This window comes from Archocentrus centrarchus, chromosome 15 (assembly GCF_007364275.1).
Source record: "Archocentrus centrarchus isolate MPI-CPG fArcCen1 chromosome 15, fArcCen1, whole genome shotgun sequence".
Lineage (NCBI taxonomy): Eukaryota > Metazoa > Chordata > Actinopteri > Cichliformes > Cichlidae > Archocentrus > Archocentrus centrarchus.
The window spans coordinates 18,698,921-18,820,804 of record NC_044360.1 but is presented as its reverse complement, the minus strand read 5'-3'; the positions used below and the strand labels follow the sequence as shown (position 1 = coordinate 18,820,804).

The window sequence follows — 121,884 nt, the reverse complement described above, 5'->3', positions numbered from 1 at the left end:
AAGCCTAATTTAACTACTACACCCAGGTGTTCAGCCAAAAGGGGAACTACATGTTAAAATTACCTAATCCAGGGAAACCCAGGATAGTTGTGGCTGGAGTCAGCTGCAACCAGGAGTTGTGATTTTGTCATTTTGTCTCCAGGAGTTTCATTCCTGCCCTAAAGACTCAAATTAATGTCTTTGATCTCCCCAGTTACCCTTGTAGAGCTCTTCTGGATTAACCTTTAAATTATTGCCATAGGCCTTCAATAGTGAGCGGCAGCGATGCTACTGTGAACAAAGGGCAGGTCCTGTTTCAGGCACAAAAAATGCAGAAGCAAGTGGTTTTACTTTTAGGTAAAATATAAAATACCTAAAAAGCTTATCTTAAGCTTATCTTAAATAAGCTTAAGATAAGTTTAGAACCTGTGCTTTTCTGCATTAAAACATATTTCCTGGAAATGTGACCCTGGTTTGTATATGAAAACATGATTCATTTGTTTCCAGCATTAGAGTCATATCCTGTATGTGTTTTAGCATCTATATTTTTAAGAGACACAGGAACTGTGTTAAACATCAGTGTCAATAAAATGAGAGAGGTGACAATGACCCCTTCACCGAAGGAAAGCATGTCATATTTTTCTCCCTATAGTTTATTTGAATAGAATAAACTTTGCAGAAATGCACTCTTGATTGAATATTCTGTAAACAATCAGAATTGATATACATCTTATTTATTTATATATTTATTATTTATAAGTAAATATCATACAGTTTTCTTTTCTTTTTTTTTTACTTTTAATATGCAGTAGCTTCTCTTTAAGAAGAATAACATATCACCCCCAAGAAATTGCTGAGTAAAACATCAACTCAAGGTTGCATGGGAAAGTCAAGTCACCAGCATTCTCAGTTTCTCTATATTCAGTCAAAAGTTACTCACTGACTTCAGCTTTTTATGGAAATGAGGAAGATGGGACTGTTTTTAAGCACGCACTCACTGAATTTGTTTCATGAAATCCGTCTGTTTGCGCACACCCAACAACAAATGCAACAAAAGAAAAGACAGTTGCAGGGAACTTTGTTTCAATATCACCACTGCATTGTCTGCATTGCATCCGTTTGAAATCACCCTTTTAATTGTGTCATCACAGCTTCAGATTTATTGCACGTCTTCTTTGAGATCATGTCATAAGGAATGATGAAATTTTGATTTATCCCAGGACAGAAAAAAGTCGATTACTGCACCAAAAATGTTGACATACTGTGCAGAATTTGTGTAAAGTTAAAAACTGAAAGTTTAATATATCAAGTGTTCATAACATGAAAAGGCTCTAATCTGTAACTTAAGCTGCGGTAGGATTACAGTACTGGTCAAAAGTCTTGAGCTACCTCTCATTTCTTTATGGATTGCTCCATAAAGAAATGATTGCACCTTTATTATTCAACCCAGCCTGAACTCTCTTTGGCATATTTCTTATTTATTTCTTTAAGTAGTCTTCAGGAATAGTTCTCCAGGCTTTCTGAAGGACATTCAAAGCTCTTCTTTGGATGTTGGCTGCCTTTTGTTCTGTTGATTGTCAGTATGATCCCTCACTGCTTCAATATTGTTGAGGTCTGGGCTCTGGGGAGGTCAATCCAATCCATGACTGATAGTGTTCAACAGCATGTTCTTCTATCCATGTATACTTTTAGTGCAATGACCTCAGCCTTTTCTCCCTGTTTCACTTCCTAATGAATGACTTTTTGACAATCACCCTTCCATTAAATTCATTTCTGATAATGCTTCAGTGAACAGTGACAGATCAATTAAAGGGCCAGTTCTCAGGTCCTGTATCTGTTTTCTGCAGGATTTTCTCCTAATACTAAAAGGCCATAGTTTCACAAACTGTTAATCTGCTGTAGGTATTATTTTAGGCCTGCTATTTCTTCTTTTGTCCCCCCACTTGACCAGTTGTCTCAATTTTTTAAAGATACACTGGATAGCATGTCGAGATATACCAAGTTGTAGGATAAAAGCACTTTAGGAATCACCTTGTTGGTGCACAAATAATATTTTATGCCTGTCAGACTGTGTAATCTTTGATATTTTTTGTAGATTCACCTAAAGAAACATGAATAAATTATGATTTTTTGTGACAGACAGCTGGTAACAAAATGCCTAAAGAGAAAATTTTAAATAGTTTTTTGCTAAGTTGTCTGTTACACGACCTCTGAAAATGGTCAGGTACAAGGAGTGGACGGGAAATTAGTGAAAAAGCAGCCAGTGTCCAAAGAAAATCTTCTGAAAGCCTGGAGAACTATTGCTCAAGAGCACATTAAACAGTTACAAGAAGGTCTGGCTCCTTGGAAGCGAAATATAAACCAGTGAGGGGTGGCTGAAGACTTTTGCATAGTACTGTATAAAAATTACATATTTGCATTAAGTCTGTGCAATGTACCAGCTGACTTTTGCACCATGACTCTAGGTGACTGTACCCATTGCGCCATCTAGTGATCAAATTAAGACATTGTCATTTTAGAAGGAAAAACAGTTATTGCCGGCTAGAGATGGGTCCAGCTTTTGTTGTGAAGAAAAAAAAAATCCACAACCTCATATATATTTATATCATACCTGTCAAGTCTCCCGTTTTGGCCGTATTTTACCCCTCTGTCCCGGCGTCATCCCGTATTTTTATTTTCACGTATTTTTCCCGTATTTCCAGTTTTCAATTTTCAATTTTTTTAAAGCATTCCTGTGCCGCTCCAAACTGAATTGTCACTATCACTATGTTAGTGCCGACAGCCGGAACAACCCCATAAAAACAACTGGACCTCAGTTGGGCTCAGTGTTGCCCAGTGTCCCAGTGTTTTTTTTTTTTTTTTTTTTGCCCCATAAAGCGATATAGCGAGAGCGAAATTCTCCGCTGTCCGCTGTTTTGTGTACATAAAGCCTTCTTACTGTGTCCCTTCCTACGCTTTGGCACCCCCAGACCTCACGTTGTCTCCACCCTCCAACCCCCGAACCTCATCCTCGGTCCTCGCTTCGGCCTTTATCAGCCTTTGAGACAGCCGACAGCCAGTTTTCTTACACAAGTTGGCAACAGTGGCCCAGATAAAGGAGGAGGGTTGAATGTATCTAGCAGTCTCACCCCACAGTGTTTTCATTAAATTTGATATTCTAACATTAAACAATACGGGACAAAATTGATCTATGTAATGTGGGTCTAGGCAAAGCATTAAAATTATTAAGTTATTTCATAAAGTTTATTTGTAGTTCTAAACATATTTATGGTGTTTTTTCTTCACTTTTTGTCTCTCCAAAGATGTTTTTCCTCTCTTCTGCAGCCTCGATTGCAACTACAGTACATCCAAATGAACAATTATGCAAATAAGGATGATGACGTCATATACTGACCTCTATTTTCAGCAGCGGAAAATTTCCCGTATTTTTAAATACAAAACTTGACAGGTATGATTTATATACATATGCATATATATGATTTTATTAAATCAACAAACTAACCCCTTATTGGCTGGGTTGCTTGGAAATCCCCCGTCAGGATGGACAGACCTAAAACCTCATGTGTCCCGGTGCTCCCTACTACGCATGCGCTGAAACTAGCCTGCCTGTCAGAGAGAGTGTACTTTCACTTTACACAGAAATTGAGCTGTTTGTCAGTCGCTGCTGATTACCAGCGAAAACTACAGGAAAAAACTAACACACAAACATAATCTTTAAAGCCGTCTTTGATGGGCCAGTAGGGTAAAGGTAAAATTTCGCGGGTTTAGTCAGTTTGTTTAAACACTACATAAGAAAACGAACCGTAAACAACACTTACAGCTAACTGAAGCAACAATGCTCTGACATACAAAGTAAGCTAACTGTCCTCTGTCGACTCTGAGCTACTGCACAGGTAAGTTGATAATATTTGTGAAGCGAGATAATGTTTTAATTTAAAAGAAAATGTTCAAGTGGTCATTCTGTCGTTGAGTTATCAGACTTAGATTAAATCTAATTCCAGTTCTACAACAACAACAAATGACCAGAACAGCTTGTTAGCTACAGGATTACAGGCGTTAGTAATATTGCAGATGAAATAAAACGTAAAAAAAAAAAAAAAAAAAAAAAATATATATATATATATATATATATATATATATATATATATATATATATATATTAGAATATAATATCCATGTGAAATGGAATGAGAAGGGTTTACTCAGCTTTCTGTTATTTACTAATGAATAAGAATATCCTGTTGCATATGTACATACTGTACAGAGCACCATACTGCTAACATTAACCTTTCATGGTTAACAGATGAAGTGTAAATAATGACTTAAAAACTTTTTTTGGTGTCTGAAGTCCTTCACAGTCTACCTCTGGTGCCCAGTAGCTGCAGCAGACCTGACACTATGGAGCGGGCTGCACTCAAACAGAGCCCGCTGTGTGGCTCTTGGGAGATGAAGGAAAGACTTGGGATGGGAGGCTTTGGGCACGTCTACCTGTACCAGCACCTTGTAAGTCATACATCTGTACATTTTTGAAAACATGAACCGGCCGTGTCTGTAATTTGTTTTACTCCCCGTTTGTATTCGGTTCAGGAGTCAGGAGAGAAGATTGCTGTGAAACTTTGCCGTCTGGAACTGAACTCTAAGAACAAAGACCGCTGGAGCAGAGAGATTCAGATCATGAAGAAGTGAGCAGTAATCATCTGCATGTACTGACAGAGTGTCATGCAAACACATTTCAGCCTTTGTTTTGTTGTTTTCCAGTGGGACAGCATGTTTGGCGCTCTTTCTGTTGCAGGCTAAACCATGTGAATGTCGTTCAGGCCAGAGAAGTTCCAGCAGAGTTGAGCTCTATTGCTTTAAATGATCTACCGCTGCTAGCCATGGAGTACTGTTCAAAAGGAGACTTACGCAAGGTAACGCATGAATATTTAATAAAAACCTTAAACAATGTGTTGTCTTTTAAAGTATTGCAAGTAAATGATACAATTCTTTGTTCAGGTGCTGAATAAACCAGAAAATTGTTGTGGCCTAAAGGAGAGTGAAATCCTTTCACTGCTCAGTGACATTGGTAATGTTTTCATCAGTTTTTACATTGATTAAAAAAGTCACTGTAATGTAATGTGTATGATTTTTTTTTTTTTTTTTTTACAAACACAGGTTCTGGTATTCAGTATCTCCATGAAAACAAGATCATTCACAGAGACCTAAAGCCAGAGAACATAGTTCTACAAGAGATTGATGGGAAGGTAAACTAGCTTTCCTTTGTACATGCATAAACACGTTTCTAATACGTATGATTTGGCTTTCTGTGCCTTGTTTTCATTCTGAAAATATGTTTCCAGCACGTGCATAAAATCATAGATCTGGGTTATGCAAAAGACTTAGATCAGGGCAGTCTCTGTACATCCTTTGTTGGAACTCTCCAGTATCTGGTAAGTGTTGCATCAGAGATGCATTTTCAGTAGATTAAAAATCATGCCCTGTCATTATAAACCTGTCTATATGTGTGCCAGGCCCCAGAACTGTTCGAGAGTAAACCTTACACTGTAACAGTGGACTGCTGGAGCTTTGGAACAGTCATTTTTGAATGCACTTGTGGCTTTCGCCCATTTCTACACCACATGCAGCCTGTGCAATGGTGAGTCAACAGAGCAACAATTCATCGCTCATCTGAATATTCAAGAACCTGGACATTAGTGGAGTTCCAAATTAGGAAGTCCACTAATACCTCTTCACATGAAAGTTTAATGTGAAAATCTCTTGTGCTTTCCCTTATTTTTGTCTTACATATAGTGTTACAATGGTGTATTTTCATAGAGAACATGGCCAAAGTTTCAAATAAAGAGGCCAGTTGATGTAATGGCGTAATCCCTGTGTGCCAAAAGCTCAGGCTGCAAACAGTTGCTTCTTCCTTATGCCTCTGTATGGCGTAAAAAAGAGGGGATATCCATAATATTGTCATCTTGGGCATACAGCTCTGGCTGTGAGCACTGAATTCCCGCCCACTTACTGTTCAAAATCTTCTGTTTGAAAGGGGCAGGCAATCAGAAGAAATTTGGTTTAAAGGGAGAGGAACTAAAACACTTTGTTTTGGACAGTGGGTGAACTGAAGCGTTGCACCGGTATAAACCCAGTATAAGACATGCAATGCCATGAAAAAGTATTTGTCCCCTTTCTGATTTCTTAGGGGTTTTTTTTATATATTTGTTACACTTAAATGTTTAAGATCATCAAACAAATTAGTAATAGACAAAAATAACCTGAGTAAATACAAAATGCTGTTTTTAAATGATGAATTTGTTTATTAAGGCAAAAAAGTTATCCAGACCTACCTGTCTCTATGTGAAAAAGAAATTGCCCTAAATCACGAATTAACTGTGATTAACCAAATTTTTTTGGAAAGCTGAGATCAGTTTTATTTACTACACCAATGCCTGGTTACTGCCAGACCTGTTCAATCAAGAAATCACTTAAATAAAACCTGTCTGACAAAGTGAAGTAGGCTAATAATGATTATCTGAAACAGAAGCGTGACAAATATGCCAAAAAAAAAAAAAGAAATCTGGTCAGGAAGATACAAATACTTTTTCACAGCACTGTACACTATATGGACAAAAGTACTGTGACACATACACATTAAACCTCCAGGAACTGCTCAGCAATGGAAGCAAAGGCCGTGACCCACACAGGTTTTTGTGCTGATTTTAATGCCAGAGGAAGTTTGTAACTCTGTAGATACTGAATGAGCAAAGTGTCTGAGCACTCGGCCACCCAGCTCTGTCACTTTGCGTGGTCTGCCATTTCGTGGCTGAGTTGCTGTGCTTCCAAAGTAATGCCACTTATAGCTCATTGTGGAATATCTAGGGGGGGAGAAATTCCACAAACTAACTTGCTGCCACAGCATATACCAACAGTTTCAACAGTACCACACTCCAATTCAGCAAGCTATTTGGAAAGACCCGTTCTTTCACAAGTGTTTGTAAAGGCAGCTAGATACTCAATTTTTTACACCAGTGGCAATGAGACAGAAAACGCTTGAATTCAAAGATTAAGAGGTGTGACCCAATACTTTTGTCCATGTTGTGTCTAAGTAATATTTTGGACTTTGAATCATGCAAAACTACTCCAGTAGAGTCTAAGAATAAAAATATAGGACTGCAAATTGAAATATCACAGGTAACCGTTCTGATTTTGGCACCTCTGCTTTTCACAGCTGTACAACATAAATATACATAAAGCATCTTAGTAAGGGGTTGCCCCACCACTTTCTGACACAGTAGCTTAAACGGGTATTGTTTATACAAGTCTCTGTGATTCTGGAGGAGTGGTGCACCATTCATCCAAAAGATATTCACTCACTTGGTGTTTTGATGACAGTGCCATGTCTCACTAAAAATTCCCTTAAAATTGGGTCAAAAAGGCCAGAGCATGTGATTCATATGAATTTTCTGCATTTATTGTGTTCCTGTTTTTATAGGACAAGCAAAGTCAAGAACAAAGGTCCCAAAGACATCATGGCAGTAGAGGACATGAATGGAGAAGTCAGATTCTCCACACATCTTCCATATCCCAACAATCTCAGCAGGTATAGATAAAGAGACACTTTTTGTACCCATTAGTCAAACAGCTTTCACTCTAAGTAGCCTCTAACCTCTGTGTATGCTTTCCCAGGCCGCTGCTGGAACCCATTGAGTCTCTTCTCCAAATGTTGCTATTATGGGATCCTGCGATGCGCGGTGGAGGGCTGGATCCTGACACAAATAAGCCGTACTGCTACACGGTTCTGCAGAATATTCTCAACATGAAGGTTAATAATATGAACCTTCCCAGTATGCTGACTCACTTGAACCATATTTTATGGAATGCTTTCTTGGTTTTATTCATGTCACTGGACTAGAGGGTAGTAAGCAAAACAAACCTGGGATTTGACATATTTATTTGTTCAGATCATCCATGTGTTGGATATGACCTCGGCCCAGCTGCACTCGGTGGTTTTGGGTGCTGAGGATAGTTTACACTCCCTGCAGCTTAGTCTGCAGAGGCAGACTCAGAGTCACATCCCCCCGCTGAGTCAGGAGCTGCTGTTGGAGACGGGAATCTCCCTCGACCCTCGAAGACCGCTCGCACACTGTCTGCCAGATGGACTGGTATGTGACACACAAAAACAAATACTCAATGTGAAACAGGTGCAGCCACAGCAAAAAAATATACAGCAGTGGACTACACAGCCTACTTTTTTTTCTCCTTAAATATTTTGGTTTTGAAATGTTGTGGGTTTTCCTGAGTTGCACTGTGCTGTTTTTTCTGGTAATGTTTGTTGTCACATTTAAGCATTCTGGTAAATGTAACTTTATGTTTCCAGTGGATTTTGAAGTGTGAAGTAAGAAATAAACAAATCAGATTAGTCAGTTAGTACCGACAGATAAGCCTTTTGAATGGATGAAAGGGGTTTGCTTCCAGTCTCTCTGCCACATCTGCTATGAATTATGCTGAATAATCCACTGCCCAAGATAGTTATTTATTACCAATGAATCTGAGCTAAGCTTCACTAAAACAAACATATCCAAAGCAATATTCATTCTCTGCTTTCAGCGTGGCTGGGACACCTTTATAGTCTACCTGTTTGATAAGAGCCAAACCAAGTACTCTGGACCACTGACTGCCAGACCTCTGCCAGACAGTGTCAACTTTATAGGTGAGCTATAAAAGTAAATACTGTGCTCTAAAATGATGCAGGGTACACCATGTACAGGGAGGAAACCCAAATTTAGTTAAACCAGTATATCTGTATAAGAATCTTAATTGAAGCTATTCTTACAAAAAAAAAAAGTTAATTACATAAAGTATATAGTACCATATTTATAGTGAGATTTTGGTCTGGCACAGTCATCATTATAGAAAGTCTTTGTGTAGGTTTTTAGAAACATGAAAGCAAATTCTTTGAGTGCGAATGTGTCTAAATTGATGTGCTATTAATGCATCTTTTGCATATTCTCTGTGGTCTCAGTGAGGGAGACCAAGACACAGCTGCCACTGTCTGCTCTTAGAAAGGTGTGGGGCGAAGCGGTCAGCTACATCTGTGGACTGAAAGAGGACTACATTCGCCTGTATCAGGGGCAGAGGTCTGCCATGTGAGTGCATAAAACGTCCACGCGTAAACAAATGTACTACTTAAAATAAATTACGGGAACACTCAATAAGGAAAATAAAACACAAAGTGAGTTAAATCGGTCTTTCTGGTTGGGAAGCGCAAATGACTGTGAATCCATTTCACCTGCTTTGGTACAAATGAATGTGAGAACAATAAGACAACCCCAACAAAAGGCAGTCATAGTGCTTTAGCCTAGCTTGTAGAGGTCCGTGTGCCCCTCCATGGATATGCCTCCTCAGACCAGTGTTAATTTTGACAGCAAATTTTGATTTAGTTTTAGTCATAGTCTTTTGACGAAAATGTAATTTAGTTTTATTCATAATTTAGTCATCTGAATAGTTTTAGTTTTAGTCGTCGACGAAATTATCCTAAGAATATAGTCGACTAAATCTACAGTTGATTTAGTCGACTAAAATATAAGGAGTGTAAAATGCAAATGCTTTTTCTTCAGTTCCCTTGAATTAGTCATTATACACACTTACACAAAATTAAACATTTATTAAAAATTATGGAATATTATTAATAATAGTAACATTAGCGTTTCACCTGCTTCCCACACACCTGATCATTAACACCACCTTACTGAGATAATACGAGCGTTTTACAGCAGGACACACTCTGAAAGGTACAGGGCAGTGTTCAAGACTAAGATTAGGAAAGGCTAATCCACCGCGGTGTGAAGATTTCCTCTAAACACAAATACTAAACTGGGAAAAACACTTTACCCTGCATGACATTAAAATGCTTACCTTTGCATGGAGATCTGGGTGACTGGTTTGCAGATGTTGTTTAAGATTTGTCATGCTTTACCCTAGATAGTCGCCCCACATGGTTTACACATCGTTTTGTTTGTCACAACCTCAAAGGACAAATGTGTCCATACATCGGCTCTTCTCTTTCTCCCTGCTGACATTGTTTACATAACTTAGTTCTATCGGAAGTAACGACAAATCACAGGTTAGTTTGTCCTTCCTGGGTTTAGAGCACATTTACGCAACTGTGCGTTTGATTGGATGTTTTCCTAACTTGTCCTGCCCTGTCACAAAATTAAATAAGTTCTGATTGGATTTCATCCCCACCAAGCATTTTCGTCTCGTTTTCATTCGTTGACGAAAGTGTCAATTAATTTCGTCATTGTTTTTATCATTTTATGTAGTTTTTATTTAGTTATCGTCTCGTTATCGTCGTGAAAAAAAGGGTCGTTGATGAAAACTATGACGAAAATATTTCGTCAACGAAATTAACACTGCCTCAGACCATCACTGACCCACCAAACCGGTCATGCTGAACAATGTCACAGGCAGCGTAAGGTTCTCCACAGCTTCACATGTCACATCCACTCAGTGTGAGCCTGCTCTCATCTGAAGAGAACAGGGTGCCACTTTCATTTACATCAAAGCAGGTGAAATGGATTTGCTTTATGTTTCCTAGCCGGAGAGTTTAACCGCCTTTGTCAGGTGTACACCCTGTGATGATTGAGTGCTCCCTGTGTTTGATTTTTTTCCAGTGGTGTACAATCACACACTGAAACATTTTTAACATGCATGTGTCTATTTAGGCTCAGTCTGCTACGCTACAACACCAACTTAACGCGCTACAAGAACATGCTGTTCTCCCAGTCACAGCAGCTCCAAGCCAAGCTGTCTTTCTTTAAGATGAGCATCCAGCATGACCTTGAGCAATACACCAAGCAGAGGAAGACTGGCGTCTGTGAGTAGCTGTCACTGTCCTGTTGTAACACATGACATGGTGTTAAGTCAGTACTGAAGCCTTAACAGGACTGTCTCTTGTTGTTGTGTGCTTATTTGAAGCTTCAGAAAAAATGCTGAAGACTTGGCGTGAAAATGAAGAGAAAGCTGATGAATATACAAAGGTGGGGCAGCTATAAATTCAGTAATTCTTCACAAACCTTTTCACAGTTATTTAAAGAGTGCTAAGAGTGTTTTTTCTCCTGCAGGTTGCAGATGTGGGGTATCTGGATGAAGAGATAGTGGCTCTACATTCGGAGATTGTGGAGTTGCAGAGGAGTCCTTTTGCCAGGAGACAGGGGGATGTGATGGAACAACTGTGAGTATTTTTGTGGTCCTGATTTATACTGTAGTCCTTTCCGGGAGGTCTGGATTGTTAATTATGTCTTTTTGTTTAGTGAGGAAAAGGCTATTGAACTCTACAAGCAACTTAAGGCTAAATGCAAAAGTAAGTACAAGCCATTACAAAAATAAAACGGCAGAAATAGGCTCATGCTTTGTGCCAATTACAGTGCTGCTGAATCAGGAAATGCTTGTAATACACAAGTAAGAAGATGTGCAAAAGGACTCGCTGATCAAATGCGTCACTGTCCCAAACGTTCTTCCAGATTTTTCACATTTTTAAATTTAAAAATAAAGCAGGATGCATGGTATCAGAATATTTGACATAGATGACTATGTAGGTATGTTTTCTGCAGGTCCTGACCCTCCACATGGCTACAGTGACAGCTCAGACATGGTGAAGACCATACTCCAGACAGTTCAGAACCAGGACAGAGTGCTGAAAGACATGTACACTCACCTGAGGTAAGTTTCCGTTTAACGGACACACACACACACACACACACACACGTAAAGTTCAGCACACCTAAACTATAACTTTACCGTTCCCTGTGAGCTACTTGTGATTTTTCCCATCTTTCTGTCTCTCTGTAGCACAATTCTGGTGTGTAAGCAACGCATTGTGGATTTGTTCCCTAAACTGGAGAAGGCGTTAAAAAACATAACAACTGCAGAAGCAGCAGTGATGCAGATGCAAATGAAGAGACAGAAAGAGTTCTGGTACCTCCTCAAGATTGCCTGTGTAAGCATATAATAGTTGGCACAACAGAAAAATTTCTTGGCTATCAGCAGTATTTTAAGAAAATAAAGGTTTAAATATAGTCAAATGAGGTTGTAGCTAATGCAGGGTGTGGTCGTGTCTTCAGGCCCAGAGCAATTCTCCTTCTCCGTCACTTGTACCGCCGTCCACTGAGAGGTAAGATCTGTTCAGTATCTGAGAAATGCTGTTGAAAGAAACAGCTGCACTGACATGTCACTGACATGTTTCTAGCTTATCTGCCAATTTAAGGATCTTAACTGTAGTTTAGAATACAAGTTTTGCATAAAACTACCACTAGAGGTCACTCTCTAGTTTTTCCAGTCTCAGCTTGTAGAAAAAAAGACTCTTGAGCCACTTTAGAGTCTGCTTTGTCTTTCAGTGAAACGGTTTATCAATTACTGGATGAAAATCAGCGTTATCTGAATCAGCTAACAGCTTTGTTCCAAGACGCTACCCAGGAGATGGAGCACAGTATTATGGTATGGTATAGATGTGTATTGCATGCTCATATAAGCAGATTCCTAAACTTTATATATATAAAAGCATCAATTAACTGCTGAAGAGACTGGCACAAAAGTACCGAGTGAACATGCTGCTTCTCTCTCCAGGATCAGGATTGGAGCTGGACTCAGTACGGTGCGATGAAAGTGCAGCCTCAGATGCACTAGAAGCTCGCCAAAGATCACATACTTTAAAAAGTGCTTTGTCTGAGTCACACTATGAAAGCGCTGTTATTCTGCACAGAGTCATTTACATTTTTGCAATGATGTTAACAAGAATGTATGAAACCGCATGATGTGGTAATCTATAGATCTTTTAATTTCAAGTACATTTTTGACTGTTTATAGATACAAGATATTTATTTTTTTTTGGTGATACTGACTAGAATGCTGCTGAGAAACTGTGCATAATTAAATATGAACACATTTCTAGAAATGCATACCACACGGACGAGGTTTTAAATGTGTTCAAACTGTTTCTTTCTTAGACTATGTTTGGTTTCTATCTGCAAGGGTGAACATTTTTTACATTCATACAGTGGAGCACATGAAATGCAGGTTGAAAATTCACCTTGTAGTTCCTGAAGTTTAAAACACAAAGATGCAGAAAAGAGGAATGTAAAAGAAAAAAAAAATACTACAAAATAGGCAATAGTCTACTATACTGTATTCTGACTGATTTTCAGAGGACTGTTCAAGGGATGAACCAGTGTTGTGTCTGCACATGACAGACAACTTAGTAAAGAAACTTTAGGCACTTTGTTGTTAGCACCCTATTGCAAAAACATTTGTCGCTCTTTCTTTAGTTGTATCTATGAAGAATTACAAAGATAACAGTTTGACAGGCATGAAATAATATTTTTGCACCAATAGTGTGATTCCCAAAGTGCCGTTAGCCGTAAACTTGGCATGGCGTGCAGTGTGTCCTTAAAATCGTGTTAAGCATTAAAAACTATCTACAGCAGATGAACAGTCTCTGAAAGTCATGTCCTTAAGAAACAAACAAAAAAACCCAGCAAAGACCTGATAAAGAACCTGTGATATGCCTCTGGCCCTGCTGTTCACTGAGGCCTCATCAGAAATGGTCTCAGTGGACGGGTGGCTGTCAAGCAGCCATGTTAACTGTAATTTCCCCATTGTGGGACTAATAAAGGTATTCGTATTCTTAAGGAAGGGAAACAGGGATAAAAGGCTGCCACATTACAGAAGAACTGGGTTGAAAATCATTGGCAACAGGTCTTATGGCATGATGAATCCAAATTTGACATTTTTGGTTCAAATCATCAATTTATACAGAGAAAGTACAAAGAGAGGTACAACAGTGAGTGAGTCTACAGCCATCTGTAAAACAGTGGAGGCTCTGTCATGGTTTGAGACTGCACTTCAGCCAGTGGTGTTAATACTGATAGAATATTAAAACTGATAGAATAATGAATACAAAAAAAGTACAGTTAGATTTTGATCCACCATAAATACCATCTGGAAACCATCTGATTGGCATTTTCCAGCATAACAATGATCCCAAACACACTGCCAATGCAGTAAAAGCATACCTGCATAGAAGAACACTCAATGATACATCATTAGTCATGTAATGGTCTCCCAAGAGCCCAAACCTCAACATTACTGAAGCAGCATGGGGTTATCTTGACAGAACAGAACAAAAGGCAGGCAGTCCTTTGAGAAGACTGGAGAACTATTCCTGAAAACTACTTAAGGAAACAAGAATGCTGCCTAAGAGAGTTCAGGCTGTGCTGAAGAATAAAGATTGTCATACCAAATATTGACCTTCACACAGGTTAGACTTGTCCAAACTCTGTTTTGATAAATTACTATTTATTTTCCAAGCAAAATATAAAGTAACAAGAAGCACAAAGGCAGCTCACTCTCTGACAGTATTTACTTCAGGGTAGCATGACAGATGTTTACTTTGATTACACAAACATGTATGAGTAAGTAATGGATAATAGGTATTGATTTGTAAATACCTAGACATGAATAACTTGAGTTTGTTACTTAATATACTGCAGTATATTTCTAATTAACTAGGCAGGTTTTTCTCTTTTCAACACCTTTAATGATAAAAACACATTTTGGGGTCAACTTGAAAGAAAGGCAGATGTGAAATGTAAAAGTAAGGTCAGAGGTCAAATGTGACATGATATTTGAAGGCAAAGATACTGTTATATTTAGAATCCACATATACCAGTATCATTTCCTAAATATTGCCAATAAACAAAGGCTGTAGAATTTTAAGCAAAGTTGTAAAGATAAAAGACATTTTATGAAAGTTTGACCTTAAAGATGAGGTCATAGGTCCAAAGTAATTCTCCTTATTTAGAATCCACATATATCATTCTCTATATGCATATATGTTAATACAAACAATGGCAGCAAGACAGGTTTAAATAGCTTAATATAGCATTATTACTTTGACCTACAGATTAATCTAATGACCTTGAAGGAGAGGCCAGAGGTCAAATGTGACTTGATATTTTAAATCAAATTAAATATAGTACTCTCTACATGTTGAAAATGCATAGCACACTTGTGAGAATCAGTTTCTAAGTTATAAGGCTTTTTGTCAATTTTCAACCAATAAATCATTAAGTTGACCTTGAAGACCTTTGCGGATGTAAGCCAAATGTTCACGAATTGTTAACATGACTCCAATCTACTCCCCTACAAGCTTTTATCAGAATTCATTCCAAACTTTTTGAGCTATTTTGTTTACAGACAAAATGACACATATGCATGCATACAAACACTGCCAAAAAGGTTGGCTCTGGATTTTTGCACAGTACTGCAACTCTATCACAGCTCAGTGACCTGCATTCAGGAGAGACAGGTGAGGCAGTGCCTCACCAATTAAGTGTTTGAATATGGTGTGACTCGTGAAATGTATATACCTTACCAAAACAGCGGATTGTCTGCAAGGATGTTGGCCCCTCTATGAATACTGTTGCCCCTCACTCAGAAAAATCCTAGATTCGCCACTGCAAACCTCACCGCACATCTGTCACAGCTTAAGTTACAGTGCATTTTTTTGTTGTTGTCACTCTTTGATGGATGCACCTCCCCACACCCGTTTTAGTTTCCCATATCTGATTTCCTAATGCCGTACAGGCAGCATTATCTTAGGTTCACACTTTTTCTTGTATCTATAAAAAGTAATCATAACAACAGACAAATACATAAATCATGACAGAGATTTTCATGTAAACAACAACAGCTACTGAGCAAAAGATTACATGGTTACAAGATTTTAATATCAGTTTTTATAGTATTCATACAAAATAAAGAAACGAAAATAACATCTTCAGGCTCCACTGGTCTTTCAGGCCATAAATCAACAGACTGGCGATTGTTTTATATTATTACTTTAAAAAAAAAAAACATTTATATTGATAGTGATATATTCTCGTGAAGCCATTTGACTGTCGTGTATTTAAATAAATATAAAAAGTTGACAAACCCCCCCATAAACATCACCTCCTGTATTTCCGAGTGTTCCTGACGGCAGCCTAACGCAGTGAGTCAAAGCGGGACTGAAACCTGTGGGAGGCGGGACAGGGGGGTGGGCTGTTGAATGCTTAGACCATAGAAGGGGAGACGGTTTGCTATAGCGGTAAATTTACATATTATAATCCTGTCGTTTAGTTTACACAGTAATCTATTATTTGATCGTACGTACGTAGACAGTTTAAAACGTTTGCAGCTTAGCAAGCTTACGTTAGCATAAAGCTACACTGAAAGAGTGCTGCACTTCCGAACCCACCCAGCGAGAGCTAGCTAGCTAGCTGGCTAGCTAGCTAATACAGTCAGCTAGGGTAAACGTTACCGACCGAGTGTTGGGTAAGCGTTTGTTTGCTTTTGCGGAATTAATTTATTTTAATGTTAGAGTTACATTGGCGTGTGGCTTTGATGCAGATGTTGCTTTGTAAGTTGGCCGAAGAGTTACTCGCTTGTTACCTTTTCAAGTCATTTTGCAAGCTAGTCGTGCCTGTCAGCGTTAGCTGTTTAACTAAAATACACGTGAAGTGCACTTTAACTAAGGGAATCTGTTAACTGTCACTATTAGTGTTGCTATAAATGGCGTGTACTACAATGGCTGGTAAAGCAGCTACTTTAGACATCAAAGCTTCCATGTTTCTCCCTAGGTGCACCTGTAGTAAAAGCTGACCGTCAGCTTGGTGAATATAAAAGCTGTATAATGTGTGTGTGTGTGTGTGAGACGACCGTGTAATGATTTTTTTAAATATTACTTTCATTACAATGTAATGAGAAATAGGATGCATGGAGCAGAAGATCAAAGCCATTTAGAGCTGACCTTAAAGTTACTGGACGTTAAGTGGCAGGTTTTATGGCAGAGCTGATGCATTACAGTGGGTTTACCTAAGAGTCTGACTGCATGTACTGCTGTGTACAGGTGTGATGGTTTCCTGAGTACTTACTGTTGTACAATACAACACTAAATACTCAGTGTTGTATAAATATTTCAGTATTTCCTTTTTCTGCCTGCAGGTGAGTGCTAGTAAGGATGACGATGCCGCATGTAGGGGCAGTATTTGCAGCAATAGCAGGAGTGGTGGCCATCATGTTGCACTCCTCTATTCACAAGATAGAAGAAGGACACCTCGCTGTGTACTACAGGTATGTCAGCACTGACCCATCAACCCGGTGTCTGATGGAAATTATATATATATATATATATATATATATATATATATATATATATATATATATATACTAAGAATGTGGGGTTATTTGAAAGTGGTCTGTTTCTAATGATAGATATAAATTTATCTGTCGTCATCTTTTGTCCATGCTCATTAAATATATGAGTAGATAATCAGATATTGGGAACTCTGACCAAACAATTTGTATTTGTTTCAGGGGTGGGGCATTGTTGACTACTCCCAATGGACCTGGATATCACATTATGCTGCCTTTCATTACCACCTACAGATCAGTGCAGGTGAGGCTCTTTTTCCAGCCCTGAAACTTGTTTTTTGAGAAAAGGCATAGCTAATGTAATAGTCAAACAGGAGGTGCCTGCGCTTTAAAACTAGAGTGGGATCTTCTATAAATAAGTCTGCTACAGCATGCAAACAGTTGTTATTCAACCATGGCTGCAGGGGCTCTGTTTTACACCAAGTAAATGGAGCATTTACATGCCACAGTATATACAACTGTGGTCAGAAGTTTACATATCTTCATCGTGCGCGTGAGTGTCATGGTAATTTTGGACTCTTATTGATTTCTTTGAACTGTTCTTTTTTCAGGGTGGAATAATTGTACAGAACACATGTTTAATGACTAAAAAAACAAGAATTGGCTGCACAAATTTGGATTCTCTCTAATGCACACAGGGTCAGAATTATACATACAGGCTCAGATGTATGCAACTTGCTAAGGACCATTTGGTTAAATGGCCCTTAGGAAGTTGCACCTTAACTTTTGGTAGCCATCAGAGAGCTTCTGGCATAATTCTGGCTGGATATCTGACCAGTATTCTTGGGAGAATTGGTGGAGTTCACTTAATTTGGTTGGTTTCCTGTCACAGACCCAGCTTTTAAGCATAGTCCACTAATTTTCAATAGGGTTGAGGTCAGGGCTTTGGGAAGGCCATTCCAGAAGCTTAATGATAGCATCCTTTATCCATTCCAAAACCAGTTCTGATGTGTGTTTGTCCTGTTGGAGCACCCAATTGTGTCCAAATTTCAACTGTTGAGGTGTTGATCTGAGGTGAAGATGAAGAATTTGGAAGTAGTGCTTTTTCTTCATTATTTCATCCACTTTGTGCAATGTACCAGTAACATCCATCCATTTTCTTCTGCTTATCCTGTTCAGGGTCATGGGGGGCTGCCATAGGGTGAGAGACAGGGTACACCCTGTAAAGGTTGCCAGAATGTTGCAGGACTAACAAAGAGAGACAGACAACTATTCACATTCACACCTATGGGCAATTTAAGCCGCGTTTCCATACGGAGCGACTCGGCGTGGGTCGCCGTGGTTTGATGGCGTTTCCATTAGTAACTGGTAGAAGTTTGCAGGTACTTTTCCGTACCCACTCACCCGAGGTTCTGAGCAATCCGAGGCGATACAAAAATGTGACGCGGAGGACAGCATGCCACTGATTGGCCAGGGAGTGTCATCACTAGCGGAGCCATGAGAGCGACTCCTTCACCAGAATCAAGCGTGCCATTTTTAAAACCCAACAGCAAGAAACTGGAGGCACGCAAATCACTGGTTGAATGCCCAGACCGACAGTTTGCAGTGGTAGTTTTGCAACATGAGAGCCATCTGAAACACTCACACAGCATACATGTTGAACCCTATAGTGCCGGGCGATCGCTGCTGAAGCACCCGTTACCTGTCCCTACAAGCCGAACCGCTGGTTAGCACAGAGCCGGAGGGCTGATCAAAGGAATTTTGAATTACCGTAATAACGTGACCGTTTGTCCTATCGGAAAAATTCAAACAATTTCTGAAAGCTGAGAAACTGCACTTCACAACCAACATAGGGTATTACTGTGGTTTTATTACGGTAATTGTTGCCTTAAGTCCACAAACGGCGGCTCTTTTGAAGTACACTGAGCCGATTATGACATGTTCGGGGGTATAGGGTTATACTTAACAATGATAACCTTCATCCATTAAAATATTGTGCAGGGGACTTATGCATGATGATGATATTAAACTGGCATTAGCTGTTAGCTTCCCTCTATCTCATCCATTGTTGTGTTGTGTTTTGAGCCGCATACGAGTTACATCATGAGACTACTGCCCGCGCTGCTATATTGACTCCTACACTGAGGTGGTCCTCAATTGCAATGGAAACACAACACGACCGTGCCAAGTTGTGTGGACTGAGTCGACCAGCGCCGAGTCGTTCTGTATGGAAACATGGCTTTAGAGTGACCAGTTAACCTAACCCCAGTAACTGCATGTCTTTGAACTGTGGGAGGAAACCCATGCAGACACAACAACTGCAAACTCCACACAGAGAGGCCCGGGCCAAGGTAGACCTTCTAGATGTCTAGCTGTGAGGCAGTAGTGCTAACTACCATGCCACCGTGTGTGTACCAGTAACACTGGCAGCAAAACAGCCCCAGAGCATGATGCTACCACCACCATGCTTGAGAGGTGGTGCAGTGTTCTTGGGTATAAAAGCCTCACCTTAACTCTAAACATACCTCATCATTGTGGCTAAAGAGCTCAGTCTTTCTCTCCAAAAGTCATTTGGCTTGGCTGTGTGGGCAGCTGCAAATATCAGTTGAGCTTCAAGGTGTCAATTTTGGAGCAGGAGCTTCTTTCTTGGTCAGTCCACGCTGATTAAAACTCTTGACTGTGGTTTCTAGTTCATGGCAAGCTTGAGCCTTGGTAATTCCTGGGTTCTTCCTAACCAGTTTCCTCTCATCTAAGGGTGACAGTTTGGATTTTCTTCTGGAACTTGGCAAAGTGATGATGCATCAGAAAAACTTGTACTTATGTATAGTTGTTTGTACTGATGATCTTAGAGTCTGCAGTTTAGAAATCGCTCCAAGAGACAATATTTCTTCTTAGATCTTCACTGAGTTTCTTTGACTTTCTCATGGTTCTGAGTATTGGTCAGTCTAATGAGCACTGCCAAGCAAATCCTTTTTATGCAAGCAAAAAGAAACTACCAGCCGTAGTTAGTCATGGTGACTAAAAACAGGTTAATAGACCTTGGTCTTGTCAAGTTAAAGACATTGTAGAACCTTCAGCACCACTCAAGCTTGTGCACCCAGTTCCTGTTAGTTCCTATTTTTTAAAGTCATTAATGATGTATGCTGTGTACGTAAACTTCTGACCACAACTGCACATATGCTAGTTTATAAATTGTCTTTAAAACATACAGTAGTCTTTATTACAGTAAAAACTCAGAGCACGTCCTACACCAAGGCTAAATCTCTCTTTTGCAATTTAAAAGAAAATAGTCTGGTTTCTTCCTTTGACCAATCCACACCAAGTGTGATTCCTCCAGGTCAGCACAAACTTACTAACAAGCAGACATTTGTCAGTGATCACTTACTTCCAGCTCAGCTTTCACCTTGGCAGAGGAATTAGGAGAATTTTCTTTGCAACAGCTGATTAAAGATCTTTGTTGAAGATCTTTAATCAGTGGATTTTATAAGATTTTCAGGAATTGTATATTTATGGATGGATGGTGAAATTTAATTATTAAATTCCAATATTTTGTAGCTATTTAGAATCAGTTGGACCTGATAAGTATAAAAGCTAAGCATCATCTTTGAACAAAGTAATTAAACATACACTCACTGGCCACTTTTTTAGGTACCTTGCTAGTACCAGGTTGAACCCCTGTTTGTCTTCAGAACTGCTCTAAATGGCACAGATTTAACAAAGTACTGGAAACATTTCTCAGAGATTTTGGTCCACATTGACATGGTAGCATCACAGTTGCTGCAGATTTGCCGGCTACACATCCATGCTGCAAATTTTCCGTTCCACCACATTCTAAAGGTGCTTCATCAGATTGACATCTGGTAACTATGGAGGCCATTTGAGTACAGTGAACTCATTGTCATGCTCGAGAGGAGCAGTATCCTGCTGGAAGCAGCCATCATAAGATGGGTACACTGTGGTCATAAAGGGATGGATGTAGTCAGCAAGAATACTCAGGTAAGCTTGGTGTGGAAATGATGTGGAAGTCCTGGAAATCAGACGAGATAGGGTGTGCACAGGGTGTTTATGGCAGTAAGCATAAAATATCCCCCACACCATTACAACACCACCACCAGCCTAAACTGTTGAAACAGAATATGAGTGCTCACAGATAAGTATCACAAATATTTGTGTATCATTGTCACATGATGTTTTGGATTTTTGTTTCAGACTACACTCCAAACAGATGAGATCAAGAATGTGCCTTGTGGGACAAGGTATGACTGAGCTTCCTGATTTAGCTGTTTAGAAATTCATCCCAGCATGAAAATGAAGACTATGAAGGAACACATAAGGAAACTTAAAAGTGTTACACAAATCAAAATATCTTTGAGATTTTAGAAGTAGGCATCTTTTGCTTTGATTATAGCTTTGCACATTCTTGGCGTAATCACCTGAAATGGTTTTCTAACAGTCTATATATATATGTATGTATATATGTGTGTGTGTGTGTGTATATGTGTGTGTGTGTGTGTATATGTGTATATATATATTTACAAGATTTGTTTTTTTTTCTTTGCAGTGGAGGTGTGATGATCTATTTTGACAGGATAGAAGTTGTGAACATGCTGGTCCCCTCAGCAGGTATAACAGCGTTTTCAGATATTTTTTTTTCATCGCAAAAGTTTTTTTTTTTTTTGTTGTTGGCTGCTTGGCATTAAAGTAACTGTTAGTAGTGTGCGGAAGAGCCGGAATCAGTCATGCCTGAAACATTACTTTTACCACTGTATGAGCTACCTGGTTATTATTTGCCTCTTTGAAAGGACTTTGACAGTGGGCTCTGTTTCTGTGCTGGTGGTCTGGATCTGTCTGAGGGATTTCCTTCTTCCGGCTCATTTTGAGAAAAAGCTTTTTCTTTTTCATGGACTTTTATGTCTTTATGTAAATTGGTGCTGTTGCCACAGTAGAGTTTCCTTTATAATGCATCACTGTTTGCAGTGTTTTCACTTACAGCTGTAAAGTGCCTCTATACAAGCAGGTATGCTCTGTTTTTTCACTCACTGCAGCCCACATGGCTCTGCTCAGTGCTGCTGAGTCACGTGAATGCAGGACAACTAATTACAGCAGAGGAGGGGGTGGAGCAAAGTGTGCCTGAGAGGCAGCGTTTGCACAGACATGTCTCCTTTCTGATGAATGGGCCCAAGTACTGAACTTGGAGGAGACAAACAAACTAATGCATCAATCATGTCACTCTAGTATCGATCCAATACCAGTGTCAGTGTTTTGATACTAATTGGATCCAACCCGCCCACCCCAATAATGTTACTTTTGTTCTATTTGCAGTGGTGGACATTGTGAGGAACTACACTGCTGATTATGACAAAACTCTAATTTTCAACAAGATTCATCATGAACTCAACCAGTTCTGCAGCGTGCACACGCTACAGGAGGTTTATATCGAGTTATTTGGTGTGTACATTTTGGTTGCATTTTACTACAGTACGTCGTGTTTGTTCATTCCTGAAATTCCTCAGATGATATATCAAAACAGTTTCTGTTTTTGCTTTGTAGACATTATAGATGAGAACCTGAAGACTGCATTACAGAAAGATCTTAATGCTATGGCACCTGGGCTTACAATACAGGTACCTAAACACACACATTGCACGTAACCTGCACATTTTCAGTGACATTATCGGGATAATAAAATCAGCTAATAGGGTTTGTGCTGCATCAGCTTGGTTCTCCTGAAGTGAGAGTTCACCGTTCCTCATTCTGTCTCTTTCATCAAGTCAGTGATAAATTAATAGTCTAATTGAGAAGGGTCAAACTTATGGAGAGTAGATATTAACATTTGTACTCACTAAAAAGGTTACAAACTGTCTGGGGCTTTTTTTTTTTTGGCTTTTTTTTTTTTGGCTTTTTCTTGGATTTCATGGATTGTTGATTGTTGTTCAGCAAATACCCCAAACGTATTGCATGCTGTTCTCCTTTTATTAAACATTATATCCTGTGTTGATGCAGTTAACGCTCAAAATGAATTTATAGTTTCTTCCAACAACTATAAATTCATTTTGAGCTGCAAGGTTACTGTCTGTTAATGTTTGTTTAATGACCCTGCTCATGAGCAAGGTCCATTAGTGCACTGCTACAAAGAAACAGATGGTAGCATGTCACCCAAACAATGCCCCCCCAGCCCACAATCTCCACATTTAAATGAAATCAGTTTGAGGTGAGGGGTTTAACAGTCCAATTGTGGGCAGATAGTAGACTATCCAACCTGTTTTCTGTTTCTTTTTATTGTGAGCAAAAGGTCACTTTTTTCTCTCCTTTTTCCTTTTTCCTGTTTCCAATGAAGGCAGTCCGTGTTACCAAACCAAAGATCCCCGAGGCTATCAGGAGGAACTTTGAACTTATGTGAGTTCGTACAATTGTGCTCATTACCACAAACTTTGTGCATGTTTTAGTTTCTCTGACGTCCTCACTCAATTCAAGTAAGACTACATGCAAAGCAAAATATTTGCAAGAACCTAATTTGTGTGTGTGTGTGTGTGTGTGTGTGTGTGTGTGTGTGTGTGTGTGTGTGTGTGTGTGTGTGTGTGTGTGTGTGCAGGGAAGCAGAAAAGACTCGTCTGCTAATAACAGCTCAGACTCAGAAGGTGGTGGAAAAGGAAGCTGAGACTGAAAGGAAGAAAGCCATTATTGGTACATGTGCTGTTTTACTGTAAATCAGTCAGTTTTTATTTGCATGACTGGTCAGTGCAATTTTAGCAGTTTGCGTCTCAGAGTTATTCATGTGTAACCCCACTGCCAACTGCTGCCTTCACTTTTCTGCCCCACAGAGGCTCAGAAAGTGGCTCAGGTAGCAGAGATCCAGTTCCAGCAGAAGGTGATGGAGAAGGAGACAGAGAAGAGAATCTCTGAAATAGAGGGTCAGCCTAAACTGCTTTCATTCCTTTCTGTGAGATTGATATGTGCGCTCCTCTGAGTTGTGGTGTGTTGGTTTGTCATTTGTCTCATTCAACAGTGTTTCGTTGTTTCAGATGCGGCCTTCCTGGCCAGAGAGAAGGCTAGGGCTGATGCAGAATATTACACTGCTGCCAAGTTTGCTGAAGCAAACAGGGTAAGAAAAAATAAACAGTTTAAACACTTCACTTTTAATATCAAATGCAGTCATCACACATTGCATAGCTTTAAAATAATAACACTTTGCTGAGAGGTGTTTTTGCAGTGGCCACAATAATAAAGAAGCGTTAGAGTGTAACTGTTATATGAATATAATCATAGTGGCATCATTTCAACTTGTTTATTTGTAGAACCCAACAACCCCATTCATCCACACATACCTGCTGCAATATTAATCGGTTCAGTCCACCTGACCTAAACTTGACCACCAACTTTAAATAGATGCAGACTTTTTAAAGTTACTTCAGATGTTTGACTTTTTCCCCTCAATGTCCTTTCCTACCTGTGATGGACTCTATTAAACTGGTTGATGATGACATCTTTATGTAATTAATTAATTACCATCCCCCTGACCAGAGATGGCTCTTGAAGCACCTCTTCTTGATCAGTGATAATGTAATTGACCCCTTGGTTGTCACTGAAGTTGCTGGAGCAGCAGTGCTGTATTTATTTTCAGCTGTGTGTAGTCATATTAAGATTAAGCATTTTTTCATAAGTAGTGATATGACCCAGCACTAACCTAATCCTCGCACACTTTTGTCTTTCTTCTAAATCCTTCTAGCTGAAGTTGACGCCCGAATACCTGGAGCTGATGAAGTACCAGGCCATAGCAGCAAACAGTAAGATCTACTTTGGCCAGGACATTCCTAACATGTTTGTAGAGGGAAGCAACGGTCCCCCTAAATCTCCGCGCTCCCCTCCGTTACCGAATGCTGAATCAGACTTCTTTAAAGCAAAGCCAGATGGGCAGTGAGTCCACCAACGCTGCCTCTGCACAGGACCGGAGCCTAATGAGGAATTGTCTTGTCACTGGGGTGGAGAGCACTGAACTGAATATAATGGGAAGGGTAGCTTTTCAGCTAGTTTGGTGAACAGCACGTTTCAGTCTTAAATCTAAAGAGTGGGAGAGGGTTTTAGGTGAAAGACAGGTGAAAGTGAGTCAGAGAAGGTGCAAGGTGAAAAGGAATTTTTTTTTTTTTTTTTTAAACCTTCCACTCTTTTTGAAAAGACGAGCTTTAGAAATGAGATTAATGCCATAGTTAAAAATCAAAAGCATAAACATGCTAATGCCTGAGAACGTTGACAGCAATTATTTGCCCTGATTTACATTTGCTTGCAATCAGTGCAGTGTTTAACTTTGCTTTTGGGGCTGCGTTCTTTCTTCTGTTTTGTTTCAATTTTTTGTATGCAAGAAGAATGATTTGTGGTGAAAATGAGTTATTGATTTTTGAGAAATAATATGTGGCTTAGCTGCACTGGAATCTGACAGGTGACACTAATTAAAAGCTAGATGAACGATGTAAGTGTGTGATGGGGGTCAAGTCATCTCTGTGCCATCTTTGCTTGCACTGAGTTACTAAGGTGGCTGTTCTCTCAAGAGTAGAAGGGCCTGTTTAAGCTGCTGGTGGATGAACTTGAACACTTGATGGGTTATACACAGAAGTGGTTGCATTATAAATATCCAGTTGACTGAAATTATACAGGCATTGCCCAGGGGTATCAGATTGGTGGTGTAGTGTTTTTTTGTTTGCCTGTTTGTTTGTTTTTTGGGTGTTCATTTTGTTATTAGTTTGTTCTTGGGGCCTCCTGTGACACTGACTGTGAAGCAAATGAGGGGAAAAAAGGAAGAAAGTTCAAGATGATTAACTGATTTTAATTATTATATCATAATTCATTTAAATTAATAGTGGGCACTGCAGGAAGTTGAGATTTGCATTAAGAAGTCAGGGCATCTTTCTTTCTGATTGATTGGTTTCCAGAGCCATGCATATCAAAATTTTTAGTTTGGGTTGATTCAGATGATTAGTAGAGCCTGCAGCCAACTCTGTCGTTATGCAGCGTATTCATAAGTAGTTAAATGTAAATTCTCAGGAAATGTATTTAATATTAATAAGAGAGCTGTTTAATGTTCACTCTCCAAATGCTAAAAACAACCATTAATTCTCATTTTCACCATGAGGAAAGCTGTGGTTTGACAAGAAAATGTAAAAGAAACACCTTTTCAGCCGAAATAACGTTTTTAGTTCACTGTGTATTTAAAACAGCTTTCTGTCTGCAACAATACCAATATAATGAGGATGTTGGTCGGCTAAAGCAGAAACAATACTAAAAAAAAATCGACTTGTCAATGTTTACATTTTTTTATGGTAATTCATAATTTGGTAGACTACAGGATCATCAGTCATTTCTCACTGAGATAATTGAAAAGGTTTTACTGGCAGCAGGAGTACCACAGAGCTTCCTGTGATGATTGAAGCTCAGAGGATTTTGTTCAACCTCAAATCGGTTTGTGACAACATGAGTGTGACGCAAAAACAAATTGTTCTTTTTAGATATGAATGTTGATATTGCTTTGGCTTAAGAAAAGGTGCGGGTTGGTGCTAGTTTTAATGTGCTTGTACTTCTTGATTTTGTTCAGCTCTGCGTTTTAGAAACATGGGAATACTACTCAGAAAACAAGCCTTAAATAATATAATGGTTTACCCCAGACTTCAAGGTTCAGTGATTCTTACAAACTCAAAAGCTCCTCGCAGACTTTGAGGACGCGCTGTTCTGTACGGCCTCGTCCTTCTTGCTTCGAAAGACACAACAGACAGTGAACACTACGAGTGTTTTGAAGATGTCGCACTGTTTCTGTGACCTGCATTTGGCAGTTAAATGCTGCACCTCACAATTCCTTTGGTGGTGGGTTTAAATAAAGATGCAAAAGACGGGGGGCATGAATCACTCGTGAAAATGATTTTTTTTTTTTTTTACAATCTGTGAAACATTGTCTCCTTGTTTTAAAAGGTTTATATGCAAAATGTTTTCAAGTTTTGACAATGTTCTTATGTAAAAATAAAACCTATTTTGATACCTCTCTTCTCTCTGCATTGATGTGTGTGGGCATTGTTGTACACTTGAGTGCCACAAGGAGGAGACCAAACGCTGTGGTAGAGCGTTACTTGGTTTAAATACTAGCAGATTTTTTTTTTTTTTGGTCAAAAAATGAAAGAAAAAAATCAGTGTTTTATGAATAAATTAAAGTATAAAGAGCAAATTATAACTTGAATAAGGGTCAGTTGGATGACTTAAAGCTGCCATAACTAAGAGAAAGCTTTGTATAATTTCAGAAGTTATGTATTTATAGAAGTAAAATCAACCAGGAGTTTATACAAAGATTAGAAGCAGCTTTATTTTAAGTGCTAAATCAATCTATGAGACATAACTCCACACATACTGAAGCTGCAAATTAACATTTTGACTGCAAGATAGATGCTTAAACTCTGTTAACTTGTCCCCTTGTTTTATTCAAACATTGTCTATCCTTATATTTCAGATATAGAAATGTTCCATAGGTTTACAGATGGTCAGATTTGCTGACCCACATTTCAGCAGAATCACTGATTTATAGGCCACCATATATTCTAACAGGAGGAATTTACATGATGTGCAAATGTATGTTGGCATTTTATTTTAAAGGCTGGGTGGTTGTGGAAAAGTGAGCACGACTCAGTGAGCACGCTGAATATATAAACACGATCCATCACACAGTCCTTGTTGTTCTAATCCACATAATGTGTTGTAAACACTCCAAAAACAGCTCTGTGTGTTGAGTTTGTAAAATGGTCGTCTGAATAAAATAAAACCAGCTCTTCCCTCAGCACAGCCAGTCAGCTGTTTGTAAATGCTTTCCAGGAAGCATTCAAAGTGTGTGTCAGTGCATGTGACCGCTGCCTGAGTGACCAGATGAAGGATAGCTTCCTCTTACGACCTCTCAGCCCCCATGCACTCTGGTATCCTCTCACAGTCAAACCACTGGTCCTTGTTTTCTGGGGGTTTAGCTTTTGTCTGACACAGATAAGCCCCCTCCCTCCCACACCCCCCTTTATGATAAGATTTAAATGCAGTGTGATAATAAGGAGTGTTTCTGGGTTTAAATGAACTTCACTCCTCATCTGATTCCTGAGGAAATTTATTGGTTTTGTCTTTTGGCCGGTGCTTTTAGTAATGGGTGGTCTTATTACTTGTTGCCAATTGTGCAAATCCAGCCAGTTTAAAGTGCTCCCTCTCAGGAACTGAGGTCATGGTCAGGTTTTTTCCCCTTCCTGGCTGAACCAGCACTTTTCCTTTTGTTCCTTTTCATCAGATCCTGGATGATCCATCTTGCCTTGACTTCATCCTGGATCTGTCCCCAGATACAGAAAGGTGTGGTCCCTCATCTCTGAGTAAATCTAGTTCCCAAACAGCAGTGTGATTCACCAGTGGCAGGCAGCTACTTTATCAATAGCGGCTCTGTTCTTCAGTTTTCCCCCACATTCTTATCCAGTTTGTATCTTATAAGGAGTATTAACTTTGCTATTTCCTCGCACTTATCACTGTCTGAGCTTCTATGGTGACCCTTGTAATTTCTAAAGTCTGCTGTACAATTAGGGCTCTTCTGTGGCTCTGAATAGAGCTCTATTTTGGGAAAATAACTGATGACATCATCGGGGTTACAGTGATGGCGGCATGTAAGACAGCAAAACTAGTTGGTTAAACAAATCTGATTAATTTGATGCTTTTAAATGTTCAAATTGTTGACATTTGAGGGAAAGGAAAGGGAGCGAGGGAAGCTAAGCTCTTCAGTGAACTCCTCAAACACACTTTTTACTGTCTGCTGCTGTGGCCATCTTGACTCCTACAGTCCCCAGTTCTCCCCATATGTTACAGCAGTTGATCAAGGGTTCCTGGTAATGGAGGGTCTAAAAAAGCTGTTTACATCACATGAAACATCATATACAGTATAAGCTAAAACCATTACACTCTCAGGTGTTTAAATGTCTGTCACAATCTATTTTTATTAAAATTATTAACAGCTCCACTTGTGTTATGGACTTGCAGGTTATGGATTATTTATCTCTCACGGAATAAGATTTATTTTAAATTCTCACCAAAACTCTTGTGCTGAATGAAAATATACAAACAAAACTGGGGAATTATGGAAGCTTACTTTCACCACTGGAAAAAAATAAAACGCCAGGTACGTAGAAGTAACTCAAAATTTTGAGTTATTATCTCAAGTTAGTATGTCGAGTTACCTCTAAGTCAAAATTTCAAGAAACCTAACTTGAAATTTTGAATTATTAAGGCAAAAAAAAAGATAAATAAATGAAAAATTCAGTGGCAGAAACAAGCTTCCACAGCGAGTAAATGTAGAAGCATCAGCAAAATAGAAAAACCTTATGATGCTGTTCTGAATCGCTAGTTGTCTCTACATCACCAAGGAAATTATTTCATGATTTCATGTACAAAGGAATTTAGGCTTTGTCTTTCAGATATTTGACATAAAATCTGAACTGCATGGAGTCTGAAAGAAGGGGGCACTGTTCTGGCAGAGATCCCATCTGCTTTTGAATTGACTCATACAGACAATGTTGCAGAGGCTCCAATAGCCTCAGCAACTTTGGCTGTATTATTTATATATAAAAACAATCCAACTGTTTTAAGTCCTCCAGCTTTATGCAAGTTCAATACCAAACCCTAGAGCAAGCCCTAAATAAAATCCTATTATTGCTATCCTTGCAAGTAAAGAAAAAGGTTGGACCCCTTTTATTTTCAGAATTGCCAATCGCTTCATGGCATAGATTAAACAAGGTGCTCTGAACATGTCACAGAGAGTCTGATGCATATTGACACGATAACATCACACAGTTACTGCAGATTTGTCATCTGCACCTCCATGATGATAATCTCCTGTTCCACCACAGCCCAAAGGTGCTCTCTCCTTCTGAGACCTAGAAAGAATACATTTTGTGATATTTTGAAATGTTTTTAATAGAATTTAAGTATTGTGGTTGAAAGAACCATGTTACAACAAAACGTTTAATTCACATTTAGCAAATATATTATTAACTATATAAATCAGAGTAAATAGGTTAAGAAATCAAGCTTTTAGCTGATCATGTGCTATACATTTGTGTCTATGTGTGTGAATTCAACTGTTATTTCTCCCTTTATATATTGTAACACTAAAAAGTTTCAGGCCCCTAGCTTACACACTACTTCTTATCCATACCGTCACTTTGTCCCTGCTAATCAGACATAAAATTGCATAACTTAATCTTGTGGGTATTTCAATCAAATTGAACTACAAAGTCATATGTCCAATATTAGCTATTGTTTTTTTTCTTTCTTTTTTTAAATGGAGACACATAAATACCAATGTATAAAAAGGCAGAACAGAGGGAAGGAAATTGCAGTTAAGACAAGTTAGGCCAAAAAAAAAAAAACAAACCCTAAACACCATTCATTTTGCATTAGGACTTACTTTGCCACTAAAGGTTAAGGATATAGGAGGGCTTTTCTGAGCTTTCACCTTTCTTTCTGCATCACTCAGTCCTCTGCTTCCTGAAGTATGGACATAGGTTGAAGGGGTTAAAAATACTGTACATTTCTGAAATCCTACTAAACTAAAATGAAGAATCTCAAATTGAAGAAACATGAAAAATGATCACTTAACCTCCCTGGTTGCCATAAAATGTGGAAGCCGCAATACCCGTCAGTTCGGAAAGAAAATCCGTGTACTTTATCAATCAAATCCCCACAAATGATGGTTTTCAAATTTTCTGTTGTTCAGTTTTGGTGAGTCTGTGCAAACCGGAAACTCAGTTTCCTGTTCTTCACTGACGGGAGGGGTACCCGGTGTGGTCTTCTGCTGCTGTAGCACATCTGCTTCAGGGTTCCACAAGCTGTGCATTTGGAGATGCTCTTCCGCATTCCTTGGTTGTAATGAGTGGTTATTTAAGTTACTGTTGCCTTCCTATCAGGTTGAAGCAGTCTGGCCATTCACCTCTGACCTCTGGCATTAACAAGGCATTTTTGGCCAGAGGACTGCCGCTCACTGGATTTTTCCTCTTTTTTGGACCATTCTCTGTAAACCCTAGGAATGGCTGGGTGGGAAAATTCCAGTATATCAGCAGTTTCTGAAACATTCAGACCAGCTTGACTGGCACCACCAACCACGCCACGTTTAAATCCCCTTTCTTCTCCATTCTGATGCTCAGTTTAAACTTCAGCAGGTCATCTTGACTATGTCTACATGCATGAATGCATTGACTTGCTGCCATGCAATTGCGTGATTAGGTATTTTATTTAACAAGCAGTTGAACAGATGTTCCTCATGTAGTGGCTGATAAATTAATTAATTTAATTAAATGCATTTGTCAAGCAGCTCCACAGTGTAGTGGTTTACACATCTGCCTATCAAACAAAAGGATGCCAGGAGGAGACACAAATCCCTTTGGGGTTGCGTCAGGAAAGGCATCCAGTGTAAAAATCTGTCAGATCAAACATGCAGAGATACCTGCTGTGGCAGCCCCTTGTGAATAAGGGAAATAGCTAATTAAATACATTTGACAAATATAAGTATAACTGTAAACTCAAAGTTGTTTTTGTTGCTTCAGTGATTTCTTACTTCAGACTTGATAATAATGATTAATTAGGTGGCGTGAATGTGAGCACAACAGTCACACCAGCAGGCAGCTGGACATGATCAGCTGCTCTTGATACAGCTCAGCAGGTCACATGCCTCTCACAAAGACAAAGGGACGTAGGGACACTGACAGACACCTCTTATTTCGGCACAGGCAGTCTGCGGCTGCTGTGTCAGAAATCCTTCAATACGTTTTATTTTATCGTTACATTAATTCTGAAAGCCAAAGCTTGATACAGTGGAAAACAAAGTCATTACTGACTATGTTCTATGTATATCCGTTTCAACAGAAGCAGCAAATTTACTGAAAATGACTGACATAATTGTGATCTTGAGAGGAAGCGATTGCCACACTTAATAAACTAAACACTGTATATCATATTTTTTTTTTTTTTTGCAGAAGTCAGCCCACACTGAGGACTTAAACCTCTACTCTGCTTATGTGATACACTGGCCTCTTATTTAGTGAGATAAGTGTGAATAGGGATTTGTGGTTTACTTAGCAGTTGACAGTCAGGAATTATGGACTGTTAAATGAAGGCTGTAGAAAGAAGCAACAATTTACATTCAACAAGTCATATAAAAGACTTATGAACCAGGATATGACTCTGGATAAGGCATTGGAGAATGATAGCATGATATTAAAGAAAGAAAAAGATAAATTTCAGCAGCTTAAAGTGTGTACATTTTATGTGCAGGAAAAAAAAAATCTTTTTTTGTTTTTCTTACAAAACAAACATTTAAAGAACAGACAGCTGGAATCCCACCGGTGCATTTCTACAGATGTGACTCATTTTAGCCGTTGGATTATAATCTCACATTCTCAGCAAGATTGTATATACAGTATATATATATATATATATATATATATATATATATATATATATATATATATATATATATATATATAAAATATGTTTATTGCAGGATATATATCATAACTGAGACAGAAGCTTCTCTTTGTGTGTAGTTTTACAGCTGCTTCAGTGTGTGTTGCCTCTTGCTTTGTACATCTCCAGATGCTGTGTCAGATCTTGAATTCGTATGTCCTTCAAGTGAACCAGATGTTCCAACTTGTTCACTTTCATCTGCAGGATCTACAAACATACACGAGCATGAAAAAAAGGGATGGTTAAATTAGAGGATATTTCTTTAAAGACTTCTGAAAACTTCATAGTGCGGTTAAAGGAGAAGTTGCACGCTTGTGTCATCCTTCTGCTTTTCTGTAAACATGCAGATGTGCCCACAGATGGAAAAGAAAAATAAGGGTTATATCCGCTGAGCAGATACTGACTCATTCACCACTGCTGACACAGGGTATGACGCATGCCTAACACATCTAAATATCGTTCTCTCTCTCTCTCACACACACACACACACACACACACACACACACACACACACACACACACACACACACACACACACACACACACACACACACACACACATTAGCAGAGTGCTTCCTGCATTCAGGGGTGTGTGCATGTAGACTTTACCTCCAGAGTCTCCATCAAAGACATGATTGCTTTTTCTTTTTCCTTCAGGATTTGTTGAAAAGTAGGATCCATGGCTGAGTAAAACTTTACTGCATGTTCCACTTTACTGTATCATAAAAGAATTAAAAATACACACTATTATTTTCATTATTATTACTACTAGTGATTCATTTCATTTTCATTAAAAGCAACATTTTGGTCATACCTGTTTTTCTGCATGTTCTTCTCATCTTTTTTCAACTCTGCGAGCTGAGTCAGAAGTCTTATCTCAGTCTGATGAATTTCTGATGGAAAAAAAATGACATGCTTGATATGAACAAACACACAATGAAAATGAAAAATTCTAAACAGCTAAGTTAAAGAGATTAGGCTTGCTGGCAGAAAGGGTGATGACCACTAGCAGAAAGAGGGAGAAACACTGAAGTAAGATTAGTAGCTAAAGAAAAAAAAAACTAGGACTTAAGTCAACGGTGCTGAGCTCAGGCCAGGGATAAAAGCCATGTGGGAACTGATATGAAGACCTGAGCCCCATATCTGATAGCAGCGTGAGTGCAGACAGAAGAGGAAAGAGCAGAGGGTGGAGGCACTGGCCAGCATTGATAATCTTTATAGGGTAGCGTCAGGAAAGGATGAGGTGTGGGAAACACATTCACTCCTTTAGGGTGGTGGAATTTTCTAATCAGTCCTGCCTGATGCCTCCAAGTGGAGGTTTCTTTGTGTTTCTGAGTGGTCACTTCTATCTCTGGGACTGATTAGACTTAACTCGGGGCACAGAAGATCTTAAAAAAAAAAAAAAAAGCATCATTTCAGTGACAGAAACAGCGCTGAACAGACACTAAATTCCTCTCTAAACCAAAAGAAAAAATCCAAAACACACACAAACACACACCTCGGTGAATGCTGAATATGCTGAGTTTGTGTCTGTGAGCTGACCAGCAGATATAGCAGCATTAACAAAAGTTTAAAATAACACTAACCTCCCTCCCTCTGCTAAATACAGCACATTTTAACTTCAGTCTTGTTTAGCTTCAGTTGAGAAACCGACTATGTCAGCTAATATTCTGCACAAAATACAGTTATTATGATACATGTAGCAAAATATATGAAAGTCATACAAAGTCATCACAATTCATCAGTTTTATTTCTGCCATTCACTTGATATTACTGACATCATCAGAGTTCTGTAACTTCCAGCAACAAAGACATCAGATGCAGAGCTAGTGTACCTGCATGTGGTTTCTCCTGGTCCCTGGTGTCATAATACTCCACATCCTAAATGCAAAAAAACAAAATAAATGACATGCCCACTGTAGTCAGATTCTCGTGGAGAAGTCCACAGTTAGTCATATTATATTTTGCAGTTTGCATTCAAATAGACAAAAAATGACCTATATTATGTGTGTGTCAGTACGCACCGGCATATTGTTGTTGGTGTCCTCCAGTTTCTTGTCTATCTTCTCCCTGAGGGCGCTCAGGACAGGCACTACTGCTCCTGCGGTGCTCAGTGTAATTTTCTTCAGTGTCTCCTCAGGCACATGAAAGATCAGCTTGGAAAATACCTTCCTGTCCACAGAAAAAAAAAACAACCAAAAACATATGTTTCTAACAGATGAAACTATGCACAGTAGTATCAGCAGATTCCATGTGATTTAACTGATGAGAAACAATGTAGGGGCCAATATGTTTTCAGCAAAGTCCCGTAAATCTGTAGCTGGCTTTGTGCCACATCAGTGGCGGGGCACGGGCTGAGCGGGGCGCATGTCGGATTTGTTCTCAGCACCAGATGTGGAAGCCCAGCAAAAGCTCTCTTTGCAATCACAAAACATTAAGCAATATCTGTCATACCTATTAAGAGTTATTAATTGGGACTAACTTTTTGTAATTTGTGTACGAGTTTTTGTGCCAGACTATTAAAATGTGATCTTTTTCAGCTGTGCAGAGAGTTCTTTTCTCTGGCTTCAGTCCATGAGTGCAGCCACGTTCATCAGATTCAGATGCAGCTGAACTGAGTGGTGTCTTGCCTGTTGAGAAGCTTCCAGTTGCTGAGCTTCTGCTGTGTGGAGCTTGCAGGAACATAGTTGTGCAGGTCAACAAGCTTGGGGAAGAAATGTTTCACCACCTCAGCAGCCATCACTAAGGCTCAAAAGAGAGACTGAGTCAGTTCACAAATAAACGGAATCATTGTAGCTGGAGGATGAAGTTACACAGATCATATTACTCCTGCTGCTGCTTGCTGATGACTGCTAGGCTACGTTTATTACCTGCGTCGCTGAAGTCTCTTGTGATGTGTCTTTTGGGCCGAGACAGAGGTATCTTATCTATCCAGGCAAACAGGTCCTGCAGTTCCTCTTCGTTTAGTTCTCGGTCCATTATTCATAAAGTCGCAGCTGCTCCTGAATTGTTTCCAAAGATTAAAGCAGTCTTAATGAGCTAGCTTATAGCTCAAGTGCACCTCAGGTTGTTTGAAGCGTTGCTAGGCGACCGCTGGTTAAAGGGACAGTGACCCCTAAATCGTCAATCACCAAATGCTGCGTTTCCTCCTGTCAAAGTTGCTGCATGTTTGCGGGTCTCTTTGCATTCAGGTTTGTCTTCAGTAAATGAAAAGTATGGTTTACTGAGCTGAGATCAGGTGACTGAGATGACTGTTGAAGGATAAGCTATCCCATTTCTTTGCCTTGAGAAACAATTTTTATTTTGATAAATTTGCACCAGCCAATCGGTTTTGCAGCATTTGGCTGAATGTGAGTGGAAAGCACAGACCTGTATACTTCAGAATTCATCATCAATAAACATTAGTGGATCAGTTCTGCTGGCAGCCATACATGCTCATGTTGCAACATTGCCATTGTTTGACTGATGATGTGGTATTCTTCGGATCATGAGCTGTTTCTCTCTTTCTCCATCATTCTCTCTTTTCTCTTTCCATCATTCTGGTACAAGTTCATCTTGGTTTTGTCTGTCCAAAGAAATTTTTTTTTTTGAACTGTGCAAGCTCTTTTAGATGTTTTGCAACAATGTCTAATCTGGCCTTCTTGTCCATAAGTGTAACCAACCCTCTGTATTTACATTCAAGAAGGCGTCTCTTAATTGCAGACCTTGGCAATGATACGCCTACCTCATCGAGATTGTTCTTGACTCGGTTTGATGTTTTTCTTAACCATGGAAATAATTCTGTCTTCATGCACTTTAGTTGTCTTCTGTGGTCTTTCAGGCCTTTTGGTGTTGTTGAGCTGACCAGTGCATTCATGCTTTTCATGTACCAGATTTGTTGATTTGACCACTCCTGAATTTTTTTTTATGATCTTCCTGATTTATTTTGTTTTTTCAGCCTAATGCATCAGCATCTCTTTGGACTTCATATTGAGAGTTCCAGTGAACAGCTACCTAATGCAGGTTTAACACTTACAATCAACTTTTTACCTGCTTCATTTTTTATGAAATAACAAGAGAACGTATCTCACCTGCTCATGAAACTGCTTGTCAGTCACCTGTCAAATGTATTTTGAGCCTCTGAAAAAGGGAGACTACTATAATTCTTAGTTAATGCAATACTTCTGTTAAACCCACTGAATTAAGCAGAAAGTCTGCACTTCAATCAAATCTTGTTTGATTTAAAATCCTCTGCTATAGAGCTATAGTGTTTTTTCCTGCACATAAAGTGTACAAAACTACAAAATTAGTGTATATTTGTCCAACAAATGGACCTAATTGTGTATTGTCTGAGTATAAAGACAGAGAAAAGCAGCAGAAATGCTGATTGTCATGGTTCATATTTATTGTAAGCTAATAAATTAGAACATTCTGAGCTGAGAGTTTGCAAGACAAATCAAGGCAGAATTGTAATCATTGGTATTATGAGTGAAAGAACTTTGTGATCAGGTCTGCTGCATAGAAAAAATCAGTGTCCTCTGATTATTATCAATCAACATTTCTCAGATCACCACACACAAAATAAAAAAGGTGCACGTACTACTTCAGTTGCACAAAGTCAAGCATACATAGGTTAGTACAAAGAGTTTTTAAAAAATTACAAGACATTACAAGACATTCATTTTAAAAAAATCTACCTTTAAAGTGCCCATGCCACATTTTAAAATCCCTTAACATTTCTGAGCGACGCAGTACCAAAGACCTGTGAGGGAAAAGTAACAGTTACAGCATTGATAGTGCAGTTACCTTATAAAATCTTCACATATCCCAGGATTTAGGCAAAAAAAAACACATTTCCCTTAAAGACTAAAATAAAATCAAACAAACAAACAATAAAAAAAAAGCCATGGCAGCAGAGCCATTTGTCATTCATAAAGCACAGAGTACGAGTCTGCTGATCATTGCTTCAGGTTTTCATTAACATACTGAAGGCCTACATAAGCAGTGGTAATCCTCAGGGAGACCACAAAAGCTGTGTCACTAAACGATGCCGAATCTTCAGTGGATCGTGTTCCCACTTTAGAACGAGATGAGCGTCTCCCGACTGGATCTTCTTGGACCTTCTAGGTGAGACAAAAACAATGTCCTCTGTCAGAGGACCTCAGTGTTTAAACCTTGATGAATTAGTCCCACTGTCATCTGGGCCTGCTGGGAGGTATCAGGGCAGACCTCCCTCCGAGCTAGGAAAGCAAATAAATAGTATTAGCGTGCGTATTTTGGATGAGACACTCGCTGCACAACTGCTGTTTTCATTCTCCAAACTTGGTCCTGTGTGTTTATTCCCCCATCTCCGTGTCTCAGCTACTCGGTGGTGGTCAGGAGAAGTTTATATGCTTACTAACTCACTAACTGCTTGTTCATTACACTGCTATGTTAGGACAGTGCCAAAAACCACAGACATCTTCATAAACGTGAATGCCTTTGAGAATGTCTGACTCTGTCTGCTGTCTGAATACATACCAGCTGAGTGTGAGGCAGTGAAGACAGGGGTGCAGAAGGCTTTGGCTTCACTGGAGGCATTGGAGGCTTTGGCGTCATGATCTGAGTGATAAACGGTTCACATTTCAAACAAGCAGCAAAAACACAAGCACTGTTAAATGTGTAAATGCAAAGCAGCTCTTAATGTCACTTACCGGCTTTGCTGCAAGTGGTGGCAGAGGTCTAGATGGAGGCAGTGGCTTACTCTGAAAAAAAAGAGACTGGAATAATTAAACTAAAAGAGCAATTTTTACAAAATAATTACTGCCTCAAAAAGAAGAGGAAGGCATGCTGTTGAATTCATTGTGCAGTTTTACCTCAGTATAGACAGGCTTCCTTGAAATAGCTGGTGCCTGTGTGAATGGCTTTACAGCCTAAACAAAAACATTTATTTACTAATTGAAACATATAAATAATGTCACATTTAAACAAAGCTGAAACAGGAGGTCAGATTACCTGCTGAAACTTTGATAGCTGCGGTACAGCTGGTGCTTTCTTGGGTGGCTGTAACGAGAGAAAAGTGAAATAAGTGCCCCTCCTGTAAATTTGAATTTGAAGTACAGGCTAACACATACAGCCTCAGTGCATCACAGCAGTCTGGTGCTAAAGCTGTTACATCAAAAAGGATTCCTCACCTCTGGAGCTGATCTGCTGGGCTTCAGTTCTCCAGTCTGTGGTCTGGTAGGAGCAGAGAACAGTGGTTTACAGGCTTGAGTGGCTGACGACTCCAAAAATGTAGGCTGGCTGATCTGTTTTGAACCGAGAGGGGGCCTGCGTCGTTCGCTGCTTGACCGAAACAATGGGTTGAATTGTCCCGAGGAAGATGGGAGGTATCTGCACAGAAATACACACAATAGTTTTAATGAAGCACGGAGAAGCCGATGAAGTTTTGTTTACTTGTCTTGGTGATGCAAAAACTAAAAGAGAGGAGGAACTCCTTTCTGTACCTCTTCATGGGCTGTCGTTTCCTGACGCACCACATCAAACTCCCGATAACCAAAACCAAAAGCAGAAGTAAACCAGCCACCAGTGACACAATGAACTTAACCAGGCCTGACTCTGTAAACACACAAAAGAACATCAGATTAGGCCAGTGAGCTTTTGTTGCCCAAGGATGAGCATGTAACAACATACGTCACCCCCCTCAGGAAACAAAATCCTCTGTAACATCATTACTGCACATGTACACACTAATAGGGAAATGCCATTGAATCAGTGCCTGTTTGTACTCATTAAAACAGAGCACGATTGTTTTAGGGTCCATGAGAAATCCAATCCAAGTATTACAAATCAACGAAAAACAGAGCATAAGAGTCATGTGTAAATCATGGTAATTAAAAGGTCAAGCATGTAAAGTGGCAGACTCAGGCTTATCAGTGGGTGCATGTGAGGATGGTAGAGTACCCTGAGGCAGCTCCGACTGTTGCACATCACAGAAAGGTGGAGCCCAGCCAGGATCGCAGTGACATGTGCTCTCATGGTTGCAGACCTGTAAGAGATCAAACTCACAGTAAGTTATGTTGTCATAACTCCACAGTCCTTCAGAGTGCTGAGGTCTTAAAGGTCTCACCCCGTGGTTGTTGCATTTGGCAGAGCAGTCATCTCTTCCATACATCCTTATGTTTTTAATCTCTTGACACCGTTGATTGTAGCATACCTAAAAGACACACAAAGACATTTAGACTTTTCAGAGCTCTGCTCTGTGAGGAGGTTTTCTTCATGCTAGCTGTAAAAAGCTGTTTTCTCACCATGTTGTTGCCACACTTAGTGCCAGTAGGTACCATGCCCAGATCTTCAGGGTAGTTATCTTCAGGGTTCATAGATGCCATGTTGCACATGTCTCCATTTCCTGCTTTGTAAATGGACTTCCTGGATGTCACAGGAAACTCCCATCCCCCAGAACAGAAAAGTGTACCACAGGATTGATCTCTGTAACAGAAAACCACAAGCAATAGTTTTGAGAACAAACAGTACGGTGCAGTGGATATATGTGCCACTGCAGAGCTTTGGATTGCATACCGGCTGGAGCATCTCTGGTTGAACGCTGTCTTTCTGCAGTTTCCATGCAGATAGAAACAAGCATCTGAAGCAACTTCAGCATCTGAAAACAATTATAACAAAGAATATGGCTTGATGTGTCTTGATTATTAAGAATTAAAGCAAACTGAAGGAAACTGTAGTTCTCTAGTTTTTTTCTTCTTCTTTTTATTTTACCTGGTCCCCAAAGTCTTTTGCAGTGTTCCCGACGTGAAGGACACTGTCCATTGTAGCAGTATCCTTTTCCACGGTTGCACGACAGGCCATTTTGGGTGTAGGCGTCAGTTGGACAGACAGCAGAGAAGCCAGTGCAATATTCTGCCAGGTCGCAGTCTCCTGCCTTCGGTCGGCAGACGCTGCCTGTCGGTTTCAGCTGCGGAGCGGAGAGGAACACAGATGGTGATGTACCGACTATTAAAATACATGCACTCACACATGAGCAGCCAGACGGCACAGTCAGACCGTGTCTTGTTATATAGTAACATAATTAGTATCAGTGTGACTTCACACAGTGAGTAGTACTTACTTGGCAGTTGTGGCAGCACGCTCCCTCTGCACACTGGGCTCCTGCATTCAGTTTGCAGGTGGTGGCATTGCAGCAGGGATTCTTGCATTCCTAGAAGGCAGACACAGGGATGCCAAATATTAGATTTTGGTCATCTTTGTGTGTTTCGGTTATGTGAATCTGCATCTGCAAAATGAGCGTGATATGCACAAACCTCAACTGTGCCACAGTCACACTCCTCTCCAGGCTCTAGGAAGGCGTTTCCGCACACAGGCCCCCCATAAACCCGATCAGTGGAAGGCGTGTCAAGCAGACAGGTGGGGTTGATCTCCTCCAAGAACTTGCTGAGCTGCTGCCGACTGCAGCTGCTGAACAGCTCCGGATACACAAGGCTAGATAACAAGAAAAACATCATATCAGATTTTTTTTTTTTTTTTGAAGAATTGAAGATTTGAGGGCGTTCATGTGCAGGTGCAAAGCTGAGCTTACCCGACGCTCTCTGACATAATGCAGCCTTTTTTTGAGGTGAAAGTGCCACAGACACAGTCTTCAGTGTCGTGGGACAAGCCCAGGTTGTGACCCATCTCATGCGCAATAGTGGAGGCCACTCCAATTGGGTTAGTGTTATGGTCCTGTGTGACAGCAGCAAAGTTCCCGTTCAGGAACAATTAATTTCTGCATCTTTCCAAATTGTATTAAAGTAAGCCCATATTAAAGTGTGACTACCTCATTGACAGCTCCAGAGTTAGAGGTGCACATAGCGTTGGTGTTTGCTAACCCAACAGTGGGGCCATCAAAATCCACAGCTCTGAAAGAGCAAGAGGCAAAATGTTTAGAAATCATCTTGTCATTTTATAGGTTTAGTGGGGAGTCAACAGAGCAGCAGCATCTTACGTTATGAACTGCGCATTGTCGTGTTTGGTCCTCGGCAGAAGGTGCCGCTGACGCCACTCAAGGAAGCGACGGAGGGTGAGCTCAGGGTCAGCGCTGACCTCTATCTGATCTTTGTATGACCAGATATCCAGGCCGCCCAGCATGACACGAACGCCCACAGGTCGATAGAGCTGAAACAATAAATGAATAAATCAGCATTTCTAACCGCAAAATGCTACAAGAAGCAGAATCTGTAATTGAGCAACAGGAAACCAATGTTGGGTCTAGTGCTGCGAGATTATGCATACTCACTCGGAGCATGCAACGAGAATTGTGGGATATGTGTGAAAATTTTCAGCTAAGGTGTGAAGATTCACAGTTAAAGTTAGATTTTCACAGTGAGAAAAAACTTCTCCTTCCTTTTACTGGTCAGATTCCAGTCAGTAAAGAACAAAGTATCAGGACACATTTCTTGCATGAAATCCAAAGTGAGAGTAAAGCCTGGAGACGTGTGGGCCACAGAAACACGGCAGCTTTGAATCCTGTTACAGAAACACTACAGGGACACAAACGTACCTTGTCCACATGGTTTGCTATTTCAAGCGCTCTGGCCTCTATTGTCTTCTTACTGCCAAACTTCGTATACTGAAAGAAACCATTATTTCAGTTTGTACTGCAGTCAACAGCATCTCACATACAAAATATGATCATTACACCTCAAAGGGTGTCTTATTCATGAGGCAGCAAAAGAAAAAGTGAACTCAAACCTCTCTGTGATCAACCACAACGACCAGCTCCACCGTCCTCGTTCTCCCTGTACGCGCTGCGGTCTGAGCTCTGCTTTTCTGAGAAACACAAAAGGGAGATGATACTAACAACATAAACCATGCGTGCTTCTGTATCTGTTTAATTAGGAATGTGTGGTTTGAGCTTCAGTGATTGGGGTAGCTGTGGTTCAGGTGGTAGCGCAAATCATCTACCAATCACAAAGTGAGTGTATCAATCCCTGCCTTTAATGATCCAAATGTATTAAAAACAATTTTCTCAGATCAGCTGTGGCAAAATGTGGTCTTTTTACTGTAACTGTACTTCTTCTCTATTTAAACAAATGTTTCCATCAATCTGCATCATTTTGATGATGATAGAGAACTGCTGATACAGGACTTTGTATAAAAGTTTGCATAAAATGATCAAATGTACGAATGCACCATAAATTTGGATGTGTCCATCTTGTGTGTCTTTACCAGACTGGCGAGCCGGAACGGTCCAGACGGACGAGCTATGTGATCATAGAAAGTGGTCGTGTTTCCATGGGAACAGGAGCTCCTCTTCCTCCTCAGGTGTTTGTAGTTGTAAACAGCATGAAGACCCTCATCACTGCGAGCGTCAGAGCTCTGTCCGTTGTCCTGCTGTCCTCTCTCGGCACCGAGAGGCTCAATGAGGTACATCTGGTCCTGGAGGCGCACAAACCCCCTTCAGAGGGGACAAAGGCAAACTTTTCAGCACGTCTACATCTGCGTTCAATGAAAGGGGTTAATAAGATGCGTCTGCATGCAAGTTTTGAGATGCAGGAGCTACTGTTCATGCAGTCTTGATGATCTTTGGGATGAATGCTGATCTTCTCTTTAGTTTGGGCGTGTTGGCCATGAGTCATGGCAGGAGTCTTACCGTAACATAGCATTATGGGTTTTATTAAATTTGGACATCCCTTCAGGGAAATAAACGTTTTTGTAATTAGAGTTAAAAGATGAAAGAAAGAAAATACAGCCAGCATTACTCACTTTATTCCTGAGCAGAGTCCAATGCTGGCAGAAGAGTCCTCCACTCCCACGATGTGTCCGTGGTAGTAGCAGTGAACCTGAACAGACACCAATAATTTGTACCAGGATTAATAATGAGATTTGGTTTTCTTTGATCTTTCAAATATATCAATGCAGTCTGGATAGATGACATGCTGATCTTAACCTTATATGTCAATTCCTCTTCCTCCTGTTCCTTCCTGCTGTGTGTGTCTGTGGTCATAATTGGGAACTTTGCCAATGAAAACCTTTTTTTTTAATGTAATTTGATATTTTGAAATGTGCAGAAAACGATGACATGCACTGCACAAAATGTCCTTAATGTGATGTTTGTAGGCGATAATTACAATATATTGCAACTCCCCTATTTTAGAAATACTTTAAGGATAAGTGTGGGTAAAAATAAATATGTAAAAAAAAAAGACCTTCATTTCAGAGCTGTGATTTGAATTTATACAGACAAAAGCTTCAGACCGATGTTTTGTGAAAAGAAAAGAATATATCCGGCCATGGATGTTAAATGTAACAACACCTCTGAAAGCAGGTAGTGAAGTGACAGGATATCCTGCTTTCATTTCCATTCAACATTGTGCAGCAAAATACTTATTTGGTAATCTATACCAATAAAGGAGGGTGGAGCAAAATGGTCATGGAGCATCAGGCTAAGCATTTTGTGCATTCTCACAAAATAACACATTTTCCTGATGGACTCAGCTTATAGGAATGAAATAATGAAAAGATACACACACTTAGATCTGGAGTGGTTGAAACTCGGGTTCCCTGATCAGAGTAATGTGTCACAGAGAAGTTTTTCCCCACAAGTCCCCTAAAAAGAGAAGACAAAGAAAGTACAGATTGTGAGATCCCAAATTGTTACAAAAGCCTTAAAACGCAGTTCAAAATCCAAAAAGTCATTGAAAGTTTTCTCACTTGTTCCTTTCCAAATGCAGAGTGTAGTTTTGCCCTGTAATCCACACAGAGTACTGGAGTACATCAGGGTATTTCTGTTCACGCACAAAAGAAGCAGAAGAGACTTGAATGCAGTCTTCAAACAGTTAATTTCTCTTAATGAACTGACTCAATAGTACAGTAGAGTGAGCGCTACCTTGTGTTCAGCAGCATCATTAAAAAGAGATGAATCCTTCAGCCTCTGAGGTATCACTGTTTGGTACTTTATCACATGAGGTAGAGTCCCTACACTGGCTGCAGTTATTCCTGCAAAAATCAAATAATTTATGAGAAAGAAAGAAAGAAAGAAAGAAAGAAAGAAAGAAAGAAAGAAAGAAAGAAAGAAAGAAAGAAAGAAAGAACTCTTTACATACCCCACGAGGAGAAGAAAATCCATATAAAACATCCAGAAACTGACATGTTGCTCTATCAGACAGACTCTGTCATTGTATGGTTGGCAGTCTGAGGGAAATACAGAGGATCCTCAGCTCTCCACCCCCCTCTCTCTCTCTGCCTTGTAATATCCTGTACCATCTAAATCCGAGAAACCACGAGTCACCACCCGAGCCTGTAAAATACTAAAAAACAAAAGAAAATCTGTTCTTCAAATGAATCGCCAGCGACTTTTGTGAGGTTCTGAACGAACCAAGTGAAAAAACAGATGTAACAATAACAAAGGCGCTTTAAAAAGCCACGCCTGGAAAGTCTGTAAAAGTTATTTCTGCAGTTAACTGAAAAATAAAATGCTCTGCTACGAAAGTTTCGCCCATCATAACTACTCAGACAAGCTGTTAAGTATCAATGCTCACTGATCTATCTGCCTTTAGCTGTCAAAGAGCGGGGGGGGGTGCTGTGACATTTGTCGCCATCTAGTGGTGATATGGTGAAGTTGTAATCTTCAATAAGAGTACAGCTTTGAACCAAAATTGATGAAACTTTGTAGAATTATTCCATATGGGCCTGAGAACATGTGATTTCATTTTCAAGGTCAAAGGTCAAGGTCACCAAAAAAATTTCAAAATGTAAAAAAAATCCCTATCTCTCATCATTGACGAATGGAATAAAATATATCCAGACCTTTGCCATTTTCTGTTCATGTAGATCTAATTTTTAAAATAAAAATATAAAGTCATATTTTACAGTTTTTAAAAGCCAATAAAGTACATTTCTAGTCTTTGCGATCTATTAATTTATGATGGAGTATGACAACATTGGGTGGTATCTATTGCAGTGTAGTATTGGCACATGAGCTCTACTGAGTGCCCTTCTAGCTTCACTGTGCAGCCATTAATCGAAACCTGTGCAAACATGAATGGAAATACAGTATATAAGGCAAAAACAAGCACAGCCTGAACTCTCCAAGCTTTCTTGTCATTTCTTTAAGTAGTCTTCATGAATAGTTCTCCAGGCTTCTTGAAGGATATTCAAAGCTCTCCTTTGGATGTTGGCTGCCTTTTCTCCGTTCTCTGTCAGGATGACACACTGCTCCAATAATGTTTGGGTCTGGGTAATGGGGAGGCCAATCCAATACTGTTCCATTGTGTGTGTGTGTGTGTGTATGTGTGTGTGTGTGTGTGTTTTATACAGGTATGCTTTCACTGCACTGACAGTGTGTTTTAAAATTTTGCTAAGACCTGTTACCAGTGATTTTCAGCCCACTTGGCATACCTCAGCCTTTTCTCCCTGTTTCCTTATGAATGGCTTCTTGACAGCCACCCTTTGACTGAGAGCATTTCTGAGGAGGCTTCAGTGAACAGTAGATGGATCAGTTGAAGGGCCAGATGCACCCCTCTGGTCATGTGTCAGGTATTTGCTAGATTTTTTTTTTCCTATTTCTTGAGGACGTGACTTTCAAATACTGTTCATCTGCTGTAGATAGGTTTTTAGGTCTGCCACCTCTTTTGTCATTCACTTGCTCAGTTTTGCAGCCTGAGCCAGGCTTTGCATCTTGGAAGCTTTTGCTCAGTGTCCTGTATGATCTGAGTGATTCCGCACTAAAAGGCAAATCTAAACTTTTGGTTTTACATCTTCTGACAGGTGACAGGTCCAGCTCGTCAGGTCCAACTCCACCAGCGGCTCTATCCTCCGGCAAGGTCTCCCCGGGCACAGCCAAAGGAGGTGTTCCTGCATATATTCACTAATGCTCGTTCCCATCAGTTCTTATAGAGCATTTTAGTGTCTTTAAGTTTATGTTTTACAATCCCAACTTTAGCTAAAAAAGTTCTATATTTCCTTTTTTGAATTACTAGACATCAAAACAGAACTAGAAAGTGGGTTGGACACACAGTGAAACAAGACATTTTCAAAATATAATTAAAAACGTTAAAAACGTGTTAAGTGCACTTTTGGTTGGTAGAATCTGTGAATCGTTTTAAATAAAATTTCTTTAACTTTATTTCTTAAAATACATTTATTAAGAAGATCCCTAAACTCTTCAGTCCATTGATGTGATTGTTCCAAAAAGATGACAGCGGAAGGGTCAGAAATAAAGCGCTGATATTTTTATTATTAGCTTCACACTTTGTCCAGTTGGTGGCGACACCGCCCAAAATATCAGCTAACGTCATCGCCCTGCGCCAAAACACAGCAGACTGTTATGGTAAAGAGTGTTTTGGTTTTCGGGTAGAAGCCATGCTACAATCAGAGGCTGTCCAGTTTCGGACTGAGGGCGATGTTCCCGTCACAAAGCGCGATGAGCAGCAGGAGAGGAGGCCGAGTGAGTCCGAGGAGGGAAACAGTCCGTTCAGCTTCACCCCGCAGATCATCCACCTGCACAAGGACCACGAGCTGTTTGAGGTAACCGAGTAACAACAAACCGGGCAGACTGACGCCGCACGCGGGCCACTTTTACCTGTAACGTGCAAATATTTGCTGTTTTCAGGACGGCGACATTCACAGGCACATGTACCTGCAAGACCTCTACATCTCGGAGGCAGAAGACAAGCCAGCACTCAGGTAAGAGAGGCACGTTTTATCCAGTGTAAAAGCTTTAAACGTTACCCTGTTCCATACGCACGGTTTACGTTGATGCTAGGACGACCGGGAGGTCCCTCTTTACATGTGACTGCACAGACGTGTCCTCTTGTCCCACAACTTTGATTAGCTTTTCCTCAAGTGTGGTTTTTATTGAATGTTGTGAGGAAAGCACCAAAAGTTGTCATCATGGGTCTCCTGCAGGTGAACATGTCATGCAGCTGCACTACACCCGAGGTGGAAAATTGCAAGTCACACACGAATGTGTGAGACTGGTAAATGGCCTGATTCTTATAGTATAAGAATTAGTCCACAACCACCTCTGAATGCAGCAGATAAAACCAAATCAAGACTTTTAATAACTGCATCAAAATGCTGGAAGGTGATTCTCAGAGTTTTGTTTTCAGTTTGGTCAGTTATGTGTGAGTCTCTGAAAACATCTGTAGCTCAAAGAGATATGTGCCATTGATGTATAAAACAATAACTGAAATAAGAGCTAAATGTTTTTAAGGTTAATGGGATAAAAAGCAAAATACATGAGCTTCCATAGTAACCTGTCCCACATCTAATTTGTTGGGATCTATTCATTCTAGTTATTCCTTTTTGAGGCAGTTGTAATATTTAATATAAATTTCTCCCAGATCAATTTGGATATGATGATAAGTTGCAAAAACAAAACAAAACAAAACCCCAAACTAAGTGATCTTAGAAATAAAGCATGTAAGATAAGATGATCACAGTAATAGTGAGCTGTGTTACATCAGTGATGCGCTTAGAGGGATGTAGTTGTGGCATTTTAACATGTACATTTTACAAAAATATGCAGAGAAATGCAAAAACTTTATGGTAAAATCACCTTCCTCCTCCTCTTGTCTTGTGTCAGTGTGTCAGAGTTTGCCTGTCACATCTCAGGCTGCAGTGCGGTCTTCATCACGCTGGAGGAGTATGAGCACCACTACAGTGCCCTGCACAGGCACGTGTGCTGCTCCTGCCGTCGGTCCCTGCCGAGCGCCCGGCTCCTGGACATTCACATTCAGGAGTGGCATGACTCTCTCTTTACTATCCTTGCCCAGAGACAAGACATGGTTAGTTGGTGTTAAATAGACCGCTCCTGTTTAGACATTATTTGAGGAACAATGACATTTCCTTCACATTTTTTCAGTACCAGTGTTTGGTGGAGGGCTGTGGACAGAAGTTTAGGACTAGTAAACACAGGAAGGACCATCTAATAAGAGTCCATAAGTATCCGCCAGACTTCAGATTTGATAAAACCAAAAAGGACAGAGGGTAAGACTGAGTTTTGTCCACTAGATGGCAGCAAAATGTCAAACTGTGACTGCACAGTTTCAGTTTAGGCAATCTCATGATTGCTAAAGAAGATTTATGACTTGAATTGAGTCTTTTTGATGCATTCCTGCGGATGGGAGGACACATTTATTTTTATTTTCCCTTGGCTCTTTTATATTTATTTGGTAACATAATAAGATCAGGCACATTCTAGAGTAAGATTTGTTTTGCTGCTTGCCAGTGTGTAAACAGTTTAAAATAACGTATGTTTTCTGTAAATAGTCGCATATGTGTATTTTAAATATCATATCTTTGTTAATAGAAGACAAGAGACAAAGGGACGTCAGGAGAAAGACACGGACATGGAGGTGGTGGATGATGTGTGTGAGTCCGAGGGAGTCTGCGAGGTTATGTGTAACTCACTGTCCAATAAACCCGAGCACGGGGAGTCCATGGAGACGCACGAGTGTGAGGACGATGCCATTCGCTCTGCAGCGACTGCCTCTACCGAGGACGCTCCTGCTGCAGCTCAGGGCACAGAGGACATGAGTACTGCACCACAAAAACTGCAGTATTCCTACAGGTTAGCCTTTAAATGAATCTGTTAAGATGGCATAAATCAGCTATTTTCATCATGTTTTAGGTTTAACTAATTTAAATAATTTAAATATGGGTAAGGTGAAATTTTAATATTATTTAAATTTGAGAATCTGTGTTCTTTTCTCTCAGAATCCCCAACGCCGTGTGCTTTGGTCACAGCTCCGTCCGAGGCTTCAGAGGACAGCGAGGAAGGAGGAAGTGAAACACCAGAATCAAACACGCTTTTTTCTGGTCTTAAGGATCTACAGTTTTATCACCTTTGCACAGAATATATTCATAGACATAAATGCATAAAATATTTTTAAAAATTTAAATAAAAAAAATGTTGTTTTGCAACAATTCCAAGGTGGTGTTTTTTTTTTTTTTGTTTGTTTTGCGTGCTTTTTTTTTTGTACCGCAGCGCTCTCAGTTCACTGCACTTCCTCGTGGCACTGATAAATAATAATAAACTTTACTATGGTGCTAGTTTGGTGCCGCTGATCCCTCAGAACACTCTTAGTCAACAAGCGACATTTACATACTTGCAGTTTCTCTGGGAAAAAACATTTATTAGAATTGAAAAAAAAAAGGATGCAGTGAAGCGTAGTGCTGTGTTTTTTATACAAAAAAACATTGTGAGCCCACTTGAAGTTTTTGTGAGGGGGACAAAAGGAGTAATGTCAGAATTTGCATAATAAACTTTAATAATTGTACAAAACATTTTCACTTATGAAATATACACTGTACATTAATAGCTCATGTAAGTCAGTCTGCTGTGTTTGAACACTTTGAGGATTTGCAAAAGTATACAAGGAGTTATTTACAACTAGTAATGAAGCTGATCTTAAAAACCTTTTTGACACCTGTGCAAAAACATTCTCCTTTTGAGGTAACGACTAGAGTAAAGCAGGTTTATTGTGTTTATGAAATGAGTATAATTGTTAACAAGCAGGAAAGTGGCTTAAATCTTGTAGTAAATTCACTTTTAAAGAGCTTGTGGTTCTCCTTCCAGTTAATGTAAAGCATTTAAGAACCAAACTGTGAAACATGAAATGTCTAAAATGGTATTTTCAGATTTCACTAATGCACCAATAAGCACTTCACTGTCTGTGTGGTGGCATTTGGAGTTATTGAGAGTTCTTACAGATGACCCACATATTTTAATGGGTATGCTTTTGTTTTTGTTGAATTACTTGCCTAATTAAAGCCTCTAAGGTTGATGTGCTCCTGCTATACATAAAAAAGGTCTTTTTAGAGTTTTAGACCATCAGGGGTTTACCTCAGGACGTGAATAAAGGATCATTTTAATTTTCTATATTTCCGTTTTAAGTCCAGAAACGCTATTAAAAGATCATCCAGATTATTAAGCATCACTCTCATATCTCTGCAGCTTAAAAGTGTCAAAGTGATCCCTGTTACTTGTGAAGCTGTTTCTAAATAAACAGTTTTGCCCATATTTTTAAAAAACAATTAATTCACCAAGCTCAACTATATGTCTCAGCCATAGATTTCTTTTTGGATAACACTGGAGCTCTGTGGCACACAGGAATAAGGTAAATCAGAGGCTGTCTATAATAAAAAAATATATATACAGAAGTTCACCAAATTTGTTATTTAAATATATTTGCCATAAATCAAAACTGTCCTTTAAAAAGTGGTGCATTTTCAAAGCCTTTACAATACAATAAGTCACTGTCCTTCAGTGGGTGATTATAAGTTATTGCTTCAGGCTTTGAAAATCATCTTCTCTGGGAGTCTCTCCCAACAGTAAAATTACGTGGACTAAAGTGTTTCAAGCAAACCGCTGGGACAGAAAAACTCTAAACATGAAATCTGAAAATGAGCTGGGCCACAGTGTGTCATGAAAAAAAGGACTTTACTGAATGCACTGCAAAAATAATTTACCACAGAGTAAATTTAACATAACTGTTCACTGAAAATCAGAAAATTTAAAAAAAATGGATGGATGGATGAATTAATGAACAGTTTGAAAATAAAGCGAGATTGTTCTAACATATTCCTGTGTTTTATTACATTATTCTTTCCCCATTAGCTCTTTAACGGAAAATATTTAAGTCACTATAAGATTTCAGGCAGATTGAGTCTTAAGAAGATTTTTGCTGGATAAAGCTAAGGTAGTTTCCCAACGAAGCAGCTTAAAAGTTAGTATGAGTTAAGACAAGTAGTACATCCCATATGGTCCACTGAATAGTCCTGGTAAGGCAGGCCGAGGTCCGTTCAGGGCCCCATACAGGGCCGGGGCGCCTATTGGTGCGCTCAAGGGGAAAGGAAAGGCGAAGGCCGGGAGCAGCGGCTTTGTGGCCAGCTTTAGTTTCTCCAGCTCGGCCTCCTGCAGTCTCTTGGCCTTGGCCCTCCGGTTCTGAAACCAGATTTTGACCTGAGTCTCTGTGAGGCTGAGGGAGCTGGAGAACTCCGCTCTCTCCGCGATGGAGAGGTACTGTTTCTGTCGGAACTTCCTCTCCAGAGAAAGCAGCTGAGAGGTTGTAAAGGGTGTTCTGGGTTTCCTGTTGTTCTTGTGTTTTCGTAGATTGCACGGGCTCGGGCTGGGGAGTCCTGGAAATACATTTAAACAGTGAGTCTACATTATGGTGATCATTTAATAACACAACTGGTGATTTTTGTAGTTGAATTATTGCATTAAAGTTAGGGCGGAGCAGTGAAATATTAAACACAAGGTTATAGATATCTTAACTATTCTACAGTGAGTGGACGCTGCCATTGTTTAGAATTTAGAGGAAAGTCTCTTTCATCAGTGGCTTTTGATATTTTATATATATATATATATATATATATATATATATATATATATATATATATATATATATATATATATATATATATATATATATATATATATATATATATATATAATAACTTCCTTATCCATCTACGAAAGACCGCTACAATATTCTATACAATCGTTTAGCAGTTTTACTTTAATCATTTTTACGTTTTTTTTTGTTTTTTTAGATTTCTGTATAAGTTTCTACGTAAGTTTTTTTTTTTATTTATTTATTTATTTTTTTTATCGCAATATCGCGTGCTTCACTCACTTGGAGGGGATGCGCAAGGCGCCTGGAACCAGGAGCTCGTCTCTTTGTCGCTGAGGTCCACCGCCTCCGCTTCGGGCCGATAAAATCCCCTCTGTGACGCACACTCTGTCTCCCCTGCCTCCAAGACGCAGCCCGAGCCAGACTTTGCGTCTTGGAGGCTTCTGCACGGCGTCCTGTCTGATATGAGAGATTCCACACTGAAAGGCAAATCTAAACTTTTGCTTTTACATCTTCTAACAGGTGACAGGTCCGGCTCGTCAGTTCCAACTGCACCAGCGGCTCTATCCTCCGGCGAAGTCTCCCCGGGAGCGGCCAAAGGCGGTGATCCTTGCGCAGGATTCATTACGCACGACTGCGGTGCCATACACTCAATTTCCCTGCCGCTCTCTCCGTTACTGATTATGTTTTCGTGTCGTCTCTTGAGGAGGTAAGTGCTACTGCAGATGTTCCTCCGATGTTGCACAGCTGTGTGCTTTTCAGAGTTTTACGCACGGACTTGTCGCTCCTTTAGCGAAGTGCCACAAGGTTCCCCTTCCATCTTGCCGCCTGCCTATCAGTCTTTAGATGTTTCCACGTGACCAGGCTAAAGCGGTTTCTGATAGGGCGAATTGGTAATGATAGTGTTGCGGTCCATTTTATACGCTGTGGTTTTTGACAGATGTAAACCTCCCGTCAGTGGCAGAGCTCGAGTTATGCTATGTAAGGTAGGTCAAATGTGCAGTTCCTACCTTCTAAACACTCTTTGCTGGAATACAAATTTAAATCTGCACTGGTCAATATGTTTATCTAGAGTGTATTAATTCACTGATCGGTTCTTACAGAGCATTTTACTGTCTTTAAGTTTATGTTTTACAACCCCAACTTTAACTAAAAGAGTCAGATATTCCCTTTTTTTTTGAATTGCTAGACATCAGAGAGTGGGCTGGACATATAGATCCACCAGGGGGACACAAACACGACACAAACATGAGTGCTAATATTTATGTGTGCCTTCTGGATGTGTAGACAGTATATTTATTAATTAATTAAAATCTTTACCATGTTAACTTGATGCTGTGATTGTGTCATACTTGGGTTCCCAGATTAATAGATACAAACTTTAGCAGATATATGTCACAGAGATTTTACTCATTGGGCCCCTTCTGGGAAGTTGTACTTGAGAATGTGTTGACAGTAGTTTTTCACCGGGTTTCATTAAAGTAGTAAGGCAATCCAGGCTGCGATTTACAGCACTCTTTATATTCCAAAGAGTTATTATCACTGTAAATTTCTATCTTGTGGCCTGTAATCAAATTGTCCATGGCCATATTTCAACCTATTGTGTTCATTGTCTGTAATCCCTTTGAGAGACAGTAAAGGGCCCATTCAAGAAGCCCATCCAAATTGGCCTTGTTCTGCAGCTCTCCAAATCAAGTCAAATCATTTTCAGTGAAACTCTATATGTGAGAATCCTTCTCTCTTATGGGAACCGCTGCTGGGCCTGCAGCAGCAGCGCACTGGCTGAATGACTGTCTGCAGGACAATTGGTTAAATGGAGTTAACTGTTTCTCTCCCCGAGGTATGTTCCTGCTTTGATCCTGCTGCGCCTGGCGCCTGTCTGCTCTCTCGCCCCCTCTCCCCCTCTGTGTGACAGTGATAGATCGCTGGGTAACCATACAAGCTTTCAATGACTGTAATTTAGTGCGACATTACATTCTCCTCTACTCACTGTGAATATTACCACTCTCACTCTCCGCCTGTTTGAAAGGAGACTTGGGGCTGTCTGTGATGTTGTTGGTTCTCCCCTATTGTTTTATAATGAATGAGTAAATATTTAAATAAAATTATTCCCTGCTTCTGTCAGAGTGGCGCACACGTGAGGCAAAAGTCAGATGCAGCACTGCAGGCTTTTTTTTGTTGTTTTTTTTTCACAGAGTCTGGCACTGAATTAATATATGACTTTTCAATATGTTTGGGAAAAACTGAGACAGCACAGAACACTTCTTTGATTGTGTTGACCTAATCAGAAAGCATTAATGCAGGTTTGTCTGTTGCTTTTTCCCACTTGGAAACAGTTTTAAGATTATTAAGTAGCTACAAGTAAAGTCAAAAACATCACACTGACTTTCTTTCTTTACCCAACTCCGAGTGCTGCTAGTTTGCCCTGGTGGAGAACTGCTTAAAGAGTTAACTGTGGTTTTCTTCAAGACTTTTAAACCTTTCGAACCAAACATGTCAAAGCAGGCTTTATATATTTCATTCTTTAAATCTTTCCCTTTCATGTGAGTTGGCAGCGCTTGCAGCTATCCTAAGCAAACTTTTGGGGAGAGGGGCTGGAGTCATGTGGGATAAACATTTATGAAACGCGCAGCGGGGACCTTGTGGTGGTGAAAGTGTATCGTCTTTAAAGGGGACGAGAGGCCTGTCTGCGGAAGCATAACAGAACATTATTGTGTGTCTGAGGGGACCTGCCGACGCTGGTATGTCAAAACGTCAGTGGATGGAAGATCTCAAACTTTTCTTTCCGTGCTTACATTTGCAATAACTCACACTCGATCCAGCTTTCTTGAAATAAACTGTGGTCATTTACTGGGTTAAAGTTACTTGTTAAGCACCAGTTACCACTTGTAGAGCTCAGAGCCTAAATTAGCACGGCTGACATGTGTGTTGCATCAGAAACAATAAAGTTAAGTGCAGGCTGTCTTGGCTCCAGCTCAATTTTACTCAGGCCCAATCATGCCAACCAGCCAAAGAGGATGTGCAGGGCCTGAGGTCTTTCTTTGATGTGCCTCGTTATCTGATCAGTGGTTGAGAGCAACTGCAACAACATGTCGGTCTAAATTAGTTTTCTCATCTTTGCAACTGTCAGCACATTGTGTATTAAGAGCTTCTATTCTCTCTGTTTCCGCCCAAGGTCAAGTCTAACCTGTCGAGCAGAACTGTGATGAAGGACACTGATTTGGCTCTTACAACATACTAACACCCAGGTAATACTGAGCCTCAGTTATCACATGGGTGTTACAGAGGAAAACCTGACAGGAGGTGATTAAAGCCATGACCAAAACTCCAGATTGATCTCTCCAAGTTTCTGAGCAACAAGCGAAGATTGAAAAGTGAGCATTAGCTCGATCCCTTTCGAGATCTCTCTTTATATTCTTCACATAACATCTTTTTGTATTTGCAGACAAACAAAAAACTAAAATTGTCTTCCAGGAACCCCCCCCCCCCCCCCCCCCCCCCCTCAAAGCAATCCCAAATCCTTTTTTGCTTTTCTTTTCCAACTTATGTTGTGATGACAAATGTAATTGCTGGCTGGATAGTGTTCACAGGCTTTTTAATGAACAAAGCTTTATTTATATATCACACAGGAATCAGAGGGAGGGGGCAAATGTACAAAATGCTGGACTCTGACACCAAAGACTGGGGTTTGAATCCAGAACTCAAGGTGTCGGTATGTTTAGGCAACAAATCGCAATCTTTTCTCAACCTTAACTAAATGCTTTGAGTGCCTACACGCGATCAGAAACAGGTTTGATAATGGGGTTTAATAACACATCTTTTCATCATCCAAAATACATTTGCTGTTGTAAATTAGTTGTTGATAAATGTGAATTCTAAGAGGCAGAGTTGCTCTGTTTCTTTATTCTATACCCTATAATACATGCATGCTACAGCCATTACTTTGAATGAAGCTGAAGTTGTCTGTTTTAAGTATTATGTTAAAGAGATATCTGACTAATTCATTTCTTAATCAGGACATACTCAGGACTCATGTGGCAGATGATGCTTGAAGCCTTTGTAATTATGGGTTATTGACTGATTAGTTACTTTTCATTTATCCTCTATATGTTAGCATGGCTCGGCTGTCAGGGGAAAGTGTTGACAGGCGGCGAGCAGTGAGTGGGTTATTGTGCCCCTGTGTGTTTTGTGTGTGGGAAATTGGATTTGGTGACAGGAAGGCGCGTCCCACATGGCATCTGACAGGGATGAGGAGAGCGTTCGGCTGACGTGGAAGCGGTGCCAGGTGCTAACAGGTGAACATAGAGATAGGGTTGCAGTATTGTTGCAGGTTTGGAGAAATGGAGGGGCATACAGGGAACCGGACACCCTCTCTGGGCCTGGAGTGAGCCAGGGGTTAGAGTGAGCTCAGGGCTGGTGCTGACAGTGGGGGGTGGGAACTCAGATGGCAGCCTGCATTCAGGGATGAGAATGATCCACTGACAGATGCCGGGGATGTCAAATTATGATGATGTTTGGTATGATGGCAGATGTAGGCGTCATTAATGTGAGGGAAGCAAGGGAAACCTGACAAAAACAGATAACCCGAGGAACAGTTTCCCAAAGCAGTGTCTTAAATATAGAGAAGAATAACAATAAACTGCTAAAGAAGTCTCTGAGAGAAACTTTTCACAGTGGGACACAGAGAGCCTCTATGTCCTAGTAGCATTACGAGCCATTTTGAGGTAAAATGAGGGATCATTACCACAAAATACAATAGTTTATAATCCTGTACATTGCAGTCTTCATGCAGTCTTAAAATCTCACAAATGTGTAAGCATCAGTTTCCTCCTTCTCAGTGAATAGTAGACTGAATTCAGACCACAACACAATTAGAGACAACAGTGAAGACGGTTGGTGTTGGCTTTCTGTAAGATGAAAATAATGATTTTTGTAAAACCACTGTTGGTGATTTGCAAATTTGGCCAAACATTTCCCAACAATATTCTCCCCAAACCTCTGATGGCAGCTGCAGTGCACCGTGCTGTGACCACTTAAACTCTGATAAATCACACAGCAGCACCTGTTGAAATGTGGGCAGCCCACTGAGACATTCAGCTTGAAAAAGGTCCCAAAATCTGCCAAATGCAATGTGTGTGTGTGTGTGTGTGTGTGTGTGTGTGTGTGTGTGTGTGTGTGTGTGTGTGTGTGTGTGTGTGTGTGTGTGTTTCAATTTAATTTTGCACAATAAACAAAAAAAAACAAAAAACATACAGTGGTTTAGTTAATTGTTTAGCCATACTGGTAAATAATTTTAATTCTGACCATTTTCAGAGGAATATTCTTTTTTAAGCCACTTATCACTGATTTATGAATAATTCAAGCATAAAAAAAGGTGCCAGCTTAAGATAGGAACCAGTGTTGTGTCTACAAATAACAGACAATTTAGCAAAGAACCAATCTGAAACTGTATCTGTAGGCACTTTGTTACTAGCAGCCTTTTCACAAAAGCACGAAATTTGTTCCCATTTATTTAGCTGAGTCAGTGAAAAATATCAATAACACACTTTGACAGCCATAAAATATTTTGATCCACCGTCTGGAAAGCGTCTGATTGGCAATGGCTTCATTTTTTTCAGCATGACAATAATCTCAAACACACTGACAATTCAATAAAAACATACCTACACTGGATCCATATTAGTCATGGATTGGTCTCCCCAGAGCCTGGACCTCAACATTACTGAAGCAGTGTGGGATCTTCTTGTAGAGAACAGAACAAATGGCAGTCAAGATCAAAAGGAGAGCTTTGAATGTCCTTCAAGAAGCCTGGAGAACTCTTCCTGAAGACTGCTTAAAGAAATGACAAGAAACTTTTCCTAACAGAGTTCAGGCTGTGCTGAAGAATAAATTTATTCTTCTACCAAATATTGACTGTTAGAATTGTACAAACTCTGTTTTCGCCTTATGTACCAGATGAGAGGTGGCTCAAGACTTTTCCACAGTGCTGTATATTTGTTGATTATGACAGTAAATTATGACATTGCAAAACTCATGCAAACTGTGGTGCCATCGCTTTCTTGCGGAACTTTTGTGCCATTTGCCTTCTCTTTGGTCTTCTGGTCACATGTCTGCCCCTCTCTAACTTTAGGAAAAGTGCTGCTACTGTATTTAAACGGTCTTTTACATCTAATGCTGGTACAGATTATACATAAAAAATATAGTTTAGTTAAAAGATATTTAGTGAACTAACTGGAATTTGAATGTGTGTTTGTGATCTCAACGCGGTGACAGCCTGAACAAATAGGCCAAGCTGATTCTTCTGAGATTACAATAGCGTCCACGTCAGCTCATGAAGCTCTGAAAGGGAAGGGAGGGCACAGCGGAGGCCCCTGAATAAACAACCATTAAATTCTCCCTACACATGTATGAGGGGAGTCTTCAGAGTTGGGGCCGTGCTTTAAACTAACCAAAACTCAGGGGCAGACACAAATAGTACTAAGTATGGATGCCCATGTTACCTGCACTTTTTCATCTTCTTACATTGGATGCTCAGTGAAAGAGGGAGATTAGCTGACAGCAGGATAAATGTAGGGAGTGAAGAGTGGGATGAAGTAGATGAAGGAGAAGATGAAAGCTTTGTTGTGCTGATGCTTAATGAGCTGGAAAACACAATTGAACTTCTCTGACTGTGGAAATTGCTGTGAGGGCATCGTAAATTAGCGCCAGTGTGGGAGCTAGCCTGCTGACAGAAAAGGGGCTTTGTGTGGTGAAGGCTTCTTCACAGGACTGCAGCCACTGGGATCTTCACAGCGACATCATAGCTCGATCTGTCACAGGACAAGGAAACTCAGTCCAGCGAACTGTTTGGTAGCATTAACCAATGAGAGCATTTTTCTTACTCCACTATCCCACCTGTTGATCTGTGTTTTCCAAATAAACCTACCCACTTCTACTCTGCTGCACTCTGGCCCTCTGTGTCCTGCTACCTGTGGATTATTATTCTATAAACAGTGAGGCAAGACAAAGAGCAGACAGACAAAGATAAGACGTAGTTGATAATGGAGAAAGAGAGCAAAAAGGAGATGGGTCTAATTCTTCTCTGATATTTGGTGGACTCCAAAGGATGACTCTTCATTCTGGCTTTGCAGGCTTGGCACATGCCTTCTGTTACTAAGTGGCTTCATATTGAAAGACTCTGCGGCCACTATTCTCTCTCCCACTGGGTGCCAGCCTCTCTGCCCTGGCAGCTGCTGGGCTTTAGAATAGACCCATAGTTTCCCCTCTGCAGGTGAGCTGCACAGCCAAAACAGGGCCCCTCAAAGGCCTTTTCAGAGCCTCAATAGGAAACTGACTTGGGGAAAGAGGAACGGGCACACAATGGCTGCCTTCTCTGGACACAGAGAAGATGGAGATGAGCTATTGGGGTGCTGCTTTAGTGTTGCTTATAGCCATGTCGGGGAGAGGTGATGAGAGAAGAGAGGATAGGATGAGTCCCCTCTTTTTAAGTTTCTGAAGGCGTGGTTCTTTCCCCACAGCGTCGCCACTGCCGTGCAGGGATGTCCTGCCATCCTGTGTCTCCTATGTAATTGCTGTTCTTTTGAAGTTTGCTGAAATTGAATGTTTTTTCCATGTCCCAGGGTGATGGAGGTGACACTCCTATCCACACCTCCCCTCTGTTACCCCCCCCCCCCCCCCCCCTTCAGTCCTGTCCCAGAGCACTGGGACTCCCTTTTGCCAAGGGCAGAGCAGACAAGAAAGAATGCACCTCCCTCCGCTCCCTCGTACCTCCTTTTCATAGTTTGCTCTCTAACTTTTATTAGCAACAGCTTTCACTGACATATGAAGAGTTGGCTGTGGTGAGAAGTGGACCGAGGGTTTAAAAGCGGAGGGATAAAGGGGAGCAAGGAACGAAAGGAAAAGTGGGTTTCATTTTGCACATCAGCTTTATGCAAAAAAAAAAATCCAATAAACATGCAGAAAATAATAACTTTCTTGATCTCACAGACCTTTCCTCTTGGCCTGGGTTGATGAAAAACTTTGGCAAGGTAAAACCAATAGTTGCATCCAACATTTACTCAGGCTTACCCCTCTGCAAAACTGGGTGAAATACTGAATTTAATTAAAGGGCTTTCTTTGGAATAATTGCAAGATTAAGTAAGTAGGTAGATTAAGATTTAGTTTTTGCTATTCTATTTATGCTCACATTTTACTCCAAATTAAGGAAATATGTCTATGCATCATCTTTTGTTATTGTTTACATTTCACATGAGAATTTAAACTTGCCATCATCTGAAGCCTTTAACTGTCTAATGTAATTATGTTGAGTAAAAAGATGCTATCAGTCCCTGTCTCATTTTACTCTCTTGTTTTCCTCTTTCTCCCTCTTTCCTTCTCCTCCTCTAATCAGTTCCACTCTGTTATTGCTGGCCCCAGGCTGTTTGACTCTTCACTAAACTGCTTTCATAAGCATGAGACCAAAGCCTGCCCCACTGTCTGTTAGACCCTTTAAATACCCCCTCACACTCTGAGTCACTGTGCAGCTGACCTTACACCAGTTGTTGCCATCTTAAACCGGGAATCATTTTTCCTTCTGAAGTTAGTCGACCACTTTTGAAAGGTTAAGTGGTGAATAGAGGCTCTCATGGCAGCCCACAAGGCTAACCACATTGACATGGACGTGCTGTGACAGCGGCCCTGGAAGGTGTTAAATGTTATGAAATCTGGGTCAGATGGTTCAACATAAGTTCTGAGGAAAGGCATACTCATGAATATGCCATGCTTCATGTAGCATTTGCTCAGAGTTTTTGAGAAGAAAGAAGCATTTCCTGCAGTCAGAACAGCTGGGAGTGATTTAGAGACATTAGTTAAATCCCATTCTGGAAAGCATCTTTCCTCAGGGATAAGTTCAGAAGGCTATGTAAACCAACAATGTAATTTTAACCCTCTTTAGTGAGATTTGTTTTGTGTTACGACACAGTGGACAACATTGTTGTGTGAGTTTAATAAGCTCTGACTTTTTGAGTTTAACTTCTCCAGTTGATTTCTTGTATCACAATTCTACTTTATGAACTAACTGCAGAGAGTTTGTGTCCCACAGAGATGGTAAAATGGACTAGTTCTTATATAGCGCTTTTCTACTCAATCAGAGCACTCAAAGCGCTTATACAACCTGTTTGCATTCACCCATGCACTCCCATTCATACAAGCACTTCCATCATTAATTAAGCTAAGTGCTTTTTTAAGTAACTAGCATTCACACGCATTCATACTCCGACAGAACGGTCGGAGAGCAACTTAGGGTTAAGTATCTTGCCCAAGGATACATTGGCATGTAGCCTGGAGTAGCCAGGATTCGAACCGCTGACCTTCCGATCAGTAGGTGACCTGCTCTACCTACTGAGCTACAGCCACCCCAAATAGAGATAAAAACCAACTGTGAGCCAGAGGTGTGCTGTGTGTTGGAGGACAAAGTTTTACAGCTGTAACTTATGCTGATCTGAAATGCAAAATTTGGCTTATAAAATATCCAGAAAGTTCCCATTGACTGCCTGCAGACCAGTACGCACAGCATGTCTGCAGCCCTTAACTCTGCTCCGGGCACCTATTAAAGGCTGGTTTTAGTTCTTGATCTCAGACTTTTCCACATCATCTCATCTGCTTAGTTATAGCAAAGTGACCAAGGAGGAAAAGATGAAATATTCTTATACCACAAATGTTTTCAACTTCTAATCAAACCTCAACAACCTCTCTGCCAAAAGAATAAAAACTGAATAAAATGCTAATACATAAATGAATCTGCAGCAACATAACATGAAAGGGTGTAAACAGCAGTTCAGCATGTCTCCTTGTATGGCATCTGCTTTTCCTTTTAATTCTACCCCCTATATCTGTCACCAAACTGTTTGACTGCACCCTATCTGTAGTTATTTGTATCTGCATTGTTTAAACATGTCCAGCAGCGTTAATCTTATCTGTCACGTGTGTAACAGCGTGCTGTCACATTTGTTGGCCTGGTGGAATTTGGAGTAACTGGTACAAGAATCAGCGTAAGCATTAATTTAGTTTAATTTAAGCAGTGAAGTCAAAAGCCTTATTTACAGCACTGTCCTATAACATGTTGGTAACCTCGTTTCCCTTTCAAGTTGTGTCTGTCTTTGCTCTGCTGGTGTCTGCATTCTGCAGGTATGCAATTATGGTTTGAAAAGGTTGGAGCCAGAGTTTTCCACAGGGCACAGCGTGGGAACAAACCAGGGTCTGGGAGTCGAGGTCAGGGAGCACAGTGACTGCAAACTATGGAGATAGACATCATGGAGGCAGTCATCACTGTCGACTGAACGTCTGCTACCGGAGTCGATTCGGAGGTCTGACTCACATCCTCCGACTGTGCCGAGGATAGTTTACTGAATTATGTGTAACGAGCAACTTTGTACTCTCTGGCATGAATATGGGGTGCTATAAAAGATACAGAGATGCTACAGTTTCAGAACAGAAAAACAGAAAAATAAATTCTCTAAGTAGATATATATTGGACATATTGATAAATTGAGGCGTTTTATAAGATAAATGAATAACTGAGGTGTCTTGAAACAAATATTACATTAGATGTAGTCATCTCTAATATAGTGTAGCTACTTATGTAATGTAATGTTTTTTCCTTCCCACAGTCCCTTTAGATTCTAGTCCTATTTATTATACCACATTAATCTTGACTAGAAAAATATAGAAACTTTTGTTATGATGAGCCAGCATCATGGGGCTCCTCGTGCTTACATCAAGAAAGCCTCATAATAATCTGTTTTGCATTTGAGTCCCATTTTAATATCTTTGTCTTCACATTATGTTTGGTGCTTCTTCTGACTGTCCATCTCTTCAATAACTCAGGTAAGATTTAGGAAATGTTTGAGACACAGTTTTGAAGTTTATTTTCAGAATGATGCTCCAAATTTCCACTCCAAATACGGCACAAGGGCTTTTATTCAATACTCACACTTAAGGACAAATTGGCTCCTCTAAAGTTTTAAGCAGTGGTGCTCTAGTTAGCTGTGAGTAAGTGATGAAGACCACAGATGATAAATTAACTGAATCGGCCTGACATTACTTGTCACCAGGGAAATCATCGGTATCTGAAATATGAAGATGTACATAAAGGAGGGATGAATCACTTTCACTAACAACACACTTGTATTAACATTATAAATTAATATTCTCATAGGCTAAGCTGGATATTTCTTCTCAGAGTGTGTATGTACAAATCATATTTGTATAAAATCCTCTATATACTCAGGGGCAGGGGTGGGGGGAGGGGAGGGGAAGCAAAGAGTACAAAGTTTCATCCGCTGACATAACTGCTCAGAGCGGGCACATGTTTCTTTAATAAGGATGAAAGCATGGTGCTCTTGTAACTGAATCTTCCTGTAGCAGGAGGCTTTCCATCAAGGAACAGCAGGATCCTCTCCTTAACCCAGGAGCATCAGGACAGATTGGGCCATGACACGCAAACTCAGACACACTCAAATTCAGACACGTGTGACAGACACCGTGAGGATTTCTGGATCAAAAGTGTGCCAGTCAGGGCAGTGTAATAAACATCTGAAGCACCTGTATTCTCTGTCAACACCTGTACGCCCTCACCTCCTGACAGCATTTTCACAGGATGTGCTCCCGGCTGATGTCTCTGTGATGAATTCTATGGGGCTGAAGGTCAGAGGTTAAAGGTTAGGGGTATTCCAGCTGGCAGCTAGGGCTCCAGTAAGGAGTCATTCAGTGACTGGAGCAGGAGGGGGAGAGAGGCGAAGGGGAGGGGGGAGGCTTTTGTGTTTCATGGTTGATACTCAGTTCTCAAGGCCTTTTAATTTTCTGGCATGAATGATTCTCTGCGTTCACATAACAATGCAAGCTGGAAAAGGAGATGGCTTTAAATTACATTGTATGGGCCTCTTGATTGCTACAGGTTAAAGCAGATATAATCAGACTTTTTTTTCCCATGAATGTCATGACTACTCCCGAGGTCACCAGTAGTGGAAAACAGAACCGTGGAGTGGAGTCTAAGCTTGATGTTTTGATTTACAAGATTACTAACATAAGAAAACTCTGCTCAGTCCTAAATGATAGGGAAACACAGGTAGCCATCATAGACTGTATATAAAAGATGGCCCAAACCACCACGACATCACCTGGTTTGTTGATCTGTTTCCTCAAAACAAGATCTGTTTTGAGGCCTTAACTTTGGCATTTTGGCCATTGTCATCTTGTTTTTGTGGAATCAGAAGTGACCATATTTGGACTATTTCCACTAGTATCTAATCAACTTGGTTTTTAGGGTTTTCCATTAGGTCATAGTACCTGGTACCTGGTACCAGGTAAGTTTTTTTGTACGTACTCAGCCAGGGTTCCAAGCAAACTGAGTCGAGCCAAAAATGTGTATGCCACTGATTGGCCAGGTAGTGACATTACTAGATGAGTCACAAGAGTGACTCTATCACAAGAATCAAACTCGCTGTCTTTCAAACCCAGCACTGAGGGAAATGGCTGCACACCAACAGACATTAAAGGCATTTTTGTGCTTGTTGGCTGATGACAGAATCTAGAGGGAGCTACCGTTTGTGTTGCATACAAATGATGTCACAGCACTTTCAGGGCACCTTGCTTTAACAACTCCACCCACACTGAGGCGGTACTCAATTGTAATGGACATCTACTGAAACCAAGGAGAGTCAAGTTGAGCAGACTAGGTGTTGTGGAAAAGAGGCTATAGACTGTATGGGTGCATTACACAGACACATAAATAACTAATAAAACATTAGAATTTCCCTCCCTGAAACTGGAACACAGAATTTTTGGACTGACTGATATTACGATTAACCACAAGCTGTAGGTTATAATCATGGCAGACATGGCATTAAAATGCTCCAAACAGCACAAACAGTGGAGAGGTCAAAGTTGGCAAATTCTAGCAGTCAGCGAGCACCTGTGCTGCCATCTGCCTGTGAGTGAAAACAGCCCCTGATAATGATAACTTTTAGCCTTAATTAAGTTTAAGAAGTTAAAAATATCCCCGATACAAGGAGAAAATTAGCTATAAGCACAAAACTTTTATTTTTATTATAAAGTTGAGCATTTTACCATAGGAGTCTATGGATCTGATTTTAGCACTAGCCTCAAGCAGAAATTGGAAAAACTGCAGTTTTTAGCAATTCTGCTGGCTCAATTTTTCAGCCCAGATGTTGCCACTTTTTAGCAAGTAGTGCATGGACATAGTGGATTATTTATCACATATTTGTTGAGCTAAAAGTAGAGTGAGTGCTGTAAGTATCAGCTTAAAAGGTGATTATAGTTGCCATGAAGATGAAAGCACAAGCCCAGGTGTCACTACCACATGTTTAAAGTAAATCTAATCTAAAATGTAAAGATAACAGCTGTGAATGTGAAACTGAATGTCTCTACTTAGGTTTCTGTTTTTTTATTTTTTTTGTTTTTCTCCTTAGAGGGATGGTTTCTTAATTACCGCAATAAGCCACATGTGCCAAGTGTTGGCATGATGTGTTTTCCAAAACATTAGTTCTCTTCGAGTGGAAAATCTATTTAATGAGAAGCACACAAAACACAGTAAATAGCCATTAAACTTACTTTAACAGCTCCCACATGTTTACTGAGTTTGTGAGGGGTGTGATTGAGGGAAAGAGGAGGAGGAGGGTGTACAACATGTTCATGTGTGGGTGTGAGAGAGACAGAGAGAGAGAAACAGAGGGACCACCTGAGATTTCCCTCTCATTATTGTCTATTATTTTCATGGGAGTGACACATACTGTCAAAGCAGTGTAATGGTTCTGTGTCAGCTCAGGCACCTAGCATAGCTAATGGCCATCTTTCATGCAGATAGTCAGATCAGCTTTCCAGATTACCTGCCCTGGACAAAAAAAAAAAAAAAAAGGTTAGGCATTCCTCTGCGTCTCCTCTCAAACAAAGAGCTTCCCACTATTCTGTCATCAGTTACATAACAGACTGTTTCGTTTGTCTTCTGTGGAGCTGTGCAGATCCTGGTCCATCTCCCCTCATCTTCCCTGGTTGTCATCAGCACTATTGTTGCTGGAAAACAGTTTCAGGCATTACCTGTGGAGCCAGATAGTCAGATGGATCAGGGCCCCAGACAGACTGGCTCATTTTAGCCCCCCCTCCCCAGTCCCAAGAAAAAAAAATTCCCATCTGTTCACAAGGAAATTTGTTTATTAAGCAATTACAATGTTAAAGGCAGTGTCAAAAAAAAAATTCTTGCGTGCAACTGTTGCACAGATGGCTGGCTAATTCCTCATAACTCTGAGGGCTCCCCCGGTCACCAGACCATCGTCACTACACTTCACATTCACCTCCCCTCTTCCATGGAGGTCCTTCCCCCAAACCCTGTAATTCATGGAAGAAAAATCCACCATGAGATGTCTGATGTGTGTTTAATGAGTGTTGGTGAAGCATCAATTAAGTTAATTGTAGATCATTGAGTTAATTTTAGTTATTTAGAAAACCCCAGCTTTCCTAAATGTTGTGAATGCGGGGGGATATGACGGAAGGCTGTGTGTAAAAACAGAGGGGCGGCTAGCCTCAAATACAGCCCTGTGCTCCGGGACAACCTTTATGGGATTTACTTATAGTAATGACGGTGATGATGAGGTTTTGGTGCTGATGATTGTTTTAGTGTGGGAGGTGTGACTTTTCTGTTTCCATTTGATTTCTTACAGCGATATATAATGTGTTGAGGTTTACTGTGGAGTCTGATGTCTCCAACTGATTGCCACCTGTTAAATGTTGTGTTCCCTATTTGTTTCTTCAACAGTGAAGACATCTTGATGAAGATGCCACTTTGAGTCAAGTAGAAACATGACAGCTGCATTCCCGAAAGTCTGTGAATGGCCTGTTACTGGTTTTTACGGTGGAGCCAGGACAAAAAGCTGCAATGATGTATTGATCTTTCTAACTACACATTGTTCATGTATGCAGTAGTCTTATACACACTTAATGCAAGTCATGCAACAAGTGTGCGACTCAAACATTAAGCAGCACGAAGCAATGATCATTTAATTTAAAATGGGAATTTAGTCAAATATTCATTTTGGTGGTTTCCCCCATAAACTGCTGCAGGCTGCAACATTTGCAGCATGTTTTCTATCCCAGAATCGCGGGTATAAATCATGACTTAATGCTCCGTTTAAACAGTTACAGACAGGCAATTTATTCTTGGCCTGCTTGTAGCATTTTGTGCAAAAACACTGTGTGACTTTGTGTTTCACAGTTTATTGGCATCAGTCTTTGCTTACTGACAACTCCCATTCACTCTGGTCTTTATTGTTGCCTTTACATTTTCTTAAATGCTTGTCATTCACATACTTCTCCTCATGCACAGAGTGACAGGAAATGAAAGCAATGTTTCACCATCTTTTATGCTTCAACATAAAGTTCTTCACCATACAAATGTAGGTAAAGTGTAAATTTATGTGGGGTTATTCTTAATATAAAAATGATAAATCTTCATATTGATTTTGCAATTTTATTGAAACTTCAGGTTTTACTGTATAATGTTTGCTTTTCTTTGCGCCTGCAGAGAAATTTAAGTGGAAAAAAATGTCAGGGAGCAACCCCGGTTGCTTTCTTTCTAAGAGGTAACCGATACAGAGAACACCAATACAAATTCATGTTGATATGGTTAAAATATGCTATGCTGGGTATATTATCCAGCAGATGCATGAAAAGCGCAGGCAGCGAGCTAGTCTGGCTCTGTAATAAAATTATCATTTATTTACTGTTGACTGTTTTACAAGGGTAATTTTTTTAGCTACTATTTCTTTCAATTATATAAAAAAATGTGTCTGTTTTAAAATACCTCAGAAATACATATAATTCATAGTTCATACATTGATGCCACACAGATATACCAGTGTTGCCCTTAAAAATGACCACGCCTAACTTTTCAGCTAATGCCATCACTGGTTGTAAACTTAAATTCACTTAAATGCACTGCAACAGGTAGGTGGGGTGACCGATGCACCATTTACTCAAAAGAAGGATCAAATTTTCCTGAAAACCTGTGAGATGGTGCTGGTAGCCTCTGGGCTTCACGTGGAATATGTTTGAAGATGTGTGGATTAAATAAAGGCCAGGTTGGTAAAAGCTGTATCACATTATGTCCATCAAAGCTCACTTTCAAGACTCTTGGATGTCTTAGGTTGTGGTTTCTTTGAGATCTTAATGCCTGTTTATCAATCAGTGCATATATGTTAAGATTATACACAGTAAGTGCTGTGTTTTTATGATTATCTTAACAAAGACAAGATCTTATCTAAAGGAATAGTAAATTGAGATTTCAGGGGAAATTCTTAGTGCTGTGGTCGAGATGAGTACAGCTATGTTAGCATAGCGTGCAGACTGAAAACCGCTTAAAAGTAAAACATTTAACAGGACAAAACAGGCTAGCTGTTTTCTTCTGTCTTTAGTCTTCATGCTAAGCTAGACCATCTCGTAGATGCTTCACACTTCCTATCCAAACACAAGAAAATATCTATTTGTCTGCAGTACTGTGCAAAGGTCTTGAATCTCCATCATTTCTTTATATATTGATTGGAAAAAGGGGAAATCTGTGCGATTTATTAAAATGAGCAAATACACCTGGAAATACAGTATATGAGGCAAAAAAAGAGTTTGTACAATTCTGACGAGCTTGAAAGCCAGTATTTGGTATGAGCACCTTTATTCTTCAGCACAGCCTGAACTCTCTGAGGCAGCTTTCTTGTCATTTCTTTAAGTAGTCTTCAGGAATAGTTCTCCAGCCTTCTTGAAGGACATTCAAAGCTCTTCTTTGGATCTTGGCTGCCTTTTGTTATCTTTGGCAGTTTTTGGTAAATGGACAGGGATTAAACCACCAATATTCTGATTGGTAGATGACCTGCTTTACTTCTTGAACCACAGCCACCCCTAAGCTTACAGCACCTGGTATTCCCAGGTTATCTGCCATCCAAGTACTAACCAGGCCCAACGCTACTTAGTTTCCAAGATTGGACATGCTCAAGGTTGTATGGCGATAAGCTAGTGCTTTCTGTGAGCCTCATTCACCCGAGCACTTTATTTATATGCCTAAGTGCTTTTTAAAAATCTAATATGCACACAGAATGCATACATTTACAATACATTTTTCATAGATTCGGCTAAAGAAATTGGAACAAACTAAGTGTTTTTGCGGCAGGCTGCTAGTAAAAAAAGTGCCTAAGGATACATGGTGGTTTTTTACTAAGTTGCCTGTTATGGGTAGACACTGGTTCATCCCTTGAGTTAGGTGGCTTTTGATGCTTGAATGATTCATAGGTCAGTCTTAAGTGGCTTAACTAAAAATAAAATAAAATAAAATAAAAATAGTCCCCTGAAAATAGTCAGGTACAAGGACTGGACTGAGAATAAGTGGAAAAAGCTGCCGGTGCCCAGAGAAGAACTTTGAAAGACCTTCTGAAAGCCTGGGCAACTATTACTCAAAACCATCCATCCATCAACTTCCACTTGTCCTGCTCAGGGGTGGAGTTGGGGGGGTGGGGGGCTGGAGCCTATCCCAGCTGTCATAGGGTGAGAGGCAGGGTACACCCTGTACAGGTCACCAGCCAGTTGCAGGGCTTGCTCAAAACCAGTTTAAGACCAAAATAAGCATAAAATAGTATGAATGCAGTTGTATAAGCAATATCAAACAGTTACAGAGTTGTTTGCTTGTCAACATTTAAGATTTTTTTCAGTCCGTCATAAAAGTACTCTTTGTAATTACCCTCTGTAGAATTTGAATAAAACTGTGACCACCAAGGGGCAGAGTTTTACCAGTGTTTAAAACATCTTTTTATATGTGTGCTTATGTTAACTTTTGAAAAGTTTTTGCTTTTTTTGTCAGTATGTCTTAATGACCTGGCTGGTTAAATAAAGGGTATGTTAACTCAAAGGTATAGCCCAACCCTAGTTTAACTTCAGTTGATATCTCTTTAACACAACACATAAATGTTTTGGACATAAGGTTATAGCGGTTGTTTCTTCGCATTCATTTTGGGAGGTTTGTAAACTATTTTTTAAAGACACAAATTTACAATAAGTACCTTTAAAAATGTCTGGCATTTTCCTGCTTACGGCTTGTTTTGGTATAAAAGGCAGCAGACCACTCAGCAGGGGCCAGCCAAGCCAGACTGTCTCATAATACCGGACACATGAATCTGATCGAGACCGCCGACATGCTGGAGCCGTCTCTTTAACAGACCAGGAAGTTTGTGTTGTATCTTACGGCTCCTGTACATTATGCTGAATCCTGTTGGTATGAGAAAATATTGACTCGCATTAACTTAATGGCTCCCCTGCTGTTATGATGAACAGTGAAAGACATTTAGCGAAGAGACACGACAGCAGTTTGACGGAGGTGCTGCCAAAAATGCTGAAACACGGAGCTGAAATAAATTTATGTTCCTCAGGGGTCAGCTAATTGAGTGAAATTATGGCTGTGTGTTTCACCTTACAGATGTTTAACATAATCCCAGAGTTCACATATCAGAAAACTGCAATTTAGAATTGAGTTGTAATGTAAACAACTCAGTCCGTACATCAAACATGAATATGTTTTATTCTGAAGCAGTTTTACAGCATGATAAGATCTTGGCATGAAGAGCTGACACGCTCGCAGATGATTCAGTGTCTGTGGTGCCTGGCACCAAGATCACAGACCTATCATCTGCCTCCAATCTGTCCTCCTACAGTGGATGTGTATATGAAGGGTGATTAGTCTTTTTAAATGATTAAAGCTGTACACAGCAGGACTCTGTCTGAATCTGAATGGGTTCCCATGAAAGTAAGCCTGGCATAGGAAGTGTGTGCATTTTTGCTTTGAGGCACTGTAACATTACACGTATGTAAAACTTGATTTTCATGTTTGCATCCCTCTGAATTACACCCACACTGAGGCTTTAAAGCAGGACCAATATTTGGATTGTGGGTCCCACAGTGACATACAAGTATTCAAAAAAGCTTACTGCGATATTATTAAATGTTATAGCTCAGTGGCAGATTTCGGTGTATTCAAAATTCATGCATGATCTTAGCAGCTTTGCGGCATCTACTCTGCTCACCCAGGCAGATTGATAACCGTGGAGGAACTGGAAGGAAAAAGGAGGATGAGGTCTCTTATCGTGATATTTGTTCTCAAAGGTTTGATAACTAAGTTGTGAGCCAGCCACTGTATTGGTTTTTTTTAAGCTTAAAAACTGACTTTTGATAAATTTTCCTGTCCGCCTTGTTTTCAGTCAAATGTTCAGTAACAGCGCTGAGATCTGAAATGCATCATTCCTGATAGAGGGGGCGTGTTGTGAATGTCCATAATGTTTTCAATATAAGCACAAATCTTGCTGAAACATATCTGAGCTATTAAAGTCCAACTGATGATGCATTAGTGATCTGATATCAGAGAGAATAATCAGCTCATTACACTTTGACTCTCATGTCTGTAAGGTGTATATTTACCACAGTAACATTTGCCAATAACTGCAGCACTGAATTCAAAGCAGGCTGTGCCTGAGACTGATGTCATTGTTTTACCAAAGTAAACCAATGAACTAAAATATAATCTGCTCTCATTGCATCAAATATCAGGAAATGGACCGTGTTATTTCAGTTATTTCTGGCCTGCTCTGGTGATGATTTGCAACATTTATTGTATACTACTGTAATAATGAAATTGAAGATTTGGCTGAATAAAAGCTAATTATCATTACATGTGAATAAAACTAAAATAATGTTATTTGAAAATAACAGATTAAATACATGTGTAAAGATTCAAATAAATGGGGTCGATATTGAAAGTGTCAATGAAAACAGGGTAATAATAGACGAGAGACTTCCTTGGAAAGTATCAAGAAGCAGTGCAGTACTAAACAAGGCAAAGCAGGCATCAGCTCGTACATCACTCCATATTATCTACTGTTCGCTGGTTTCACCTTATTTAATCTATTGTGCAGAGGTCTGGGGCCATAACTATAAGCGTACATTAAATTCACTTTTCATTTTTTTAAAAAGAAAGAAAGAAAAAAGCAGTTAGAATCATTCACAGTGCAGGTTATAAGGATCATACAAACTTACTATTCTTACAGCTTGAAATACTGAAATGTGCAGATTCAGTAAAATTCCAAACAGCACAAATTTCGGTTCAGAGCAAAAAAATGTGGCTGGAGTTTAACTGTGGAGCAGTTTGAGTGTGGAGTTGAAGCAGCATCCAAACATAAAAGCACTTCAGAAATGAGATACAAAGAAGAGGAACAGGCTGAATTCCATTAAATGTGTCTGTTCAGTAAGTTGCTTCTTAATGTTTATTCAGATTTTACAATAACATCTGAAAACTTGGCTTTGATCTGTGAAGGTAAAATTATAGAGTTGTAAAACAGGATCATATGATAATAATTTGTATCTTAGGCAATGTATATATTGTGTGATTAGAAATATTTCTATTGTTGTTGAGTTTTATATCAATAAGAAAGCTGGATAAATATTAACTGATATTTTATGGAGAAGGGGTGGGGTGTGCAGTTCTTTCCACTCCTTTTTGATATGTAAACTGTATAAGAATAGGTGGAGCTCTACTTGAGTGTATTCTGCTTTATTTTGTATAGTATTTTTTTTTCCCTAAATGTCTTTCTGTATGTATCATTCACATAATTAAAATAAATGGAAAAAAGCAAATGTATACAACGCACCACCGTTACTGAGCTTAGATATTGTCTCTTTATAGAGATTGGAGAAATTACTGCTGCATAATAAAGTTTATCTCTTACTCTGCGCTATAAAGACAAGGAACCTTACAGCCTTGATAAGGAAGATAACTGCGTGAAATGCATTTATAATATTGATAAATATTAACTGTGTTTGCATGACAGACACAAGAAAAACCACTAAATCAGTACACAGGAAAAAAAATAGAGGATAACATAAACAAGAACAACATTTTCTGCTCAGATATGCGGCCAGTACTTTGATTACTACATTATGATGTTGTAATGCTGTAAAGGGCAGTTTTATTTTTGTCAATACACAGACTAGATAAGAAATGATTAATTACTTACAGCTGACTCTTGGAGGATACAAAGGTTGGGACAGTGTAACTGGTTTATTGGCAGATCTTTGCCCCTTCATTTCCACAGCAGGCAATCAGATCACTTGTTCCAAACACTGAGCTGCCAGCAGAAAGAGACGCCATGTTCAGGTGAGAAATCGCTTTAAAGACTTGTTTTTTTAACACTTACAGATTGTATGGTTTGGTTTGTGAGTGGACATCTCTGATCTGTGTATATGAAGTTGAACCCTTATTGCTCTCACTTGTAGGATTTCTCTAATCGTCTGTTTCTCGCTGATTTTTGGCATCACAGCAAAGCCCTGGGTATGTACATATTAATTCTAGGTATTTGCAGTCTTACAACTACATAATACAACCTTGCTGATAGCTTTAAACATGTCTGTATGATTACTTGTATTTATTTGAACAGCAGTCCTGTATTGTTTTCCCGTATTACTCTTTTCTCAGAATAAACTTCCAGATGAAGCCATTCAGAAAGCTGTCATGTAAGCTGTAGTTTCTTAAACTAAAATAAAAGTGATTAATCTTTGCTTGGACTGAGAAAATACTGTATTGATATCCATTTCAGGTCCGTAGATCAAGATGGAAAGCCATCCTGGGCAGTGGAAGTTGAGCCTCCAGAGGACATCGACCCCTCCATGAAGATCTGGAAGAATATGAGAGGCACCGGACAGGACAAAAAATATCTGAAGGCTGAGGAAGACTTGGATGAGCTGTACCATCCCTCACTGGATGATCTCCCCCAAGGTCGAATTCAAAACGTGGATGTCCTCCCTCTTGATGAGCCCATGGAGAAATATGACATGAAGAAAGCAGAGGATGATAAAGATTATATTGAAGTGGCTTCAGAAGAATCTGAGCAGGACTGGGATGAATTCAAAGCAAGGGAGGAGCTGGCTGAGTATCTGGCCCCACTAGCAGCTAAAGACAGCGATGATCCAAAGACCCGTGATGCACTCAATGAACCGGAGAAGGATGAGAACGACCTGCATCACCATGACATCCAGGTGGAGCCGCTGAGACGTCAGATGACGGTTAAAAGCAAGGCCAGAATTCACCTTGAGCCTGAGGAGGACAGGGATGATCTGTACCACAAAGATCCAGTAAAGGATATCTTTTACCAGGATAACATTAGAGCTGCCTATCCTGTCAATTTTCCATCTCAGAAGAAGCACACTGAGCCAGAGGAAGATCTGGATGCGATCTACCATCGATGATCCTCCCAACAACTCAGCTCTTGATATCGTCAGTGCATGTAGTGCAACTGCATGCAGTTGCACTACATGGGTGAAGGAAAAAAAAAAAAAAAATCAAGAGCTTCATTTGATTCTATTACACTGCCTTAAAGCTTCACTAAGAATTAACACATCTAAATCTGTGCTGCTCATATGCATCTTGATGATAAAGATACTATGAACACTCCCATCAAAGACCGTGTTTAATTTATTTATTGAAAAGAGCTTATAGTGAAGAAATCATTTACAAAAATACAAACTCCTTTCTGCTCCATGTCAAGGGTAGATCAGTCAGATTGAATTTACAGTAAAAAAACAAAAAAAAAACAACTCAGTTAAATTCACAAGAATATTCACCTGTAATGAATTAAATTAGTGCCTCGTATCGCTGAACAACAGAAATTAATAACTGAAATCATCAAATGTGTGTGTGTATCACTGTAGCTGCTCAGCAGGAATGACCCCCTTCTTCAGTATCAGGTTACCATACAGAGCTGTTTCCCTGAAGAAAATGATAGAGAAAATTCATTATTTAAAAAAGCCTTCAGTGTTGATTTTTAAGACGTTCTAATGAAAAAAAAAAAAAAAAAAACTTCCTGGTTCATGATGTGGTAGGTTTGCTCAGTTTTGAAAAAATTACATTGTGAGAAGGATGCAGGGAGCATCTGCCCCCCTTAGTATTACAAACAGACCCATTTTCATTTCTACACTTCTTTTTTGAAACATAGAATTGCAATTCAGCGGTTCGTAAACTCAAATGAAGGCAAAGAAAATAAGCCTACCCTGTTGCCACAACAGCGTAGGCCTTCTTGGCTCGTTCATAGAAAGCAAACCTTTCCACCTTTTCAAGAGGAGCCTATATATAAACAGAAATCAACTCACAGAGAGTTCAAAAAAAAAAAAAAATCAAAGGAACACACATTAATTTTGTTTTACTTAATAACAGGGTGAATGGGTGGCCTTACCTGAGAGCCTGCCTGGCTCAGGAGCTCTGTGTAGGTCTCCCACACAGGGACAGCTAAACATCTCTGTTTGTCACTGTCTACCAGATCCATGACTGCAGCCTGTGGATAAGTAAAAGCATAGATTTGACATGCTTTGAACAACATATTTACAGCCAGGAACAAAAATGACAGAAGGTCTTTGGCAGACACTTTGGTGCACTACCGGATTGGGGACATAGGTGTCCACGGGAAAAAGCTTCAAAACAGCCTCCAAAAGCTGTGGAATTCCCAAACCTGCATAAAGATTAAACACAGTCTGAACGATAAACCTGAAACAACACACACACACACACACACACACACACACACACACACACACACACACACACACACACACACACACACACACACACACACGTACCGTTTTTATGTATAGGCATACATACCATCAGCCCTTATCTCTTTTGGGCCACATGTACAAATGGAAGACGCTGGGAAGTTTGCATCAGCAAGCACTAAAAATACATAAATACATGAGTCAGTGATTTCATGAACAATCAATGCGTTAAATCTCTGTTCCTGTAGCTACAGGTTAATGAGCCTTTTCGTGTTACAGTGTACGGAGGTTACAGACCACCTGTGTGTGTAATTATCATACCCAGTTCATCCCCGTGGCCCATTTTAGCGAGGGCGTACAGAAGCTCGGGTGATATAACCGAGGGGATTCCTCTCAGTACGACCATACCTGCAGCCTCAAAACACGGAAAATCGGAAAAGACTGACGCGAAGCGAGAGCACTCCCTCTAACCGACTTCCCTCTTCGGTTTAAACCAGCCAGACCTGCTAAAAACCGTAAAATTATCAATTTCGTAAGGAAAAAAAACCAAAAAACTTTTTACCGGGTGCCAGGTTTTTAAAAGATTATTATGGCAGCAACTTCTGTCGCCAATCCAAAATTTCAGGCTGTTTTATTTTTTGGTATTTGGCTGCCAGAGGCTTTCGCTTTAGCAGTAACTATCTTGACCATCTTCCTTGCACGCACGTAAACGCATCACGTGCTCAAACTGAAAAACCTGATTGGACAGCTAACTTCAACTTAAATTTATTTCTTAGAGCAGTAAACCGGCAGTCCATTTTCTGGCATAAATAAATACTTTTCATAGCATGCAAGTACAACGGTTTTTTTTTTTTTTTCTTTTTTTTAACAGGGCTTAATTGGTACTAAATAAGGGTCACATTTATGTTTTCTGTTGCCTTCACTTAGATTATCTGAAACTATAAAGCAGGGTCGCGTTGTTAGTTCCACAGTCTGCGTGATTAATCTTAGGTCCGTGTTGTTTCTGACACCCTTGGGTGGGCATAATTCAAAGCAGACACCGGGTCCGACGCGGTCTGTGATGCCAAGAATGTGAGATAATGAAAATATTTGTCGGATGAAAACCACACTCCACCCGACTTGTTTCATCTGAGCCAGAATTGCGCTCAGCTGAATGAACCCAAAAAAAAAAAAAAAAAAAAAAAAAAAGTGCTGAGGAATCCTTTCCATGACCGCAGAGCCGGTGCTGATCTGCATATAAAAAGGCTTTTTGTTTTCTTTTTTTTTTTTAAAGTAAAGTCACAGTTTCAGGCTTGTGGGCTTTTACACTGAATGTACAGTGCTGATACAGATGCTGGAGAAACACTGGTACTTTATTGCACGCTTTTAATCTACAAATAAATGTTCATGATATGCCTGCATTTATCTTGGTTATATCCACTTAAAGAACTTGGGGTGATCTAGGCTATGTGCACCATCTCATATATATAAATATAAATAAAAATACATATTTTGCTTACCTTATTTTTTAAAGTTTATAATGCAACTTATAATGAGAAAAGATTTATTTGCTTGCTAAACTCAGCTGACTGAGTTTAATGCATGCAAACGGATTTTATGAGACCGTAACACTGACATAAAAGCGGAGATATCCGGGCCTGACTGGCACGGTTGCAATGCAGTTTAGGAAGATAAGAGGCGGTTTTGGGGGGAGAGATGGGAGGCTGCTGAGCAGGAGAAAAGGCCCTTTGCAGGAACCAGGCCTGTCTGCCAGACTGAGAGCCCCTTCACCCTCTCCGGACCCACGCTGCTCTCTTTTTATTCCGGCTTCTTTAAATGAGTTTATCACGCCATGAGGGTCCGCGCTGCCAAAATGTAACGTTTTGCCCCCTTTGTCTGCAGAGAGCCTCAATTGAGTCTACATTTATTATTTTGACCTTTCGGTAGCCTCAAAGAGGGGTTTCTTTTCGGGCCCTCTCTGCGGACTTTTGTGCTTCCCCACGGAGAGAAGAGACCGGGTCCCCCCCCTCTCCCCCACGTTTTTTTTTTAAGTTTGTTTCAGGGAGCTGACAAGAATGCAAGCTCCAGGGGAATACTGAATGGAAAAAAAAAAAATCAATTAGGCCACGGACGTGTGAAGATCAGAGAGAAAGAAGGTGCCTCCTGATGACTGGAGCGGCAAAAGAAAGTGCGCACTAACCAAATTTGTTCTGGTGTTTTCTTTGAAGTGAAAATGATGGTTTTATGTGGGCCCGAAGGTCTTCACTCAGTAGGTTAATGGGGAAGATTTAACTTAGTGATAGTTCATTTTTTTAACTTTAACTGCTGAGATTATAATTTTATCTAAATGCGAACCCGTAACTTGGGGGGGGGGCTGACATTTTGTTCAAATGGCAGAGAGCTGGTTATTGCACTATTAGTTAATGCGCCATTTATTGAGTAAAGACATACAGTAGTGTCACATTTTCTATTGTAGGCTGACGAGATCTAATATACCATACCCGGTATTACCAATTTGAAGTATTTTAGTGACTTTGTACCTGTTAATCTTCCCTTACTTGTCCAACTCATGCCTGTCCGCTCTGTAGGCCTACCATAGAATTTACTGGCCATGTCAAGCTCCCCTGCCCTTGTTACAGCGCAAGAGGTCCATCTAGTGGTCAGAAGGCCACATTTCTTTCCTGGTTCAGGTCATTCAGATTTATTGTTGACACCGTTTACTGACGTTGAGCATGTAATCAGCCTCTTTGCTATTTAAACAAATATGAAAAACACTTTATTAGGTACACATTGTTAGTACTGGTTTGGACCCTCTTTTGCCTTCATTCTTCATGGCCTAGATTCAACAAGGTGCTGCAAACACTCCTCAGAGATATTGGTCCAATCTAACATGCTAGCACCTCACAGTTGCTGCAGATTTGTCAGCTGCACATCCATGATCCAAATCTCCCCCCAAAGACTGAGATCTGGTGACTGGGGAGGCCATTTGAGGGCAGTGAACTCACTGTCATGTTCATGAAAGAAGTCTGAGATGATTTGAGCTTTGTCACATGGTGTGTTAGCCTGTGGGAAACAACCATCAGAAGATGGGTGCACAGTGGAGGCATGTTAAGAATCAGCCTCTCCTTGCCAGTAAGCAAATGCACTGTATATGAACAACATTAAAGAATAAACTAATGTGTTTAAGACAGTTAATAATGAAGTCTTTCAATGTCTTCTCGCCTTAAGAGTCACTCTGGGGATTTATTTGTAAAATGTACACAGTATAAGTTGCCTACAAAATACAAACATCTGACAAATGGAAAGGCAGAAATCAGAACATGTCACAAGACATGCAGCATCCCACCTGTTAAACACCGGCTATATGACAGCTATCAAATCATATTCACATTCAATCCTCCTGCATCCTGCAGTTGATTTTGATGCTGATCCTCACCCGACAGGGTTTCAATGAGATAAAGACACTCTTGTGCAATCACTCGGCGCCAAATCCTAACAGCTGGCATATTCCAATAAATCTGGATTTGTGCATCATTCAACATATTAAAAGTAAGAAAGTGAGCCACTGATATCAGAAACTTTGTTCTTGGCCGTGATCTCGATCGCCTCCTTTTCTAATTGTCCTGGAAACTGGCCTTTCTCTTCTCCACAAAGGCGGTCATGCCTTCTTTACGATCATCCTGTAGGGAAAAGAAAAAAAAAGATAAACAGATCATGGATCAATTATCAAAATCTGGGTCAGCTATTTTCACTTAATCTCATATTTGTTCTTCTACTCACGGTTGCAAAGGTAGCGTGGAATAAACGCTTTTCTAAGCGATTCCCCTCAGCCAGAGTCAGTTCAAAAGCTGCCATCACACAGAGGATGAATCAGATAAAACAAATCAATTCAGCTCAGTGGGTTTTAAAATATTTTGGTTTTAAAATGAGTACACACCTGCGTTTACAGCCTCTTTGGCCATAGCAGACACTAGTTTGGAGTTGCCGGCAATCTTCTCTCCACATTTTATAGCTTCAGACACCAGCTGGTCCACAGGATAAACTTTACTCACCAAACCTGGAAAATATACAAATATACTGAGTCAAGAACAATAAATATAAGAAGTCACTTTTCAGATTATTACTCATAATCACATTTATTTTATTTGAATGCAGGTCTAGGCTGTGTACAGTTCAGCTTTGCTGTTATCCAGCTGCACATCCTTCCCATAAGTAAAAGTACCAATACTATATTCTAAAAATGATCGGGTTAAGTAAAGGCTATTCTTAAAGTACAAATTTGATGTTCATCTTTAATTCTTCTCTTTTGGCTCTCAAACACTTTCAAAAACTGAGATGTGTAGGGTTGTCATTTTTCTTCTGCCACTGCGTGAGGCAGGCCACATGCCAAACAAGAAGGGTTTTTGTATTTTTGAGGAAAAAAGAAAAAAGAAAAAAAAAAGAAAAGAAAAAAGCACATTTTTTTTCCTTTGAACTCCTGTTGCGTTCAAGAATAAATATAATACAAACTAAAATACTCAAGGTGCTACAATAAACTTAAGTAAATATACTACGTTGTTACCTGACTGCTTGGCTTCTTGAGCACTAATCCTGTCCCCCGTTAGTACCATTTCCATTGCCAGGGATTTGCCCACTGCACGCGTCAGCCTCTGGGTGCCACCCGCCCCTACATGCAGAGAGACGTTATGATGGGCCGCTCCATAAGCCAGCCTCTAGTGACCACAGTAGAAGGACATGAAGTTTAACAGAAAGGAAAGTACAGTAGATCCATAACTTAGACTTTACCGGGAATGGTCCCCAGCAGGATTTCTGGTTGGCCGAACTGAGCTTTCTCCCCGGCGTAGATGATGTCACACATCATTGCCAGCTCACACCCTCCACCGAGCTGAAAGAGCACAATGCATGCATAAAACAGTAAAGCAGGAGCTGTTTGGATGGTACAACTGCATATCAGCTTCTATTAATTTATTGAAAGTGAATTGTCCTCATTTTTAACAATAATGCCCTCTGCAAGTATGTGAGGTACATTCCCTGAGCCTCCAAACTAGCACTGCAAAGAGCCCTGACCTCAAACACTAGTGTTTTTAAAGAATTCAAAACCAGCTACTAACCAGACCTCATCCCTCATCAACACTAACACTCCTATAGGGAAATCCCAATACCTCTACTCATGGAAAACAAGCAAACAAAAACAAAAAATTGGATACCTACAGCAAATCCATTGACAGCTGCTATCACAGGTTTTTTCACCGTGGACACTCTGTTCCAGTGAGCCAGGAAGTTTCCGCCGTAACACTCCTGGAAGGTCCGATTCTGCATCTCTTTAATGTCTGCTCCAGCTGCAAAAAAACCCCACACCAAACAACTTAATGCACATTAGCTTCCAGGAGGAAATCTGCTAACAAGGACACCAAACAAACTCCTCACCAGCAAAGGCCTTTTCGTTGCCAGTGATGACGACAGCACCGACATCTCCATCGGCTTCAAACGTATCCAGCGCTCGTCCCACCTCCTTCATCAGCCCGTTACACAGAGCGTTGAGAGCCTTAGGCCGGTTCAGCTGTATGAAACCCACGTTTTTCTTCTCGCCTCGCTTTTCCACCAAAATATACTCATAGTTACCACCTGCATGAACATTAACATTGATTTAGAAACTTACCGCCTAACCTGTGCTGTTACTGCCCCATCCTCTCCTAAACTAAACTAGGCAGGTCACATCACAGCTCACATCTTTCACAGCTGCAGAGTGTGCTCATGGTATACAAAGGCCAAACACCAACTCCTAGGGAGAGTTGCAAAAGACCTGAATTTCCTCTACAGTACTGCGCAAGTCTTAAAACATTACTCATTTCTTTAGATTGTGCTTCAAAGGAGACGGACATTTTTGTAGTTTTTTTTTTAAGTGGTCTTGAGTAATAGTTCTCCAGGCTTTCTGAATGTCTTTCCAAGTTTTTCTTTGGACATTGGCTGTTCTTTTTTACACTCAAAAAGATAACACAGAGAAACCCAAAGATAAGACAGTCTGACAGCAATAAGATTTTAGTTAACAAGGTGATTCCCAGTGTGTTATTAGCTGGAAACTTGGTATATCATGGGATGGCGTGCACTGTTTCCAAAAAAGAGGAAACTGGACAAGTGGAGGGCAAAAGAAGAAATGGGAGACCTAGAAAAAGAAAAACTCTACAGAAGCTGAACAGTATCTGAAAGTCATTTCATATCATGTCAGAAATATCCATCTACTGTTCACTGAAGCCTAATCAGAAATGTTCTCAGTGGAAGGGCAGCTGTCAAGAAACCATTCTTAAGGAAGAGAAACAGGGAGAAAAGGCTGAGGTATGCCAAATTACACAAGAGCTGGACTGGGGATGGTGGGTTCATTGGCAACAGGTCGTGTGGAGGTTATGAACGCAAATGTGAAAATTTGGGTTCAAATTATTGTCAGTATGTATGGAGGAGATCAGGAGAGAACAGCAGTGAATTTTTTACATCCATCTGTAAAACACAGTGAAAACTGTCATGGTTTGGGGCATTTCAGCCAGTGGTGTTGGAGATCTTGTCAAAACTGATGGAATTATGAACACAGAAAAGTACAGTCCATCTTTTCCCAACACGCTGCCAGGGCAGTAAAAGCATACCTGATAGAGAAACACATAATGGAACACTATCAGTCATGGATAGGTCTCCCCAGAGCCCGGACCTTATGATTATGGAAGCAGTGTGGGATCACGTTGACAGGGAACAGAACAAGAGGCAGCCAATATCCAAAGAAGAGCTTTGAATGTCCTTCAGCCTGGAGAACTATTCCTGAAGACTACTTTAAAAATGACAAGAAAGCTGCTCGGAGACTTCAGGCTGTGCTGAAGAATAAAGGTGGTCATAGCAAATACTGAAATTGCTGTACAAACTGTTTTTGCCTTAAATACTGTATGTACGTATGCATGTATGTAACACATATTTCAGTAACTCGTTGCACCGGTTTCCCATTTTATTAGCAAAATATAACAAAATGAGGGGTGAGTTAAGCCTTTTAGACAATGCTGTACGTGCAGACAGTTACGGTCTAATGATCACACAGATCTTCAGAAATGCTTAGAAATCCACCAACTTTGCGGTCTACACCAGGCTGCTAATGTGGTGAGTAATTCAAAAAGGGGTTTTCTTGGGTAAGCCAAATTCCACTAGCCTACATAAATTTCAAACAAAAATAAAGAACCGTATCTGCAAAGGCTAATTAAATGGTCAGTGTTGACATGTTTCATATTTGGATTCTTCATGTGACAAACGCGTTAAAAGAGTTATTACCTGGAAGGTACCGCATTTAAATTCACTTCGCAAAGTGCATACGTGACGTTGACAAAAGTGAGGACATTTTCTTGCATTTATGTTCCCCAATCAACGGTTTTGCGGTGCAAACATTAAACACTGCACTAAACTCGAAGCCGTCGCACAGTCGGTGACGCAGGTTTTTGACATTGTAGCAGCTGCAGCAAACTGACCCCTGCGGACGCCGCGGAGCGTTAAACACGCACCTGAGCTGCAGAGGCGGGCTGCGGACAGCACGGCCGGGGCTGCTCGGGAGGGCTTCAGCAGCAACGCAGCATTTCTGCACAGGAAGGCCATGACAGCAGGCTGGATATCAGCGTGACCGCCTCGGTGTCGCTCACAGCTCTTTCTCCCACTACTGGTTCTTTTTTTATGGTGTTTTCCATTAAATAGCATGTAACAGAAACTCGGGTTACCGCCACCTGGTGTTTCGGGAGGTGAACACGCGGGGTGTGGTTACCCTACTTTCTTCTGTTTAATAAAGTGAAATGTTTTTTTCTTCTAAGTGCTAGTATCTGATATAATATGCCACCCGATTATATAAAGAGATCATATACACATATTACTGCGCTCTTGTGTGCGCCGGAATGCATCCTACATAAGATGGCGAAATTAATTTCAAAAACTAATATCAAAGCCGTTTCATCCAAAATAAAATTACAAAGGTCCCCTTGAAGATTCACGTCAGTCAGCATCGTAATATTTGATGCTCACATCTTTCTGTGAGCGCGCTGCGCGCTCTCGCGTCCATCTGCTGGAATAAACCTGCACCGTGCACGACAACCCCCTCCATCTTTCCTCCAAGTACCAAGCCATTACAGGCTTAACAACACCAGGGAATAAAGGTAAGTCATTGGGATATAGTGCATATTCTGAGTGTATGAATATGATTATGATTTTTTTTTTTTAAATCGTGATCAGGCTGCATCATATTAGCGTACAAGCTGAGGGAGAATGCATAAGACAAATATGATGCATGCATCCATTTGCACTATCGATGAATTTGTGTTTTTAATATATGGAACATATAATATTGAAAATATTTTTGTAATTTTAAAAAGAACGCCCCAGTTACCTGCTAGAACGGGGCCATGCATTACAGATAATGGCCTATTACTACAAACAAACACGCTGCGTCGTCGTTGTTTTTTTTTTTTTTTTTGTATTTTAATTTTTGCCTTTTATTCATAATCCTCCATTATATGAATACTATTGCATGTGGTGTACCTGTAGCCTGAGACCCAAATGCAATTTTCTCCGCTGGGCATGATTGTCTTTAAACTGTTCCACCTTATGGAGAGAGGAGTGATGTGCAGCAGAAGCACTGAGCATTAAGGGCACATACATTTTTTGGGGTCAGCATAGCATTTTGGGTCTTTGCTTATTAGCTGGTATATTTTAAACGCATATTATGTCACAAAAACATATGGTGGTATTCTGATATTATACAGAAATAATCAGTGAATACAAGTCATTTTCGTCTTTACAGCTGTTTCCTGAAAAGCGGTGCCACTGGAAATAAAATGTGGAACCCTTCATACTCGCCCAAATTATGGCTTTTAACCACATGTACACTTTCTGTCAGTTTGGATTATATGTATCTATCTATCTATAGATATATAGTTAGATAGATAGATACATATAATCCAAACTGACAGAAATTATATATATATATATATATATATATATATATATATATATATATAGAGAGAGAGAGAGAGAGAGAGAGAGAGAGAGAGAGAGAGAGAGAGAGAGAGAGAGAGAGAGAGAGAGAGAGAGAGAGAAAGAAAGAGAGATCTATAGATAGATTAGCATAACATAATAAACTCAATGTGATGCATATTTGTCAGACAGTCATATGTAAAATGTATTTTAAATGTATTTTAATTAAATAAAAACTAAACCTAAAATTGTTTTGAATAGTCTATATAAACATATGACAGTCATTTAGTAGTGGTCAGAAGTTTACATCCACTCTAATCCACAGAGAGTTAAAAGTATACATGCAGGCTCAAATATATATACATATACCCTCACTAATATTTGGTTAAATGTCCCTTCACCAGATGCTTTTGGTAGCCATTAACAAGCTTCTGGCATAATTCTGGCTGGATATTTGACCACTGTTCTTGGCATTTAAATTGGCTGGTTTCCTGGGATGGGCCCCACTTTGAAGTATAGGGTATAATATAGGGTTAAGGTCCAACCTTTTGGAAGGCCATTCCAAAAGTTTAATGTTAGCCTGTTTTATCTATTCCAAAACCTGTTGTGTGTTTGGGATCACTGTCCTGCTGGAACACTTGACTGTGTCCAAGTTCCAACCTTTTAGCTGTTGATCTGAGGTGGAGTTGAAGAATTTGGAGGTAGTACTCCTTTATTATTTCATCCACTGTACCACTACCAGCAAAACAGCCCCAGAGCATGATGCTACCACCACCACACTTGGCAGATGCTACAGTGTTCTTAGGTATGAAAGCGTCACCTTAACTTCTCCAAACATACCTCTGTTATATAACTGAATCTTTGTCTTTTGAGAGTGAAGCTGGTGTTTCAGCAGTTTCCAGTTCATGGAAGGCTTGAGCCTGGGTGGTTCCTGGGTTGTTGGCTCCAAGAGACATTTTCAACTTGAGTGAATCTACAATTCTCCTTCTTAGATTTTCACTGAGTTCCTTGTACTTTCCTATTGTTTTGAGTATTGGTCAGTCCAGTGAGTGAAAAAAGAACAGTACAAAGAAATCAATAGCCCAAAATTACAATGACTTTCATGATGTTGATGATGATGATTGTACAGTGGGGAAAATAAGTATTTCATACAGTGCACATTTTGCAAGTTTTCACATCTACAAAGAATGAAGGTCTGTAATTTTTATCATAGGTACACTTCAACTGTGAGAGACAGAATCTAAAATTAAAAATCTAGAAAATCACATTGTCTGATTTTTAAATAATTAACTTGCATTTTATTGTATGAAGTACTGTAAGTATTTGATGCAATAGAAAAACAGAACTTCATATTTGGTAGAGAAACCTTTGTTTGCAATTACAGAGGTCAGACGTTTCCTGTAGTTCTTTTTTTTTAATTATTATTATTTATTTAAGTTTTTCAATTTTATACACATATAACAACATAACCAAAATAATAACAAATAAACATGAACATCAAATAAAACAAAAAGAAAACAAACAAACACCTAAAACAATCCACACACGTACACAAACAAAGCTGGGTGTATACAGTTATTAAGAGCACTGGTGTGTCAGTATAACCAATGTATCTATGTAGATTTACAAAACTGAAGAAAGTGGCGAAATGTGTTCAAAAAGTCTTGTTGGGAAAGTAAGTCCAGGAATGGCTGCCAGATATTTAGAAAAGATTTGGGTTTGTTCATTATGTCATATCTAAGTTTCTCCATATGTAATACCTCAGTCAGTTCTGAGAGCCATTCCTTAAATGTAGGCACAGCTTCTGTTTTCCACAACCTTAAAATCAGTCTCATGGCAATTATCATTCCATAGTTAAAAGTGATTTGTATTGATGAACTACATTTAGCAATGGAAAGAGAGTATCCAAACAGAGCAATATTGGAATCAGTCTTAAACTCAGAATTATACATTTTGGAAAACCACTTAAATATGTCACTCCAGAAACTATACAGCTTTGGGCATGTCCAGAAAAGGTGGGCCAGAGAGCCTTCAGCAGACGTGCAGTGATCACATAAGGGAGAAATTGTCGGATAAATTTTGTGTAATTTAGTTTTGGAATAATGAAGTTTATGTATTACCTTAAATTGAATTAACTGATGTCTCACATTAACAGAACAAGAACTCATTCTGCGGAGGCTCTCCTCCCATACCGTTTCATCAATCTGTACATCCAGGTCTCTTTCCCAAGCAATCAGAGTTAGAATCAGAAAATAACTTAACAAAATTAGTAATCAGTTTTTTTGAATCTGGGGAACTCATCAAAAGCGTGACACATCTATTGTCCTCTGGAAGATGTTCAAAGTTTTTTATATTTTGACGGACATAGTTTCGAATTTGTAAGTATCTGAAGAATTGTGTAGATGGGAGGGAAAATTTTTCATTTAATTGTGTAAAGGAGGCAAATTGTTGATTGCCATATAAATCTTTCAAAAAATTAATGCCTCTGGACTTCCAATTTTCAAAAGTCCTGTCCGTAAAAGATGGAGGAAAGGCGTGGTTATAACAAATCGGAGCATAAATTACAGTGTCTGGTAATTTACAACTCCTCCTGATTTGCTGCCAGATTCTGAGACAATTTAAAATTATTCTATTCTGTATGTTCAAGCTTGTAACGAGTTTGGGTGGTGCAAAAAGAAGAGCTGGTAATGAGCTATTAGTGGCGTCTCTTTTTTCTATTGCTATCCAGCTGGGGTATCCTTAAATATCTCTCTACTGTAACCCTCCTGCCAGTAAACTAAGGCCCGCAAGTTTGCTGCCCAGTAATAATGTAAAAAACAGGGTGGGCCTAGCCCACCATTCTCCCTTGTTTTATATAAATGAGCCTTAGATATTCTATGAGTCTTGAAGTTCCAGATAAAGGGTATGATAATAGAGTCTATACTTCTGAAAAATGACTTCGTTAAAAAGAAAGGGAGATTCTGAAAAAGATATAAAAATTTTGGCAGAAGGACCATCTTAATGGCATTCACACGGCCTATCATGGAAAGAGGGAGTGTACGCCATTTTTCTATATCTTTTTTTCAGTTTTTCTAATTTTACATTGAAATTTAATTTAAAGATTAATTTAGGATCTTTTGGAAGAATTACTCCCAGGTATTTCAATCTATCTGTAATTTTAAATGGGAGTTTATGTATAAAGTCAACATTTATATTGTCACCTAAAAGCATCAATTCACTTTTTTGCCAATTTATTGTGATTGTTCCGGTTGAGAAGAAAAAATGACCACATCATTTGCATAAAGTGAAAGATGATGGTCCACATCACCCAGATGGATTGGCTTGTATACTGCATGCTGTCTAATACAAACGGCCAGAGGTTCAATTGCCACTGCAAAAAGCAACGGGCTAAATGGGCAACCCTGACGTGGCCCTCGATGTAAAAAAAATGGAGTTGATCTGTTTTGATTAGTTAAAATACAGGCGGTAGGCTGAGAGTATAATATTCTAATCCATGCAGTAAACTTGGTTCCAAAATTAAATTCTTCTAGCACTCTAAAAATATATGGCCAATCTAGCTGATCAAAAGCTTTTTCTGCATCCAGCCATAAAACTGACACTTTTCCTTTTTATTATAATTATGGTAGATTATATTCATTAATCTTCTAACATTAAAGAAAGAAAATCTACCAGGAATAAATCCAGTCTGGTCAGCATGAATGATAGTAGAGATATATTTATTTAATCTATTTGCTAATAATTTTGTAAGTATCTTCATATCAGTGTTCAGTAATGCAATGGGACGAAATGAGGAAGGATCAGTCTCATTTCTACCCTCTTTTAATATTAGTGAAATATTAGCTTCATTTAAAGAGCTGGGGAATTTTTGAGTATCAAATGAGTGACTATACATTCTGAGTAGGAGAGGAGCCAATGCTTCTGAGTGTTTTTTATATAACTCTATACCATACCCATCTGGTCCAGGACTATTGCCGTTTGGAAATGAATAGCATTAACAATCTCCTGAATGGTGATATCAGCCTCCAACGCCTCTCTTGCTGCCTCATTTAATTTAGGAAGATCTGATTGCGCAATCCACTCTGAGATATTCCCCTTAGCTTTTGATGTATACAATTGTTGATAATAATTCTTAAATACTTCATTTATGGCTTTAGGATCAGTAACTAATTCTCCTGAGTTTGACTTAATTCGATGTATAGCTCTTCTGGCTTGAAGCCCTCTAAGCTGTCGGGCAAGTAAATTCTGTGGTTTATCCCCCATCTCAAAATAATTTTGCTTTAATTTAAACAGTTGGTCCTTCACTTGGTCAGTTAAAATGCAATAATATTCATATTTTAGTTTGAGTATGTTTTGTAATGTTGACTCATTAGGTTTAGATTTATAGTTAAATTCTAATTGGGTCAACTCATTTTCAATTTCCACGAGTCGTTTCCTGTAGTTCTTGACCAAGTTTGCACACACTGCAGCAGGGATTTTGGCCCACTCCTCCATACAGATCTTCTCCAGATCTTTCAGGGCTGTCGCAGGGCAACACTGAGTGTCAGCTCCCACCTAAGACTTTCTATTGGGTTCAGGTCTGGAGACTGGCTAGGCCACTCCAAGACTTTGAAATGCTTTTTACAGAGCCCCTCCTTAGTTGCCTTGGCTGTGTGTTTTGGGTCATTGTCATGACCCATCTTTAATGCTCTTACTGAGGGAATGAGGTTGTTGGCTAAAATCTCATGATACATGACTGCATCCATCCTCCCTTCAATACAGTGCAGTCATCCTGTACCCTTTGCAGAAACACCCCCAAAGTATGATGCTTCCACCCCCATGCTTCACAGTTGGGACGGTGTTCTTGGGGTTGTACACATCCTTCTTCTTCCTCCAAACACGGCGAGTGGAGTTGATACCAAAAAGCTCTATTTTGGTCTCATCTGACCACATGACCTTCTCACATGGCTCCTCTGGAACATCCAGATGGTCACTGGCAAACTCCAAACTGGCTAGACATTTGCTGGCATGAGAAGGGGACCTCGCGTGCCCTGCAGGATTTTAATCCATGACAGCATAGTGTGTTACGTCATCTTTGAGACTGTGGTCCCAGCTCTCTTCAGGTTATTGACCAGGTCCCCCCATGTAATTCTGGGCTGATTCCTGACTTTTCTCAGAATCATCCTTACCCCATGAGGTGAGATTTTGCATGGAGCCCCAGACCGAGGAAGATTGACAGTCATCTTGTGCTTCTCCCATTTTCTAATAATTGCGCCAACAGTTGTTGCCTTCTCACCAAGATGGTTGCCTATTGTCCTGTAGGCCATCCCAGCCTTGTGCAGGTCTACAGTTTTGTTCCTGGTGTCCTCAGACAGCTCTTTGGTCTTGGGCATGATGAAGAGGTTGGAGTGTGATTGATTGAGTGTGTAGACAGGTGTCTTTTATAGAGGTAACAAGTTCAAACAGGTGCAATTAATACAGGTAATTAGTGCAGAACAGGAGGGCTTCTGTGAGAGCCAGAATTCTTGCTGGTTGGTAGGTGATCAAATACTTATTTCATGTAATAAAATGTAAATTGATTATTTAAAAATCATACAATGTGATTTTCTGGATTTCTTTCAAAATTCTGTCTCGCACAGTTGATGTGTACCTATAATAAAAATTACAGACCTCTCCATTCTTTGCAGTTGGGAAAACTTGCAAAACCAGCAGTCTATCAAATACTTATTTTCCCCACTGTATGTAAACCTGACCACAGTTGTATAGTTTTACATAGTTAAAACTATCCAAATGGATGAAAACTTCCAGTACAATCTAAATATGTAACATTCCCAAAATATTTTCTGTCTGTTTTTGACCACTTTACCCAACGGTGTAGGTTTAAGCCATGCCACCAAAAGGTTTAAAATGTTCTTCCTTGCTCCTTTATGTCCTCTTCCTGCACAGATGTCAGGGATGAACCAGGTGGTTGCAACATGCTGGACTTGCCTCCTGCTCTCTGCTTTCCTGTTTGAGCCAACGCTGTCCAAAGGTGGACGTGGAGGGTCACGGGGTTCCTCTCGAGGGTCTCCCTCCCGCAGCTCCACAGCGGGGACCTACAGGGGAGGAGGCACCTATGGCGGGACCCGCTCTCGCTTCAGGGTGGCAGGGCGAACGTCACCGGTGAGAGTGGCAAGTGCGGCAGCAGCGGGGGCAGCAGTGGCGTTAACGGCAGACAAATGGTACGCATCTGCCTACCGACGCAGCAACGCAGACAGCTCAGAAGAAGAGCTGGATTTCTACAATAGGACCAATTACTTTGATGCTCTAATGTCAGGCTCTACTCAAAACGGATCTTTTCTCTCTAAGGTGGTTTCTGTCATTATTTCAGTGTTTTCTCCTAAATATGGACTCTTCCTGGACAGTATACTGTAGATATTTGGATGCTTTTTAGGACACATCTGTGATTGGGTCAAAGACTGTGCTTCTATCCAGGATGTAATTATAATGTGCAGAACTGGCTGGAACCTGCACTGGAAAGACCAGTTAGAGCGGCCACACAGGAGTAGAAGAACAGAATCAGAAAAACATCACTGTACTGTATGTTTTTACACTTATTCCAATTGCCAAAAACAGGCTACATTACCAGCACTGTATTCATTGTGACATTTCACCTCTCAGAGTTCACCTTTGACAAATAATTCAGCATATGTGACAGAAACTATTGTTATTTCCACCCTGAAAGCTTAATTTAATAACATATCAGCAAAATGCCAATGGCTCTAACTGAGCTACTTTCAGTCAATTTTAACTGTACTGCCAAATTAAATATATATATATACTTTTAATAATATGCACAAAAAATGCAAAGTGACCTGTACTACAGCTCTGTACCAGTGAGGAAAATTATCTCTATGTAAAAGCAGAAATGGATATTAATATAAAGTTTGGACTTGCTGCAGTTCATATAAAACACTGAAATACAGGTTATTAGTTACTTTATAGGGGTTTTTAAAGTGAAAAGGACCTGGCACCAGCATTTTCTCACCCCTGAAATTAAACAGTACTAGGAATTTTTCTCTGTAATATGAACATATTTATTTTATAAAGGACAAGCCTTTTTGTTCAATTTCTGACCTCAAGCAATGCAACATTTCACTTCATTCTTTCTGTAATAGTTATGCTTTGATTTGAATGATAAAATAAGAGTATATAGGAGTTGCTGTGCATTGGGAAAGCTAATTTTCCACAATCATCTTCGCATTCTAAACACCTGAATTTCAGCCGAGACCTGCGTATGAACCATGACGTGGATGAGACGGACATGAGCAAACCAACCGCTGCTCTCAGGAGTGATTCACGTCTCAGAAGGTTTTCATGGTGTTTTCACCCTCCGAAAAAAACAAATAAATAAAAAAATCTACCTACAGAAGACACTCAGGAGCAACAGACTGTTCCACGTTTATAAGTGCACTCTATTATATGCTACACTAATGTAAATAATAATTACAGAGTTTATCACTGTCTTTATGCCAATAAATATCTTGTTTACACCACGCTAGCTATCTGTCTTGTGTATTTTAAATGCACAGCTGAGAATAAATGTTGAATTAATTTATTTTATTTACAAATCATACAGGAGTTTGGTGACTTTTTACACCATCTGTAAGCCAAAAAAACTGAAAAAAATAAAAACACCCCGTCAGTGCAGACACAGATTATATGCTCTTGATGACGCCCAGAAACAGTCTTCCTCATTAACATGACTCAGGTCAGTCAAGCATTACTTGACCTAGCTCTCCTTTCCTGAAGGCTCTTATGAAATCATAAGCTGCTGCTGTGTAGTTTGGTATCATAATGGTAACATTTCCTGAGGGAGAAGGAACAAATGGGATTAAACCATTAAAATGAAGTGAAAAGTGCAACAAACAACAACAAACCCTGATGTGGAGAGCAAGTGGCTAACAACTTTTTTTTTTAGTATTCTGAATGAATACTGGACTGAGAACTGCTAGTTAAACTGTTTCCTGTCTCCCATCTAAAAGCTCAATGATCTTTTTTAAAGCCAGTCTACGCTGATACGCTCCTGTTATTGAGTTGTAGAAATCGCAGAATGCTTGAACACTTTCTTACCCACTCCAGTAATTGCTTTGACCCTCTGAGTCTTTCCAAGTTTTACAGCAATGCGTTTGAGGACGTGCTGGATGTCATCACTTGGCTCTTTGAGATCGTATTTTTCCACATAACTGCACAGAAACACATGCATACAGTAAACAATCAAGAGTAACACAAAGAAAAAAATACACTGAAAATACACACAACAATAATATAGTCGGGAAAAAAAAATCCCACCTGAACTTTCCCAGTCTGTTCAGGGAATAGAGCAAGTAGTCAGCGATGATGTCTTCACCCACTAAATGGTCCAGTATAGTTCCTGCAGAAAAAGAAAGATATTAAAATGCCTTTTTAACTAACCCAAAATCCAACTATTTAGAAATGAAAACAAATCACATCGTATTTACTAACCAACAATAATTATGTTAGAGGAAAAAAAAATATTCTGCATACCGCATAAGGCCAGCTTCATGCCTGTTTCAACACTCTCAATTTTAGGAGGCAACACTCCTGGTGTGTCTAACAGGTACATTAGGGGTCGCTCACACACCTGAAGACAGCAGCAGCTATAAATACTGGACGGATGCTCACCCCATCCACAAAAATGAACCCATCAAAACACGATAGCATGCACTCAGGGATCTGCACCCTCCACACACCTGAATTTTAGTGAGGACAGCTTTAGTTATACCGGGCTCCCCACCTACTCGAGATGCACGACCTGAAATGAGTGTATGATTGCAACACTTGTTAATGAGGAGGTGGCAATTATTATATTAAAGTCTACAACTCCATCCACAGCTTTTCTACATTTACCTTTCTTCAGGTTTGTTCTTCTCAACGAGTTAATAAGAGATGACTTCCCGACATTGGGCACTCCGATCACCATCAGACAGTAAGTTGTATCCTGAAAGTTTTACATGACTATGGTTAATGTGGTTGCATTATAAATACAAATACAAAAATATATACAGTAAGAAACTGTAACAGATACAATGGAAAATCATTTCTTCAATATAGTTTTGAGTCCATTGAGATAAAAAATTTTTTGAAGATATTGGTGAGTAACTTGCTTCCATATTTCTAGCTGAAAGTGAAATGTGCAGTTCCTTTAAGGAGGGACTTCATTTTTGTATAGGCATTACTCATAGCATTTTATATTCTTGTGGTATTTTTTTCTAGACTAACCTTATATTTTGGGTAAGAAATGGCATCTGAGGTTCTACAGAAACAGTGTAAAATGGCATAGTGGGTTAATGTGTTTTCAAAGTTAACAATCTGGAGTAAGCATACCTCCTCCCTGTTAAAGCGTGGTTTGCTTGCAATAATGTCCATCACCATTGGCACCAGCTAGGGAAAAGACAGGAATAATTTGGGCATCCGTGTTCAGCTGCTGCAAACAGTGAAATGTTTACTGTAGAGTCACCTTTACCTTTTTGATGCTGTCATCTCTCTGCTTTAAGCAGTCTGTGAAGAGAACATGTCTCATCCCTTCTTTTTCTAGCTTCTTCAGGATTCTCTGCAGAGTAAATGTAAATCCAGAGCTGTAGTATAGTAAAAATGATGCTGACATGTGACTCTGCTAAAGCAGCAGCCAGACTTTGTACCTGCTTGTTGGATAGATCAGTGAGGTCCATCTTGTTAAGAATTAGCAAATGTGGTCTGACATTCAGTGTGTCCTGAAACACGGGGTTTCTTCCAGAGAATGGGATGTACTTAATGTTAAGGAGTAACCTCACAGGCTAACCTTTTTCTTTCTTTCTTTTTTTAATGAGTACACTTTCTATGTCACATCATCACCTGACCATATTTTATTTTGGAAATGCAAAACATTCCTGGAAGACTTAGGAGAGCACTAGAAATGCCCATCGTTCCCAGTTGGTAAACAAGCTCTGAATTGGACTAAACCGCTCTCTACATAATTTTGCTGTTATCTCGCAACATTAGCATAGATAAATATATTACTACTGTAGTTAGCTTTGGTTTTTTTTTTAATCAGCTCATGCAGAGCTCCCAGATCAGTTCCACCTCCTATTTTGACAACTATATGCCTTGTTTACTGGCACAAAAGTGAAAACTCTGTCTCATCTGTGGCTCTTTCATTAACCAAAGTTAAAAGGGTCGCTTTGATTCACAGAGATTTGAGTTGTTTTTGCTTTTTTTCTTCCCCTTAATTTTTATTTATTTTTTTGTTCTCCTTTGTAAATGTTTGCTTCTAGACTGAAAACACTTGCCCACGCCCCCCCCAGAGCACAAAAGTTTCTTATTGTCAAGAGTTTCACTTCATGGTTAAAGGTTAATAAAACCCACACACTGTGTTTATACCAATGTGCTCTTTTGTTTTCTGTGTCCATGTCCTGTCCTGTAATGTTTCAGTTTAAGAAAACAAACAAACAAAAAACCCCTCTACCTATATACACCTTTATTTTACTGTTTAAGTTATAGCTTGCAATACAATTATAATCGTATCAAGCTAATTACTCTTGAGCCACAGCTTCCTTCTGCTGGTGTCTATAATTTGTTTACACATGAAACAACTTGGTCATTTGTAACTGATAAAAATCTTCAAGCCTGTGTCTATTTTCCCCATTTGTGAACCATGTGTATTGAAGGCACTTGAAAATCACTGAAAACATTTCTATAATTTAACGACAGAAAAAGCCAAGACAGGAGGCATCTTTCAGCACCTACCAGAAAATACTGTGTTGATACAATTCAATATAATTTCGAGGTTAATCCTGTATTTAATTTTATTTCTTTTAAAGATGACACTTTTTAATGTTGTGCAAAAATAAAAAGGATATTCTGGCATCGTGTATTTCTATGATGCAGTCCACATTCTTCAGGTTGGCTCTCATCTGCTTCAGTCCTGCAAAACATAAATCATTACTTGCAGCCATTATGTGACCAAGAAATAACATTACAAAGCAGACTGCTTGCTTTGCAAAAGCAATAAAAAAAAAAATCACATTTTTAAAAAAACACATTTTGCAGTTAATGTGAAGTAGAAGCTGTCACCTTTAGCCATGTGTCCGGGGAACCAGTGAGCCACTTCCCGTCCACCGAAGTCGAAAACGGTTCTGAACTTGTCGACGTTACGGAGCGCCTGGTACAGTTTCATGGCTGCTATTCATCCACATGTGTCACCCACCGGCTTTCATTTGTTTTAGCGGAAAACTTACTCTGACCCAGCTGGCTGCACTAAGCAAGACTGGACATAATGTGTTACACTGTTTACATACCGACTCCAATTTGCAGTCACATTTTTTTGTTCCGATATGAAGACGACTTCTTCTATTTTTTTGTTTTCCCAGGTTCGGATAAACATATTACTGCCCCCTGCAGATTGGATTAAACACTAGATTGTGGTAGGGGGGGAAAATGCAGTCAGTAAACTTTTTCAGCCAGTTTCCCAGTCATGGATTAAGTATGGTCCTAGAATAAAAGGAAAAAGTCAACAAAGACCAAAATAGGGAAAAGTATTTAATCCAGGATTAGACATAATCCCTGCACGGGAAACTGAGCTTTTAAGCGTTTTTTTAATCAGATTTGAACGGTGATTCTATACATGCATATTTTATAACCCAATGAAATGAACATTAATTCCAAAATAACTGTCCTGAGAAGTGTTTCAAACTATCGAATGGTGAGACTTGCTTATAGGAGGACTTTGGTTGATTCTGAAGGGCAAACAAAGCTCCAATAAAAAGTATATAATACTTAATTTATTGGCAGGTGAAGGTGCATTACTGCTGCATTACTGTGCTAGAGCACTGCATGGACAATCCACAGCATACTTTTCCATCCATAAATCCCCAGCAGGTCCCTGAGATCATGTGATCAAAGCCTGATTGTTGTGCAGCATACAAGGCTGAGAACTGAAGGAGACAGAACTTTAGTAATGGAGACCGCCAGATTATTCATCTTAGCGTGTTGTCTTTTAGTGATTTGTAAGGTTTTTAACAGGACACAATAAGCATTACCCTTTAAAATACACTTTTTTAAAATTATTAAATGTTGGATTGTGGAAGCATGTGACAGCAAGTTTTCACAGAAATGCTCTTAGTGTAATTTCAACAAAAAGTTTTATTATTTTGTTCAATATTTATGTTCTTCAGCCTAAATATATACAATCACAAAAAGCTCATAAAAATTACAGTGTAATTTACAGTTAATTAAAATCAGTACAAAAACAACAATCAGTAAAAGAGGAAAGTTATAAACTGTGGAATTCAGTCAGTCCTGAAATTTTTAAGTTGTATAGTCAATATTAATTCTGATAAGTACTGATTTACAAAAAGGATTACAACATGTGCATTATTGATTACTGTGTTTTTAGTGAAGGTTTACTAAAAGGCCTGTCCATCAGTACATATGTAAATATATGTATCCATGACCATTATTCATATCATCACCCCATGATACTATAAACCACGTGAACTGACTGTCCTGGTTCACAGTACCAGTGAATGCATTAAACATCCTAAGGTCAGCAGCTTCCACACAATCCTTCATATCCACTCTGATATCATAATTTGAAAATAAATTACCTCACATCACGTGTGAAGGAAAGCTTCAGATTACAGTAAATTTGAGCTTTATTATTTTTTTTTTGGCAAAGATAATTTTTTTTTAAAGCTTTGGTTTGGGAAGCTCAGAAGAACTAACAGACGAGTAGTGAGAGATGAGTCTATCGGCTTCTCTCCACCCGGTGAGAAGAGCTCCATGGACGGTCGAGAAGAAGAAAGGATGCGTTGCCTCTCCAGCAAACAACACCTGCAGGGGCTGAAAGAGGCAAATTGGGAAGAAGAGTCACACCTTGAATAATGTTTCAGGTGATTTGTGTGCTCAGGGCACATGTTTGAGTGTGAACATAATATGGTGCTACTTGTGATTTTGATCCTCTTGCTGGGAGGGGCTCCATCAAGTTGTCCAAGTCCTGCTCGGAACAGCCTTTTCCAAGGTAACTGTAAGATCCGCACGTCCATGGGTCGTGAAACCACTGGGAGCGCAGGATTCTCCTCGGTGTGATGATAGGGTTCCCTAAACACACATAAATAACAAAAAAATCTCATTCTAAAATGAGTTTTAGAAGATAGAAAATAATGACCCTGAAACGTTTGGTATTTCCCAGTGTTTATGAACTATCCGGACTCACCTGTAAACCTGCGGATGAGCTGTGTGACGGCATGTGTGACCTCCTGTTCAGACAGTGTCTCCATATACTCTGACTCATGCCCAGCAATCCAGCCACAGAGAACGTGGCCATATCTGAAGTTTAAACCACACACAGGACTGCACTCTTAATTTACGAATTAGCAAGTTGTTCGCCATTCAGTGCAATATTATAAAGGTGGGCAAACACTGGCATTTTATGACCAGACGACCTTTCAGTGGGTTTGAGTACGCTGAAGCCAAACAACTTCTTTATCCAGGATCTCTGTAGATCTGGCACCTGGTCCACCAAAGCATCCTGAGCCATGAAAAGAGATAAAACAGATATTCAAGTGTTAGATTCTGTGCATACCAGCATAAACCTCAAACATTTTGAGACAGCGATACAAGAACAAAGTGTTTTTTTTTTTATTTTATTTAAGTGGCTAATGAGTATGCCTTTATGCACTGCCAACAAATCTTACCTCATCTTCCCACACCAAGAAGATTCCTTCACAGTCGGCATCCCACCACGGTGACTCAAACTCCACAAATATTTTATTGTTTGTTCCAAAACCCAGCCTCTGGACGGAGTGCAGCTTGTGCAGAGGGAGAGGAGGATGGAACAGGGTTGAGTGGTGCTTCTTTAAATATCCTGACAAAAACAGAACAACTTTAAGTTTACTCAGCCCCAAAATAACCTGACATTATGATGGTGAAGGTGTTGCAAATACGCAAGATTTTGGAGATGTATGCTCACGGTCGTAACAAGTGCATCAGGAAGGGCAAGAAGCATAAAAAACATTTTAAAAAATCTGCCAAATAAAAACATGTGAAACTACCTGCTGTGGCAACCTCTTGTGACTGAATGAGCACCTGAAAGTAGCACTGATTAAGTAGTAAAATTAAAAACTTTTCTGTTATAGCTCAGAACCTCAAATTTCACACACTGAGGCGGAAAATGGCGACATATGTACGGGATGTTACCGAGAGGTACTGTGACTATAACATGATCAGCAACGAGCCTCTGGCCATCATCGCACTCGACCGTCACAGGGTCTGCGTTCTTTGTGTTGTTCCAGTTGACACAGCGCACAGGCTTATTGTAGGCCACTAAAGCAGTGGGGAGTTCTGCCATCAAGTTCTGGATTAGACCTTCATAGCCACTGCACAAGAAAGAAGGTAACTTTTAAGTCATACGTGCTGTAACTGTTTATTGGATATTAGCATTACCTTAATTAACAGGCTGAATAATATGATAAGGTAAATGTCAATTTGGCCATTGAGTATTTGTTTTTTTTCCCTTACAAAATAAATACTTGTTTTTGAACTATGTAAATTCAGTGCTGGTGTACGAACCCTGGGAATGTACAGTCCAGTCCAGGTAGAGTCTTGTATAGACCAAAGGCCCCCAGGCCGATCTCATCCATGCTATGAGCCCCATTGATGCAGCACTCGACCTTCAACATGCTACTGATCACACAGAGTCGCAGAGATCTGGTAGCTGCATCAGCATCTTTCCATTTCTCTGCTGCATGTTGTTGTACCTACATCCGATGACGAGCAAAGAAAGATACCCCCAATTCATGTGTGATTCTAGAGGCCACTAACAGATGACAGCTGATTTGCGACAGATAAACACGCAGCTAGAAATTTACCTGCGTCCGTATGAAATCTCCCACGCTGGGCCAGGGTTCTCCTCTTTGACTCTGAAATTCAGAACTTTCATTCATCAGCTCCACAAACAATTCCTGAGCGGGATATATGTCCTCAGCCTTCAGCTCTCGACCTGTATACATTACACAGGAACACTGGTCAGGAAAATCCACACAGATATCCATTTTTTTTAAACCTCTTGTCCAGTTCAGAGCTCTGCTGCTGGTTTCATGCTGTTCCTTCCCATTTGATGAAGATTATCAAGACAGTATTCTCTGAGTCTCTCCCCTTAAAAAAAATCCATTTGTTTAATGAAATCATTCCCAGAAACAGAAGGCTGTTCTTTACCCCCAAAGAGTTTTTGACCCTTTAACTGTATTACCTCTTAGTCTTTGATGACAGAACTGTGTGGCTGCTTGCTGGACAGACGCCCCCGCCGCCCCCCATTTTTTTTTAATGTCATTACTAATCTTAAAAAAAAAAAGCATAAAAATCTGTGAACCTGCACTGCTGAAGAATCTAGGAATCCAGGGAACATGCCCTCCTATATCCATGGCCTGGTTCTCCGGGGTGAGGGCTTCTGGATCCAAAAGCCCGTACTGACGGGCCAGACAAAACACCGGGTTCTCCTCGGACGGCCCGTGGATCCAGTTTGCGCCTATCTCGACAATATTATTACCTACAGACGAAAGATTTACGGCAGAAGGAGAAAAGGAAACAACTTTTACTAATTAGGACAGTGAAACGTAACGATACATTTTACCATGCTCCTGTTGTATTAGCTGCACTGGTTTGGTTACCACGTGTATATTATTATAACTGTTGTTGCACAGAAACATGTGTTTTAGTTGCACTTCTATATCTGAAACGTATCTCGCTTTATGTCTTCGACACTGTGTTGTGCATTGCTGTATGCACTTTGTCCTTAGAGGCCATAGTTGTTACGAGATTAGTTAATACTGTCGTAGTATTATTTACAGACCTTGGAGGCGTTTTATATTACCACTATGTAACGCGTCAGCTTCTGCCAGACTTCAGCTCTCCATACAGCGGTTATTATACAGTTGCACTATAAGGTACTGTAAAGTGAAAGCCAAAGTCCTTCTTCTATTGTCCCTGATATGCGCCTATATGCTGCAGCTAAACTTCAGCTCATTCAATCACATCCAACACGAACTCGTACTGTGAGGAAATACAAAACTTTCCACGGTTGCTAAAAATCCCATCATGACCCCCTGCAAGAAAATGTACAGATTTTTTTTTGTTCTTTTTTAATTTCCTGAAAACAGAAGTAAAGAGAAACTGCAGGCTGAGTGAGGCAGCCCTGCGGGCTGGTTGCTCACCCAGCCTCCCCGTTTTTATTCGTCCTCCGCTTCTTGCTGTCGCTTCGAGAATCCGCACATGATGAAACCCAGCTTTTACCAGTTTCTGTGCCGCTGCTATACCCGCTATCCCGCATCCTATTATTACTACTTTCGCATCTCTCCGTCCACCCATGGTGACCAACAGCGGGTAACCCTGCACTTCCTCTAGAAGGGAAAGCAGAACAGAAGCGAACAAAACTTCTTCCGGTTAAGAGTTTCAAAATAACATTCATTTTTAGAACGCGTGAATTATGGAAGCTTGTTTCCACCGCTGAAACACCCAAACAAACAAACAAACAAACAAAAAGCAAACAAACAAAACAACAACATTTTTTTGCCATTTTTGAGAATTTCGGATCATTATCTCAAAGTTTCAGCTTAAAAACTCGAAATTTCAAATTATTTTCTGAGAAGTTTGAGTTAGTAAGTTGAAATTTTGACTTATGAAAGGCAAACAATGTTGTAGGTTTCTTTTTTAAGGCTTTCTAACCCGTGATCGGTTTTCATGTATCAATGTGAAGATGCCAGGAGTAGAGCTAATGAAGTGGATGAAGCATAATACCTGGGGTCAACCATACAATAGAATAGAATAGAATAGACTAGAATAGAATAGAATGACTTTATTGCCATTATACAGAATGTACAATGAGAGCTAAGCAACAGACAGTGCACAAGAGAGGTGAAAAAGAGTGCAGGCAGGGTGGAGTGGGTGGAGGAATGCAGCAAGAGTGAAAGGGAGGGTTTACCTAGAAAGGACCTGCTATGATGTATGGTTTGGAAGCAGTGGCACTAACAGAAAGACAGGAGGTGGAGCTGGATGGCAGAGTTGAAAATGCTAAGTTCTTTGTGGGGAGTGACCAGGATTAGAAATGACTACATTTGAAGAACAGCTCAAGCTGAGCGGTTTGTACACAAAGTTAGCGAGGTGAGGCTGAGATGGTTTGGACATGTACAGTGGAGGGATAGTGGATATATTGGACAAAGGGTGTTGAATATGGAGCTGCCAGGCAGGAGGAAAAGAGAGAGACCTCAGAGAAGACTCATGGATGTTAGTGAAGGAGGACATGCAGAGGGTTGGTGTGACAGAAGAGGATGCAAGGCATAGGGTGAGATGACAGCAGATGATCTGCTGTGGCAAGCCCTCAAAGGAGCAAAACTGACCAAACGATCGCCAGATATTAAAATGACTCTATTGGTAGCTTAAGCTAATTTCTCCCTGTCTTTATTGGCTCTCTTGAATGAAATGCAGTACATTTCATTGAGTATTGAATTTATTTCCTCACTTTGAGGAAAATTATTTGCACTTACAAAACACACAGACTCCCCTTTTCAGTCAATATTTAAAACTGTATCTTTAATGTAGGTATAGCTAATTAAAATTTGTATTTATATCTTATAACTTATTACTTGTTATTACTTGATGAGGTACAGAGTCTTATCACAGTTTTTTGGGGACAGTCAGTGAATGTCTCAGCATTAAACTAGAAGATTAGAGCACATAGATTGTGTGTAGAGATAGTCTGTTTGAACAGGACCCACATTAAGGTAATTAGCTGGTATTGTATTAATTTACTTGCATAAATAAACACAGTAACAACATTGCAGTTTGCTAACATTTGATTTTATTTATTCATTAAAAATCACAAGCATAGATACACTAAGAGCTAGATAGAGCCCTTTGGTCCATTTGTGACAAATCAGGAGGTACTTCTACTTTCATTGACTTAGTTTAATTATAGGAAATCTAATCAATCATGTTTGCTTGATCTGAAACAACAAAATCACTCTAAAACAGACATGTTTGTAAATACTTAGAAGGGTTCCTGTTAGACAATGCAAATCATTTTTTGAGTTTAATGAAATGGTTCAGGGATTTGGTGTCCTATCTTTATTTGGAAATAAGCTCCTCTGCATCTGAATCATACAGCATATTTGTGGTCCTTTTACTCACTCTATGAGAAGGCCAAAACACACAGGCATCTACATAGACGGTGTCCTCACTATGGTGTTTAACATAGTTCATTTGAACTAGACTTTGCGCTTATTATGCATCCTCAAACTGAGGCAATGCCCAGACAGTGCATTTATACCTATATGGATCTTTCCACTAACTTCCACTATGGACAGTAAAGATTTGCACATTTGGTGTGTATTTTTTAAGTCCAGCTTACTTCATCCATGGCTGCATTTCTTATCTCTTCGGTCCTGGAAACACCAAACCCAGCCTTTCTAGCTAGTCCCAGTCACTCGATTCACGCTCAATATTGTCTCATTAACCCACACTGTCTCACTCTGCATTCAATTCCTGCTGGGTCCTCTGCTGTGCCTGCTTTGCTTAGCAAATTTGATCCAAGCACCTGCGCGACTACTGCTTACCTGTAGCTATTAAGTTACCTGTGATCTACCTGGTTTGGTTTTTATATTTGTATTGCCATAGCTGCTTGTGTGTAATTATGTCTTATTTGTTCATACTGTTCTAAAATTGTTCAGTGTTATTACTCCTTGATAATTATTAGATGGACTTGTTGGAGTTCAGTTCCATGCATATACTTCTTTAAAAAAAAACAAAAGAAACCCCACACCATTTCCCATCTTCACACACTCGGTCTTTGTGCTAGAAAATTACAATTACAGAGAATAAGTACACAGAGGTTATTTGAGTTCAGAAACAAATTTTCCATTACAGCCACAAACCCTCTTTGTTCCCATATTCAACATTGTGATTTTTAGTGCCAGACAAAAAGATAAGATAAGGTAAGGTAAGGTAGAGGGACTTCATGAACTATCAGAATCCCAGTAGTGAGTGATGAGTCGATCAGCTTCTCGCCACCCAGTGAGAAGTGCTCCATGGACAGTGGAGTAAAAGCAAGGATGAGTTGCCTCTCCAGCAAACAAAACCTGCAAGGGCTGAAACACACAAGTCAGAAAACAGACAAGTATTTTTCAAGGTTATATTTTGTCACTTCCTTGTCAGTCAGTAATTCCCTGGGCAATATGATTCACTTCTCTTGTCTTTTGTTCTCACTTCACTTGTGTACTGTATGCATAAATTTTGCAAACAAAAGTACAAGTTCTATTTGGCTAGGGAAATGGGAAATAGGTGCAGTAATTTATTGAAACATGTGCACACAATCATGGAAACACAGTATATAAGGCAAAAACAGAGTGTGAATAATTTGAACTTGAAAGTCAATATTTGGATTAGGTTCTTTGCTTGATTTTTTCCTGTTTTTTTAGGTCTGTCACTTTTTTGTCCTCCATTTGTCCAGTTGTCTTCAAACATTTTAGATATGCCAAGTTATGAGCTAATACCTGGCTGTATGTGGCTCTTTGGAAGCAAAATATGAAGAAATGGGGGGTGGCTCAAGACTTTTGCACAGTATGCTAACTAAGGAAAGCAAAGCAGCACAAAATAGCACAAGTACAAATAAATATAAGGCTCAAGATTTTTACTGTATAATGCATGTACTGTATAAGTACCTGTGGCAAAGTTCCCTTTGAGGGCAGAGGTTCCATCATGTTCTTCAGGTCCTTGGCTGTACAGCCTATGGCTGGGTGAGAGTAGGAACCGTATGTCCAGGGATCAGTAAACCAGCGGGTGCACAGGATTCTCTTTGGTGTGATAGTAGAGTCACCTAAACACACACAATTATGAAACAACCAAGGCTCAACCACTTCAGAAAACATAAAAATCTACAGAAATCTAATCTACACAGAGAAATAATGCACACACAATGGTAATAAAAACAGCTATGAATTTTATTATGTAATAAAACCTTCTCTCTGTTTATGACAGTTACACTTTTTCGACCTTGAATCCTGTATATCAGTAACTATTTGTGGCCTCATTTCATCAGGCAGCACCTTGTACAACAAATGGTGAAAAGGCTAAATCTGAATCTGCCCTCAAACATTCTGGTTTATTACGCAGCAGAAAGACAGTTCACTCAATACAGCATAACATCCACTCCCATAAGAGTCTACAATCAACAACAACAACAACAACAACAAAAAGTAGTTATGGATCAGTTACCTAAGAAGAAAATTTCTTATGCACAAGAACCTCTCCCTTTTTTATTCATTTTTTTAAAACAAAGGGGTTGCCACAGCAGGCAGCTCTGTACATTTAATTTGGCAGATTTTTATTACAGGCGCCCTTCTTGACACAATGCCCAAGTCATTTGTGTCGTCTCCAGGGCTCCAACCAGGGAGCTTTTGCTCTAATGGCGCCCATTCAATACTGAGTCTAACATGTACATCTTTGCACCAGAAGGTTTCACTTCCTAATTATAGATTCAAGTCTAACCTGGTTTCATAAATCTAAACTGAACTATTTTGTCAACTCTAACATGTTACAGATAAGTTGGAGCGTGATTGGTTTTTGACATCTAAATGCTATTTGTGCCAATATTATATTAGTAGTTTCAACCAGAATATTGAATTGTTTTTAATGCTACTGTATTAAATGTGCCCAGTTTTACATATGCATACAGTCTTTATTTAAATTAGTTCTATTCCTGTAGCAATCAGATGTTTTATAGTTTTCTAAAGGAAGAACTGAACTTTTCTGATACTGCATACAGAAGTTTCTTAGATTAAACATTTAAATTTTATCTTTTCATATTTATTGCATCTTTAATGCAATATTATAAAAGTAATAAACCATCAATTTTCATCCGTTCTGAGGAGGAAAGAGCTACAAGGCTGAGACCACAGATATAAGACTCACCTGTAAATGTGCGGACGAGCTCTGTGATCGAATGTCTGACTTCCTCCTCAGGAAGTGTCTCCATATACTCTGCCTCATGTCCACAAATCCAGCTGCAGAGAACGTGGCTACCCCTGAGAGTTAACAAGAGAAGCCACATTGCTGGTTTGAATTCCAAAGGAAACATACAGGAAAGAATTGCCATTGTGCCTCAGATTAACATGTCACTTACGATTCATTAGGTTTAAGCACAGTGAATGACACCAACTTCCTTATCCAGGATTTGCTCACATCTGACACATGGTCTGACAAACTCTCCTGAAGACACAAAGGGTTTATATAGTCACCGATCCCTGGCTCCACAGTCAGATAATTTATGGTATTATTTGGCATCATATAAATTGAAAAAAACAAAGCAGAAAAACCAAAAACAAAGAAACAATTTCATGTCTTTAAAATTGTGTCAAATATTCTTGTGATGCTGTAAAAAACACACATTTTGTATATGCTTAGAAAACTATTCCAGAGACTGCATTACAAACCTCATCCTCCCACGCAAGGTAGATCACCTCACAGTCATCATCCCACCACGGAGTTTCAAACTCTACAAATATTTTGTCGCACGTTCCAAATCCTACTGTCTCAATGGACTTCAGCTTGTGGGCTGGGAGAGGAGGGCTGAACAGAGTTGAGTGCTGCTTCTTCAGATATCCTGACAAAAAGAAAATGTAAAATTGCAGCAGATGACACTTCGTTGTTAAATTAAAGCTACAGAAAAAAAACCCCAAAGACTAAACTCTGACAGAAGTCGTAATTTACAAATACTCTATTTCACGCACAGAGATGAAAAACATTATATAATATATGAACAGAAGTTTACCTAAAGGCACTGTGAGAATAACATGATCAGCAGGAATCTTCTCCCCATTCTCACACTCGACCGTCACAGCACTTGAGCCGTGCTCTGTGTTGTTCCAGTGGACACAGCGCACAGGGCAATTGTAGGTCACCAAATCAGAGGGGAGCTCCGACATCAACTTGTCGATTAGGCCCTCAAACCCCCTGCAAGACAATGCAAGTAAAATTACCTGGATGCATAAGATGCATAGTCATATAATGAACTAGATACTGCTAACTACAAGTACTACTGTCATATAGTAGCATGTGCAACAGATACATATTTTAGACTAGATGTGATAATCATAGCTCTTTAAAGTTGTATAGAAGTGATTACACAGTGCAGCCATGTGCAATCTATTTATTAAACTATTTAGTAAACTATTGAGGTTCATTACATTAGTGCACTCAAAAATAGAGTATTGTGAATTTTCTTTAATTTATTCAAAACAGTGAACTTTTGCATATAAATGTATATTATTTCTTCTATATTCAATACACAAAGTGAAATATTTTAAATCATTACAATATTTAATTTGGACTTTGACTAAATTACCATTGGAACAGTATAAATATGTATCTCTCAGTCTAGTTCAGTACATACAACCGCAATCATGGGTGGCGGTGCCACAAGCTGACTGCCTCACGGTGCACTGATGCAGTTTCATGGTGTTTTCACGGCTGTTTCACAGTCATTCAAGACTTAGTCAGCAGTTAATGATTCTCCAAATTAACTGGATTACAAACCAAAACCCTTGATTTTTAACATAGCAGAGTGCAGAAAGGTCAGTTTACCTTATCCTTACTTTGTTATATATCAGCTCAGCCCACGTCCATGGTTTCTATGTGTGTACTTTAAATAGAATCCTACATAATATTCAATCAATCAAGAAATAAAAAGGTTAACTGGGGGAAAAAAGAAGTAGTTGAGGGCATTTTATATTTCTATAGTACTTATTTACAGAGCTTTGTAAAAACAGACAAAAAAAAAAAGAACTCAAATAGCTGATGTCTAATGCTTATCACACAAAAGAGCTTCATGTTTAATATAATAAAAACAGCAGGTTCTCAGAAATAGTGCAACTACAAAATAAAGAAAAGAAACACTTAAGGAACTACCTAAGGATTTAAATTATTGCCACTTTAATAACTCATTACAACTTTACTCTTTAATAGCAGCTGGTGGTGAGAGCATAAACTTAAAGTGCTACAGAGGAGCGTCGCAGTAAATGAATGAGCAATAGGGTAGAGTGCACACAATGCTATAGTCCATGTGGTATTTATCTTAAAACCCTTTATTTATATGATGATGCACAAACCTCGGGAATGTGCAGTCCACTCCACGTAGGCCCTTGTACATGGAAAACCCTGCCAGGTCCAGGTCATCCATGCTATGAGTTGCACTTCCACAGCACTCCACTTTCAGCATGGTACTTAAGCCAGAAAGTAACAGCTTCCTGGTAGTTTCATTTTTATTTTTCCACCTTCCTGCTGCTTGCCTCTCTGCCTGCAAAAAAATGACAAATTGCAACACACAGACATGCAACATAGCTTATTTTTTCTTCTTTTTTAAAAAAATTCAGGCTTTATAGCATCAACATGGATATACAATCAGAATAATGTACCTTTGTTCGGATGAAATGTCCTACACTGGTCCAGGATGTATCTTTGCGATTACGAAACTGCGAAGTACTATTCAAAATCTCCTGAAACATATCCATAGCTGGTTCCATGCTTTCGGCACTCAGCTGCTTACCTTTAGGACAGAATTGAAAATTCTAATAACAATCACATTTTTATTCTCTTATGCAGCTGACAGACTGTGTACTGTTAAAGTACACCTGCTGTATTTCTTTCTCACCTGAACTGCTGAACCAGTTGGGAACCCACGGAGGATCTTCATCAACGTCTAAAGCCTGGTTCTCTGGGGTGAGGGCTTCTGGAGGCAGGAGGCCATAGTCACGAGCCAGACTAAACACTGGGTTCTCCTCAGATGGGCCATGGATGTAAGCTGCACCAATCTCTGTAATGGTGTTACCTGTTGAAGAAAAACAAATCTTTGTGTACTTTTCCTTGTTCGGTGTTCATAAAATGACACAAAATCAGACTTGTGTTCACGACATACACCATATTGCCAAAAGTATTCAGTCACTCATACAAATCATTGAATTCAACTTTTCCAATCACTTCCATGGCCACAACTATATAAACTCAAAGCACCTAGGCATGAAGACTGCTTCAAAAAAACATTTTGATGGCTCGCTCTCAGGAGCTCAGTGAATTCCACTATAGCACCATAATAGGATGTCACCTGTCCAACAAGTCCAGTCGTGAAATTACTCGCTACTAAATATTCCATAGTCAACTCTTAGTGCGATTATAACAACGTGGAAGTGATTGGGAATGACAACAACTCAGCCACAAAGTAGTAGGTCATGTAAAATGACAGTGGGGGTCAGCGGATGCTGAGGTACATAGTGCACAGAGGTTTCTGCAGAGCCAATTGCTACAGACCTCCAAACTTCATGTGGCCTTCAGGTTAGATCAACAGTGCATAGAGAGCTTCATGGAATGGGTTTCCATGGCTGATAAGCTGCATTCAAGCCAAGAGCAATGCAAGGCGTCAGATGCAGTGGTGCAAAGCACAAAAGAAAAGGAAGTCCGCACACCAGAAAAGTGTGAATTTATCATCCACGAGCTTTTCTGGTGTGCACACTTCCTTTTCTTTCTTGCTTACTTTTGGCCCAGCACCCAATTTTCAGATTATTGGATTGTGCGTGTCCTCGTTGCTTTTCAGTGGTGTAAAGCATATAAGCACTGGACTCTAGAGCAGTGGAGATGTGTTCTCTGGAGCGATGACTCACTTCTCTGTCTGGCAATCAGATGGGTGTGTCTGGGTTTGGCGGTTGTCAGGGGAATGGTACTTGTCTGACTGCATTGTGCCACATGCAAAGTTTCTCATCCAACATCAGTGTCTGACCTCACAAATGCACTTCTGGAAGAATGTTTCTGGGCATTTTTTGACCACACTCCTAAACCGTGTGGAAAGCCTTCCCAGAAGAGTTGAAGCTGTTATAGCTGCATAGGGTGGGGTGACGACATATTGAACCCTATGGATTAAGAATGGGTGTGAAGCCAGACAAGTGAATACTTTTGGCTATACAGTGTAATTATCTTAATCATAGGAGACCATTGTAGTAGCAGCTCTGCTTTCACAGAACTATACAGTTCTGTGGAAAAACTAAGCACACCACCATGAGTCACCAGCTTATAGAACCACCTTTAGCTTCAGTAACTTGAATCATTTTCTGCATGACTATGTTTCAGATGTTTGTGGAAGAACGTTGGCCCACTATTCTTTGCAGCGTTGCTTCAGTTTATTGAGGTTTGTGGGCAGTCATTAATGTATAGCTCTCTTAAGGTACCGCCTTCAGTTGGGTAGAGCTCTGTCATTTTACTGCGCCATTGCATTGCCTATACAGAGGTTGACTCAGTAACAGCAATGTGCCCATCTCACACCTGAATCCTCCAGCAAACTGCCAAAAACTTAAATAATAATAATAATAATAACTAGAAAAAGCATTTCCTGAAGAAAATGCACTGTGAATGCTGCATGCTGAAAGATTGGAGCTGAAATCCAAGAAAGGCTTCAAACAGCTGGAACTTTATTTGCTGAATGAGCTTCAATGAACTGCTGAATACCTGAACTGCTGAACTGTTGAATACCTGAACTGCTGAACTGCTGAATTGCTGAACTGCTGAATTGCTGAACTGCTGAATACCTGAACTGCTGAATTGCTGAACTGCTGAATACCTGAATTGCTGAACTGCTGCATTGCTGAACAGCTGAATTGCTGAACTGCTGAATTGCTGAACTTCTGAATACCTGAATTGCTGAACTGTTGAATACCTGAACTGCTGAATTGCTGAACTGCTGAATTGCTGAACTGCGGAATACCTGAACTGCTGAATTGCTGAACTGCTGAATTGCTGAATACCTGAATTGCTGAACTGCTGAATTGCTGAACCGCTGAATTGCTGAACTGCTGAATTGCTGAACTGCTGAATTGCTGAACTTCTGAATACCTGAACTGCTGAACTGTTGAATACCTGAACTGCTGAATTGCTGAACTGCTGAATACCTGAACTGCTGAATACCTGAACTGCTGAATTGCTGAACAGCTGAAATGCTGAATACCTGAATTGCTGAACTGCTGAATTGCTGAACGGCTGAATTGCTGAACTGCTGAATTGCTGAACTGCTGAATTGCTGAATTGCTGAACTGCTGAATTGCTGAACTGCTGAGAAAACTGCTGAACAGCTGCTAAACTGCTGACCAGCTGTTAATAATGCTTCAAACAGCTGAAACTTTATTTGCTGAATGATTGGAGCTGAAATGCCAAGAAAGGCTTCAAAGAGCTGAAACTTTATTTGCTGAATGAGCTTCAATGAACTGCTGAATTGCTGAACTGCTGAGTACCTGAACTGCTGAATTGCTAAACTGCTGAATTGCTGAACTGCTGAATTGCTGAACTGCTGAACAGCTGTTAAAATTGCTGAACAGGTGTTAAAACTGCTGAAAGGCTGTTAATAATGCTTCAAACAGCTGAAACTTTATTTGCTGAATGATTGGAGCTGAAATGCCAGGAAATGCTTCAGAGCTGAATTCTGATTGGCTGAAAGAGTTAAAGCAGCTGACAAATGCTGAAAATGAATTTTAAATGCAAAACAGCTAAAATTGTCAAGAAAGTAACTACATTAAATTCGATTTGCTTAAAGGGCAGAAAAACAACCTGAAGAAATTTTAACGGCAGCTGAAGAAAAACCATAAAAGACATTGAAATGGGTAAAATGGGCCACCATGAGTGAGATGGCTATGGCAGCTGATGACCTTGGGCCATTTTTCCTGTTCAAGTTTCTCTAACTTAAGTGCAATACCTATGTGCAACCAGTAGGTGAGCACAGGGTTGGCGAAGAGTTAGAAGATTTCTTTCTTAAATTAAGTTTGTTTAATTGCCACTCACTATAAAGAGATGTGAAAGTTAAAAAAATGATAAATGCCTAGAGACATTTAAACTGCAGCTGAACAAAAACCATCAAAGATATTGAAAGGGCACCACCATGACTCAAGTGGTTATGGCAGTAAATGATGATGGCCCATTTTTCATGTTTAAGGTGTTCCCACTTTGTCTAAATTAAATGCAGCTTTTCTCTGTAACCAGTAGGTGATCACATGAATTGTCAGAAGCTACAAGGTCTTTAATTGTAGTTCATGAATTTAACAAGTATTGAATGCCAAGAATCAGCCTGAAGAAATTTAAACTGGAGTTAAAGAAAAACCGTAATCATATTGAGAAGTTAAATCCAAGTTTAGTACTGTAGTTTAATATCTTGCAACTGAAGGCTTTCAGCTGAATTGCTGTCATTCCTGAAATATTTGGGAATGTTGTTGAAAATGTTAAAATACAATGAATGATTCTCCTAAACATGGAGGAGAATGAAAGTGCAGAAAATTGTGGACAGAATGAATCTGCTGTTGTGGCAGCCAATGGGAGGAGCCACAGAAGCAGGGACTTATGGGAGTGTTCATGCTGATGTTTGCGAGTTTTAGGTATTGGTCTTTATCAGTTATTCAGTGAAGTTTTGTTGGTTTCACTGTGATTGTTGGTTTGTGATGTCAATGTGATGTCAATATGTTGTTATTCAGTGTGGCTGATAATGGGCCACCATGACTGAAGTGGCTATGGCAGCTGATGACCTCTGCCCATTTTTCCTGTTCATACCATTCTGACATTGTGTCATCAAAGCTGCTGCTTCTCTGGTTAGCCACTAGAGTGAATGCAGTCACAGCAAATTAAAGCAATAAGATTTTTTTTTTTTTTTTTTTTTTTTTTTGTTCAGCTGAAATTTGCTAAAGTGTTAATATAAAAAGTTTTAAAGGGTCAAATGGCTTGAAGAAACAAACACACACTAAAACTTTGTGCTAAACATGAAGGAGAAATAAGGTGCAGAAAACTGAAAAAAATTAGTTAAATATCTTTGAATATGAAGAGATTTAAAGTTCCAAACCCAATGGAAAATCTTTTAAGTTTGGGGTAAAGTGGGACTTGAACCTGCTCTCTCTGCATTCATGGTCCAGGGTTTCTACCACTCAGCCAACAGGAGTCTCATACAAGCAGTGAGGTTTGCATGCATACATATTGGAGAGCTCCTCCAAGCTGAATGCTTGTAGATGAATGATTGGAGCTGAAATGCCAGGAAATGCTTCAGAGCTGAATTCTGATTGGCTGAAAGAGTTAAAGCAGCTGACAAATGCTGAAAATGAATTTTAAATGCAAAACAGTTGAAATTGTCAAGAAAGTAGCTAAATTAAACTTGATTTGCTTAAAGGGCAGAAGAACAGCCTGAAGAAATTTTAACAGCAGCTGAAGAAAAACCATAAAAGACATTGAAATGGGTAAAATGGGCCACCATGAGTGAGATGGCTATGGCAGCTGATGACCTTGGGCCATTTTTCCTGTTTAAGTTTGTGTAATCAAAGTGCAATTCCCATGTGCAATCAGTAGGTGAGCACAGGATTGCCAAAGAGTTAAAAGATCTCTTTCTTCTTCAACTCAAGTTTGTTTAATTATCCCTCACTATAAAAGGTTGTATTAAAAAAAAAACAATAAAGCCTGAAGACATTTAAACTGCAGCTAAAGAAAAACCAGAGAAGATATTAAAAGGGCACCACCATAACTCAAGTGGCTATGGTAGCAGATGACCATGGTCCATTTTTCATGTTTAAGCTCTTCCCGTTTTGTCTAAATTAAATGCAGCTTCTCTGTGTAAGCAGTAGGTGATCACATGAATTGCCAGAAGCTACAAGGTCTTTAATTGTAGTTCATGAATTTGACAAGTATTGAATACCAAGAATCAGCCTGAAGAAATTTAAACTGGACTTGAAGAAAAACCGTAAAACATATTGAGAAGTTAAATCCAAGTTTAGTACTGTAGTTTAATGTCTTGCAACTGAAGGCTTTCAGCTGAATTGCTGTCATTCCTGAAATATTTGGGAATCTTGTTGCAAATGTTAAAATACACTGAATGATTCTCCTAAACATGAAGAAGAATGAAAGTGCAGAAAATTGTGGACAGAATGAATCTGCTGTTGTGGCAGCCAATGGGAGGAGCCACAGAAGCAGGGACTTATGGGAGTGTTTATGCTGATGTTTGGGGGTTTTAGTTATTGGTGTTTATCAGTTATTCAGTGATGTCTTGTTGGTTTCAGTGTGATTGTTGGTTTGTGATGTCAATGTGTGGTTATTGAGGGTGGCTGATAATGGGCCACCATGACTGAAGTGGCTATGGTAGCTGATGACCTCTGGCCATTTTTCCTGACCATGCTGTTCTGACTTTGTGTTATTAAAACTGCTGCTTCTCTGGTTAACCACTAGGGTGAGCGCAGTCACAGCAAATTAAAGCAACAACTTTTTTTTTTTGTTTTTTTTTTTTTTTTGTTTGTTTTTTTTTTTTTGTTTACCTGAAACTTGCTAAAGTGTTAATCTAAAAAGTTTTATAGGGTCAAATGGCTTGAAGAAACAAACACACACACACAAACTTTGTGCTAAACATGAAGGAGAAATAAGGTGCAGAAAACTGTGAAAAAAGTGAGTTAAATATCTTTGAATATGAAGAGATTTAAAGTTCCAAACCCAATGGAAAATCTTTTAAGTTTGGGGTAAAGTGGGACTTGAACCTGCTCTCTCTGCTTTTTCTGCATTCATGGTCCAGTGTTTCTACCACTGAGCCAACAGGAGTCTCATACAAGCAGTGAGGTTTGCATGCATACATATTGGAGAGCTCTCCCAAGCTGAATGCTTGCAAATGCGCCAATTGAAAACACCTGCGAGGTGCACTGCTTACCTGCTGAGGTGCGTGCACTCTGGCCAAATTTGACTCGGCGCAACTGTCAAATAAGTGCTTCTAAATCAAAAACCGTAGCTCCTATCAAAATCATTTTTGAACTGTGAGCACCACAAGGACCTGCTCTAAACAGTGGTGTCATTTTTATTTTCCTGGGCTCAAAAGTGTGGTTGTGGGAGCAGTTTAAAAAAGGTGCTCATTTCTGCTTTGGAGAAAATCACCTCTCAGAAATTACTATGGAGGTTAATGAAGGAGTTGGAAGGTACTCTCTCTGTTTGAATGCTTACAGTTTAAAAAGTGTACATTTGACAGGGTTTAAAGACACATTTTTTGAAAGTAGAGAAGCAGCTCTACATTTTGAGCAAAAAATCATGGCTGTAGAGTGAAGAGTGTGGACACAGCGGCAATTTAGAAATAAATTTTCCATCTGAAAGTTTTGAAGTCTCCCACTCTACTAATCAGGCTCCCACTCTAGCAAATGCAATACACAATCATTATAAACTCTGAAACGCCTGAAAAACATCCTCAAACTTAAATGCTCACTGTGCTTAAACCGGAAAAGATTTTAAAACACAAAGTAATAGCTGAATAGCTGAAAGGCTTGGCTTCATTTTAAAGCTTAAATGGTTTCTCTAGCTTAAGGTATGCTGAAGTTATTAGCTTTCAAAGCCTGAAAGGATTTTTAAAGGATTTGAAACTTCCCCATTCATTTTCAATGGGGCTAAAAATTCAGAAAAATATTAATATAAAATCAATGCTTAAAGATTTGAACCAGAAAAGTAATAGCCCACTTCTCCTGAAGAAGCTGAACGTTTTGATACCTTAATTATTTTTGTAGCTTAAGCGGTTTTTGAGTTTTTAGCGGTCAAAAAACGTACGGAAGAACATATAATAATAATAATAATAAATAATAAAGATTACAAGAACAATACTGTGAATGCTTGCAGCATTCACAGTAATAAAGAGGTGGTTACAGTTGCTGATAATCAGTTAATCAAGTACTGCATAGAGTCCTGTAAAAACTGAAATTTGAAATGACTGTAACTGTACTGGAGATAATGCAACTCTATATTTTTCGTGTTATCTTTCCCCATTTGGAGAACATCAGAACCAGTAAGCTGCAGCTTCACAACTGTCCAAGCACTGAAACTGAAAACATTTTCAACAGAAGATGCTGACCGGAGCAGGTGGATAACAAGAGAGAAGAACCTGTTGGATTGTTTGTCCTCCCAGATTTATTTCAATGTATAAAGCTGCTCATACTTTATAAAGAAGTTCCTAAGGATTTAATTGAGCTCATCTTATTCTTACTGATTTTCTGGCAGTGTAAAGTAGAAACTGACTAAGGCCGCGTTTACACAAGAAGAAAACAGCTAAGTTTTGATGCGTTTCGGCACTCGCACATGCGCAGTATGGTTGCGCCTCCTATATCCACACCGCCAATTTCTAAGCTGGTTTCCCAACCGCCAGTAAAAACCCCAAGAAGAAGAAGCCTGGCAATAGGAACTGCAGCGTTTTGCGTTTCCGTGTAAACGGAGATCGTTTCTGAAACGTTTCCGTGTGAACGCGCTACTTTTCGAAAGCGAAAACGGAAAAACGTCAGCGTTTCCAGTGAAAACGCTCTCGTGTAAACGGGGCATTAAAAAAGAAACTTCATATAAATGCTTACCCAGAGTTGCTGTTTTTATTCGTCCTCCGCTTCTTGCAGTCGCCTCAAGAATCCGCACATGGCCATATCCGGCTTTCACAAGCCGGTGTGCCGCTGCTATACCTGATATCCCGCATCCTATAATAACTATCTTTGGGTCCGAACTTGTCGCCATACCTGGTTCGCGTCAAACTGTATAACTATCGCTCTCACCGACACGTCTCTAGTTCACCTCAGGACGTGTACGAGGTACAGTGTGAATTCAGCCTACATGGTGTAAGTGCAGGTATATATTATATAGGAAATTATGGTCGAGGAGTGGCGACAATCCGTCACCTGCGATGGAGGCGGTGTCAAATATGTGGCACAGGTGAATGAACTGCTCTTGCCTGTGCTGTTGTTGGTTCGTCAGTCCGCCGCAGAGAAGAGCGAAGTTATAAGATACAAAGAGATTAAGTGGAATCGAGTGTTAAAAGCAATGACAAGTGTCCACTGCTGCCACTGTCTGTGCTTTTTATTTTTTTGATCTTCGATTATTTTTGTTCCCGTTCTTCTGTCAGCTGTCGCTCCCTTCCCGATTCCGACCCACTTGTCAACCAATCAGTATTAGATCTGGCTGGCTATGCGGGTGTCCCCTTTCTCCCTCACCGATCAATGTTTGTCGCCGCCCCGACGCCCCGCGCTCGGTGGCAGGGGAAGTCCGCCCCCCTGGCCTGCGGACGACCATCGATTGGTATACCAGGAGCTAGGCTCTTCAGCTACAACCTCCAAATTAACCTGAAGGTGCATTTGTAGGAGAAACGTGGGGAAGTCAAGCTCCAACATCCAAATGCGGCGCTGCACGTGGCAGTCTGCATTCATTTTTGTATGTAACATGCACGTTTAGAGTTTAGAATCAGTCATTTAGTATTTATTGAGTATTTATTGAGATATACATGCACATTTTTTTTTCAAATTAAACACGTATGAAAAGACTATTAGTCTTAGCAGTAACTGGCAATGCATCCCATTCAGATTTGGTCCTGAAAGGATGGGTCCACCCCCAGGTCACAGGTCAAAGCATCTTGTCATATAAGTCAATAGTGTCATTTGAATTTGTGTCATTAAATACAAAAATAAACAAATGCACATTTGAAGGGACAGTGTAATAATCTAAGATGTGGTTTGTTTGTTTGTTTTATTTATTTATTTAAAAGGGACAGCGCACATTAATGAAGATCACAGTGTAAATATGCCAGAATTAGCCAAAAAGGCTACTTTTCATCTGTAGTCCCTGGAAGGTCAGACAAAAAAACATCAAACAATTACCAAGAAATGTAAATGTAGAGAAGAGAAGCATTAAGAAAAGCATGAAGTTACACGTGGGAAAAAAAAGACACATAAAGACCCACAATACAAAAACATGTATAAAACATGCACCATTAATGACAGCACATTAATACAAACAGTTTTCTTTAGATGAAGCAGTAGACATGACCTGCTAAGCCACACTTGAATACATTTCATAGCTTTTGTTAATTTTTTCGAAACCTCCATATCACTACTTGCTTGTGTAAAAATAAGAGCATGACCTGCATACAAGTGAGTATTGATATTATTGCTCTTTGTGAATTTGCATTTTACAATACAAGTCTTGATGCATATACAGAGTTTATTGCAAAACAGACAGTGTCAAACAGATGCTATGTGAGACAGGTGGGAGAGGAGGCCCAATCTTGCTGAGTCATTTCAAAAGAGGGTTAACAAAGGTTATATAGTGTTCCTTTGTGGCCAACTGCCACATTCCTGACTTTTACCATATATAGGTACTCTATGGAGAGCAAGTTGAATGGATCATAAAGTTGTTTATCAATATGGATGATTGGTGAGTTGGTTATTTGTAAAGAGATAGCCCAAATGGGGTGAGATGTGCATAGCTTTGTGGTGGCGTGAATTGAAGGGCTAAAGTGAAGGCTTTGGTGGTAAAGGAAGAAAGCATCCATACATGCAGTTTAACATAGATCAGACAGCACAGAAAGAAGATGAGTTGAGCAAAGTGCTAGACAGGGTCTATAAAATATTGATTATGCATAAGAATAAATTTGGGGTGGCTGTAGGTCATGAGGTAGAGTAAGTATGGTTGGGCAAGATAGTGAAGTGAAGTTGCTTTGAGATGTGTTTGTTGAAGTGTGAATGTGTGTGAATGTTAGGTGAAAAGCACTTAGGCATGTAAAAAAGTGCTTGTATGAATGTAAATGGGTGAATGAAGCGCTTTGAGTGTAAGATGGAAAAGTGCTTATAGCACTTAAGTCTATGGTCAGTCCCAAAACACACACACACACACACACACACACACACACACACACACACACACACACACACACACACACACACACACACACACACACACACAGCAACACGGGGGGTAGATCAGAAGCCTTTTATTGTGATCTGTGTTTAGAGTTGACAAAATGCTTTGGTGTCTTGGCAGGCAGCTGAGTTGAGCTCAGCCTTCCTCTCCTCGTGCTAGCTAGTGCATAAAAAGACAGACACACAGTGGATCCCATGCTGGGCAGCTGTGCAAATGAAAGCCATAAAGCTCAATTAAAAAGAAGAGGAAAAAGAAAATGATCAAATAAAACAATAATAGAAGTAAAAAAGTTTTTAAGAGTGTTTTAAAATGAGTGAGCGGTTGAGCAGCTCTTATGTGAAAAGGTAGCTTGTTCCACAGATTAGGATCCACCAGCGAAATTGGGCCCTAGCCTGTGCTTTTGAGCCTGGATCCAGGACTATCCAAGAGCAGCTGGTTTCTAGAGCTCAGTGCTGTGGTAGAAGCATAGGGCTGTAAAAGCTGAGTTAAGCAGGGTGGTGCCACACCATGAAGGCACTTAAAAAGAAGTAATCAAAAATGAAAGTGAGATGGACTGGAAGCCAATTTAGGCCAATAGAGTTTTGTTGATTTCCAGGGCTATGCTGGCTGCATTTGAAGCACTTGCCATTATAAAGCTAGTGTAAAAGTGCCAAGTTGACCATCAGCTGTAATTGAGAGTGTTGACTGCTTCCCTTAAGCAAACGCAGTGATAATGAAGAGCACATCCTGTTATGTAATGCATGAGTATAAAGTTTACAAGACTATACTTACTACAAGCTAGGCAGTTTGGCGTGCACCTGCTGAGCAGCATTTTGTTTGCTTTCAGACATTTGATGATGTGAAAACACTTAAGTTGTCAAAAAGGAAGTCGGCACACCAAATGTAGCTGCTGAATGAAACAGTTTAATAGAAAAAGGTGAGATGAAGTGACATTTGAGTGGCCTTCATCAGACTTAAGAAGTGACAAGAAAGACGTTATCTATACCCGCCCACTACTGGACAGAGTGATGTGGTTGAGGTGCCTGTGCCCAAACAAGGAAAAAGAGCGTCATCCAATAAAACAGATGAATATAATAAAGAATGAGGTAAGAAGTGTGAGCAGTGGTATTGTAAAATCTTATAAGAAATTGATATCAGTATATCCAAAGATGTGGAAAAAGCCAAAGCATAAATCAAATGATGTAAGATATACAAGTATATGAAAGGAATAATACCATAGCTGAGATAGACTAGTGAGAAACCCTAATGAGTAAGCTGCAAGTATAAAAGGCAGAAATGTAAAAAGAGTGCATATAGAAATACAATCTTGTAAAAATTGTAATATCAATATTAGAAAAATCTAGGAAATCTACAAAGAGATATAAGACATATTACAAAGAGAAAATGAAGGAATCATAATGAAGTAAAGCCAGTGGCTAATAATGAATAATCAAATAAAATAGGAGTGACAAGAGTTAAGGCCCATATAAAGCCGCAAAAGCACCAGACCATTAAAAATCAGAATATGTGAACATGGTTGAAATATTCAGAATCATGATACAAAATGTTGTGTTGCTATTCACTTTCCACATGGCTTCCATAATGCCTCTGGCCTTTACTATTGCGGGATTGAAGTCAATAAAGCCCAATGTGGTGGTGATGTTAATTCTCTTCTTTTGAAGAGAGAAGCCTTTTGGATTTATAGCTTAAACACATTAGCGCCTAGTGGACTGAATGAAGATTTAGATCTGAGAGCCTTTTTCTAACCCTGTTGATGGGGTTTGTATCATCTCAGGTTTTTGTATGAAACGTTTTCATTCAGGAGCTCCATTTGGTGTGTGGACTTGATTTTTTGCTTGGTTCATTTTTGTTCCAGCACCCTTGAATTGTGTCTTCATCACTTTGGTTAAAACACTTAACTTCACCACATCATATATACAGATAATGACATCTGGCTTTAACTTTCTTTTTTAGCAAATGTCAGCCACTGAGTAATTCCTTACCTGTGAAAAGAGTCTCTGTAAAGCTGCTGCACATTTAGCCAGTAAACCAACTTATGCAGCAATGTGCACAGAAACAGATTGTGACAATAAGAGTTTGGCTTTAAAAATAAAAAGCTTTGTAATGTTGTTACAGTTTGTTGATGGTTAGATTAGATTAGATAAAAGTTTATGAATCCCTTCAGGAAGATTCCGTCGGGAAAATGAAAGTTCCAGTAGCGGTTTTACAGATAACATAGGCACACAAAGACAGCAGAAATGACACTAAACAAACATATGGATAAATAAATAATAAAACAGACAAGTATTTCTTTCTGTTGTGTTGTGGTCGGGCTGAGGCTGCTGCTGCTCCCCTCCCTCTGTCCTCCTGTTTAGCCCCCGCCCCAGCGAGGAGTTGTACAGTTTGATGGCGTGATGGACAAAGGAGTTTTTCAGTCTGTTGGTCCTACATTTGGGAAGGAGCAGTCTGCCATTGAACATGCTCCTCTGGTTTCTGATGACAGTGTGCAGAAGGTGACCAGCATGTCCAGTAGTTTGTCCATAGTCCTCTTCTCTGCCACTGTCACCAGAGAATCCAGTTTCATGCCGAGCACAGAGCCAGTCCACCTGATGAGTTTGTCCAGCCTGAATGTGTCCTTCCTGGATGTAGAGGACGGCGTCCTCCATACCAACATCTGCCCAGTATGCAAACTGCAGATGGTCCTGGGCATGTCGCACCTGGGGTCTGAGGAGGCTGAGGAAGAGCCGCTCCAACATCTTCATTAGATGTGAGGTGAGTGCCACTGGTCAGAAGTCATTCAATTCGCTAGGCTGGTCCTTCTTCGATCCAGCTACTGTGCTCCAAAGTTACCTCAAAAATGCTCTCAGTGGAAGGATGGCTGTCGAGAAGGCATTCTTAAGGAAGGGAAACAGAGAGAAAAGGCTGAGGTACACCAGATTACTGAAGAGCTGGACTATTAATCAATGTGACAGGTCTTACGGAGTGATGAATCAAATTTGGATTCAGTATGTATGGAGTAGGTCAGGAGAGAGATACAACGGTGAGTGTCTACAGCTGTGTGCAAAACATGGTGGAGGCGCTGCTATGGTTTGGCTGTCTTTGATGTCCTTTACATGCAGATTGTACTTCTCAGCGATATAATTCAGGATCGCTTTGGTCTGAACGAGCTTCATGCCATCGATTTCCACCAAAGGCACCTGTTGAAACAGGAGTGCGCCATCTGCAGAGCAAAGAGCAGCCGGTAAAGCAGGTTTGCACTCCCAATTTGCAAAAACACCACAATTCGTCTTAACGTACATCTTTGATCATAGATCAGAAGATACTGGAGACACCCACATGCAAACTTCTGTATCATTCCAGGTTGCATAACATGTGTAAGTGCAATTTTTCTCAAGTCTAGTTTTTACTTGTAATACACACACACACACACACACACACACACACACACACACACACACACACACACACACACACACACACACACACACACACACACACACATTCCTTGTTTGAACTTTTAGTTTAATTTTAGCTCTAATAATCCGGGCTTTGAAGCACATGTTTGCAATCAACTCACCATTCAAGAGTTTCACATACTGCTCCC

The 121,884-nt window shown here is 39.8% G+C and overlaps 13 protein-coding genes across 18 annotated transcripts; 5 read left to right on the top strand and 8 right to left on the bottom strand.

Moving 5' to 3' along the window:
• The first annotated feature begins 3,580 nt into the window (after positions 1–3,580).
• LOC115792945 (inhibitor of nuclear factor kappa-B kinase subunit alpha-like) lies at positions 3,581–13,389 on the top strand. Its single transcript, XM_030747600.1, has 22 exons — positions 3,581–3,872; positions 4,328–4,482; positions 4,567–4,661; positions 4,772–4,889; positions 4,975–5,044; positions 5,134–5,222; positions 5,319–5,408; positions 5,490–5,614; positions 7,454–7,561; positions 7,648–7,783; positions 7,923–8,123; positions 8,569–8,671; positions 8,984–9,107; positions 10,686–10,837; positions 10,939–11,000; positions 11,085–11,194; positions 11,274–11,323; positions 11,574–11,682; positions 11,812–11,959; positions 12,084–12,133; positions 12,357–12,456; positions 12,586–13,389. The coding sequence occupies exons 2-22, from the start codon at positions 4,378–4,380 to the stop codon at positions 12,643–12,645; spliced, it is 2,205 nt and encodes a 734-aa protein (XP_030603460.1). The 5' UTR covers positions 3,581–3,872; positions 4,328–4,377; the 3' UTR covers positions 12,646–13,389.
• A 2,616-nt stretch (positions 13,390–16,005) lies between these two features.
• Positions 16,006–27,177, top strand: erlin1 (ER lipid raft associated 1). 4 transcript variants are annotated; one of them, XM_030747636.1, is made up of 13 exons: positions 16,046–16,105; positions 16,769–16,906; positions 17,002–17,130; positions 17,374–17,455; positions 21,361–21,407; positions 21,713–21,774; positions 22,474–22,599; positions 22,702–22,775; positions 23,489–23,547; positions 23,744–23,835; positions 23,973–24,062; positions 24,174–24,253; positions 24,878–27,177. In XM_030747636.1, exons 3-13 carry the CDS (start codon positions 17,018–17,020, stop codon positions 25,067–25,069), a joined length of 1,017 nt encoding a protein of 338 aa, XP_030603496.1. In that variant the 5' UTR covers positions 16,046–16,105; positions 16,769–16,906; positions 17,002–17,017; the 3' UTR covers positions 25,070–27,177. The 4 variants fall into 4 exon arrangements, with proteins under 4 accessions (XP_030603493.1, XP_030603496.1, XP_030603495.1 ...); XM_030747635.1 differs by lacking the exon at positions 16,046–16,105 and adding an exon at positions 16,112–16,332; XM_030747633.1 differs by lacking the exon at positions 16,769–16,906 and having other exon boundaries at positions 16,006–16,105.
• Positions 27,178–32,690: 5,513 nt separating this feature from the next.
• spef1 (sperm flagellar 1) lies at positions 32,691–35,745 on the bottom strand. Of its 2 annotated transcripts, XM_030747646.1 has the most exons (8): positions 35,529–35,745; positions 35,289–35,400; positions 34,683–34,830; positions 34,494–34,539; positions 33,957–34,046; positions 33,473–33,551; positions 33,268–33,373; positions 32,691–32,865 (listed from the first exon to the last, which is right to left on the bottom strand). In XM_030747646.1, the coding sequence occupies exons 1-8, from the start codon at positions 35,635–35,637 to the stop codon at positions 32,752–32,754; spliced, it is 804 nt and encodes a 267-aa protein (XP_030603506.1). In that variant the 5' UTR covers positions 35,638–35,745; the 3' UTR covers positions 32,691–32,751. The 2 variants fall into 2 exon arrangements, with proteins under 2 accessions (XP_030603506.1, XP_030603507.1); XM_030747647.1 differs by lacking the exon at positions 33,957–34,046.
• Positions 35,746–37,888: 2,143 nt separating this feature from the next.
• On the bottom strand, positions 37,889–44,838 carry adam8a (ADAM metallopeptidase domain 8a). Its single transcript, XM_030747595.1, has 24 exons — positions 44,712–44,838; positions 44,495–44,604; positions 44,320–44,393; positions 44,137–44,215; positions 43,372–43,448; positions 42,835–43,063; positions 42,358–42,435; positions 42,167–42,235; positions 41,612–41,781; positions 41,444–41,525; positions 41,207–41,349; positions 40,932–41,109; positions 40,739–40,828; positions 40,390–40,585; positions 40,195–40,276; positions 39,924–40,104; positions 39,746–39,832; positions 39,580–39,664; positions 39,123–39,234; positions 38,811–39,009; positions 38,632–38,679; positions 38,493–38,549; positions 38,331–38,396; positions 37,889–38,238 (listed from the first exon to the last, which is right to left on the bottom strand). Exons 1-24 carry the CDS (start codon positions 44,755–44,757, stop codon positions 38,101–38,103), a joined length of 2,676 nt encoding a protein of 891 aa, XP_030603455.1. The 5' UTR covers positions 44,758–44,838; the 3' UTR covers positions 37,889–38,100.
• Positions 44,839–46,893: 2,055 nt separating this feature from the next.
• On the top strand, positions 46,894–49,536 carry znf511 (zinc finger protein 511). 2 transcript variants are annotated; one of them, XM_030747642.1, is made up of 6 exons: positions 46,894–47,133; positions 47,219–47,292; positions 48,194–48,395; positions 48,473–48,597; positions 48,923–49,180; positions 49,327–49,536. In XM_030747642.1, the coding sequence occupies exons 1-6, from the start codon at positions 46,969–46,971 to the stop codon at positions 49,397–49,399; spliced, it is 897 nt and encodes a 298-aa protein (XP_030603502.1). In that variant the 5' UTR covers positions 46,894–46,968; the 3' UTR covers positions 49,400–49,536. The 2 variants fall into 2 exon arrangements, with proteins under 2 accessions (XP_030603502.1, XP_030603500.1); XM_030747640.1 differs by having other exon boundaries at positions 46,895–47,133; positions 48,920–49,180.
• A 272-nt stretch (positions 49,537–49,808) lies between these two features.
• msx3 (muscle segment homeobox 3) lies at positions 49,809–52,780 on the bottom strand. Its single transcript, XM_030747649.1, has 2 exons — positions 52,251–52,780; positions 49,809–51,750 (listed from the first exon to the last, which is right to left on the bottom strand). The coding sequence occupies exons 1-2, from the start codon at positions 52,612–52,614 to the stop codon at positions 51,350–51,352; spliced, it is 765 nt and encodes a 254-aa protein (XP_030603509.1). The 5' UTR covers positions 52,615–52,780; the 3' UTR covers positions 49,809–51,349.
• Positions 52,781–73,085: 20,305 nt separating this feature from the next.
• LOC115792978 (uncharacterized) lies at positions 73,086–74,325 on the top strand. Its single transcript, XM_030747650.1, has 4 exons — positions 73,086–73,197; positions 73,317–73,371; positions 73,516–73,553; positions 73,637–74,325. Exons 1-4 carry the CDS (start codon positions 73,190–73,192, stop codon positions 74,283–74,285), a joined length of 750 nt encoding a protein of 249 aa, XP_030603510.1. The 5' UTR covers positions 73,086–73,189; the 3' UTR covers positions 74,286–74,325.
• A 176-nt stretch (positions 74,326–74,501) lies between these two features.
• Positions 74,502–76,266, bottom strand: fuom (fucose mutarotase). Its single transcript, XM_030747659.1, has 6 exons — positions 75,906–76,266; positions 75,694–75,762; positions 75,471–75,541; positions 75,269–75,367; positions 75,086–75,159; positions 74,502–74,805 (listed from the first exon to the last, which is right to left on the bottom strand). The coding sequence occupies exons 1-6, from the start codon at positions 75,988–75,990 to the stop codon at positions 74,739–74,741; spliced, it is 465 nt and encodes a 154-aa protein (XP_030603519.1). The 5' UTR covers positions 75,991–76,266; the 3' UTR covers positions 74,502–74,738.
• A 2,520-nt stretch (positions 76,267–78,786) lies between these two features.
• Positions 78,787–83,258, bottom strand: echs1 (enoyl CoA hydratase, short chain, 1, mitochondrial). The gene is made up of 8 exons (XM_030747645.1): positions 83,093–83,258; positions 80,991–81,188; positions 80,775–80,902; positions 80,349–80,448; positions 80,125–80,229; positions 79,501–79,620; positions 79,344–79,411; positions 78,787–79,243 (listed from the first exon to the last, which is right to left on the bottom strand). The coding sequence occupies exons 1-8, from the start codon at positions 83,181–83,183 to the stop codon at positions 79,178–79,180; spliced, it is 876 nt and encodes a 291-aa protein (XP_030603505.1). The 5' UTR covers positions 83,184–83,258; the 3' UTR covers positions 78,787–79,177.
• A 364-nt stretch (positions 83,259–83,622) lies between these two features.
• On the top strand, positions 83,623–92,008 carry sprn (shadow of prion protein). The gene is made up of 2 exons (XM_030747658.1): positions 83,623–83,731; positions 90,471–92,008. The coding sequence occupies exon 2, from the start codon at positions 90,471–90,473 to the stop codon at positions 90,936–90,938; it is 468 nt and encodes a 155-aa protein (XP_030603518.1). The 5' UTR covers positions 83,623–83,731; the 3' UTR covers positions 90,939–92,008.
• Positions 92,009–92,027: 19 nt separating this feature from the next.
• mtg1 (mitochondrial ribosome-associated GTPase 1) lies at positions 92,028–95,901 on the bottom strand. Its single transcript, XM_030747637.1, has 11 exons — positions 95,637–95,901; positions 95,423–95,487; positions 94,226–94,330; positions 94,051–94,137; positions 93,912–93,968; positions 93,435–93,525; positions 93,278–93,339; positions 93,072–93,168; positions 92,856–92,937; positions 92,637–92,749; positions 92,028–92,373 (listed from the first exon to the last, which is right to left on the bottom strand). Exons 1-11 carry the CDS (start codon positions 95,737–95,739, stop codon positions 92,276–92,278), a joined length of 960 nt encoding a protein of 319 aa, XP_030603497.1. The 5' UTR covers positions 95,740–95,901; the 3' UTR covers positions 92,028–92,275.
• Positions 95,902–96,686: 785 nt separating this feature from the next.
• Positions 96,687–100,969, bottom strand: LOC115792952 (peroxisomal N(1)-acetyl-spermine/spermidine oxidase-like). Its single transcript, XM_030747610.1, has 10 exons — positions 100,772–100,969; positions 99,931–100,107; positions 99,431–99,561; positions 99,132–99,319; positions 98,760–98,938; positions 98,258–98,427; positions 98,006–98,091; positions 97,777–97,889; positions 97,507–97,661; positions 96,687–97,403 (listed from the first exon to the last, which is right to left on the bottom strand). Exons 1-10 carry the CDS (start codon positions 100,923–100,925, stop codon positions 97,251–97,253), a joined length of 1,506 nt encoding a protein of 501 aa, XP_030603470.1. The 5' UTR covers positions 100,926–100,969; the 3' UTR covers positions 96,687–97,250.
• Positions 100,970–102,421: 1,452 nt separating this feature from the next.
• Positions 102,422–116,529, bottom strand: LOC115792953 (peroxisomal N(1)-acetyl-spermine/spermidine oxidase-like). Its single transcript, XM_030747612.1, has 10 exons — positions 115,973–116,529; positions 108,259–108,435; positions 108,023–108,153; positions 107,717–107,904; positions 106,381–106,562; positions 106,043–106,212; positions 105,733–105,818; positions 105,522–105,634; positions 104,273–104,427; positions 102,422–103,699 (listed from the first exon to the last, which is right to left on the bottom strand). Exons 1-10 carry the CDS (start codon positions 116,124–116,126, stop codon positions 103,568–103,570), a joined length of 1,488 nt encoding a protein of 495 aa, XP_030603472.1. The 5' UTR covers positions 116,127–116,529; the 3' UTR covers positions 102,422–103,567.
• Between the last annotated feature and the right edge of the window lie 5,355 nt (positions 116,530–121,884).

Excerpts from the sequence above, each read along its gene's own strand:
- spef1 (XM_030747646.1), bottom strand. The coding sequence starts at position 35,637 with ATGGACCGAGAACTAAACGAAGAGGAACTGCAGGACCTGTTTGCCTGG. Across the intron at positions 33,552-33,956 it reads CCTCCACTTGGAGGCATCAG|AAATTCATCAGACTGAGATA; the intron begins GCAGGACTGATT and ends TTTTTCCATCAG. Across the intron at positions 33,374-33,472 it reads AAGAACATGCAGAAAAACAG|TAAAGTGGAACATGCAGTAA; the intron begins GTATGACCAAAA and ends TTTATGATACAG.
- LOC115792978 (XM_030747650.1), top strand. Across the intron at positions 73,372-73,515 it reads GCATCACAGCAAAGCCCTGG|AATAAACTTCCAGATGAAGC; the intron begins GTATGTACATAT and ends CTCTTTTCTCAG. Across the intron at positions 73,554-73,636 it reads GCCATTCAGAAAGCTGTCAT|GTCCGTAGATCAAGATGGAA; the intron begins GTAAGCTGTAGT and ends TATCCATTTCAG.
- mtg1 (XM_030747637.1), bottom strand. The coding sequence starts at position 95,739 with ATGAAACTGTACCAGGCGCTCCGTAACGTCGACAAGTTCAGAACCGTT. Across the intron at positions 94,331-95,422 it reads TAGAAATACACGATGCCAGA|ATCCCATTCTCTGGAAGAAA; the intron begins ATATCCTTTTTA and ends AACATTAAGTAC. Across the intron at positions 93,969-94,050 it reads GAGATGACAGCATCAAAAAG|CTGGTGCCAATGGTGATGGA; the intron begins GTAAAGGTGACT and ends TCTTTTCCCTAG.
- msx3 (XM_030747649.1), bottom strand. The coding sequence starts at position 52,614 with ATGGCACCGCAGTCGTGCGTAATGAATCCTGCGCAAGGATCACCGCCT. Across the intron at positions 51,751-52,250 it reads GCCTTGCGCATCCCCTCCAA|GACTCCCCAGCCCGAGCCCG; the intron begins GTGAGTGAAGCA and ends ATGTATTTCCAG.
- adam8a (XM_030747595.1), bottom strand. The coding sequence starts at position 44,757 with ATGTCAGTTTCTGGATGTTTTATATGGATTTTCTTCTCCTCGTGGG. Across the intron at positions 43,449-44,136 it reads CAACCACTCCAGATCTAAGT|GTTCACTGCTACTACCACGG; the intron begins GTGTGTATCTTT and ends GTGTCTGTTCAG. Across the intron at positions 41,110-41,206 it reads ATTATGTCAGAGAGCGTCGG|CCTTGTGTATCCGGAGCTGT; the intron begins GTAAGCTCAGCT and ends CTTGTTATCTAG.
- echs1 (XM_030747645.1), bottom strand. The coding sequence starts at position 83,183 with ATGGCCTTCCTGTGCAGAAATGCTGCGTTGCTGCTGAAGCCCTCCCGA. Across the intron at positions 80,230-80,348 it reads CCTGCTGGGGACCATTCCCG|GGGCGGGTGGCACCCAGAGG; the intron begins GTAAAGTCTAAG and ends CTCTGCATGTAG. Across the intron at positions 79,412-79,500 it reads CAAAGAGGCTGTAAACGCAG|CTTTTGAACTGACTCTGGCT; the intron begins GTGTGTACTCAT and ends GTGTGATGGCAG.
- znf511 (XM_030747640.1), top strand. The coding sequence starts at position 46,969 with ATGCTACAATCAGAGGCTGTCCAGTTTCGGACTGAGGGCGATGTTCCC. Across the intron at positions 48,396-48,472 it reads TTGCCCAGAGACAAGACATG|TACCAGTGTTTGGTGGAGGG; the intron begins GTTAGTTGGTGT and ends ACATTTTTTCAG. Across the intron at positions 48,598-48,919 it reads AAAACCAAAAAGGACAGAGG|AAGACAAGAGACAAAGGGAC; the intron begins GTAAGACTGAGT and ends CTTTGTTAATAG.
- LOC115792953 (XM_030747612.1), bottom strand. The coding sequence starts at position 116,126 with ATGGCGACAAGTTCGGACCCAAAGATAGTTATTATAGGATGCGGGATA. Across the intron at positions 108,154-108,258 it reads CAACTGGTTCAGCAGTTCAG|GTAAGCAGCTGAGTGCCGAA; the intron begins GTGAGAAAGAAA and ends TCTGTCCTAAAG. Across the intron at positions 103,700-104,272 it reads CAAAGGGAACTTTGCCACAG|CCCTTGCAGGTTTTGTTTGC; the intron begins GTACTTATACAG and ends TGTGTGTTTCAG.
- sprn (XM_030747658.1), top strand. The coding sequence starts at position 90,471 with ATGTCAGGGATGAACCAGGTGGTTGCAACATGCTGGACTTGCCTCCTG.
- LOC115792952 (XM_030747610.1), bottom strand. The coding sequence starts at position 100,925 with ATGGGTGGACGGAGAGATGCGAAAGTAGTAATAATAGGATGCGGGATA. Across the intron at positions 98,939-99,131 it reads CTGGACTGTACATTCCCAGG|TGGCTATGAAGGTCTAATCC; the intron begins GTTCGTACACCA and ends TTTCTTGTGCAG. Across the intron at positions 98,092-98,257 it reads TCTTGGTGTGGGAAGATGAG|GATGCTTTGGTGGACCAGGT; the intron begins GTAAGATTTGTT and ends TTCATGGCTCAG.
- erlin1 (XM_030747633.1), top strand. The coding sequence starts at position 17,018 with ATGACGATGCCGCATGTAGGGGCAGTATTTGCAGCAATAGCAGGAGTG. Across the intron at positions 22,600-22,701 it reads GGTTTATATCGAGTTATTTG|ACATTATAGATGAGAACCTG; the intron begins GTGTGTACATTT and ends TTTGCTTTGTAG. Across the intron at positions 24,254-24,877 it reads AGTTTGCTGAAGCAAACAGG|CTGAAGTTGACGCCCGAATA; the intron begins GTAAGAAAAAAT and ends AAATCCTTCTAG.
- LOC115792945 (XM_030747600.1), top strand. The coding sequence starts at position 4,378 with ATGGAGCGGGCTGCACTCAAACAGAGCCCGCTGTGTGGCTCTTGGGAG. Across the intron at positions 5,409-5,489 it reads TTGGAACTCTCCAGTATCTG|GCCCCAGAACTGTTCGAGAG; the intron begins GTAAGTGTTGCA and ends TATGTGTGCCAG. Across the intron at positions 11,960-12,083 it reads ACCTCCTCAAGATTGCCTGT|GCCCAGAGCAATTCTCCTTC; the intron begins GTAAGCATATAA and ends TCGTGTCTTCAG.
- fuom (XM_030747659.1), bottom strand. The coding sequence starts at position 75,990 with ATGGTCGTACTGAGAGGAATCCCCTCGGTTATATCACCCGAGCTTCTG. Across the intron at positions 75,763-75,905 it reads GGGCCACGGGGATGAACTGG|TGCTTGCTGATGCAAACTTC; the intron begins GTATGATAATTA and ends ATGTATTTTTAG. Across the intron at positions 75,160-75,268 it reads TGAGCCAGGCAGGCTCTCAG|GCTCCTCTTGAAAAGGTGGA; the intron begins GTAAGGCCACCC and ends GTTTATATATAG.